This window comes from Poromitra crassiceps (assembly GCF_964638095.1).
Source record: "Poromitra crassiceps genome assembly, chromosome: 17".
In the NCBI taxonomy this organism is placed as follows: domain Eukaryota; kingdom Metazoa; phylum Chordata; class Actinopteri; order Beryciformes; family Melamphaidae; genus Poromitra; species Poromitra crassiceps.
Window position 1 is genome coordinate 1,330,700 of NC_139635.1, and position 144,179 is coordinate 1,474,878.

Here is a 144,179-nt window from a genome sequence, read left to right on the forward strand (position 1 = left end):
CTTGCTGACACCAATGTAGCGTATCGCTGATACGCCAAGGAACCGGAGAGTTGTAGTTGGTACAGGTTCTTTATTCACAGGCTCCTTTAGCTCCTAGCAGCTAGCTTCACAGCTAGCTCTACACACAACAACCGGTCTCGCTCACTCGCATAGCTTGACTGACCTCCGGCCCCCGGCCGCTGGTCCTATATACCCCCTTTCCCCTAGGAACACACCCACACACATTAGTTCCTAGGTGCAATCTAGACACTCCTATTGCACATCACATTACAGGTAATACCTGGATTACCTGGAACGCTACAATATATATATATATATATATATAAATATTTATTAAAAAAAATATATATACTGTATATATTTTTTGTTTGCTATATCAATAATCTGTGATGTTTTCCAGTGCCCTGGGTTTTGGGTTTCAACAGTTACCTTCATGGAGAGCTGCTGAAAGTTTGCTTCATTCTCCGTCCGGGGTTTTGAATCAACATGTTCCACCAAGAAGACCTTTGTTACTGTGGCACTTTCTCTGCCATCACTACACAGACAAGACAGACAGGCAGACAGTCATACATACAGACAGACAGACAGACAGACAGACAAATAGACAGGCAGGTAGAGAGACAGACAGACAGACAGACAGTCATACATACATACAGACAGACAGACAGACAGACAGACAGACAGACAGACAGACAGACAGACAGACAGACAGACAAATAGACAGGCAGGTAGAGAGACAGACAGACAGACAGTCATACATACAGACAGACAAATAGACAGACAGGGAGGCAGAGAGACAGACAGACAGCTTGTTATCCACAGTTTGGGTTGTAATTTGTATCATTGTTAAGCAGATGACACAGCACTTTATATTTCAGTTAAATTAACAAGCAGTGTTCTTCTTCTTCTGTTTTACCAAGCAGTGTCTTGTCTATGTAAAACTAGATCTATAACATGAAGAGCCTGTCCAGCCAATGACGGCTGAGACTGGCTGCCACAGCTGATCCTCCCTTTTTATATCGTCACTTAAAAACTTAAACTTAAAAAAAAAAAAGATCAGAAAAATGACCACTTGCACAGGCATTAGCGTGATAAGAACTATCTAAAATGATACAAACCACCTTTGGGAAAAAATTATCTGACGTGTACTTTGATTGTTTAGTTGGGTTCATTTTCCCATCCACTAACATGGCGGAGGTGGGCCTTGTGACCCAGGCACGTGCACACATAGACATGAAAGGGGGCTTGAGCCCCTGCCTTTTTTTCAGTCTGTAAAAAGTGCCTTTTTTTTTTTTTTTTTTTTTTTTTTTTTTTTTTTCATTTTCATTCCAACAACACATGAACAAAACAAACAGCTCAGACACATGAAAAAATCAAATAAAAAGTGCCCTTTCCTGACCATGAATGCATTTCTAATGGTGCTTTGTATGGAAATTGCCCTTTCCATGCGATCACTGAAGGCAGCATTCAAAGAGAAATGCCTTTTCCGAGCTCTCTTGGCCTTGAATGCACCATTTGTAATAGGCCTCTGCATGGAGCAGTGTTTTTCTAAACCGCCCCTGAAGGCACCAACCCAAAAACGCAGGTGGCCCGTCCCCACCCACTCCAGCAGTGCGCACTCCACTCAGCCAGAGCAACCATGCAGACGGACAGCAGCAGCACAGGCGCACACAGTCTGACAGATATATCAGTCAGTCAACGTGAATCAGGTATGTATGTTTGTCAAAGTCTCATCCTAAAATGAGATATTCCTCTAAATCTGGTTAAAATCTGAATATTTAAAATGAGTTATACCCCTAAATTGGCCTTCAAATTGCCTCAAATTTCCGCCGCCGTCCATAGGGCGGCAGCTGTAGTGCCCTTTTATGAATTTGAGCCCCTGCCCCTCTAATGTTCTCTGCACGTCCCTGTTGTGACCTATACTGGCACCAGCCGCCAGAGCGGCGATCTAACATGCAACGGCTTCACTAAAGGGAACCAGGCCTACACCCCTGTTTAGTAGTGGAGCTTACCTTCTTGTGTGTAATGTTATTTCCCAAACTCTCCTGTTATTTCGTATTTCATTAAAAAAAAATCTATATATATATACACGCATACAAATGTTTTCACTATAAATCATCACTTATGGCCCATTGGAATTGGGTGGTGTTTACATGGAGCGACACTGCCCTCTGCCTGTGTTGGCAATGGTTTTCTGGGACGTTTTGGGTGGATACATTGTGTAGAGAGCTCCACGTTGGAGCCCAGCCATTAACATCGCCCAGCCATTAACAGGTGCAAGCAAAACACTAATGAGGGTTTCAAACTTCCATGATTGGAATTTGGAAACCCTCATTAGTGTTTTGTTTGCACCTTTGTTTATTCTGCCTTTTTGACAAAAAAATTGCCCCCGTGAAAAGGGTCTATACTAGCATTGCTAAGATGTTCTCAGAGCAATCCTTCAGCAGAGTGGAGTCAGCACGGACTAAACCCAGGAAATACATCTCCTTCCGAGATCAATGTTTGAGCTGTTTGCCGCTCATCCCTCGATGGTTTGAAGGTGTGTGTGTGTTTATTTGTTTTTATAGCATAACCGCTGTGAAACTACAAAATAGTGTTTAATCCCTGCGTTTGAACGGTTTATCGGCGCTCTCTCTCTCCACATAAACACACAACCTCATTCGAGCACATAAACACAGAACACAGCAATACAATGTCCTATCACTAAAATACACACAGGGCGCAGCGTCTCTCAACATAAACACACTGCCACACTATATGGGCCAGAAGTGATCGTTTTGAGGGGAAACGTTTGTATAATTATATAACGTTTTTTGTAATGAAATGGTTGCATAGTAAACCTTTAACAAGACGGTCGTTTTCAAATGTTTTGAGAGAGAAAAAAGAGTGCTAGGCTGGCCAGCCGAGCAGCGTTATTCCCTGGACAATGGCCGGCCAGGGCTTCACTGGCCAGCTTCTCTCCTCCCTGTAGTGTAGCCTACCGCTATACTGAGCGATGCGGTCACTGTGACTAGAGCACCAAAGTCATGCCTAAAGTCACGTCCTCTCTCCCACATTCAGCATACAACCAAGGGATTTCATCCGCCATACATTTTTTCCATCTACATTTCGTAAAATGCAAGCTTATAAAATCAGTTCTACTTGGTCAAACCAAGCGATTAAAGTATATTTAGAATCAGGAGAGACATAACATTTCACTTGGACAGAAACAAAATAAAGTTTTTTTTATCAGTTTATTTATTTTTTCTTTTGGAAAAAAGAAAGAAAATACAATTTTAGATGATGTGATGATGTCATCTTTGGGAAGTCGACAGTGATGATGTCGACAGTGATGTCATAAATTGTCAATGATTTGATACAGTTCAAGATGGCTCTGCCTGGTGGACAGGTCATTACTATAGTGATGTCATATCTCACTGATGATGTCATAATGCGATGTGATGTCATGTTCATGAGCTATAAGAGTTACCAAACGTCCAGTGTTCAAGCCATCAAGTGTCTGCTAATGAATCCACTCAACCCCCGCGTAACAGTACGACCGTATCATAACATGGATTCAGCGGACAATGTTGTATTGTTGACAGTTCTGCAGGAGCTTTCAGCACTGGTAAAAGCTCTGGCTAACCAGCAGGCACAGCTGCTGGGGAGATTTGCGGAACTAAACCCTAGGGGTGACATTCCTCCACCCCGTGAGCCGTATGTTCCACCACCTGAGCCATACGATGGCAACCTGGGGACTTGTAGAGAATTTCTCATGCAATGTTCTTTGGTTTTCGACCAGCAGCCCCGCACCTATTCTACAGACAGAGCAAAAATTGCTTACCTGATGGGTTGTCTCCGGGGATCAGCACGCAGCTGGGCTACAGCGGTGTGGGAGAAGCAGGCTCCAATCTGTTCATCATACTCTGACTTCAGGGTGGAGATGAAAAAGATCTTCGAGCACCCTGTCCGTGGTAAGGAGGCGATGGAAAGACTGTGGTCCATCCGTCAAGGTCCTCGCTCGGTGGCCGAAATGGCCATCGAGTTCCGCTGTGTGGCTGCTGAGAGTGGCTGGAATGAGGAAGCCCTGCAGGGCGTCTTCCAGAACGCTCTGAGCGAGGCTGTCAAAGACGAACTGGTCTCCCAGAGTGAGCCCGAGGGACTTGATGAGCTCATCGCCTTGGCCATTCGTTTCGACAACCGCCTCCGTGAACATCAGAGGGAGAAGTCAGGTAAGGTAACCTCTATGTTTCCATCTCCCGCTACCTTGCCTAGGCCTTCTCACCCGACTGCCTCTGTCTGTCAGTCGCTTCCAGATTCGAAGCCCATGCAATTGGGCAGAGCCCACATCACCCCTGAGGAGAAGAAGCGCCGTTTCAACTCCTGGCTCTGTTTTTACTGTGCCCAGCCCGGCCATTTCGCCGCCACCTGCCCCAATCATCGGCCAAAGATTTAGTCTCAGTAGCAATACAGGGGGTACTGCTGGGTCAAACCACCTGACCTTCCCCCGGGTCGCGGTTTAGTGCCAACCTCCAGTGGCGGGATCATTCCATTACCCTTCCTGTATTCGTTGACTCTGGGGCAGATGAAAGCTTTTCGTATCGTGGGATTGTTGCTCAATTGGCCGTGGGTACCCTTCCTCTCCCCACTGCCCTTGAAGCCAACGCCATTAATGGAAGACAGCCTTCAACACGTCTATTGGCCATTTTGAGTACTTGGTCATGCCCTTTGGGCTTAATGCCCCCGCCGTCTTCCAGGCTCTCGTTAATGACGTTCTGAGGGATATGATCGGTCGCTTCATTTTTGTCTATTTAGATGATATCCTCATCTATTCTCAAGACATTGACGCCCATCAGCAGCATGTCCACCTGGTACTCCAACGGCTGTTGGAGAACAGGCTTCTTGTTAAAGCTGAGAAATGTGAATTTAATGTTTCCACTGAGTCCTTTCTTGGATATGTTATAGGTGAGGGGGAGCTGCATATGGATCCTGCCAAAGTCTGCTATCGCAGATTGGCCTGTACCTACCAATCTTAAATAGCTTCAGTGGTTCCTAGGGTTTGCAAATTTCTACCGGCGGTTTATCTGCAACTATGGCCATTTGGCTGCCCTGCTTACTGCCCTCACATCCACCTCTGCTCTGTTCCGGTAGACCCCTCAGGCAAAGGCTGCTTTTCAAGAGTCCAAGTGTTGCTTCTCTTCGGCCCGGGTTCTCGCTCAACCTGACCGTGAACTGCAGTTCATCGTTGAGGTTGATGCTTCTGAGACTGGGATTGGAGCTGTGCTCTCTCAATGCTCCTGCGGATCAAAAGGTTCATCCTTGTGCCTTTTTTGTGTAAACTTTCGCCTGCGGAGAGAAACTTTGACGTCGGCAACCATGAGCTCCATGCAGTAAAATTGTCTCTTGAGGAGTGGCGTCACTGGCTGGGGGGTTCCAAGCATCCCTTCATCGTGTGGACGGACCACAAGAACCTGGCTTACATCCAGACAGCGAAACGGGTGAACGCTCGACAAGCCAGGTGGGCCTTTTATTTTGACTTCACCTTGACTTACCGACCTGGTTCTAAGGACATCAAGCCTGATGCCCTCTCCCGCCAGTCCTCTCCCGCCAGTTCTCTGCTGATGCACAATCTGAGCCTGAACCTGTTCTACCTGCGTCCTGTATTGTGGCCACAGTTACTTGGGAGATTGAATCTCATGTCCATCTAGCTCAACAGGACCAGCCTGACCCAGGGAATGGTCCACCAGTAGTCCACCACCTATTTGTTCCTGACCCCGTCCATTCTGAGGTTCTCCAGTGGGGCCACTCAACCCGGCTTACTTGTCACCCTGGAGTGAGGTGAACCCTTGCCTTCATCCGTTAGCACTTTTGGTGGCCCATCATGAAGGGGGATACTAGGAGTTGTGTCGCTGCCTGCCCGATCTGTGCCCAGAACAAGACCTTTGTCAGGTCTCCTTCGGCCCCTTCCTCTACCTCATCGCCCTTGGTCTCACATCGCATTGGATTTTATAAGCAGACTTCCACCGTCCAACGGGAACACAATCATCTTGACCGTCATTGACAGTGTATCGGTCACATGGCATTCCTTCCGACATTGTGTCCGATCGGGGGCCCCAGTTCATTTCTCAAGTCTGGAAGGCTTTCTATTCGGCTCTAGGTACGACTGTCACCCTCTTCGGGTTATCACTGCATATCTAATGTACTAGTACATCCTATAGTATAACTGAAAATTAGTAGCTTTTTTCTTTTTGCTAACTACAACTCCTTTCTTGTCAGGTTGGTCATTCATGTAAATCAGACTGAAATGTTACTTCTTAAATGAGACCAGTAGCCTCTTTTATTTTTTTGTGTTGTATTATTTTTTGCTTATCTGATTGTCTTGTTTGTAAATGTATGATGTTTAATGTTCTATGTGGACCCCAGGAAGAGTAGCTTATGCTCTGGCTCTGCATAAGCTAATGGGGATCCTAATTATGAGTGAGTGCATTGTTGGTGTAATGTTCCTTTAAAGATACTGCTGACGTCTGGGGTGAATGACGTTACTTCCGGAAATGCCTAGCTGTCAGATGCTTGTCAAATAATAAAGTGGATCAGGTTAAGAGCAGTTATAGAAGAGCTGACCTTGTTGTCTGATGCTTAATAGTCATATCCCTAAGATAACACTAATAAATCAAATCAAATCAAAGCTTGCACCTCGTTTCATTGGACCTTTTGTTATTGAGCGGGTGGTGAATCCCGCTGCTATTTGTTATTGAGCGGGTGGTGAATCCCGCTGCTGTCCGTCTGAAGCTGCCTGCTTCTCTCCGTGGTGTCCTTCCTATGTTTCACGTGTCCCAGGTCTCTGGACATGCGCCGCAGGGGTTGCGGTTTTCAATAGCTGGTGGATTGGGAGGGGTGCTGTCCCGAGGAGCACTGTTGGGTTCCACGCCGGTTCATCCTTGACCCTTCCCTCAATCGGGATTTCTGTGAGTGCCAGGTGGCGCCCGTAGTCGGGGGGGAGGGTACTGTTAGATGATGTCATAACTACAGTGATGTCATCTTTGGGGACAGTGATGCTGCCACAGTGATGATGTCGACAGTGATGATGTCCTAAATCGTCGAGATGTCATACAGTTCAAGATGGCTCTGTCTGGTCACTGGTCATGATGTCATAATGCAATGTGATGTCATGTTCATGCACTGTAAGAGTTAGCCCTCGGTATCCGGTCGTAAATTCAGTTTCCGATCGACCACAACACCTTCAGTCTCCAATTTGCCTGTTGCCGTTTCTAGTTACCAAGCGCCTAGTGTTCCCAGTTACCACCCGTCCAGTGTTCAAGCCGTCTGCTAATAAATCCACTCGACCCCCGCGTAACAGAAAAATATTTTTTTACGGGCAGCTCGGCATTTTCATGCAGCGTTGTGCGTTTGCTATGACAACCAATTGTGGCTGGTGGGCAGATTGAGCGGGTGAGCCACACTGTGGTTGGAAAAGTTATTTTTGTAATCAAATATCTACAACTATATTGAGCTAACAAGGGGCAGTTTTGTGTATTGTGTGGAGTTTGGGAACTCACAATCTCTATTTCAAGTTAGCTTGCTAGGTCAGCACTAACCCCGCGTCACCACTTACCAGGCATAGTCCTCACAACACTTCAGGGAAGAGGTGACCACGTGACCATTTAGGAGACCTGCTGCTACCATTTTTTTAGAATTGGCGGAGCCTGCGGTGACATATCTCTATAATGGACTATCTCTGACTATACTATGCAGTACCATGTGGTGGAAATGAGCCATAAAATATCAGCTTCACTCCCCAAAAATATATCATCGGTATCAGCCCTCAAAACCCATACAGTCTCACTGAGAGTCCTACCTGCTGAAAGTCCTACCACTGACAGTCCTACCTGCTGACAGTTCTACAGTACCTATAGACAGTCCTACCTACTAACAGTACTACCTACAGACAGTCATATCTACAGACAGTCCTACCTGCTGACAGTACTACCTACAGACAGTCATATCTACAGACAGTCCTACCTGCTGACAGTCCTAGCTACTGACAGTCCTACCTGCTGACAGTCCTAGCTACTGACAGTCCTACCTGCTGACAGTTCTACAGTACCTACAGACAGTCCTACCTACTAACAGTACTACCTACATATAGTTCTACCTGCTGACAACCCGACCTACAGACAGTCCTACCTGCTGACAGTCCTACCTACAGAGAGCCCTACCTGCAGACAGTACCATCTCCAGACAGTGCTACCTACAGACAGTCCTACCTACTGACAGTCCTACCTGCTGATAGTCCTACCTACACAGACGGTTCTACCCATACAGTCTCACTGAGAGTGCTACCTGCTGAACATCCTACCACTGACAGTCCTACCTGCTGACAGTTCTACCTACAGACAGTCCTACCTACTAACAGTACTACCTACAGACAGTCATATCTACAGAGAGTCCTACCTGCTGACAACCCTACCTACAGACAGTCCTACCTACTGACAGTCATATCTACAGACAGTCCTACCTGCTGACAGTCCTACCTACAGACAGCCCTACCTACAGACAGCCCTACCTGCAGACAGTACCATACAGAGTGCTACCTGCAGACAGTACCATACAGAGTGCTACCTTCAGACAGTCCTACCTACAGACAGTCCTACCTACACAGACAGTCCTACCTGCCGACAGTCCTACCTGCAGACAGTCCTACAGACAGTCTTACATACAGACAGTCTTACCTACAGACAGTCGTACCTGCAGACAGTCCTACAGACAGTCTTACATACAGACAGTCTTACCTACAGACAGTCGTACCTGCAGACAGTCCTACAGACAGTCTTACCTACAGACAGTCGTACCTGCAGACAGTCCTACAGACAGTCCTACCTGCAGACAGTCCTACAGACAGTCTTACATACAGACAGTCTTACCTACAGACAGTCCTACCTGCAGACAGTCCCACCTACTGACAGTCCTACCTGCAGACAGTCCTACAGACAGTCTTACATACAGACAGTCTTACCTACAGACAGTCCTACCTGCAGACAGTCCTACCTACTGACAGTCCTACCTACAGACAGTCTTACATACAGACAGTCTTACTTACAGACAGTCCTACCTACAGACAGTCCTACCTGCTGACAGCCACGGCTCGGACCGTCACCCGGCCCGGTGGCAGCAACACCGGCCCGCTGTACTTCCTGCTGCTGCCGTGTCCTGTAGGTTTAGACCCATCCACTGTGTAGTAGATCCACACATCTGGAGTATCTGCATTGAACAGAATTACAAGCTATTGCTATGACTACAAGTAGTAGGCTACTGTACTTCAGCTACTATTAGTACTTCTACTACCATCACTGCTACTATTAGCAAGTGGTGGAAGAAGTACTCAGACTTGATTGAAGGGCCAATGGTGCACATTTGCTCAACTGTGATGTGACGGGCACTATCCAGAGTCTCCACCTTAGAAATCGAGCATGCGTAGCACGCGAGATTCCTAGTATCTTAAAAATGACAAAATACACTGGAGCGGGGCTATAAGTAAAAGTACAGAAGTAGTAGCATCATCAATAGATAGAGAGAGAGAGAGAGAGAGTTGTAACCTGATTGGATGGTGATAGGCATGTCACTGTGTATGTGGCACTGTGCTCTAACCTGATTGGATGGCGATGGGCGTGTCGGTGTGTATGGGGTGCTTGGCTCGGCCCGGTGGTGGCAGGCGGAGCGGCAGGATGTGAGGAGCCATGATGGATCCAGCTGTCATGATGCTGTCTGGCTGGATCCTGCACACAGCATCACAAAAACAAAATAAACAAAATGTAGTGACATCTAGTGGACATAAGACGCCAGTAGAAGAACTGGATTGGCAAACCCGTCTTTATTTGTCACACAACCACAACAAATGCATGCAGCCACCCACACACAAACACACACACACACACACACACACACACACACACACACACACACACATGCTGACGGTGGCCGGTGAAATTAAAATTTTCCCATCTTGGCCTGTCCTTCCTCCTCGGGGCAGGCCAGGAGCGGTGAGCAGCTTTTTACTCTCAGCGCCCGGGGACCAACTTCCTCTCAGTCATCAATGGTCAGGTGACAATCTTCTGCATGTTTTTCATGGGGGGTTATTAGATGTAGGACCCCCAGGGAGCACAGGACGAACTAGCCTAGGTAAACCCAGCCCCCACGTGACCTGCTCACTGTAGTGACTGAGAACAGGTCTGAGAGCAGGTCACGTGGAGGCTGGGTTTACTCAGGCTAAGGACGAACATGCAAACTCAACACAGAAAGGCCCTTTTGACGAGATAGCCCACCTGGGCAGTAGGCAAGACACAGCACCCACAGTGTCCTAGCCGGGAATCAAACCCAGGACCTTCTTGCTGTGAGGTGATAGTGCTACCACTGCGCCACCGTGCCCCCAGTGCTACGTGTAGACTGCAGCAACGGTTGTCGCGTGTAGACACTGGCTTTACGTGTTTTTTTTTAAGATTATTTTTTGGGCATTTTGCCTTCATTTATTTTTTTTATGTAGGACAGTAGGCAAACAGCAAAGGCGGAGAGAGAGAGGGGATGACATGCGGCAAAGGACCAAAGGCCGGACTCGAACCCGGCTCGGCCGCGCGAAGGGTTTAATGCTTTTACTTTTAATGGTGGCAAAGAAAAATCTAAATGGACAATTTAAGAACATTTTAGTGATATAGGCTACTATACACTGCACTACTACTGTAGACAAAATGATCAGATAAACTAGCATGGAGTAAGTAGCCAACACTCTTGTGTAGCCTACAGCAAGTTAATATTAATTATTGTTTGAAAGACATTTTTGTTTGTTTTAACCATCACATGCATTATAAACTGTTACGGTACTTACTGTAGCCTACGTGAATCAGTTGCTGCTGCTCCTCCAGTCGTTTGCATCAACATCACCATAGCAACCAAGAGACGCTTGTTTAGTCTGCAGAGAGGCGGGGCTGATAGTTGTCGCCCGCACGGGCTGCGCGGCACCTGCGGTGTTACATACGTAATATTTGATATTATCAAGTTTGACCTTTACAAATAGCAGTTAGCTAGGCTGACTAAAATCTGCAGTTAGTGAGTTCGAACAATTATTAAGTTAATTAGGGATTTTCCTCCACGTTGGAGGTGCATTTTTAACAGGCAATTTTCAGGACAGTTTGCACATCAAAGAGTATTGGAGACAAGAGTGACTCTAGACCCTTTTCACAAACAACAGCGCTGCCGCCATATTGGCCTGAAAAGACGCCTCCTTGCGCCAATGGGACAGCAGTAAACAACCACGACAGCCAATAGGAGGTGTCTTCTTCAGGCCAAAATGGCGGATTAGGCAATGCCGTAATGCTGCAACGTATTGTTCTTCAGTTCTGAACAACGTAAGCTCTTTGTCGACACCAACTTTTTAGGACCCAGACTAGCATGTCTGATGAAACAAACAGAGCCCAGTAGAAAGGAACCCCAGTAGAAAGCGACCCAGTAGAGAGCCAGTAAGTGAACAGAGGTGTGATGGCAGATTTAAAGGTGAAGAAGGAGTCTCCAGACGCCGTGGAGGTTGAAAACAGGTCAGTGAAATCACGTTAGCTTTAGGTTACGTTATGTCATATGGAGAGAGACACTTCACGCAGAGGTCCACTCACATTCTGACGCTGCCTTGCTCTGCTCGTGACATGAGCGAAGACACGCGCAGTGTGCAACAAGACTGGCTACATAGGATCTCATTGCAGATTCGATTCAGCATAACTATCCTCAACGCGAGACTCATTCTTCCTTCTTCGTCTCGGATGCGCGGCCCCTCCACTAGGAGGTCTGCTCAAATGGCTTCACGCGATATACACGTTATCAATCACAATAAAACTGTACAACAATGTTGTTATTCAACCCAACGGGGCCAAGGTACTCGTAGTAGCCTCCAATACCGAGACATCATTCATGTCGGAGCCGATGCTCAAAATTGTAAACTGCAGTACACCCTCACAACCATTGAGCACTGAACCGATACATCCGGCGCTGTGGAGCAGTTGAAACCCAAAATTACATAGCCAAAGAAGGCTGTGTCTGAGCTAAAAACTTTGGCACTGGCCGTTGAATAATAGTGGATATAGGGGCCCCGCACACTGGCGCCGGAACAAGGGGGACATGGGGACATTTTGTCCCCCTTAAAATTTGGTCCCCCTAAAAATTTTTTTTTTTTTTTTTTTTTTTTTTAATCTGAGGGGGCAACTGCCCCTGACGCTTAGAGCCCACTTTACACTGTTTACACAGCCTGTGATGCTTGTTAAAGCCATGATCGTTGTGGGATTATTACACCTGAGACAGACAGACCCAGGGATCAAATTACAGAGAGCCCACTTTACAATGTTTACACAGCCTGTGACACTTGTTAAAGCTGTGATCATTGTGGGATTATTACACCTGAGAGACAGACAGACCTGGACTCTGTTTGCACTCACTGTCATTGGCTGCTGCTATAATCGTATACGGTTATTGTTATTTTATTTTTGTGTTGAGATGACAAGTTTTGCACTGTGTTTCGAAGTGATAATAATAATAATAAGTTCAGTGTTTCTGCCTGTGTTGCTGTCTGTTGTAGTGTAATTGTAAAATGACCTAAAGGGAGAGCAGGTCACCAAGTGAGTGAGAAAAGGAGAAAATACTGAATAATTACATCACTACAGTATAATCCTAATGTTAATTTAAAATTAGATATTCCTCTAAATATGGCTAAAAATCATCCAGACGTTCAAAAAAACATAATTTTTTCTTGCCGGCGCCCTGACGGGAGCCGGCAAAAAAACATTGAAAAAAAAAAAAATTTGAAAAAAAAAAAAAAAAAAAAAAAAATTGACAAAAAAAAAAAAATGTCCCCCTAATTGCAAACTCGTTCCGGCGCCACTGGCCCCGCATCCGAGATGAAGAAGGAAGAATGACTGATGAGTCTGGTGTTGTTGAGGCTAATTAATAACCTACAAATTAGCACTGTCTTTCAATACAATTTAACTTCATGTTGGGCTGGGATGGGCGGTATGGATAAAAACAACAACAAAAAACAAATACCAACATTTTTCTGACACCTCAATCCTATATATTATTATAAAAGGGAGCATGTGGGCAAATCTCTGTTCTCTCTGTTTCAATTTTTGTCCCACTGATTATGTCATCAGTGATGTCATAAATCACTGATGATGTCATCAGTGATGTCACTTGAGCAATTGTGCATTGATGATGCTCCAACATCATCAGTGATGTCATACATAGACATTGTGACATCAGTGATGTCATAAATCATCTTATAAGAGAGGCTGGATCTGAATGGACGGAATTTAGGGAAACAGTTGATTGATGGATAAGTCCAGAAGGAGGCGGTAATGCAACATAAAGGATGCCAACTGCCATAAAACACCACAGAAAAATGAGGCGAGGCCGCATAGCGGCTGAGCTGCATATGCGACGTAGAGATGGAACGATATGAACATTTCATATCATGATTAGAGTGACCAAAATGATCACGGTTATCAGTATTATCACGATTTGTTAAAATGTGCTGAAACTTTTCAAAACGTACTAATACACTCACAGAAATCATTTCACCAAGTTTTATATTGAAAACACAGACCCAAAAAGGATTGATACACTCACTGAAATGGGTCCCATTTTTATAGTCTTTGGTATGACTCGGCCGGCCTCCCAGTCTCAGGGCGGACACTCAGACCACAAGGCCACTGAGCTGGTCAAAAATCGATCTCCTTGATCAGCCAACAATACGGACGTTTTCAATTGTTTGAGAGAGCAAAAAGACCGACTGGACTAGGCCGCAGGCAGCCGCCGGTTTCCTAGGGACTAGCCGGGGAAACGGCTTCACTGCCTGGCTGCTCTCCTTCGCTGCACGTACAGCTCGCTCTGGTCCTGAGCGTTACGCAGGCATATAAGGAAATATCCAATCCCCTCGCTGAGGTCTCATTTGCCAGTATTTCATAACCAGTTTAAAAGTTCTGTGTGTAGAGATTTAATTACAGACATTATGTCCCGTTCTTTTTAATAGCCCGCATCATCATATCACATAGCAGCGCCAAAGTCACGCCCTCTTCTTCATTCAGCATACAAACCAAGGGATTTCATCCGCCATTCATTTTTCCATCGATCTACATTTAGTAAAATTCTTATAAAAATAGTTTTACTTGGTCAAACCAAGCGATTCAACTATGTTTAGAATCAGGAGAGACATAGCATTTCACCTAGACGGAGAGAGAAAAACCCATCAGTTTAATTTTATTTTATTTTTCTGAATTAAAAATTAATTAAAACTTATAATAAAGCCAATGAAAAACGAATTTGAATTTTCTCCCTCCCTCTGTCTCCCTCTCTCTGTCTGTCTGTCTCTCTCCAGGATAAAGGAGCTGTGTCAGCAGTTTCCTCATGGCATCACAGACCAGGTGATCCAGAACGACATGCCGCAACTGGAGGCCCAGCAGAGGGCGCTTGCCATCAACAAGCTGCTGTCACTGGTGAGTCCCACGCAGTCCCTGATTGGCCGGTTACATTGACATTTCAGGAAATGTCTCAGGCAGGTGGAGGTCCAGAATGATACGTAGAGTGAAAAACAATGTGAGGTCATGTGATCACTCAGGATGTTTTTAACCAGGCTAACCGCCCCGCCATCCCGTCGAAGGCGGGTGGGGGTCCGGCGAACTGCAGCGCATAGCCCCTCCGTAGGGTGCGAAGCAACCACGGGGTGGGGGTGCAGAGCCGCATGCAAGCAGGAATCCTGCTGGATAACGACGGTCTCGCGTAGCACGATGGCGCGGTACTCGTACCAGGGCCATAGGCAATCGGCGGGGAGATCGGCGGGGCGTGACCCGATGTCGGGGCGGGGGGAAAAGAGTAAGCGGAGCGATGCTCACACGCCGTAGACCCGGGCTGTTATAGACGCGGGGCAAAGGCTGTAACATGAGGGATCTCACGGCCGGCGGGTCTTGCCGCTGTCTCTCCAGCTGCTGGGCCATTTTCTCCACCGACGGCCCGAAGAGGCCAGGCGGGGAGACGGGCTCGTTCAGCAGCCTCCTCTTCTCAGACTCAGTGAGCTGAGTGAGGTTCAGCCAGAGATGGTGGTGGGTGACGACCGAGAAGGCCATGACCTTCCCGGCGTTCAGCGCCATGCATTCCACCATACACAGGGCATAATCCATGACCATACGGAGCTCCGTATAGGTCCCCGGAGGTCTGCTGGGAGGGCAGCCTGATAGCCCTGCAGGAAGGGGCTCTGGCCTCTTGGGGGCTCCCCCAGGACGCCCGCACGGTGTCTCGTACGTCGGGACACAGGGGCGAGTGACATTGGGGTTGGTCGGTGGGGGGCTGGAAAAACCGCCCACGCAACAGGGAACTCTGAAGCCATCTCAGCACGACACTGGCTGCACAGTAGATTACTGAGCACATTTTTCCTGGTTTTTGCCATGCTATCGTTTCAGTATCGGTACCAAGATACTTAGGCAGGTATCGGTATCGAACTCATAATTTTGGTATTGTGACAAGTTAACACTATTCTCTACTCTATAAATGTATTTTAAGGTTTATTTTTTGTCAGGCACTTTATTAGCAGACTTTGTATCAAGGAAAGGACCCGAAAGGACCAATACAGTGGTAAACAATACTAGAGCCCGGTGATATCAATATTGGGGAGCAAAAAATTCAGATATCGATATATCGGCTAATATTCTTCTTATATTATATATACACATTATATTAACACATTCACTGCCAGCCGTTTTTCAATACTGTAGTTAGCTTCTGCCAAGGTTTTTTTTTGAGGATTCTGGCTCATCTTTCAAGAGCAGAGGATTCTTTTCTGTTGGGATTTTGTGAACACACAATATCTCAAAAGAACTAATAGAATGTGTGCTTTCTCTGTCTAAAAAAATTTGTTTGTAGAGTTAGTAGTTATGTAAGCATTAGCAGTTGAATACAGCATGGTTTCAGCGTCTGAAAATGTATTCTGAGATAAATGGCTTTTTGTGAAATTCGATAGAACAGTCACTTTAACCATTCATTTTTGGCATCAGTAAGACGTCAGACATCTAAACAATAGTTTTGAACAGTAATTTCCTCCATAACAGCAGGAAACACCCCTCTCCTTCAAACTCCTCCCTCCGTGTGTGTCTTCTTGGCTGCAGCGGGCGTGTCACAAGCTCGTTTCTGTTGCTGCTGCTGCTGTGCCTGTCTGCTGGCGGCCGCTGGGCAAGTCTGGATGGGCTCGCTCGTTTCTTGCGGTTTCGGTTGAGAGCTTTGATGAAGCTTTTGCGATTCTGGTCTTATTTATGCTGCGTGTTTCAAAGTGTGTTCCACCCGTAATCTATTATGCAAATTTGCAATCCCTTACCGCCAGCAATCAGCGCAAAAGCGAAAGCGTTTTCGCCAATCCATTCTACAGTATGAGAATGGTTTCATCGCGCGTTCCCCTGCAGTTTTGGCTCTGCTTTTTCTAGTTTGGAGGGCACTGTCGCCACTTAGTGGGTCGGTGGAATGGGTTGTACACGTTCGGTGGCTCCAATAATTTTATAGGAGACGTGGGGGGCGTTGATCCACGTCCCACCGTCAATTTTTTTTTTTTTTTTTTTTGACGACTCAACTCGTCATTGGCAGTCAACCGTTGGATTTTTTTTGACGACTCAACTCGTCATTGGCAGTGAACGTGTTAATAAGTGTGTGTGTGTGTGTGTGTGTGTGTGTGTGCGTGCTGCAGGGCCAGTTGGACCTGTTGAGGAACAGCTCAGGTCTTCTGTACCGTATGAAGGATGCTCAGACGGCCAGGTGAGCACTTTAAAGAGCCGGTCCGTATAATATTAACCCTTTGACGGCCTACATCATGGTTACATCACGGTGTTTAATACTGACCCCTTGACGGCCTACATCATGGTTACATCACGGTGTTTAATACTGACCCCTTGACGGCCTACTGTACATCATTATGTCACGGTGTTTAATATAGAGCTCAACAGGCACGTGACTTTTCGTGACGTAATTTGCCCCGGAAGTAAGTTCCGTGTCCATTTTCTCCATAGACATTTCGATAAATCGAAATATAACGAGTTCTAAGGCTCGAACCAAGTCAACACGTGATACAAAAAATAACAACGGGGGAAAAAACGATCCCGTTCCCCCCCCCGTTATCTTTTGTTCTCTTTTGAAATAATAACAGGATATTTCAGGCTATTTCTGCGATAACAATATTCTTGACCTGACAAAATGCTGATTCAAGCATTCTGCAAGTTAGCAGTTTGCATTCAAATATTCAAATATGACCGTGGTTTTTGTACATGCTCTTTTGTAACCAAACCACTTCCACATTCCTGAAGCCACTCCCCTTTTTGGAATGAACTTCCCTGTGGAGCCGCTTTCAGCCATGGTTGTTATTGCTGTGCGTACCTGGCTCAGAAAGTCTGTTTAAAGCCTGGGGTAGATCACAAGCGATCAGGTATATGCTGTTCTGTGTGTGATTGGTTCTCCTGTCTCTCTCAGTAAGATGAAAGGATCGGACAACCAGGAGAAGCTGGTGTACCAGGTCATCGAGGACGCAGGGAACAAAGGTACCGTCTGATACAGGTTCCTTTCTGGACCGTGTTCTACAGGGTTCCTCTCTGGACCAGGTTCCTCTCAGGACCGAGTTCCTCTCTGCACCGGGTTCTACCGGGTTACTCTCAGGACCAGGGTCCAGACTCACCTGTGTCCTTAAGATACAGTTGAAGTCAGAAGTTTACATACACTTAAGGAAGTCATTAAAACTACATTTTTAACTACTCCACAGATTTTACGCTAATAAACTATAGTTTGGTAAGTCAGTTAGGACATCTACTTTGTGCATGACATAAGTAATTTTTCCAACAAGTGATTACAGATTATTTCACTTATAATTCATTATATCACAATTGCAGTCGGTCAGAAGTTTGCATACACTAATTCGACTGTGCTTTTAAACAGCTTGGTAAATTCCAGAAAATGATGTCATGGCTGTAGAAGTTTCTGTTAAGCTAATTGACATCATTGATAGTTGTGATATAGCGAATTATAAGTAATCTGGCAATTGTTGGAAAAATGACTTGTGTCCTAACTGACTTCAACCTAAGTGTATGTAAACTTCCGACTTCAACCATAAAAACCAAAATAAATCAAATCACAAAATGTACTGCAGGCTGCAGTACATTTTGTGATGTTTAAGATACTTCATATTTTTCTGAGTCATGTCCTGACAATGTTGATTAGCCACATGGTTCGACATATATTTTTTGACAAATAACTTAATTTTGTGCTCAAGTTAAAAAATGTGTTGGCTGCTAAAATGGGACGAGTATGTACAGTATGACTATTAGTGGAACTATAGTCATTAGGGATGGGCGGGGGTACTCGGGTACTCGAGTACTCGTTCATAACATCAGTACTCCAGTAATGTTTCCGCTGTTCGCCCACCCCTTTAAAAATGGTACGCACGCATCATCATGTGGATCAGGCAGCATGGCTGTGTTTCAGACAGGCATAACTGCACGGGCGTCAAGTCAGCCAGAATGTAAAAGTATGTCATCTGCTTTAGGGCTTTCAAAATAAAACTCTTATTGTAACATTGGCATTAATATTAATTTTGAGTAATGCTTTACAACCACAGTTTCACTCGTAATCTTAACATCACAAGTATTTTGATACAAGGTTTGCTGCTTTGTTCGTTGAAATACCTTTTTCTCATCCAACGTGCATCAATAAGCTATTTACTTGTTTAAGTAATATTATTTCGAAAGTTTTAACAGGAAGTTTCCCAGCTCATCATGAAAATTGACTGGTGGAGATGCGCTCCCGTTAACGACACGAGACAGATGCACGCTTCTCCACAACGCACCCCCGATAAAACTCATTGAAAACACTAGTTTACTGACTACACTGTCGTCGTCCCATAACGTTAGCCACAAGAAATGTGGAGAACGAATCACTTTATTGCTTCATGGCGATCACTATTTAGCTGCAGCTAACATTATGGTCACTGGTCAGTTTTCACATTTTGGCAGAACACCGACTGGACCTTATAATCCATGGATTTACGTTACTGTAACAGTGATCATAAAGCAGAATGGATTATACCGGACATGTAGGCCTATTGGAAATGAGCCTTCTTCGCTTGTTTCACAAGTCTGCTCGGACGAAGCGCTAACCAATGCCATCCAACCACCGGAGATCTGAGGTAACGTCACCTAATTGTCCCTCTCCTCACAAAAAGTGCTACAGGTAGTGCTTTTTCCATGCAAAAATGCAAACGTTATGTGTGAACAGCCCCACACACAGCAGATTACCCCTGCTCCGTCATTACCATAGTAATAGATATTCAAAATTAACTGCTAACAGCCAAACTTGGGTTAAGCGTGCGTTTCCACACGGAAGTTGAGATCTCAGCAAGGTAATGCGGCTATCCCTAAGCTGCAGAGGGACGTCTGTGAATTCTATTTCCGGCGTATCTCACAGTGTTTGTCTAGGTGTGTATCTTAGATTATACCATGGACTGGGTGAATACTCGATTCTGATTGGCTGCAGGGTGTCCATTAAAAAGTGATAATGTACAGTTGGTAAAGTCATTCAGCCAAATGGTCTGTTCACCATTCATATCAATGCGCCATAGTTTCAACAGTGGTATCAAGAGAGCTGTTTGAGCTATATACCCCCGTTAAGGGTTAATATGACAATTTTGGAAGTTGAGAAAAAAATTTAGTCGGTCAAAGTAACTATTTAAATCAGCCCTGTGTGCTCAGTTTATCAAAAATAACTCTTATTTACAATTTTGATTTTCGTTTCAGAGATTTCTAACCTCGCGTCACCAGGCTCTTCTCGGTGAGAGAGGAGATTTCCCTCTGAGCCCGGCGCGAGCCCGGCGCGAGCCGGGCCTTTGAGAGAGAGAGAGAGAGAGAGACAACCTCTCTGCATTTCACTTGAATCCATTCTCGTCACTTCCTGAAACTCTTCGCTCTTAAATGTTAATATACTTGGCCAATACGTATCTATCATACAAAATAAAGCAAGCGGCCAAACGGTAATGTCTTCATTTAATGTAGAACGCAAAACATCGTTAAACCCGCATTCCTGTGATAAAGTTAGCGTTTGAGTCGGGTTTAAAACGGAGGTTCGTGGAGGTGGGAGGGACTATTTTATTTCATGGATGAATAACAGCCATTTAGCCATTTAGATTGCTTTATTTATTACACATGGAAATATAAATGACTGGTCTTATTGTTTTGTTGGCAAGTGACCATGGTATAAGCGGGTTAATGCACTTCGAGGTGTACATTATCACTTTTTAAGGGACTTCGCGGAGGCAACCATCCTCGGCTTCGCCTCGGACGGTTCACGCCTAGTAGACAGAATATCGGCTTTTCTTCATGCAGTAATCTTGAAAGCTTGAAACCCTTTCCTTGCAGCTGAGTGTTGTTTCTAGCTGAGTACTACTGTCACTACCCGACAGGCTGATCGAGCCGTTCTGCACATGCGCAAGCGGGTCCGCAGCAGGTACAACAATGCCACTTGTACTTAACTTGATACAAGTTGCTTTGCCGCGCTGCATGCTCTTAACACATTCAGTGCCAAGGACGTCTGTGGACGTCCTAAAATCATAATTCATATTATTCCATAATTCTTCTGTTTAAGGTCGTACCCAGCCAGTGAGCATGAATCCCTTCAAGGGATCACACGGCGCCACCTTAAAAATCACATCGCAGCTGCGCAGTGCAGCCACGTTAAAACCTTGCGACGCTCAGAGCCTCTTTGTAGAGTAGGTTGGTCAGTAGCAGTAGCATTAGCAGTATCCGTAGCAGAAGAAGAGAATAGATTTATAGCATTTAGTACCATTTAGTAGAATTTAGTAGCATAGCGATTTTAGATTAGTTTGTGAGATTGTGTAGTGAGTGGATTCGAGTGCTTGGTGTGAGGTGAGTGTGTGCGTGGGTGGGTTGTGTCGGGTGTGTCTGAGTGTGCTAGCGAGTGTGCCTGTGTTAGATTGAGCAGTTAGCATTTAGCGTTAGTTAGGTCAGGGTAGATAGCATCTGTGTAAAAAAAAACAAAAAAACAAAAAAAAATTGTCTGTGTGTCTCTGTCTGTCTGTCTTGTGTGTCTGTTTTGTTAGACTAGCGTTAGTGTTAGACTAGCGTTAGACTAGCGTTAGTCTTAGATTAGCGTTAGTGTACAGTTAGACTAGCGTTAGTTAGTTTAGCTGCCATGCCCAAGGCCAGGCGTAAGCGTGGTGGGCCGCTCCCAGGGCCTGGGCAGCTCACACTGCAACAGGCTCTCAGCCGTGCTGTTCGGGAGAGAGATCTCCCTGAAACAGACACGGATGAGCCCGAGGAGACGGCTTCATCATCTCCTGATGACGCCAGAGATGAGGAATGGCAGCCCCCTGGCCCTGGACCTAAGAGGCGAACATTCTTGGACGAGGCGGCTTCCAGAGGTTAGAACCTACATATAGGCTATAGATAGCCTACTTTATTGATCCTTTACAGGAAACTATTACTACTAAAGCTGTAAATGCCAGACGATTGTATGCATAGATGACTTCTCGATTGTTGACAAAAATGTGATATTGTAAGTTCTGATATTGTAAGTCGATTTGAATAAAAGCGTCTGCCAAATGCCGTAATGTAATGTCTAATAATAAAAAGAAGCAGGAGAAAAATAGGAGGTAGAAATGTAAAAAATAAAATAAACACACCCACACACCTTTTATTATTCATCAATTTATTTTCGTCAACACAAAGCTTGGTAAGAATAACGATCCTGCAATTAGTTAGCATACTAATAATACCATGTAAAATATTCAATTTCAGAGTTGGAGCACAGCTCGGAGGAAGAAGACGACGACGTCACACGTCCCCCCAGCGTCACACGTCGTGCGCGCTTGAGCTCCAGTGATGGTGAGATGAAGGCCATTTTAGAATTACAATTATTCATCTGATATTGAAAACAAACTTTTTTTCCTTCAAGAAATGTCAATATATTTTTATAAACTCACTTTTACTATACAGAAGAGTCGGAGGAGGAGGAGGAGGAGGAGGAGGAGGAGGAGGAGGAGGAGGAAGAAGAGCAGCATCTGCCGGCATCTTCAAGCAAAAGAGGTGAGAAGATTATTGGATTTTGTCAAAAAGACAGCTTGTTTACATATCACAATTGTCTGAAGAAAAACCTTTTATTTCATTGTTTTCAGCGGGCAAGTCTCGTCCCTCCCTGGATCCTCCGAGCTGGCGGGATATGGCTGACTGGAGCCCCAAAACGCTGCCATTCACCGCAGTGCCAGGTCCCAGTGCGGCAGCATCACTGCAGTCCGACAAGCCTGTCGACTTTGTGGAACTGTTCCTCTGTGACGAGCTCATGTTGCTGATTGTTGATCAGACCAACAAGTACGCGGAACAGTGTATTGCTGTCATAGAGGAGCTGCGTCTGCCATACTCCAGGGTAAACGCCTGGCAACCGCTGACCCTGGTGGAGCTGAAGCGGTTTCTGGGATTGCTTTTCCTTACTGGCATCGTCAAGAAGCCGAGTATTGGTCTGTTGATCTGGCGCTTGAAACACCATACTTCGGGAGCACAATGCCACGCAACAGGTTCCAGCTCATTTGGCGGTTTCTCCACTTCAGCGACAATCGGGAGGTCGATGGCAGCGACCGGCTCCACAAGGTTCGTCTTGTCCTTGATCTGCTCCTCTCCAAATTCAAGGAGCTGTACCAGCCGTCACAAAACATCTCGGTGGATGAAGGGATGCTGCACTTTCGAGGACGTTTACGTTTCCGTGTATACAATCCTGCCAAACCCACCAAGTACGGAATCAAGAGCTACATTCTGTGTGATTCAGCCAATGGTTACTGCTACGCCATGAAGCCATACTGTGGAACTCACAGTACCCTGCAGGACACCGTGCGCTTCCTGATTGCCGGCCTTGAAGGTTTTGGATATCGCTTGTGGATGGACAACTTCTACAACAGCGAGTCAATGTGTCGTCTTCTCCTCGGCCTCCAGATCCACTCAGCTGGCACACTCCGTGTCAACAGGGGAGAACCGCCGTCCATCCGCGAGGTAACCACGTCTGACCTGGCAGTAGGTGAACACCGCGCTCGTCACAATGACACAGTGATGGTCCTGGCATGGCGAGACAAATGCATCGTCCGGATGATTTCGACGTTCCACCAGGATGAGATGACAACTGTGGCGGTGAGACAAAAAGGAAACAGTGAGAGAGTCCCCCAGAGGAAGCCAGCATGCGTGGTGGAGTACAACCAGTACATGAGTGGTGTGGATCGCCTGGACCAGAAGATCTCCTATTACCCCTTCATCAGGAAGACTGCAAAATGGAGCTCAAAGTTTGTCATGTACCTGATGCAGATCGCAATGAGCAATGCGTTCATTGTGTACAGGGCACGCAACCCAACGACCAGCTGCAGAACCCTAAAAGACTTCATCCTGTCTGTGCTCAAGTCCTGGACCGCAGATCCCCCTCCTCCTCCGGCCCCTCCCCAACCTCCTCTTCCAGGAAGAACACCAGTCCACCCACGCAAAAGGTCCGCTTCAGCGAGGCTGGATGTGGACTTCGCGGGGCATGTGCCACTGCCAGTGGCAGACCCAGCCACCAAAACAAAAACAATCTATCGAAAATGTGCGCACTGCGCAGCCAAGGGACTCCGAAAAGAGACCAAGTACGTTTGCCCTGGCTGTGACCACGTACCTCTCTGCCTCTACCCGTGCTACTTTGAGTATCACTCACAGTGATACTTTCCCCGACCCCCCCCCCCCCACCCCCGCTTCAGCCAGTGATGCAGTGTTTAGTTTAGTTTAGTTAGTGTCAACGAGTGTGTGGGCAGTCCATCAAGCTTTAGTATGTTTATTTGCTTTGACAGTTGAAAAGTAGAGACACTGGAGAGAAAGCTGTAGCGGGATTCAGTCCTTCAAGACTACAGTAACGTTACCTCCAAACACAAACTGCCTGCTGTCTGACTGTTGTCAAGCCGTCCAATAGCAGTGTCATTACTGTAACAAGAATAGTAGCAGTTGTAACACAGTAATAGCATCAGTCATGTGTATGCCTTTTTTTCATAAAATGTGTTGGTTCTTTTGAAAAAAAAAAAAAAAAAAAAAGCTGGAATCAAATATTTGTAGAAAATAAATGGAAGATTCTTTTCACATACTTGTTGTTATTGACTTGAGTTGAGTTTCCAACCTTTCGTTTGAGGTATTGCATTTTGTTCAACTCTAAGCAGAATTTATTCTGTGGGCTATTATGAAAATACTATGCATAAAAATGTGTTTTATTTGGAAACTACTTTGAAGGTTTTTTTGAAGAAAAGAATACACTGCATGAAATGTTGTGGTGGAATATTTGATTGTTACACACCAAATGAAAGCTTAGGAAGTGTACTTTCATCATCAAAAAAAAAAAAGTTGATATCATGTTTCTTTATGGAGAGATGGCCTGCAACATACACCTTGATGCCATAAAAAGCAGCGTCTTGAAGTTGGACTAAGCGGTGTTCAAATATTTGTAAAAAATAAATGAAACATTCTTTTTACATACTTTTTCCCCCAAGGTAAAGTAGACATTCCAACCTTTCATTTAGGAATAGCATTTTATCAAGCAGAATTCATTCTGTGGGCTATTATGAAAATAATATGCATAAAAATGTGTTTTATTTGGAAACTACTTTGAAGGTTTTTTTGAAGAAAAGAATACACTGCATGAAATGTTGTGGTGGAATATTTGATTGTTACACACCAAATGAAAGCTTAGGAAGTGTACTTTCATCATCAAAAAAAAAAAAGTTGATATCATGTTTCTTTATGGAGAGATGGCCTGCAACATACACCTTGATGCCATAAAAAGCAGCGTCTTGAAGTTGGACTAAGCGGTGTTCAAATATTTGTAAAAAATCAATGAAACATTCTTTTTACATACTTTTTCCCCCAAGGTAAAGTAGACATTCCAACCTTTCATTTAGGTATAGCATTTTATCACACTTGAAGCAGAATTCATTCTGTGACCTTTGTTTACATAAAAGTGTGTTTATCTCGGAAAGTAAAAAAAAACAGCAGAAAACCCTTGAAAGTGCTCTTCCTGCAGAGGCTGTCATTTCATAATGGAACTGTCTAGAAACAAAATTTCTTCTTTGAGAGAAGCAGGAGTGTCCAATGTTTCATTTGAGTCCAGTCCTGTCAATATACCCCTAATAGAAAAAATTCTATAGCTGTTTTCAACTGAATGGAAGTGAACCTGGCACAGGCTCCAGACAATTTTACTGAAGCGCTGTGGCACTCAATGTGTTAAAGAGACAGGTGCCGGTAAAAACAATGGAAAATATACTTTTTAAGACCAGATGATTGCCACATAATTCGATTTCATTAATAAAATTACGATTCGAAAATCATTGCGCATCCCAATTCTCCCTATGATGGTTGTGGTGTGTTTGTTGATGGTTGTTGTTTTCTTGCTGCAGGAATCTGGAGTAGAGACATCCGCTTCAAGAGCAACCTCCCTCTGACAGAGATCAACAAGATCCTGAAGAACCTGGAGAGCAAGAAGCTGATCAAGGCCGTCAAGTCTGTCGCTGTGAGTTCATGCTTCATTTAAAGCCCCCTAAAGTCAAAAATGATGTCTGTGCAGAGCTAGAAGGCTGTTTTCACAATCGTCTGCTGAAAGCGCAAAGTTTCTCTGAGCTCACTGAAAAAGTCATTTTCAACGAGCATGATTTGTGACAATCCCTGTCCAGTATTCAGCAGTTAAAGCCCTTGCTTGTATGTTGTGATTGGCTAGTTATGTTCTAGATAACCTTGATTGGTTGCTTTGGAACTTTTATTGAGGCAGAAGGAGATAGTTTAACTTTTTTGGAAAAACCACCAGGCACAAATTATTATTCAATGTAGACATCACTTTAGGGCAGGGGTTGCCAACCTTTTTTGTACCGCAGACCAGTTTAATACTGACAATATTGCTGCGGACTGGGGGGAGGGGAGGGGGGGGGGGTGTACGTTCATACGTTTGATATTTAACACAGTGCGTATTTTCCTTGCATATAAAGACATTGCAACTCACCAATATCACTGTGTGTAGTGGAGCCCTGGACTGTCTGCAACAAGACAATTAAGATGGTCCCATCGAGGAGAGATGCGAGAGATATGATGATGATGGAAATAGATAGAATAGTTATCTCATGATATTCAGCCTTGACTTTGACTTCCAAAATGCAGAGATGTTATGTCAAACATACTTTTCAGCCCACCGTCATTTGCAAGTGTCGTATGCCATTTATTTATTTATTTATTTATTTTGTCGCACCTTCCATGCCGTCGTTAGTAGGGATGGGCATCGAATTTCGAATTTTCGAATAATCGTTGTTATTATCAAGGTCGACTTTTATTATTGAAATTCGAAATTCGGAAAAAAAAAAAAAAAAAAAAAAAAATTTGAGTGAAATGTTGCATTGTCTCCCCCTGATTCTAAGTATAGTCAAATCGCTTGGTTTGAGCAAGTAAAACAATTTTTATAAGCATTTTAACTCATTCACTGCCAATATCTGACTGGCATTTTTGGCACAGGCCAAGTATTTCCATAATGTTTGGTCATCTTTCAAGACCCACAGTAAATTCTGTACTAGGACTACAGTGATGTCCAATACCTCGAAATGAAGATCTAAGTCTCTACTTTCACCCCCAAAAAGAAAGTTAGCTTTTAGCATGTTCTGTACTCTACTTATAACCCTTTTTATACACCCCATGTTCACCAAAAAAGCCTGTCTGGGAAGAGAAAAGGGAGAAAAAAGCATTTTTGTAAAAGGGCACAATCTCAGGCATAACTCACTCTCAATTCTTTTATTTTGAACTGTATTGACATCAGACATGTAAATATTATTCGTTAGGACACAAATGACAAAAAAAAAATATATATATATATATATATATACACACATGAAGTGCTTTTTTTTACATTCAACAATACAGTTTACTCGGTGTGAGTGTGCAGACAGACAGACAGACAGACAGACAGACAGACAGACAGACAGACACACCGACAGACAGACAGACAGACAGACAGACAGACAGACACACACACACACACACACACACACACACACACACACACACACACACACACACACACACACACACACACACACACACACGATCCCCCTTTTAGATTTCTAACCCAACATAGGATAAGCAATAACCACGCCCTGTGGCGCTGGGATTGGCCAGGAGCAACACTGGAGGGCACGCAGCCCAGCGATTTCATGAACCAACTGAAGAGCTCTTGAGAAGGACAGCGGGCTGCTGTGAGTGCCTTCTGCCCGCTGCTGCCTAGCTGTTCCTGTGTTTATTTTTGATTTGTTCTGGTACACACCCGTCCTCGTCCATGTCTCCCTGTCATATCAACTCTGCTATTTGATCGTTCCCGTTTTCCCCTCGGCTATTCAACACGTCCTCACCGCCCTCGCAAACTGATCGATCATTTCCTCATTCCTCCGATGATCAAACACATCTCTTGATTACTTTCTCCCGTTTTCTCCTGGCTGGCACAGAGGAAGGCGACTCCAGCTCGTGCAGCGCGCCGAGGGCGTTTCAATGGCGTTTCTCCTGTCTGCACAAGGAAGCGTTACCCGTTCTCTGCTTTTCCTCTTGCTCAATTTCAAAACAACAGCTGCGGTATGTGTTTGATCGCGTGCTGTCGGCTACCCTTTGAAGGCAGGGACCTGTGTCTGTGTCACAGGCTGGGCAAGTGTTTGCTGCAGGCGCTGCACCAATAAAAACAAAAACACGTCAAACACGTCCTTGGCGGGGAAGGCCATTGCTGATAACACGTCAAAGACGTCATTGGCGGTGAATGAGTTAAGCAAGGTTTATGGAAAAATGAATGGCGGATGAAATCCCATGAAGAGGGAGAGGGGGTGACTTTGGCACCGCTTTGGCACTCAGACCTGAGCCTACTAAATAATTAACCACTCATGATTGTCAAAACTGTTTTTTATTTTCGAAAATGTCAATGTCATGTAACATGTTCTTTACTTCAGTGGTGCAATGCTTGTTTGAGCTAAAAATCCACAGCAGAAGCTTTTTATATTAATTAATAAAGCCGTAGACTTAGAATCAGGGGAGACAATGCAACATTTCACTCACAAAAAAAAATATATATATATTTTCGAATTTCGAATTAAATTCGAATTTGGCCAGCGAATTTCGAATAGTGTTTTTGCTAGAAATGCCCATCCCTAGTCGTTAGGTCAGCTCTACTTTGATCTCTTCACCTCTTCTGAAGAAACTCTCAAGCAACTTTTCTCAAGCTCGCTACAACTCGCACATCTGTTCAGGTCACCGGGCCATCGCCGTTTGATGACCACGCGTGTGTGTTAACTCATTCATGGCCAGTTTAGGACTGCCAATATTTAGCACAGGCCAAAGATTTTCATAATTGTTGGTCATCTTTCAAGACCCACAATAAATTATCTATTAGCACCAAAGTGATTTGCAATACCTCAAAATGAAGATGTACGTCTCTGGGTTCACCAGGAAAAAAAAAGTGAGCTTTTAGCATGTTCTGTACTCTACTTATAGCCATTTATATACACCCTGTTTTCACCCAAAAGGTCTCTCTAAGAAGAAAAACAGGAGAAAAGGCGATTTTTGTAAAGCACACAATCTCAGGCAGAACTCGCTCTCAATTCTTTTATTTTGAACTGTATTGACATCAGACATGTAAATATTATTCGTTATGACACAAATGACAAAAAAACAAAAAAACAAAAAAAGAAATATATATATATATACATGTACCGTAAATTCCGGACTATAAGCCGCGGCTTTTTTCCCGTTTTTTGGCCTTTTTTGGCCCCTGCGGCTTATATAACGGTGCGGCTTATCTATGGATTTTTTCAAAAAAAAAAAAAAAAATCTCTCTTTTTTAGCACTCTTTCTAACTATAAATCCACTTCTGTTTTAATTTCCTCTCTTGCCCTCTTTTAACAACATAACATAACATAACATAACACAACACAACACAGGTAAGCAGAAAGAAAAAGACGAAGCAATCACCGCCATGAATGAGGAAATGACTCACCTGCTGGAGGCTGGAGATACACGGCTTGGGCTAAACTTTTACTCCGTGAAACACTATCGATTAAGTCCGACATCGCTCAGAGGTTTGAGCAGCTTGAAAACAAGTTTGAAAACGTGCAGAAGTCCATCCACTCACTCACTAAAGCAAATAAGGCAACCGTGAACAGAGTTTCTAATGCGGAAAAGCGCATCAGCGCACTGGAGGACAAAAACAACACAGTGAGTCCGAAAGTGGATAAAATGCAAAAACAAATCGAAACCCTGCACACGCAGGTTGATGACTTAATCAGCAGGAGTAAAAGAAATAACATTCGCCTGATCAATGTAAAAGAGGGAGCTGAGATTGGTGACATGGACGCTTTCGTGGCAAAATCCTGTGTTACATCCTGGACCTGAAGGAAGGCGAGAAACCACCAGAGGTGGACAGGGCACACCGGGCGCCTCGGCCACGTCCAGACCCCGGCCTGCCACCGAGGGCCATCTTCATCTGCCTACTCCGCTGGCCCGACCGTCAACTCATCCTCCAGGCTGCGGGGAAGAAGCCCCTCACCTGGGAGGGTACGCGCTTTTTCGTCCGGCAGGACCTCTCCGCGTTGGTGCAACAGAAACGCGCAACATACAACAGCATCATCGAAAAGGTTAAAGTCAATGGATATCGCTTTGGCGTACTGTACCCAGCGAGACTCGTCATAACCATTGATGGACAGCGGCGGAACAAGAGCTCAAAGTGAAACTGCCGAATATCTTTTGAGTTGGACTGGTCAATAGTACTGTGAGTAACTAAAATAAAAAAATAAAAAACGGAATTCTCTCTTCTTTAGCACTCTTTCTAACTATAAATCCACTTCTGTTTTAATTTCCTCTCTTGCCCTCTTTTCACCACACCGCACACTGTGCACTGTAAAAAAAAACAAAAAATACCATTAAAACACCCGCGGCTTATAGTCCGGTGCGGCTTATATAAGAAAAAAATAGTCAACTTTGAAGGTGCGGCTTATACACCGGTGCGCCTTATAGTCCGGAATTTACGGTACATGCATATACAAGTGCTTTTTTTTACATTCAACAATACAGTTTACTCAGTGTGAGTGAGTGTGCAGACAGACAGACAGACAGACAGACAGACAGACACACACACACACACACGGACAGACAGACAGACAGACAGACAGACAGACACACACACACGATCCCCCTTTTATCTTCGTTACGTTGTTTCCGGGTCTGAGTACTGCTGGCGTCTGCTGCTGTGACTGCCGCTTCTGCCTTGTTAGCTGTTCGTGTGTTTATTTTGTTTTGTTCTGGTCCACCCGTCCTCGTCCATGTCTCCCTGTCCTATACTCCCTGCTGTTTGATCGTTCCCGTTTTCCCCTCGGCTATTCAACACGTCCTCACCGCCCTCTGGATTACCCGTCAAACTGATCGATCATTTCCTCATTCCTCCGATGATCAAACACATCTCTGGATTACTTTCTCCCGTTTTCTCCCGGCTGGCACACAGGAAGGCGACCAGCTCGTGCAGCGCGCCGAGGGGCGTTTCAATGGCGTTTCTCCTCTCTGCACAAAGAAGCGTTTATCCGTTTTCTGTTTTTCCTCCTGCTCAATTTCAAAACAACAGCTGCGGTATGTGTTTGTTCACGTGTTGTCGGCTTGTCTTAGATGCCAGGGACCTGAAAACATGTCACAGGCTGGGGAAGTCTTTGAACTACGCGCTGTACTAATAAAAACAAAAACACGTCAAACACGTCTTTGGCGTGGATGGCTATTTCTGATAACACGTCAAAGACGTCTTTGGCGGTGAATGAGTTAACAGGCCAACCTTTCGGACCTGCAGTGCATTTTTATGCCTCCGCCGGCGATAGCCAGGCCGGAGGCATTATGGATCCGGGTTGTCCGTACGTATGTCCGTCCGTCCGTCCGATGTTCGTTAATGCGATGTCTGAGGAACGCCTTGACGGAATGTCACCAAATTTGCCTCAAACATCGACTTGGACTTAAGGATGAACTGAATCGATTTTGGTGGTCAGAGGTCAAAGGCCAAGGTCACTGTGACCTCTTGAACACCATTTTCAAGCTTGTTAACGCTATATCTCAGGAATGCCTTGATGGAGTTTCATCAAATTTGCCTCAAACATCGACTTGGACTCAAGGATGAACTGATTAGATTTTGATGGTTAAAGGTCAAAGTTCAAGGTCACTGTGACCTCACACACCCAATTTCCAAGCTCTGTAACGCAACATCTCAGGAGTGCCTTGACGGAATTTCTTCCAAATTGCCTCAAATGGCGATTTGGACTCAAGAATGAACTAATGGCGGAGGCATAAATCCGCGGTGCGGTCGTTCTAGTTATTTTTTATTTTTTGCATGGTGGCAGATTCTTTTGTATTGTTTTTTATTTTATTTTTATGGACCACTGTACCTGAATGGTCATGCGATATGCGTTTTCAGGCATGTTAGTATGGTCGGTGATTTATTTCTGAAACACTTTTTTAAATTTCATTTAAAAAGTGTATTGGTGTGGATGTAGCCTGAGCAGCAGACTAACTGTGGCATCTCGTGTCTCCAGGCGTCGAAGAAGAAGGTGTACATGCTGTACAACCTGCAGCCCGACCGCTCGGTGACGGGCGGGGCCTGGTACAGCGACCAGGACTTCGAGTCTGAGTTTGTGGAAGTTCTCAACCAGCAGTGCTTCAAGTTCCTGCAGAGCAAGGTGAGTCCAGACCGAGAGGAGGCTAGAGGCTCTGCTGCCCCCGCTGGCTGGATGCAGTATGACCTCACACTGGCTGATGTCTGTCAACTGACAGCTTGTGGAGGCTGAAAACTGGAGCCTCCAGCAGCTCCTCCAAAACAACCCTAACCCACTTTAATTTTTGGGTGAACTATTTCTTTAAACAGTGTTGTTGTGTGCCCACAGGCTGACGCGGCGCGGGACAGTAAGCAGAGCCCCATGGTCCAGAGAAACAGCTCCTTCGCCACGTCACACGAAGTCTGGAAATACATCTGTGAGCTGGGCATCAGCAAGGTAACGCCACACACACACACACACAGACAAACAAACCCAACACAAAGTTTAATATGATTTTAATAGAACAAATTATCGACACACATGAGTGAGGGGGTACTTTGGCAAAACAGCTCAAGGGGTACATAAGACTGCTTTATTTTATGGGGGCATTTAAGGTCCAGGTTATCCAAATTCCAAGGGCCAATCATATATTTTTTGCTGGCATTTTGCCCCGAAACCCTGCTAATTTGTGACCCTGTTCGCTACATAGTGGTCTGAAAAGTTTGGGAACCCCTGATCTGATGATTACTGATTTCTAATAGGGGTGTACACGTATGCACGTATTCATACCGAACCGTTTAGGTATGATGCTTTAGGTTCAATACGCATTGCAAACCAAACTAATCTTTCACTACTGAACAGTTTGTCTTCTACAACGATATACTGGAAAACTAAAACTGTTGATTTTTGGGGGGTTTTCGGAGTACCATATGAAAATAATAAAATTCGCTTTAAAAGATCAAGGCAATTTCTCTGGCATGTGAACTGTTACACCTCTAATTTTGAATTATTTTGATTTTGATGTCTGATAGTAAAATATGCAGGTAACGTTTCTATGGTAACAACGATGTCTCTGATTGGTGGGAACTCTCTAAAGCTTGTGGGTAGTGTAGCAGCTCACAAGGAACTCAAAACAAGATTTATCTAGCCTGGTAAAACCATCCTGATCAGATGACCTCATATCCTGTTTGGCTCTATGTATCAGTCAGGAGGACTTCCAGCTGCCCACAGTGATTTCAGTGGGAGCGACTACTTGCTTTGACAGACAACTCCTTCAGCCAATCAGCGTCACCAAATCCACTCAGAAGAACGGCAAGACGTCTTTTCCGCTGATCCATACTCTTGTTCTTGTTTGTTGTTATTGAGTCTATTTCTGCAATAACTGCACTTATGGCTGTTTACTCTACGAACGTTAACCTTAAGTTACCGCTCGTTGCTTCGGTTACATCCTCGACTACGACGCAGTTCCTGATTGGCTCGGTTACATTGTAATATCAGGAAATTGATGTGTGCATGTCCAGATTGATACATCGAGCGAAACAGAATGAGGTCATGTGATCACGATCAGCGTGGTTTTAGCAGGCTAGGATCGATTATGGTAGCCTGTTAAACCAGCCAGTCACGTGAACTCACATTTCATTTCGTTCTACCAGACCGTCTGGCCTCAAGCCCTGGGAGGACTTACGAGCCAATCAGCGTCGCGCCTCGTAGTTGACATCATAACCGGCCAATCAGGAACAACAATAATGGCTGCCTCCGTTCTTGTCCACCTCGAGGATTAACGTCAACGTTCGTCGAGTTTAAACTGCCATAAAGTGCAGTTATTGCAGAAATAGACTCAATAACAACAATTAAACAAGTACAGGAGTATGCAACAGTGGAGTTTCTTGGCTGAAAAGATGTTTTTGCCGTTCTCCCGAGTGGATTTGTGTTTGACTGGATCCAACGCTGATTGGCTGAAGGAGTTGTCTGTCAAGGCAAGTACACCCGCCCAACTTCCGCCCACTGCAAACACTGCGTGAAAGCTTGAGACCAGACGGTCTGGTAGAACGAAATTAAATGTGAGTTCACGTGACCGGCTAGTTTACCAGGCTATGATTATGGAGGAAGTAGAAATCAGCTTTGAACGTCCACAGAGCTAAAGAACGTCAAGTCCTAACTCTCCTGTGCGTTCAGGTGGACCTCTCCATGGAGGACATCGAGACCATCCTCAACACGCTGATCTGGGACGGGAAGGTGGAGAGGAGCATCATGGCGGCCAAGGAGGGCACGGTGGGCAGCGTTGATGGACAGGTCAAGCTGTACCGAGCCGTCAACGCCATCGTCGCCCCCACAGGCCTGGTGAAGGTGCCCTGCGGCCTCTGTCCGGTACGCCTCGGTACACGACAGTGACCTTATGCAAACAGCCAGTTAATGTCATAATGCATTACAGCATAGATGATGGACTATAGATAGCTCAATCCAGGCTCCGCCAATAGTATGAAATGGTACTCTTTCGCTCTCCTAAATGGGTGTGGTCACCTCTCCCCTTGAAGTGCTGTGCTGACCTAGCAAGCTAACTTGAGTTAATGATCGTGAGTTCCCAAAACTGAATAAACACCACACATAAACACAAAACTGCCCCTCGGTAGCTCAATCTAGTTGTAACTAAGATATCTGCTGGGAAAAATTTGTTGGCTCCCCCAATTTGTAAATGTGCCCACCTACCCTTCTGTACTGTACAAGCAGAGGAAAGGGAAACTGGTGAAAATAATGGACTCTGATTGGACTAATGAGCCTTTTGGCGAGACATCCGCATCAAAGGATGGCTGTCGTAGGTTCCTGCAGTGTCCAGGTGCGCGAGAATGTAGTGGAGAGCCATGTTTATGGCATAGTCTACATATTCAGGAAATGTTGCGATATTCCATATTAGCGAAAATCCGCCCAAGCCTATCAGGTACTGGGAGAAACCGAAGAGTGAACTACTGTTAGCTGATGGGAGAGCACGGCTCATGCAGTAGTCTTAAATTACAGTAATTATCCTAACTAGAAATATTGCACGCTCATTTCTAGCCTTGCGCACTCGCGTGCTCAACTTGAGCAATTGTACACTGCACGGAACCCTCCGCCTTATTATGGTAGTGAGATGCATTGCAGTAACAAAAAAACAAAACCGCTACCTAAACCCAAACAGAAGCAGATCAGAAAACAAGGGAGGCTTGGTACTAAAACGGGGCACGGTGGCTCAGTGGTAGAGCTGTCACCTCACAGTCAGAAGGTCCTGAGTTCGATTCTCGCCTGGGACACTGGGCGCTGTGGTTGTGTTCCCCCCCATATCTTCAGTGCCTACTGCCCAGGTGGGGTATCTCGTCGTAAGGGCCTTTCTGTCTGTGTGGAGTTTGCATGTTCTCCCCGTGCTCCCCCAGGGGGGTTCCTCCGTATATAACCCCCCCCCACTAAAAACATGCAGAAGATCAGATCGTCATCGTCATCTGACCAGTGACGACAACATCCGAAGTTGGTCCCCGGGCGCTGTACGAGAAAGCGACCACTGCTCCTGGCCTGCCCCCTGGAGGAAAGGACAAGCCTGGATGGGTCAAATGCAGAGGACATATTTCACCGGCCACCATCAGCATGAGTGTGTGTAGTGGCCGCATGCATGTGTTGTAGTGTGTTGTGTGACAATAAAAGACGGGCTGCCGTCTGAAAATCGTTTTTAATCGTTTTTTTTTTTTTATCGTTTTTTAAATATGAGCAAATAATGTATACTTATCAAACAGAGGGGATTAGAAATAAATATACCGGTAAGCCTGCTTCCAGTAGAGGCCTGCTACCCTCTGCAGCTGAGCTACATAAAGGCCTGGGTCAAAATTAGTGGAAATACGGTAATCTTCTCCTCTCCTCAGGTGTTTGCTGACTGTCATCTTCTCTCCTCAGGTATTTGATGACTGTCACGAAGGAGGAGAAATCTCTCCATCTAACTGCATCTACATGAGCGAGTGGCTGGACTTCTGACTCCTCTCTGCCCCCATAGAGAGCCAAAGCCACGCCCTCTTCCGGGTTAGGCATACGAACCAAGGGATTTCGTCCACCATTTAGCTTTCCATCGACATTTTGTATAATGCCTCCAAAAATAGTCAGGGCTCCAATATATCAGGGCTCCAGAGTGCGTGTTTACATGCATTTTCCCACCTTAAAATCTGCCAGTGCCTATACATATTTTCATAACACGCACTGGTGCACCTTGGAATTTGTAGCGTCTTGTAGCATCTTTCTCTCTCTCTCTTTATCTCTCTCACCCTACTCGTGCCACAGCGTGCGGCGCTGTCAATCTACATCTCTCACATAGAAAGGCTTCAGTAGACGAGTTCTGACTAACGTTAGGTTGGCTGGCATGACAATGACATCTTAGCGTCTAATGTTAGCATCGCTAGCGGGATGCTAGCTAAAGATCAAGCAAATTCTGGGATTACTAACGTTACCCAACCTGTAATTCAAGATCGCTAAAATGTGTTGTTGACAATATGACTGCTGTCTGTTAAGGTTAGACCATCTAAGAGCAGCTATCTGCTACGGTTTTTCACTGTCTGCAGTGCACAGTGAGACTATCATTTCACAGCACACTGTGGGATATGTCACTAATCACACAGTAACGTGAACGTTTACAATCATGACCACCATGACATGTTAGGCAAACTACAGATGACTAAATAAATGGTTAGTGATAATTCAATGACTATAGCCAATGAGCTGCATTGAGTCATTCTGGTAAGAAATTCATAGTGCATCATGAGAACGGTAGATTAATCATTGTGTCCTTAAATGTGCTCCTAACTTTTTCAACTGAGGAGCATAACGTAAGGTGATAATCACATCACAGACACCTAGTTCATAAATGCTGCAATACTTAAAATGCAAAGGCTTCCATCAGTGGGCCATAGGCTCAATCCTCACTGTGTTAACTCAGTTGGTGATAGTGACTTTAACAGACGTTTATTGACATGAAAATCTTTGAGCGTATCATTTAATAATTTGCCAATATGTATACAACATGACAAAGAAGGTAATGCTTAAAATGTATTATTGCGGTGCCAAAAGGCGTGGTGAAAAATGTGTGTGCACCTAAATTATGTGCTGGTGCATCTAAATTAAAAAGTAAGGTGCACCTAGTGTAAAAGGTTAGTCTGGAGCCCTGTATATTTAGAATCATGAGAGACCATATAACATTTCACTCGGACCAAACCTTTCAAACTTTATTCACCGTTTTAAATTTAATTTATAAAAATAAATGGTGGATGAAATCCCTTGGTTCGTATGCCTAACCCGGAAGAGGGTGTGACTTTGGCTCTCGATTGCTTTTTCTCTGTGATGAAAAACTGTTTGTGATCCAGCGGTCTGTGATCCATGTTGACTTATTTAGTATTTATGTTGTAGTTGAATAAATCTGAAGTAGGATGAAACGTGCTGCGGGTTTGCTTCATACGGTTTCCCCTTCAGGTCAGGAAATGTTATTGGCAATGAGCTTAGTAATTTATACGTCTTGATAAATTTGGAATTTAAACACGATTTCAGACGGAAGCCCGTTTGAAATCGTGTTTAAATTCCAAACTTATCAAGTTTGAATTTACACAAGTATGAAAAGGTATGGAACAATACAGAGCCCCCTGAAATCCGTTCCCTCCGATTACTACTGCAAACTGTGCCTGTATGCGTTATCCATCCTTGATGAGCTCTAGATAACAAGAAAACAAGAGCTTTGGTTTAGGAATTTAGCCTTCAGAATAAATCTTTAATCGTCAAATTCAATGAATGAGGACAAAGATTAAAGGTATACTATGCAACTATTTCATTAAAAAACATGATATACACTCATACAAAGGTTTTCCTTCTAAATCATCACTTCTGGCCTATGAGTGAGTTTATTTGGAGAGACGCTGCCCCCTGCCTGTATTTTCGTGCTTCCACATTGTTTGGCTCAATCGGGACATTTCTGGGCGGCAACATGTTCAGAGCCACCTGGAAGTGATACCAAAATCACTTCCAGGGGAGAACTCAAGTACAAAATAACATTTGCTTTGTAGGTATAAACAAAATTAAAATAACAAAAGGGGAATTTCCTAACTTTGATTGGAATGATGTTCAGGCAAGACAATACCTATAATCCCTAAAGCAGGAGTTTCCATTCAACTAGTTGAAATGAATATGTGGCAGTCAAAATCTATTTGTGGTGTGCCGCCATATTTGTTCCAATGCGTCAATTCACTGTCCATAAATGTTCTGTAAATGTACCATAAACCACAATTCAACTTTTATACAGTATAAGGTCAAGTATTTTTTTTTTGAAATGTTACTATGAGGCCATATTTGATCACACATTAATGTGATTGAGCTCTTTGGATTCACAGGAGTCTCAGCTTTGTAGCCAAACCCAAATCATACAATTCCATGACTGTTTTGGCACCACAGTGTGCAGAAATAGGGAAACAAAAAGGCAAGAATAACATTTTCACTGCATGCGGATCACTGTCTTTAGGACCCTGGAGCTCATATACCCTATGTAGCTGACATATTTCAGACATGGCTGTAAAGCTAAGACTCATGTGGTTCTAATTAGCCCAATTTCATTCAGATATCTTGATGTAAGAGGTCAAGGGACCCAATTGAGTAGTCATTCCCATTTACATTAAAAACTTATACTGACACATATTAATTTCTACTATAGTTACTGCAAACTCCTGCGTTAGGGCTTATATAAGTATTATCTTGTCTGAACATTATTCCAGTCAATAAATTAGGAAATTCCCATTTGATTTACTTTTACTTTTGCTTTGCCTACAAAGCAAATGTTGCTTTGAGTTCTCCCCTGGAAGTGATTTTTGTATAGATGGACCATTGTATTGTTCTACCATATAGTACCTGTATGCAGAATATATATAGGAAGACAATACTTTTTTCATCATTGTAAAGCCACAGAACAGTAAAGAGGATATTAATGTGATGTGTGTTTAAAAAAAAAAAAAGAATATCATGGACATAACATGGATGACCGTGGACTTCAGTGGATTGTCAAGCAAAGACGATTCAAACATTTGGCAGAGATTCAGAGGGAGTGGACTGAGGCTGGAGTCAGTCATAACTGAGAAGTAACTGCTGATTTTCTTCACACTATAATAAATTCTTGAAATACTGTTTTGGGGGTTTTCTGGAGCTGTAGGCCAAAATTCTGAAAAATTAAAGGCTAGAAATATTTCACTTTGTGTTTAATGAATCTATAATCTATGAAAGTTTCACTTTTTGAAAGGAATTATGGAAAGAAAATAACTCCATGATATTCAAATTTTTTGGAAAGGATCTGTATGTAAGTCGCTTTGGATAAAAGCGCCTGCCTGCTAAATGACATAATGTAATGCAAACCAGCTCATGTAGCCAGCTGTGCTGTGCATAATGGGTTGAGGACAAGTGTTCTCTCTCTCTGTCGCTCTCTCACACAGACACAGTGGAGATGAAACGCCAGCCGCATCTTCACACCTCTCTGCTTCTCCCTCTGTCGAAATGCTATAGTAGTACATTGTACACACTAGACCAGGGCATTCACGAGTCATGACATCACTTACTGAGACTTCACTCACTGATGACATCACTCAAGCTGAGCATGCTCATATGACATCAGTCACTACTGGCCACCACTCGACAATGGCGGTGTTTACTACTGTATAATGGGGCGGCGTTCTGAGCATGCTCAGTTGATGGACGGTGGATTGTGGGTTTCTGGATTATGACATCATCAGTGATGATGTCATAAATCCCTCTCTAATCATGCATTGTGACATCATCAGTGATATCATGAATCCCCCTCTGCTGGCGAATCATCAGTGATGTCATAACTCCTCACTTGCCTATTGTGACATCAGTGATGTCATAAATCCTTCCCTACTGGCAGAGATTGGGACTAATATAAGACACTTGGATTCGAGTCCCCCACACACACATGATTTGAGATTTGACGTTGTGACTCGTCCTCAAAAGACTTGAGACTTGACTCGAGATTTGGGACTCATGAACAAAGCAATCTTTCTTTTTTTGGTGCATTAACATTAACTCATTCATGGCCAGTTTAGGACTGCCAATATTTAGCACAGGCCAAAGATTTTCATAATTGTTGGTCATCTTTCAAGACCCACAGTAAATTATCTATTAGCACCAAAGTGATTTGCAATACCTCAAAATGAAGATGTAGGTCTCTGGGTTCACCAGGGAAAAAAAAGTGAGGTTTTAGCATGTTCTGTACTCTACTTATAGCCATTTATATACACCCTGTTTTCACCAAAAAGGTCTCTCTGAGAAAAGAAATGGCAGAAAATGGCATTTTTCTAAATCACACACTCTCAGGCAGAACTCGCTCTCAATTCTTTTATTTTGAACTGTATTGACATCAGACATGTAAATATTATTCGTTATGACACAAAAAAAAATATATATATATATATATATATACATGATGTGCTTTTTTTTACATTCAACAATACAGTTTACTCAGTGTGAGTGAGTGTGATCATAGAATAGAATGCAGAGATCAGTGTAGTCTCTCACACACACACACACACACACACACTCCTTACCGCGAGATCATCCGGGTCCTGTCGCATTTGAGTCAGTCCAGTCTTCCTCGCCAGGAAAGTGGCCGTGCTGTGTGCTGCTTGGCTCTGTGTGAAAGCCATTTCTGTGGCGAGGCTGCAGCTGTTCTCCTCCTCCTGACACAGTTGTGACTCCGTCTCGTCTCTTTCGGGCTGGGACATAGGAACGGGGTCGAGGGACCAGGATCGATCATGTTGGTCACGGGTTTGACTACCGCGGTTTCGATGTCCGCTGCCCTGCAGCAAGCCGATCAGCTCTGCAGCGCGCCGAGGGGCATTTCAATGGCGTTTCTCCTCTGCAACAAGGAAGCGCGTTTCTCTGTTCTCTGTTTTTGCTCCTGCTCATTTCAAAACAACAGCTGCGGTATGTGTTTGATAACGTGTTGTCGGCTTGCCTTTGTGGCTAGGGACCTGAAAACATGTCACAGGCTGGGGACGTCAAACACGTCTTTGGCGTGGATGGCTATTTCTGATAACACGTCAAAGACGTCTTTGGCGGTGAATGAGTTAAAAAGGAAATGTCTGATGAGCTGAATGTCATTCTGTTGTATTGTTATTGAAAAATACATTAGTTATTATTGCATGCCTAATAATATTAGCAATATTTTCCTGTTTCCCTGAGTAACGTATCTATACGTATCTATATGCATTTTTAGCCACCTCTATATTCATATCGGTTATTAACTATAAAGGAAAGCTTACATTGTGTTTTTTTCATCCTACCAATTATTCCATGCTGATACGGTATGCTAATCTATAATGGATTGATGACAATGCTTTGAATTCCTTAGATATACTGTAGCTATGCAGTGTTCTAAGCAGACCGTATGGATAGAACGCTCATTACAATGATAAAAGATTTGAGATGACTTGGACTTGTGACCAAAGACTTGAGACTTGACTTGGACTCTAGCTCAAAGACTTGAGACTTGACTTGGACTTGCAAAAATGACTTGAGCATCTCTGCCTGCTGGTGGTATGTATAAATAGGACCAGTAGATGGCAGAGATGGGGACTTGGACTTGTGACTTGGACTCGAGTCGCACTTATCGTGCACACAGTCACTTTGGACTTGACTTAAGGTTCATCCTCTAATGACTTGAGACTGGACTCGGACCCGAGAGTTGGAACTCGTGAATATTTATTTAATTTTATTGACGCTTTAACATTAAGTAAACGTCTAGGAATAATGTCAACTAATCAATGCTGATAAAGGAGTGAGGATAATACAGTACATGCTGTGAATTCCGTAGGGCACTTTCATACCTACCTTGTTTGGTTCGGTTGAATCTTACCCCGCTAGCCGGGCGCTTCTGTTGGTGCCCGGCGAACGTCACGCATTTTCCCATTTTACACTGTGACATTTTCACGTCTAGGTCTAAATGCCGGCTCCTACGCTATCCGATGTAAAACATCCTCTTCTTTTAAGGACACCTAGTTGTTGCATCCAAATTGTTGCATAAAATCCACTTTTCTGTCTCTCAAAAACCGAAAAGCATTTATCTGGAGCACCGCTTCTTTTTCTTCTCTGATCTGAAGCAACCCGGAACAACGACTACCGGGTTGCTCGAGGTGCTCCAGATAAATGCTTTTCGGTTTTTGAGAGACAGAAAAGTGGATTTTATGCAACAATTTGGATGCAACAACTAGGTGTCATTAAAGAGGATGTTTTACATCGGATAGCGTCTTCACGTGAAGACTCAGGTAGGAGCCGGCATTTAGACCTAGACGTGAAAATGTCACAGTGTAAAATGGGAAAATGCGTGACGTTCGCCGGGCGCTAATGCGCTCGTATGAGCCAGAAGCGCCCGGCTAGCCGGGTAAGGTTGAATCGCACTAGAGTTCGTTTTCCCCCTTGGTGCGGTTCGTTTGGGTAGGTGTGAAAGCAGCAATCGAACTCTGGTGTGCACCAAAAGCGCACCAAACAAGCAGGCCGAGACCTGTTGAAAGAGATGGTCTCGGTGCGCTTCCAAACAAACTCAGTAGGCTACAGTTCGTTTGTGGTGTTAAAAGTGATCCGAACTCGATGCGATCCAAATGCAGTAGCCTACGCCTGCCGCATTTTTGGATTAAACAAGTTCCCGTTGCCGGCTGCACTGTTCTTACTTAATAGGCTAGCATTGTATGGTTAAATACAATATATTCATGTTTTGGTAACTGGTGATACTGCATGGATTTGGGGGGGGGATCTTTTGCATAATTGCAGCAGACCAATTTAACTTTATAGGCTACCTCTCATATGGCAAATGGCAAGGATGGTCCATCTTATCGGAGCCAGCTCTTCTGCGATAGGATTGATTGCAGCCTCTTAATTATTATGGTTAATTATCATTCATATTTTATTCTTTTCAGGCGTTCATATGCATCTCCATTAGAGCCATTGTGGGCACAATTTGCGAGGGTTCTGTTTTATTTGTACCAAATTACCACTGTAGGAGCCAAATATCTATATTTTCATTCTTTGATTATAAATCAGTATTATTTAGACTGGTGGTTGGTATGCGCCCCATGTGGCCAACCTCAGAATTGCATAGACTAGAAATCTACCCAGTTGATGGCGTCACTGGTCATTAGGGCCAGCTGTGCTGGTAGCATGCTGCTGCAAACGCCAAGTTTGACGCTTAGGACGCCAAGAGCCGAAATAGTTTTTCAACAGGTTCAAATGACATTACTTGTTCGTTTGACAAGTGCGAGTTTAAGTTTACGTTTGTTTATTTTTCTTTGATACTTTGAGTTGCCGCGCGCTATTGTCTGCCTGTTCATATCGTAGTTAAATATAGTTAGATAAAGGAACGCTTTAATCACCACCTTCCACTCATCAACTATACGACGACCATCACTGGACAGCCAAACCGTGAGTAACTACAGTGCGCCACAAGCCTTGTTGAGACTACGTGATCTTGGTGATAGAAATATGGCTAATAATGGACTTTAGAAGGAAGCCATAACAACCACTTATTAATGACACATAGCCTGACTCTTGTGTTGAGGGTTGCAGTCTTTGATTGACAGGTGCTATAGCATGTTTGATTGACAGGTGCTATAGCTATAGCATGTTTGATTGACGGGTGCTATAGCATGTTTGATTGACAGGTGCTATAGCATGTTTGATTGACGGGTGCTATAGCATGTTTGATTGACAGGTGCTATAGCATGTTTGATTGACAGGTGCTATAGCATGTTTGATTGACAGGTGCTATAGCATGTTTGGGACATGGATCTTGTGGATAGAGAGCAAGTGGAATGACGGCAATCGGTTCAGATTTGAGGATTTGAGAGCGGTTGATAATGACGGACAGGTCTTCAGATGTGCTTCACTCCATACATGTAGGCTATGCTGTGTGTGACGTGCTGTCTATTCCTCTGTGTGTTGTGTGTGTGTCTCTCTGTCTCACACACTAGCTGATCCTGTCACCATATGCATACGCACAACGGTCCCGACCGACGGGGCAGGGGACGAGGAAATGAAGTAGGCTACAACATTGCCCAAAGCACACACATTATAATTTCAGCCAAAAAAAATCTCTCTGAATTTATATTTTCCATCTCGGGAGACTACCAGTCTCCTGGTCAATCTGGGAGGGTTGTTGGCAGCCATATTTGGTCCACTTGCTTTTTGGCTGGTGTGAAAGGGAACCGAACCAGCTGGAAAACAAAACAATGTATAATTTTTTGCGTCTGGTCCCAAACGACGAACGGGAATAGGCAGGTGTGAAAACGACTTTAGTGTTATGGCATGCAGCAGATGATCGAACACTCATCCATAAGAGACTTGAGACTTGACTTTGACTTGCACAAGAAACACAAACAAACGGATGTTTGTTCGGTGTGCCATGGCCGTCTGTCCTTGTTTCTTTGTGTGGAGGGCTACATGCCGAATGCTTACCCCTTGGACATGTCACAGTACATTCCCCTCTTCCACTCCACAAGACAAGGCAACATGTACGCCTAGACCAGGGGATGAGGGGGGTCATGTTCCCTCCCACTGAACACTTCATTCTGCACTGAGTGTTCGCTCTCTCAACGGCATGAGCCTCTTCCAGAAGTGCTTCCGCTCTGTGATAACTCACTTCCTGTACGAAATCGCTCGGTATGGGATTCCTCATTCTGCCAGCGTGGGTCCCTGTCTCTGTCTCGTGGCTTTCGCCCGGGGCCTCGGTTCTTGTCCTCCTCCAGCTGCCTCTGCAGCCTCTCCTCCACCTCCCGTTCCTTGGCCGCTGTATCAACTGGCTTAGCCCCACCAAAGATGGATGAAGCCCTGCTGCCAGAGTTGGGTGGGGGTGCTGGGGCACTGCTGCCCTGCTCCCCCTCCTTGGGCATGCTGCGAGGCTTCAGGTTCAACTTGGGCCTCTGGATAGGTGCCTCACCTCTTTCCTCGCGCCTCCCATCCCGTCTCTCATACGGGTCGTCACGCTCTTCATAGCGATCTCGGTCTCCATAACGGTCATTGCTACTGGGATTGTCATCATAGTCACGGTGGAAGCCACTGCCAAAGGCACGACGACCGCCAGCACTGTGAGAGTCATAACCTCCCTGCCGGGACCCATCTCTGTAACGGTCTGAGTCGTAGCGCTCTCCAGATCTCTCTCCAAACACATCATCTCTCTTGGGAGGTCCATCATCAGCGTCTGCACTGGGCCGTGCCCTCCAGTCACTGTCTGTCTTGTCGGGACCCATGTCCACCATGCGTCCACCCCTGTCTCGACTGCCCATAGGTCCATTGTCTCTCCCCTTGTCATTCGTCTGGTCTGCAATATCCACACGGATCCTTCGGTTTCCCAGGTTTTCCTCATTGAGACTAAGAGCCCTCAAGAGGGAATCCACGTCGTCAAACTCAGCATAGCCAAAGCCCTTCAGCCTCTCTGGGTTACTCGGCTCCCGGGGCAGACGCACTGCACTGATGGCCAAGCCGTGGAAGAAGTCTTTAATGGAGTCCTCAGCGACATCATAGGGGAGGTTGCCCAGGAAGGCTGTGTAAGGTGGGCTGGGTGGCAGTCGGGACCGGTCGATATTGGGCTCACGGGCGGAGCGTGGCGCCGTGGGCAGGATGGAGCGGTCAATGGGTGGTGCCCGGTATGTATCCTCCTCCGTATGAAAGGAAGTGGAGACATTTACGTCCAGGTCGTCAGTCTCATCTGCTCCGCTGGTGTACTTGGGCGGGTACCTAGGAGCCGGGGCGCTGCCTCCACTGTCCTCAGCCAGAAAGTTTGTCAAAGTAAAGGTCTTCCCTTTCATATTCTTCTTCTTAGCTGACGCCACCATATTATTCAGAGAGTACCAACATCTACTGGTTCTATTTATACCACCAACAGGGAAAGATTTATGACATCACTGATGACGTCACAATGGGTAAGTAGAGGATTTATGACATCCCTGATGATGTCACTACTCATAAAGGTGGGATTTATGACATGACTGATGATGTCACTATGGAGGTGCAGAGGGGTTTATGACATCACTGATAATGTCACAATGGAAGAGGAAATGCCTTCTTAACCCATTTAATCCTGAATCTTTTCCCAGACATAAAAATATCCAAAACATGTGTCATTAGTAAGTAACCCTTTGAAATAATCAATCATCATTTTTTGAAATTTTCATGGAAAAGTGGGTGAAAAGGTGAGTTTTATGGTCGGTCACAATTGTGACCGGTGGGATAACACAGTGGATCTAATGTGCATACTGAATTAAGATATTTCTCCCATTCAGTCATGAAAATGCTTATCTCTGCTCACCTATTAACACATTGGGCCTCTGTGCTAGAGGGTGGAGCCTCACCTATTAACACATTGGGCCTCTGTGCTAGAGGGTGGAGCCTATGTGCTAGTGGGCAGGGCCTTGATACTGGGGGCCCCTCCTCTTCTTCCTCCACCACCTCACCAGTGGGGGACTGGAAGCTGCTATCATCATGCAGCAGTGAGGGGAAGTCCGAGGTGACCTCTGGGGGACTCTGTGGTGCCGACACGAGCCCCTGCTACACTTTTGTGGCGGCGGCAGCAACACCTCTGTAGCTGCTGGTGACTTCTGGTTGGTGGGTGGGAGTTCCTCTGCCGCTGGATTTCCTCTCTCTGCAGGGCATCATCTACTTCCTCTAGTGTGCTTCTTGTAGCACATTCACCCACTGATGGGACCAATGTTTTGGGACTGCTGGTTCTGTTCTCACTCTAGCTTTGTTCATGTGCTTGGCTGTTCTCATCCTCCACGACTCACCAGGAAGAACTGGAGAGCCCTACACCTGGATCATGGAGACCAGCTGCTTCATCCTCCTCCTCCTCTGGGACTCCTCGCCCTCGCTACCTCCCTGCCTCTGTCCACCTCCTCCTGTGCTCCATACTCCCGGCCCAGTTGATGGACAGGTTTTCGCCCAGAAGGTGGAGGTTGGAGTTGCTGCTGGTGAGGACGATGCTGTCCCTGTACAGGTTGTCTCTCCACTGGACCGTTGCCTCCTTCACAGTCATCATGATGTCCATGATGGAAAAGCACCACCTCCTCGAAAATGTTCTCCATCGGGAGGAAATGGGATAAGTCCTCGAGACAGCTCAGACAGCTGGACTTCCGTTAACAGCCCAGCCAATCGGAGGCTTGCCGCAACTTTCCTTACGGCAAAACACAGAAATGCTGATTTAGGATTCCAACCATCCGTCGCTGAAGTGATGACCTAAGATGTTGGGTCTGACCACGTCAGATTATTCTCGATGTGATGTCACATAGGCGTCCACTCGCTATGCCGACAGCCCGCAATGCCAACGTTAGGTTTAGGCGTGGGGGGTGGGAGAGGTTAGGTTTAGGGTTAGGGTCTGGGGGAGGTTAGGTTTAAGTGTGGGGGGTGGGAGAGGTTAGGGTCTGCGGGAGGTTAGGTTTAGGCATGGGGGGTGGGAGATGTTGGGTTTAGGCGTGGGGGCTGGGAGAGGTTAGCTCCAGCCGGTCAAGTCAAGTCAACTTTATTTATATAGCACATTTCCATACAGCGGCAGCTGGAACCAAAGTGCTTCACAGGTATAGGCAGGTACAAATAAACAGATGAGTGCAAAGTACTAAATAAAATATGACACAATACAAGGAATAATGGCAATTTAAAAATGAGGGAGAAGGACTAGAGGCAATAAGACAATAAGACAATAGAACAATAAAAACAGTAAAACAATAAAAGCAATAAACGGTAAAGCCAGGGACCTATTGAGGGCTAAGTGGGGGGAAAGGCCAGGGAGAACAGGTGGGTTTTTAGTTGTGATTTAAAAACCTCGAGTGTCTGGGCGGCTCTTACATGGAGGGGGAGGCTGTTTCAGAGCTTGGGAGCAGCAGCCGAGAAGGCTCTGTCCCCCCTAGTTTTCAGCCTGGTTCTGGGCACCACCAGCAGGGACTGGTCTGCTGATCTAAGGGATCTGGAAGGGGTGTGGCGGTGCAGCAGCTCAGAGATGTAGGGAGGGGCCGTTCCGTTTAGTGCTTTAAAAACGGTGAGGGCTAATTTAAAATCAATGCGGAAGCGCACAGGCAGCCAGTGTAATGAGGACAGAACCGGGCTGATGTGCTCACGTTTTTTGGTGCCCGTAAGGAGGCGCGCAGCTGCGTTTTGGACCATCTGGAGGCGGCGGAGCAGGGACTGGTCGATCCCCGCATAAAGTGCGTTGCAATAGTCTAAGCGGGTGGTAATAAAAGCATGTATCGCCGTCTCCAGGTTTTTCTGGGAGAGATAGTCCCTCGTCTTTGCCAGGAGCCTAAGATGATAAAAACTGCTTTTTACCACAGCGCTGACTTGCTTTTCGAATTTAAAAACACTGTCGAAAATGACTCCAAGGTTTCTTACTGAGGTCGAGAGGTTTGAGCCCAAGGGGCCGAGAGCTTCGACGAGGGGGGCTGGGGGGACCTTGTTAAAGACAATGACCTCAGTTTTCTTTTCGTTTAGGGTCAGGAAATTTTTTGACATCCAGCCCTTTATGTCGGCCAGACAGTCTAGCAGGGGCTGGATTTGAGTTACCCCTTTTAGGGGAAGGTAGACCTGGACGTCGTCGGCGTAACAATGGAAAGAGATGTTGTGTTTTGCCATGATCTGACCCAGGGGTAACATGTAGAGCAAAAAGAGGGCGGGGCCCATAATTGATCCTTGGGGGACACCACAGGTGAGGGGGGCCACAGAGGAGAAGAGGTCACCGAGTTGCACAGAGAAAGACCGATTACTAAGGTAGGACCGGAACCAGTCCAGGGCGACACCCCTGATGCCTACGTGGTGTTTGAGGCGGGCTAAAAGTATTTCGTGGTCCACAGTGTCGAAGGCAGCTGTGAGATCCAGGAGCAGCAGGATAGAGGGGTTACCTGCATCGGCAGCTAGGATGAGGTCGTTGAAAACGCGGAGAAGGGCCGTTTCGGTGCTATGGCGCGGTTTGAAGCCATATTGGAATTTTTCGTGTATATTGTTTTGCTCAAGGAAAGATTGTAATTGTAGATGGACGATGCGCTCTAAGACTTTTGACAGGAATGGTAGCTGTGAGATAGGTCGGAAATTTGCAAGGACAGAGGGATCAAGGTTTGGTTTTTTTATCCGAGGCTGGACCACAGCGTGCTTGAAGGCAGCCGGGACACAGCCAGTGCTGAGACAGGTGTTAAGCAGCAGTAATATGACGGGGAGGACAGTGTCAGGGACTTCCTTAAGCAGGCGTGAGGGGAGTGCATCAGAGGGGCAGGTAGTGGGTCGCAGGTGTTTAATGACGTCAGAGAGAGAGGAGAGGGAGATCGGCACAAACTGATCAAAGACAGCAGGCAGAGGGTGAGGGGGGAGAGGAGGGGGTGGGGGGGGAGAGGAGAGGGTGGGGGGAGTAGGAGAGGGAGGGAGGGGGAGGGAGAGGGGTCTGAGGGCAGAGACTTTGCTGATGAAGAAATTAAGAAAGCTTTCACATAGAGCAAGTGAAGGCACAACAGAGGGGGTGTCGCAGGGGTTAATGAGAGAGTTAAGTACCTTAAACAGAACCTGGGGTTTATTGCAGTTTGTTGTGACTAGATTTGAAATGTACATGGTTTTTGCAGTCGGTCCCCCGACACGGTGCACACCACCTCGCTGGTTCTGCTTGTAGGCTATCGGCATTGCAGACTGTCGGCACTGCAGTCTGTCGGCACATAGACGCGGCACCATCACATAATCTGCATTTGGCCAGTTATCCATCATCCATAGGAATGAGCAAAGAAAGGACAAATAAATGATCTAGGTAGGAGGCTACTGACCATAGATGCGAATTTCAAGGAGTTCAGACTTTCCCCAAGGCTGTCTGGCTCTGCAGCGACATTCACAAACATCAGGCAAAACTTGTCCATGACTTTAAGGATCCATTAATATAAATGTCCATGTAGTGCGAGGCAGGGACTCCAGAACAATACCAGAAATGATTCCTACACTGGACAAATAGGACACACCTGTTTACATTGGATTTTAGTGCCTGAGTGTCACTGTGTGTCACATGATGATGGAAGCTATTGAAATCAAAACAAATTTCCATAGAAATCTTCACATAAAATACAAGCAGCACTAAAATCCACACATTAGAGCTACATTACGTCAACAGCTAGAGAAAATACAATTGCCGTTATGTTACATTACGTGGAAGGAAGAGGAAGGTTATCCATGGAAGATTACTGTAACAATTAATTTCATTACACACGACAAAATTATTATTTCTTTTATGAAACTTTCAAGGATTTTACTAATTCCATGACTTCCTGGCCTGGAAAAAGATGTTGAAATTCTAATACTCGAGCTCGTCTGAGAGAAGTGTGTTGCTTGGCAACAAGCACGTATTCACATGAACGCGCACGTCCGCAGCCTAAAGACCGGGCGCAGCTATGACCATGTTAAGTCAGGCTTGGTGCACTAGGTGTAAATTCAAATCACAAAGTCGGGCGTAGCTAAGACCGGCGTAAGAGTTAAGACCTACTTTTTTATGCCCAGCTGGTGCACTCGGCTCCTGGTGTATGGAATTGGCCAGCAGTATGTTACTTGGATGCTGAACTCACGTTTTGCTGTTGCCTCCCAAGCAGCTCTGCAGGAGGTTGGGAGGCACAGATTGCGCTCCGTTTATATGAGTGGATTCCCCCATTTCCCCTGAATCTAACATGAATTAATCCAGTTGGGAGAAGGCAAAAAGACCCATCTCCCCTTTGAATAAATGCTTTCAAAGCAGACGGCTGTTCGGATTTCAAAGTAATTGGTACTTTTAATTCATTTCAAACAGTCTCGATAGGAGCCTATCTTCGTCTCATTGGCTGTGGTTGTTATTACTCGTCTGGGGAGAGAGAGGGCGAGGCCGCATGCCAACTCTGTAAGCGAGGCCTGAGTTAATGGCCAGTCACACAGTGTATTCACACAGGGTATTCTGCTCGTACCAGTGAGAATGAAACGGGAGACTGATTTCACCACTGAAATCAATGAGGGAAGATGAAAGAACCTCATTTGCGCGTAAGAGGTCCTTTTCAAAGCTCTTAGCGCAAAGTAATTGCGCGCTGCTGATGATAGGGTAATGCCATCTATCCCACATTTTAGCGCTGAAAGCCTGCAGGCATGCGCTTGTGTCTGTCCCCAATTTGCATTGCGCACGGCGTTAAACGAGCGCAAACGCTAATTTAGCTTTTGGGAAGATAGGGCCCAAGGGGCTCTATCTTGGAAAATTGTCCAATCATCAATTGCAGAACCTAAAACATGACATAGGCTAAAATAGTCAGTGGATGTTATTAATGTATGCAAGGGAGGATGAGCGTCCCTTATTTTTTAGAAGAGATGGGGGATTTTATATTTTTTTTTTTAAATAAAATATCAATCAAATGTGTTTTTTCTTTATAGAATTCATGGTATTCATGATATTCTTTAAATACTCAACAGTGACACTCGTAGGGCACTGATGGAAAGGAGAGCAGCATGCAGACAGAGGGCTCTATCTTCCCCCTGGCCTTAGGTGCTAAACTGGCGTTAAACGCAAAAAAAAGGCTTTGCGCCTGCCTACCCGTGACTCGGGAAGATAGCATCATGTTTTTACGCCTCAAAATGCTCTTTACGCTGAAGAGGCGTGGCGCAGTGCCAGAATAGGCCAGAATGGGCGTTTCGGCCTTAAATACCAGCCTAAAGCACAACGGGCCTTAATTTTGCGGTTAGCGCTTTTCAAAACCAGGCCTTATTCAGTGCGCCAGGGACAGGCTAGTGAATGGAGAATAGAATATAGAATAAAATTGTTTAGAATACAATAGAATAGAAGAGATTGGGAGATTACAGCATGCAGTGGCAACCCTTCTCAGGCTTTGGGTGAAGTTGAAAATATGAGGTATGAACGTGAACTTGTTCATTTTAATCTGTCTGAGCTGAACTTTGAGCTAGCTCGAGTGAAGTGTGAGCTTGCACAACACTGTTTATATTATTGCATGTTTTTGTAGATTGTTGGGACTTCACTGGCCTGGAACAAATGGCTGGATTCGGGGGAATGAATCTGTGCCAAAAAAAAATAAGTTAGGCCTATGTGCTGTAGCCTATTGTATTTTTAATTTTATATTTTTTATATTTTTCATTTGCAAGTTAAAGAGCTGGGCTCCTTTATTGACGCTTTAACTAAAGCCCTGAATTTTACAATGATGATTTGAAATAAATATGCTTAAAAATAGATTTTTTTTTCTCGTTTTTTTGCTTGTAATTTGGTTAATAAAATCGCTGGGCTGGGCGCAGTGTTTGTGGTGTGGAAAATGTGTTAAAAGCTTGTATTACGTTTTCGTTAGCGTTAATACACTAAGGAAGGTATGTGACCATAATTAATGTCAATGTCCGCTCTCAAGAGCAATTCAGTTGGTTCATGAAATCGCTGGGCTGCGTGCCGTGCAGTGTTTGTGATGTGGGAGATTCGAGCTGTCAAAAGAAGCCAAAATACTTGCTCCTGGCCAATCCCGGCGCTTGACTACTGTGTAGGCGGGCACAGGGCGTGGTTTTGGCATAACCTAGGCGGGTTTCGAAATAACGCGAGATGACACCATCGGGACTTGCAGAGAGCCAGGGTTCTTGTACACTTATAACAGTTCCCCTGTGTGGTATGTTCATGCCTTACTCCTTAAGTTGGTTGCAAGCTCTAATCTAATTTTCTTTACCATAGTTGGTGGCATAGTTGCCAGGAAAGGTGGGTACTTTTTTTTTACTTTGCCACACATCAGATGTACTTTGCTCTCTTGTCTCCAACTTTAGTTGAGCTGCTTGTGCATCATTAAGCTCAACATTATGTCTGATAGAATGCATTGCATTTTTCACAACGTAAATTAGTCATGACTCTGGTGCGGCTGAAACAATTTTTCATCAACTGTGCTGGTTTTCCTGCAAGGTTCTTCTGTTGGAGTGGCATTGTAACATTTCTCCAGCATGGTATTTGTCAAGAGAAAGAGTGGTTTGCTGGGAGCTTTGCCTACAGTCTCTCTAAAGTCTTTGTGCGACAGATGATGCAGTGTGTTTGGTAGTGACTGAGTGCTTACAGCCCTACACCTGTTGCGGTCATATTCATCCTCTGCCTTATGGTGTCTGAAGTTGATCTGGCTCAGTCGTTTAGGCTCAAGGTTCTTCAGCGTGCCTGCATTCCACCTGCGCTGTTCATCTGCAGCCGTCTTTCCACTGACTGCTGCATTCTGCACCTACAATGCTAACATAACACTACATTTAGCATAATCTGCAATGTGTCACAACATGAACCTAAACAACATACATAAAATAATATTCAACAACTGACAGTTTCATTGAGAATATAGTTTATTATTTTTAATGTGTCACAGTAAACAGGAGACTTATTCCTACCTTCCATAAGATAGCTGCTGTGTGGCTACAGGACCTCCCTAACCCTGCAATGCATGAGGAGCCGACTGTCTGGACAACTCCACTTTCGTTCAGCATTACCCAAGCAGTATGTTTACCTTTGTGGACGGTCTGACTGGGCTCTACTTCTGCTTTCAAAAAAATAAACTCACTGTGTTTAATACTTTGCCTATTTTATTGCTATGGAGGTCATTGTAAGCCTCTGTACTTTTGTAGTTCCGTAGCTCTTCGCCATCAACACCTTTCAGAAAAGACGAAATAATTAACAATATCTATGTAGCTAAGCTCTGGCCATAGCTTCATGTTATCTACCCACTCTGTAAGCTTCGACAGATGAGGCACGGTCACAAGACATTCACCTCGTTTTTGTAAAATATTGCCGCCCAGAACTGCAACGAGTCATCGCACTGCACCGCTCCCCTTTTTGGGGGAATGCGGAAATCTTCTTTGACTCAGGCTGAACGGACATGACGACAGACCAGTCAACCTTAATTTATTCATATATCATGTTTATCAAACCAAAAAAACACTTGAACCCAAAATTAATGAATTGGTATTTTGTCTATGCTAGCTAAAAACATGGCAAAAATACCATCACAACGCTATTCATTCTTTCTATCCCCCAAAAAGGGGCGCGGCCTTGACGCTTTGGATGTGCAGGTCTGGTCTATGCAACCACACAACGTTACTATGTTTAGCCATTTCAGTTATACTACTTATTCCCACTCTTTGACAGTAACCTCGCGTCACCAGGCTCTTCTCGGCTTTGACAACGGCGCGCACCTCCTTGCTAGTGAATTTTTTTTTAACAGGAAGTCGACAACCGGCAACCGCTGAGAATCATGGGAAACGTGCGTCCAGGAATAAGGTGAATAGGGACAAGGTGAGAAGCCCGGACTCAGAGTAGAGCCGCTGCTCCTGGTCACCTCCCCCGGAAGTTTAGCAGGCACGTCCAGCTGGGAGGAGGCCACGGGGCAGACTGAGGACTAGGTGGAGTGATTACATCTCCACACTGGCCTGAGAATGCCTTAAGATCTCTAAGTCAGAGCTGGTTAATGTGGCCAGGGAAAGGGAAGTTTGGGGTCCCCTGCTGGAACTGCTACCTCCATGACCCGACTGCGGATAAGTGGTTGATCATGGATGATGGATGTACATGTACTGTAGGCCTACATGTCGTAGTGGTGGTGTTCAGGATGTTTCCATGCGGGGTGTACATGTGGAAATGGTAGTGATGGTAGCATGACATAATTTCCCCCGGGGGATCAATAAAGTTATTCCGATTCTGATTATGCTTGTAGGTGATGGTAATACAGGTACTATAAGTATTGTGGTACATATTTGCAGGTATTCGTGCAAGAACTCGGTGTACATGTACAGTGTTCAGTAGATTTCTTTCCCTCCCTCCTTCCTGTTTTAGAAGACAAATATACAGATTACCAAAATAGTTCCATCAGTACGATTATGTCCCAGATAATCATACCGCGATATAAATTCAGCTATGTATATTAAAATTAAAGATAGCCAGTAGCCACCCATACATATGTCATTCACCATCTGTAAATAGCTCCATTGAACTCCTCACCCCTAAAAATGTAGGTTTGGCCACTGGAATCTTGATTCTAGGTTATCTAGAAGGCGAGATATTGAGAAACTAGTGTTCGAAGGTCGCAATTTAAAAAATCTGACATCTGAGAAAATGGAATCATATATTTTCTGACATGTTAAGCTCTAAGGGTTTCAAAAATATAGTTTTCATAATCATATTCACAATCATTTCATAATTGAACGAAATTATACAAGGAACCACACTAACTCTACCTCCTGAGCCATAGCCACCCCGACTAATCTCCTGATTTCATAGGGAGACAACCACTCAAATGGGTGTTTCACAGTTTCTGTAATATGTCTAGACTTATGATGTGTTGTGGTACCTGGTACCTGGTACCAACCCAGCGCAAGCTGGTGAGGACCGCATGTATACAGTCAATGGGCTCCACTCGCTTTGCCACTGGAAATGCATGGAACCCAAGAAGACATACGTGCCCAAATTTCAGTCCACTTGGTGCAAGACCTTCCAGTTTCTAACCGCTAGCCACATCAGTCAACCGTTGCAAGCTTTGACATTTGCCTCCTGTCTCACTCGTATTTTTTGTGATGTAAATTTTAGATGTTGACTTTTGGTCACATCTTTTGTATATTTTGTATGTTCATTTTATTTGATTAGTATTTATTTTACTGTGAGATGAATTTAAGACTACCGGTAATTAAAAGTCATTTAGCCTACTTTACCTCCTTGTATTTATTCTATTAATTTGGGGTTATGGGGCGGGGAGACCTTGAGGGTAGGCCACTTACCAATAGCTACCCCAGAAAATGTCCTTTTTCACAGCTCAATGTTGGCAGGTATCCATGAGACACATGAGGCACCACTCGAAAGCTGAGAAATTCTGCTTTATATGAGTTTTTAGATCATATTGATAGGATTAGTGCTTCAAAAGTAAATAGCTATTTTTTGCAGTGGGTGTCCATATAATTGTATTCTTTGCTCTCGCGGGCCACATAAAATGAGGTGCCGAGCCACATCGGGCGTTGAGTTTGACACGTCTTAGTGTATTTCAGTGGACGCCACAGGGTCAAACCCAGCGGCGGGTTCAGAGTCCAGAGACCCCAGGCTGTCTTCCTGTCTGTGGGACAGAGCGGACACACAAATCAGTCCGTCCTCCTCTTCGTCGTCGAACAGACTGGGCGGGGTCTCTTCGGCGGGCTCCGCCCCCACGGCGTGCACGCGCTTCAGGTGCTGCTGCAGGTTCCCGTGGCGGTTAAAGGCAGCGGGGCAGAGCTGGCAGGCGTGCGGCTTCTCCCCCGTGTGGATGATGGAGTGTCTCTCCAGGTTCGACTTGCACTTCTTGTCTTGTCCGCAGACCTGGCAGACGAAGCTCTCGGCCATCTTGGCTCCGTTGGCGTGCACCACCTCTCTGTGTCTCTTCAGGTGGCTGAGGCGCCTGAAGCGGCGCTCGCAGAACTGGCACGCGTGAGGCCTAGCGCCCGTGTGGGTCAACGCGTGACTGTCCAGCAGAGACTTGAACTTAAATGCCTGGCCGCAATCCTTGCACACAAACACTTTCGGCGTGGCCTGGTCCTTCCTGTGGAAGACCGTCTGCGGCGCCTCCTCTCTTTTCAGCTTGAAGTGCACGAGTATCTGGTGCTGCTTGAGGCGCGCGGCGCGCTGGAAGCCGCGCGGACACATGCCGCAGCGGTGAGGCTGGTCTCCGGTGTGCGTGCGGGAATGGGCCGCCAGAAGAAGGTCAGACTTCAGCCGTTTCCCGCACACGGTGCATACGAAGGGCTTGTCCTCCTGGGGTGTGTTTCCACCCTTTGCCCCGGGGACATGCACCAGGAGCCGGTGGCGTTTGAGCTGGTATGGACGGGAAAACTTGCGGCCGCAGAGGTCGCAGAGGTGCGGCCGTTCTCCGGTGTGCGTTTGGAAGTGAGTGGCAAGCTGAGACCTGCATCTAAACTCTCTCCCACACAGATCACACAGCAGAGAGCTGGGCTCAGGCAGCCCCTCAGCCCCCTCCATGTGGATGATCTGCCTGTGGCGCTCCAGGTCATTGGTCCTCATGTAGGCCTTGGGGCAGAGATCACAGGGGTGGGGCTTCACTCCTGTGTGGATGACTTCGTGCGTTTTAAGTCTGGACCTGCAGGGAGATAGGATTTGTAAGAACTGGTTCAATTTAAGATCATGCATCCCTGGGGCGTCTGGGTAGTGTAGCAGTACCACCACAGAGACCCGGGTTCACCTCCCGGCAGTGGTACCTCCGGCTTGGTCAGACACTCCTACAGACACAATTGGCCGGGGGGGAAGCAAGTCTACAACTCTTCCCACATCAGCAGAGGGGGTGGAGCAACAACTGGGGTAGCAGGGGGAATTGCACAAGGAAAATGTAAGAAAAATCCTTGAAAAAAAGTTGTGTGTGTGTTTATATATATATATATACACACACAACCTTTACATGTACTGTGTATATGTGTATATATATATATATATATCAAAAGTAGAGCACTCGTGCACATCCAGAGCGGGAGGTGCTGGTCACAGCAAGAAAAATTACACTGAATAAGAAATAAACAAACACTAGACTAAGAGTCCAGCGGACCGCACAAACTCCTCAGAATTGGACCAACTTTTCACGTGGCATTTATTTGCAACAGCTCACAGGTACAACGCGTTTCGCATTCGCAGATGCTTCATCAGGTTCATTCATGAAAATGAGTGATCATACACACCTTTGTAGGGCCGTGTGATAGAACGGCCCGCCTCTGAACGCATATATCAATCAGTCAATCAGTTCTAAAAGGAACAGGACAGAGTCTTGAACGGTGCACAATCTCTACCAGTGTTAAAGGCATCTAGATTACAAAAGATCATATTTTATACCAGCGATCCTCAAAGTCCGGACTCCGGTCCGCATCCGGACCCAGACGCCATCCTATCCGGACCGAGCCCTATAACCTACAAATCACTGAATAGTTACATTTTCACGGAGCATTTCTATTTTAACCGGCACATGCTTTCCTAGCCTTTACGGTACTGGTTTATCTGTCAGGAAGCTCACAGACCAATGCATGCGCTGTAAATCATCACACGTGATGCTACTCAGCCAATCAACAAGCGAATCGATTCTGCCTGCTGCTGCTGCGGGAGAGTTGACACACGGCGGAGGAGAGGTGAGACTCAGAGAAATGCGAGAGAAGTATTTCACATCGCGTGCTCAAAAGAAACGAGTAGACCGCGAAAACAAAGCTTTAGTTTTAATCCAGAGCAGGCAGACTCATGTTCATTCATTGGTCTCACGAGCAGTTCAAAACCAGTATCTCTCGTGAAGTGTGATGCGATCCTGACCAGCTGTCTATGGAAGTGCCACACATGAGCACACACACACTCAAATCCAGGGCGCACACACACCGGCATGCAAAGTTTGCATTGCGAGCGACCGATAGATAGAAAGACAGACAGACAGAGTGGGAGCTCACTTCTATCAAGAGAAAAGGAGGTTTGTTGGCTGAGAGCCTGACTGATAAAATGTGAAATGGAGTTAAGAAAAGGAAGACAAGGGGGAACTTATTTTTCTAAAATTAAAGCACTTTATTTTAAGATGCAAATTTTTCCAAAGCACTCTGTTGTGTTATTTCTAAATGCAGCCATTATTTTACTTGAAATGAGAAAAGAACACGTATTTATTATTAGTGTAGGCTAGTTATTTATAATTAATCCAGTTAAATATGAAAACTGTAAATAAACATTATTGATGTTTATTTTGATTTAACAGTCAGTCATTGACTACATACAGACGTTGTACCATTAGGCTACTGCAATCATTGAAGTAGCCTAAGTTCAATGGGACTGAATCATAACGCAAGCTCAATGTTCCGGACCTTCGCTTGAGGACATTTTGGACCTCTTAGAATTTTAATTGAGTGCCCCTGTTTTATACATACACATTATTGTAAAAAAACAAGTTAAGACATACTAATAATAAAGATTGAAGACTAATGCTTCGAAGTTGTCTTAGATATATAAATTCACACAATGATAAGAGATGAGAGGTCTAAAGTGAGGAGAAAACATCCACACCAGGGAGTCAGTCAAAATACAATACATGTTAAGCCATAAAGTAGGCTATAATAGAAAAGTAAAAAGCATTTCAATATATATGTGTGGACCAATAAATGTATACATATATATTAAAAGAGATATATATGTGGACCATCAAATATATATATATATGCATATAGAAAAAATAGATAAATACACCGCCCACGTTATAAGAAAGAATTTAATTCTAAGCTCTCATTCAAACCATGAGGCTCCATTGAGTTCAACGTGAAAATCCAATAGGACTCTCTCTGTAACAAGAGTTTTTTCATGTCCCCCCCTCTAGATGGGAGGGAGACTCTCTCAATGCCAACAAATTTAAGGGTGGCCGCTGAGCCATGGCCTTGATCTTTATAGTGCCTTGCTATGGCGTAATCCATATTGCCATTCCTGATGGCTGCTTTATGTTCTGCTATGCGCAACTTTAAATTGCGTTTAGTCTGACCAACATAAACCATGCCGCAAGGACACTTCAATAAATAAATAACGTGGGTGGTGTTACAATTAATAATACTTTTTATTTTATACTCCTGTCCGGTCTGAGGATGAAAAAATACCTTTGTGTTAGTGGTATTGGAACAGTGTGTGCATCTTCCACAGCGAAAATTGCCACAGACCCTTATCAAGCCAACTGGAGCTGCTCGGCGCTCTATACATGGACCTGACTACAGAGTCCCTTATGTTGTTACCTCTTTTGAAACAGAACCTAGGTGGAAGACTAAAAATATTTTCTAAGAGGGGATCACATTTAACACATTGAGTGCCAGCGACGCCATATGGCGTCATTAGAAATTTACCGTAGAGTGCCAGCGACGCCAAATGGCGTCAATAACTCGAAATAGTTTTTTTGACGGGGGGGTGTCCATCTCAGCTTCTTACATCGCCTCTTACAATATGAGAGCTATTGAATGTGTCTAACCTATTTTACAGAACCCTTAGGTGGCGACAGCGCACTCCAGATGAGAGAACGTGGAGTGAAACACACAGAAGAAGTCATTGGGGAAAAGGAAATCGCATCGCATCCGTCCGTATGCAGCTGCTTCATTGAAGCATAACGTTTAGCTGTGCCCCTGCAGCAGCCAATCTGCTATCACAATTGAGCACCTCGGTGTCCGCTGCAACAGCCCATTCAGCATGATCAGCCGTGGATTTGTTATTATTCTCAACTGGAAGCATGGGAGTTGGTACACGCGGCTGTAAAAAAGCTGGATCTAGCGGACTTTTTCAGTGCTTCACACGCAGAGCAAACAGCAGAGCCGACTCAGCCGAGCAGAGAGACACTCCTCCCACAACGGGGGGGGGGAGGAGGAGGGGGGGAGGTGGGGCACGCAGAGCAGCATACACTTCACCCAGACAGACCCAGACATCAGAAAATTAGCTTCAGAGTCAGTGATGTGCTTGAAATGTTTAATTTCACAAAAGGCTCATTATCTCAGCTCGTAGAAAAAAAGGGGTGTTTTTGCTTCAATCAAGCTATCTTCTCCGGCTCATAACTAAAGAACGGAAAATGGGATCAATAAACTTTTTTTTGCAGGTGATAGAAGAGAGTCTCATGGTTATTTGTGCGTGTTCAGTGTTTACATAGTAATTATTAAAGAAATTATATGACTGTTTTAAAATGCATTGCGGCCTATGTGGCACAGCAAGCAACCTTTTGCCCAAGGGCCGTGGCACTCAAAGTGTTAAGTACATTCCAGTGTTTATAAATTATACTTTTAATGGCTTGAGAAGAAATATTATATTCAGAAACAAAAGTAATTCTATTGGCTTGTGGTTCCTTATTGCAGGAATTGAGAAGGGACTCCCTTTGTACAAGGTTGGTCCTATTTCTGGCTGTACATATGGTAGATTCTCTGTAACCCCTCTGTTTGAAACGAGCGTGCATCTCATCCGACTTTGACTCAAAGTCAATGGGATCACTGCAAATACGCTTAAGTCGTAAAAATTGTCCATATCAGTCAATCAGTTCTAAAATTATTAGTATGTCTTAACTTGTTTTTTTACAATAATGTGTATGTATAAAATATGATCTTTTGTAATCTAGATGCCTTTAACACTGGTAGAGATTGTGCACCGTTCAAGACTCTGTCCTGTTCCTTTTAGAACTGATTGACTGATTGATTTATGTGTTCAGAGGCGGGCCGTTCTATCACACGGCCCTACAAAGGTGTGTGTGATCACTCATTTTCATGAATGAACCTGATGAAGCATCTGCGAATGCGAAACGCGTTGTACCTGTGAGCTGTTGCAAATAAATGCCACGTGAAAAGTTGGTCCAAGTCTGAGGAGTTTGTGCGGTCCGCTGGACTCTTAGTCTAGTGTTTGTTTATTTCTTATTCAATATATATATATATATATATATATATATATATATATATATATATAGGGCTTGCTTGAAATTAACTTTTTTTTTTATCAATATGGCTTCTAGATTTTAAAGTTACGAGCCAATCCACTAGCCTTTTTTTTCTTGAAATAAACCAGTGCCACTAGCTTAATTTAAGCCAAAAAGGTTCATGACGTCTGACCAGGGGCGTATGCAGAAATTGAATTATAGGTGGGCCTGGATCAAATTGGGTGGGCCTGGATAGGAAGGGGTGCAGATGCCCGGCCAAAGGCCGGGCCCACTCGGGTGGCCGGCCGAAGGCCGGCCGCCCGAAAAATTTGACGTGTTATTTTACTAAAAATAATGCGTTTGACCATCATTTCAAGTAGAATTATACCACCCAAGCAAGAATATTTCAAGTGTTTCAAGTGCTTTACTGAAATATTTGGACCATATAATGATAATACAATTATCTCAACCTTAAAAGGTTACATATAGGTGCCAAATGTTGCATACATGAATGCTTATACTTGTGTGTATACTGTTACTTTATACAGAAATTAGAACCACTGATCCATATACTGCTGTGAGTTTAAAAAATAACAACACTGAGGCTGCTTCAAGTTTGAACAAGACGCCCTCTGGTTTATTTATCCACAGAGAGAACAAAATTCCTAGATGTCATGAAGTTGTCATGCATTAGACTCTGGAGATGATGTGCCCTGCGTTTTTACAAAAGTAACAAAACCATTGGCTAGCAATGCAGCAGCAAGTTTGCCTCTAGAAAACAACCAATTAAAAAAAAAAAAAAAAAAAATTGGGGGTGGGCCAGGGCAAGAAGTGGGTGGGCGTGTGCCTACCCAGGCCCACCCGTAGATACGCCCCTGCGTCTGACTTAGTTTTACAGTATTAGATATTTCATGTGAAAAGACGTTATTTTCGGCCTACCGATATTGTCGGCCGATATTAGCATAAAAAAATCGATATCGGAAAATATCGGTATCGGTTTTCATGCCGATATACTGTATATATATATATATATATATATTTTTTTTTTAATACAGGGGGAGTCTCACTGAGAGCAATGCTCTTTTTCAGGAGTGCCCTGTTCACATTCACACACACATTCATACCTGGAAGCTGACCAGTACAACCACAGTCTGATCTGTTGGCCACTGAGCAGCTCCACTGGAGCGGTTGGGGTTAAGGGCCTTCCTCCCGCGGATTGAACCGATGACCTTCTGGTCACAAGCTCGCTTCTCTAACACTTACAACTTTAACACAACATGCATATTATATATTAAACTCTTCAGCTACATTAAGCTACATTATGTAACTTGTTACGTGAAATTTTGGTGGAAAAAAAGCCCGCTTATATCGGTATCGGTTGATATCGGTATCGGAAATTAAAAGTTGGACATTATCGGATATCGGTAAAAAAGCCAATATCAAACATCCCTAGCTAATAGCTAAGAGTTAGCCTGTCGCAAATAGACACTGGAGGTTTTATTTGGGGTAAAGCACGAGGAGAGTATTTATATGGATATCTCTGGGAAGTGCTTTGACGATGGGATGTTCCCAAGCTCCTCTCCTCGTAGCTGTTGTATAAGGATATACAGAAGAGACAGGCAGCTGGATAACGTTAGGGCTGGGCGATATGACCTCTAAAGAATATCACAATGTTTTTTGGCTATATCGCGATACACAATATATATCTCGATATTTTTGAAATCTCTCATAAATGCTCAATTTAACCCTTCAGGGTTCATACACATTTTGACCAATGGATTTCCATGCCTTTTCCATAAGTTCTTAACCTGTATTTTATGCACACCTGGGGTAAAAAAAAAGAAAGAAAGAAAGGGCAGATGTAGTGAGCAAAGATGGATGATTTAATATTCCATAGCTCTGACCTAAGCAAATCTGACATCACTGTGAACACAAACAACACTTCTGATATAATATGATTGTTTTAGTAAAGTGTATCACTCAATAGTCAATACAAAAAATAATGGCTTTTATAGAACCGAAAGCCTAGCTGCTTAGTCTGCAGATAAAACATAAAAAAAAAATGTAGACTCTTATTGGCTATACGCCATCATATCTGTGTCGTTTCACTTTTGACTGAAAAATGATGCCTCTAGTCTAGATTAAAGAAAATACACGTATGTGATGTTGACTTTTATGTAGGCTATGTGCGCATTCGTTTTCCTTATAGATCATGACTGCCCTGCAGCTAGCTACGTTAGCTTGCATGTAATGTTAGCGTTAGTTGCTTTTGGAGACACAAATCCTGGACGTTTCATTTTGAGTAATGCATGAGGTTCTCTATGGTTTACGCCAGCTCTGGGAGTATGAAGTGCTTTAAATGCCGGGATTTTGGTCACAACAAGCTTGTGGAGCGCTGCCCTGCAACTAGGTAGCCTAACCAGCTAGCTAACGTTAGCCCCGTTAGCCCCCATCACAACAGCTAACGTTAACGCCAAACAAATCCGCTGTCTCCTCCCCACGTTTGCTTTAGCGTAACGCCAGCTCAGACTTTCCCCTAATCTCAGAAACCTTGCGGGACATGTATTGCAAATTGCAATAGTGGTTGTTTTGTTATAATTTGAAACTGTCAACAGCCACAGTGGAGGCGGCCATGTTTCGCCAACTGCTTGGGTTGGTGGGGACGCGTGATTTCGAATCGCACATAGGTTAAGGACGAGGTCTGACGCGGTTTGACGTGTTTGACGTATCCATGTGATTCCCCCTCCCTTCCCGAGTGTGACTTGAGCTCTCCCTTGAGAGGGAGAGCTGACAAGAGGAAACGTGAAGCGAGTCATGCCGGCGGCTTAAGTTATAAGCAATGCGTGACAATTATACTCGAATGTTCGCGATATAGTCATTTCTACATCTCACGTGGCACATCGATACATCGAGTATATTCGATATATCGGCCAGCCCTAGATAACGTTAGTTAGAAAAACGACCCGACTGAGAGACAGCAAAACTGGGCTGCCCAGTTAGTGAATGCAAGTTGACACGTAGCCAAAGCTTCAGTTAGATTTCATCTGTTAAACCAACATTTGTTCCAAAATGAATTAAATTATAATGTAACCGAGCGTTTTGACTTCTTTATAGTGTTGTTATGAATGAAAGACACAGAGACCGCTTCGAGTTGGGAGCTGCTGCCATTCATTTACTTGGTCAGGGGCGAGAGAGATACACAGAGCAAGAGTGAACCACACTCACTTCCCTTTCCGGACATCAAAATAAGAGTACACATTAACAGAATATTATTATTATTATTATTATTATTATTTGGATAATAATTTCCCCCTGTATGATGGTTTGTTGCCCAGATCACCCCGGAGTCTGGCTGCTAGGAGCTATCTCCGATGACGAAATTCAGATTTCCGTACAGGCGTCATTTTGATAAACTGACCTCGTAGTGGGAATCTACATGGCGAGACAAAAATTATTAGAACTTAAAGTGCCATATTTACAGAGCTAGAGAGGATTGACTACACAACAAACTGTTGCAATATAAGTTATAAATCAGAAAGACTACATACACTATTGCCTAAGTGACGTCACCACGAGCTTCCACGAGTTATGTAGTTTTTATACGAAACTAACCCCTACGTTTCAGGTTGACGACAAACTACGACTTCCTTTACATGCAAAGTTATGTTTTAAATTGACAAAATGTACGTTGGTACCCCGTGGCACAATTCAAACGGGATCAAAAAAGTAACGTTATTCTCCGTTCACTGCCATTCAGATTTTTTTCAGCGCTGGTACAGGGAGAAAGCAGGAAGTGACTTTGGCTCTCTATTGTCTTGTCTGTGTGTTCTGTGTATTTATGATCACACACAAAAACATTGCAACGTGGATCTATTACTTTATTTAATTGCCATTATTGTGAAGGTTCTAACCAGAAGTTTGTTTTATTCTGGCTCACTTGACACTGCTCAGAGTTGCGGTGCTGACATTTGCGGCTTCAGTCTGCACGTGAATTGTTATTACAAAAGGTGTGCATAAATGTAGAATCAAAGGCCAGAACGCAACAACAGCTTGCAGTCATAAACACACAGGTGTCATGTCATGGTTGTGTCAGTCTAACCCTAACACCTTCAAATAAAGTGTTAGTTAGACAGTAACCAAGGTAGGGATGGGCATTTCTAGCAAAAACACTATTCGAAATTCGCTGGCTAAAGTCGACTTTTAATCGAAATTCGGAAAAAAAAAAAAAAAAAAAAAAAAAAATTGTGAGTGAAAGGTTGCATTGTCTCCCCTGATTGATTCTAAGTCTAAGGCTTTATTAATTAATAGAAAAAGCTTCTGCTGTGGATTTTTAGCTCAAACAAGCATTGCACCACTGAAGTAAAGAACATGTTACATGACATTGACATTTTCGAAAATAAAAAACAGTTTTGACAATCATGAGTGGTTCATTAAATATTTAGTAGGCTCAGGTCTGAGTGCCAAAGTCACCCCCTCTCCCTCTTCATGGGATTTCATCCGCCATTCATTTTTCCATAAACCTTGCTTAAAATGCTTATAAAAATAGTTTTACTTGCTCAAACCAAGCGATTCGACTATACTTAGAATCAGGGGAGACAATGCAACAATTCACTCACACAATTTTTTTTTCTTTTTTTTTTTACATTTTTTTTTTTTAATTTCGACTTTCAATAATAAAAGTCGACCTTGATAATAACAACGATTATTCGAAAATTCTAAATTCGATGCCCATCCCTAAACCAAGGCAAATGATTGATTTTTGTTTCTACTTTTTGATTGTTCTTTTTTTCTTTTATTTTTTACTGTTGATTTTCTGTTCTTTGTCTATTTTGTTGTTCTTCTTTCCTTCTTGTTTCTGTTGTATTGTCTGCTTTGTACGGATTATTGTTATTTGGCTTTCTGAGATAGAGACCCTGAATAAGCCCTTTCAGGGTTTCTCGTCTCTCTAACTGCACTTTACTTTCTTGTTTGCATTTTTTATCCGTTTTATACTTATATGATGAGTTGGGGGGTTTATGTTTAAGAAAGAAACAGTTAATGAGAAAAGAAGCATGGACCTGCAGCTGAAGGTCTTTCCACACACGTGGCACAGCCAGGCGCGGTCGTGGGCGCGCCGCCTCTCGAGCCGGTCCACGCCGTGCGGGTGGAGTCGGTCCAGGTGGTGCTGCAGGTTGTCGCGGCGGTTGAAGCGTAGGGAGCAGAGGGGACAGTTGTACGGTTTCTGCCCCGTGTGGGTGAAGGAGTGGCGGGCCAGGCTCGATCTGCACTTCATGACCTTCCCACAGACGTCACAGACGGAGCTCTCGGTGGTCTCGAGCTGCGGTTCACAGGGAGCGCCCGGACACTCGGGCGGAGTGGGAGTTGGGGGCGCTCTGGCTGCGGCACTATGGGCGACGTCAGGATGGACAGAATGAGACTGGAGAGAGTCGGGATCTGGAGGGAGAGAAGAGAGTCTGTAGGTGGGTTTCCAGTTTTTACGCTTGGGGGAGGTGGAAAAATTGGTGTATTGATAAAATGTAAATGCCACTATGTGCACTAAGTGGAAATGGATTAACCGAATCTTCTGTTGTCTCTCGGTTACCAAACCCTCGTTTAACCAAACTCCATTCAAAAACCATGCAGTTTTAAACGGAGGAAGACTGCGGGATAACAGGCGGCTCACGTTGAGAATTGACGTTTTACTCACTTAAACTAACTGATATGCCGGATTGAAGAGTGGCGCTGGTAATCCATTTCATGTACCTCTGTATAATCAATACATTTTAATACTGTAAATATTTTCCATAGCGCTTGAACAACAACGGCACGCATGCATGTTGGTGTGGCAGTCAGCAATGTGCTCACCGAGCTTTCAATGTTTTCCTCCTGGATGTTTTCTCTTTACCTCACATTTATTCAGAGAACACAGGGTTAACTTCCCTCTTTTGAGGGGTTGACTGGTGTTTTTTCACATCAATTGGTTGCATCTCCACTTCACAAACTCCTAATATTGGCAGAACAGTAGTGGATGGAAACAGTCACGATTTCTCATTTTATGATAAGCCCTTTTCCCGGTTTTGAGAAACCTGCTAGCTGGAGTATTCCGAAAGAAACCACGACACTGTAGCATGTATACATCTTATCCTGTTTTCTGACTGCCGCTGACTACCTGCGCAACAGAAAAATACAATAGCCAGACGGCAAGGAAAGGGTCTCACTTCGAGGAAATGGAGTCTTATCTTTCGGTGATGAAAGAATTAAATATATTTGGCAGTAAAGTTTAGATGTGAGAAAGCATCGCCATGCTGACCTATTCAATACAGACTACAGGACGAAGGTGTTGTGACTAAGATGAAAGAAAGAAGCAGCAGCAGCGCGCAAACGAAGACAGCCCACCGTGAAGAGAGAATCCCAAAAAAGGTGAATGATGTCACACACTCGATATGAGCGAGCTGCAACATCACAAATAGCATGTAGTATAGAGTACTGCAGTATAGTGTACTGCAGTATAGGTATAGAGTACTGCAGTATATACTGCAGTATAGAGTACTGCAGTATAGTGTACTGCAGTATAGGTATAGAGTACTGCAGTATATACTGCAGTATAGAGTACTGCAGGGATGACGCATTTTTGTAGTCTGAAGGCGGAAGTCCCGGACATGTTGGACCCGACTTTTGAAACTGTTTCTGAAAATCGCGTAAAAAAAACGCATTTACGTTTCAAAAGTCATAAAAGTTATTCACGTTTGTGAAGATTATCCTACTGAACACAAATTACCACTCCCATAAACTTTTGTTAACCACAGACCTTATTTTAAGTGAAATCCCCATTCTAAAATCCCATTCACTTTTCCCCTGAAGATCCAACATGCTACTTCCGGACTCATTCCTGCAGTGCTCTTTTAACACCTTAAGTGCCATAGCCGAAATAATTCGTCTTACATAATCCAACGCTTAAGTGCCAGAGCCGAGTTTACTCGTCTTAGATCTTTTTCAGTGGTTTCCACTAGCTGGCGCCCTTGGGCAATATGTGAATGTGGATCCGACCTCTCCCGCTGCCCCGGAAGTACTCTAACAAAGATTTCTATATAGGGAAGGCGGGCTCTTTGATCAGCGGGTTGTGTAGGTAAGATTGAGCGAGTAGACAGAGACAGAATTACATAGCGATTTATATATAGAGAATTTCAGCAATTTAGCAATTTAGAGTCAGATTTAGAGCGAGTTGGTTAGCGTAGTTGATTTAGTTGTTAGTACAGTAGTAGTGTTTAGTATAGTCTTTATAAAGACTTTGTTTAGATAGATAGTTAGCGGTAGTTACAGTTAGTGTTCATTGTAGTTAGCTTAGCACATTTAGCGTTAGCGTCAGTTCATTTTAGTATTTAGCCTTTATTCTAGTTCAGTTTATTCTAGTTCAGTTTGATCGAGTTGGTAGCCGGTAGATTAGCCTTATTTCAGTTCAGTTTGAGCTAGTCGTAGCAGTAGTTTTATTTCAGTTCAGTTTTAGCTAGTCGTAGCAGTAGTTTTATTTCAGTTTAGTTGGGAGCGGGTGGCGTGTTTGTGCCATGCCGGCCAAACGCAAGCGGTCTTCGGCGGCTGCACGCAAGCGATCGGCCGATCAGAGATCACTGCTTGATTTCTTTTCCGTCCGAAACGAGCTTGTGCCGGAGACCGATTCCGAGGTCTCGGATGATGAACGGGGTGAGCCTCTGCATGTCGCGGCTGCGGCTGCAGGGCTCACGACTGAGTCCGAGTCGAGTGACCTCCAGTCTTCTCCAGACGCGGAGGATTCTGAGGAGGAGTGGGCCCCGTCGAGGAGCGAAGCTCCAGAGAGCAGTGGTAAGACGATGTTTGAGATGACTTGTGTAACTTGTGGAAATGTAATTACTATGACTATACAAAAGCCAGCAGTCAGTCAATTCATTTTACTTTTATTTCAGACTCTGAACAGTCTGAAGATGAGCCTGAGGCAGCCAGCTGTAGCGGTACTGGTGCTGCAGCCTCTGGTGCCAGGAAAATGGGTAAGAGCACACCTCAGAATCAGGTTTATTTTCACATCACAGGTTCCAGCCAGCATTCAGTACCACACATATAAAAAACACTATTTTATGGTAATTATGTATTTCTATAATTTGCAGATTGTGGCAGTGGAGCTGGAAGAGGGAAACGGCCTGCAGGTCCAGGCTGGAGTGGAGTTGACTGGGAGCCAACCCACATCCCCTTCACAGCTGAACCGGGTCATCATAGTGGTGGTGCTGCTGAACCAGTTGACTTTTTCCAGCTCTTCCTGGACGATGAGCTGCTGCAGGCTATTGTTGTCCAAACTAACTTGTATGCACACCAGTGCATCAGTCAGGTGAGCGAGGCTCTGCCACATTCGAGGCTTGGGAGGTGGAAGGACACTGATGTGGCAGAACTCAAGAGCTTCTTGGGACTATACTTCCTCACTGGGATCGTCCAGAAGCCTAAACTGGCCATGTACTGGACCACAAATGAACTGACTGCTACCCCCCACTTCCCCAGAACCATGTCTCGCAACCGCTTTCAGCTCCTGACACGATTCCTCCATTTCAGTGACAATTTTGATGTTGATGGTGCAGACAAGTTGTTCAAGGTCCGGCCAGTTCTGAACGACCTGTTAGCAAAGTTCAGAGACATGTTCACACCGAGTCAAAACATTAGCATTGATGAGGGGATGCTCCTGTGGCGTGGGCGGTTGGCCTTCAAAGTCTACAACCCACAAAAACCAACAAAGTATGGGATAAAGTCCTACATCCTCTGTGACTCCCAGACAGGTTACTGTTACAACATGAAGCCGTACTGTGGTGAGCGGTCCACCCTAGGCGAGACGGTGGAGTTCCTCCTCGGGGACTTGGCAGGGCAGGGGTACCATTTGTACATGGACAACTATTACAACTCTGTTGGAATGTGTGCACAGCTGCTGGAGTGTCAGACACATGTCTGTGGCACTCTGAGGAAGAACAGAGGCGAGCCACCTGCTACCATGGTCACCAACCACACCGTGAAGCTGGGGGAAACGGTCATGCGCCACAATGGTGGCACCATGGTTCTGGCCTGGCGAGATAAAAGAATCGTGAAAATGGTTTCCACGCTGCACGACGACACGATGGAGACGGTGCAGGTCAGGCAGAAAGGCAGCAGAGAGAGGGTCGCACACACAAAACCCAAGTGTGTGGCAGACTACAACAAGTACATGAATGGGGTCGACAGATTGGATCAGAACATTGCATACTATCCGTTTGCCAGGAAGACAGCCAGGTGGCCCTTCAAATTTGTCATGTACATGTTTCAGATCTCTTTTTATAACGCCTTTGTTCTGTACAAAGCTAAACACCCAGCTAAACGCCACAGAAAGTGTCAAACATTGCTGGATTTCATATTGAGTGTTGTCGGTGCATGGACCAGACCTGTGGTGGGGGGTGGCGGGGAGGAGGTGGGGGCTGGCGGGGAGGAGGTGGGGGCTGGCGGGGAGGAGGTGGGGGGTGGCGGGGAGGAGGTGGGGGCGGGGGGCAGTGACCAACCACCCCGGCGACCATACCTGGACCCTCAATGCAGGCTGGAGGTCAATCTAGCAGGCCATGTAAAGGTGCTCTTATGCTCGAGCAAAGCTCCGTGGGGGTGGGGCCCCGCGAGTCTCCGTAGTCACCGTGCAGACCTCGCGCTGGGGCAGATGCCATTATACTCAGAAAGTGATCAGCATGTATTGTACAATGGTGAGAACAGCCAGTGAAAAGTCGCAATGAAACGCTGTGCAGTACTGAGTGCGCTTTCACTCTCAAACGACCGCACATCAGCACATGAAGGACTCACCAAACTTGTTTTTACTGAAAGCCGTTTTTACTACTCAGCCCTGATATAGCCTACTACTCTGTGCTGCTTTTAATCTCTCTCAATAATGCTCTCAACACAACACATTTACTTGGTGAAATGACTAAAAACGAACAGTTGCAAATCTAAGTTTATAGCCTACCACATGGGTCAAGAAATGTGGCGAAAACACAGCTCAGTGTTCAGGGCTCAATGGTTCAAGTACGGCCATGTTTGGAGAGAAGTTCGCGCTGTTAGAAAAAAAATCAGGCAGAACGCGAGCGGCCGCTGGAGCTAGCGCTTAACCACGCCCAACAAATTTACATCATATGACGCGCCCGCCCCTCGCTCCACCCACGCGCCCTTCACGGCAGGGTGAGCATAATTCAGCCTTAATGGTCCTCATACCACCCACACTCAAAAAAGATACCCCAACGAGGAGGTGTAGCATGTGTGCAAAGAAAAAGGTTAGAAGAGAGTCACGCTACATGTGTGTCAAATGTGGGGTCTCATTACACAGGGGTAGCTGCTATGAGGAGTACCACTCAAACAAGAACCTTGCTCAGCGGAGCAGGCGCTGAGTAGGCATGGGTTGTAAAAAAAAAAAACCTGCCAGGGATTGTTTTTGCTCTTTGTTTGATTGTTTGCTAGCTAGCAGGAATACATAAAAAGTACCTGCTGATTTTCATGTAACTTTGTGGATGCGTGTAACATGGGCCAAGGAAGTACCCATTACATTTTGGAGCAGTTCTGGATTCGGTGTACGAGCCCAAACCGGTTTGATCACGAACTGAAAAAACCTATAAAAAAAAAAAACATGTAAAAAAAAAAAAAAGCTGAGTGACCTGTGGTCTGCTGTTGTTTTGTATTTATTTTGACATTTATTTATTTTATTATGGTATTATTCCTCCATTATTGAAAACAACTATTGTTCAGATGTCTGATGTCTCACTGATGCCAAAAATAAATGGTTAAAGTGACTGTTCTGGCTATTTGATTGAATTTCACAAAACTGCGATTATCTCAGCTTTCCTTCCCAGAGGCCAAAACCATGCTGTATTCAACGGCTAATATCTACATAACTACTAACTCTACAAACTAACTCTTTTAGACAGAGAAAGCACACATTCTATTAGTTCTTTTTAGATGATTGGTGTTCACGAAGTCGTAACAGAAAAGAATCCTCGCCGATTTTAAAATGAGCCAGAATCGTCAAAAACACCCCTGGCACAACTTACCCACAGGATTGAAAACATGGCTGGCACTCAATGTGTTAAGTAACCAGGATACTGGTATTCATCATGTATACAGGGATATGAATAAGCAGATTTCTCTGTGTTCCATGTAAACACGGTATTCCAAATAAAACCAGGATAACCTCATAACCGGGATACTCAAGTCAATGTAAATGCAGTCAATGATTTAAAGGCCCAATCCGTCAAAACTCACTATTACTGACGCCGGTGGCCGTTAGTGTAACTGCAGGCAGCGTGTGAACGAGCTGACGCGCGGGCACCATACTCGCACGCGCACAAGCAGTTGCCGGGCAACAGCAGAGCTGTTCGTTGCTTTGTAACGTTAACTCATAAAAGTCACTTGAAAACGGCAACCTGGACAATTTATCGGTCAGATCAGCCTCGAGATGCCCAGGAAGGATTCTGGATGAATTAGGGGACGTTATTGTGGCATGTTTGGTCGTGTTTTGGCTTGCGTTGGCTGCGGGCAAGTCGATACTCATGTTAGCAAAAGCCAGGAAATAGCCTGCTCCCCCTGTATGTACGGTAATGCCTGGAGTTGACCAAACTGAACAATCAAACAATGTTTCATAAGCATAACAGTAACGTTAGGCATATTTAGGACTGTTAAATTCATTATCCACACAAGACGGTAACGTTATTAGTGGGGCTGGTGGTAATTTCTATAAATGTAAATTAATATTAGTTAGCCGCGATTAGCATCAAGCTAACATTACTAGTATGTGCAGTCCCACTGCAGTCAGAGCCTGCTGGCTGCGGGAAGTGGACGGATACTCATGTTAGCACAAGCCAGGAAATAGCCTGCTCCCCCTGTATGTACGGTAGCCTACCGTCAAACAATGTACCGTAAGCATAACAGACAGTAGGCTAACGTTAGGCATATTTCCGACTGTTAGATTCATTATCAACACAAGACAGTAACGTTATTAGTGGGGCTGGTGGTAATTTCTATAAATATAGCTAAATCTATTAGTTAGCCGCGTATAGCATCAAGCTAACGAATCACCACCGCAGCTAAATGCAGTCAAACACCACCCACAAATGTTCCATGACCATAAGCATAACGGTAGTAACGTTAGGGTTGCATTACTTCACACAAGACGGTAATGTTAGCAGAGTTTCTGACCAGGTGGTCAGATACTTGTACTACGGAGTGACAGTAAAAATCTTGAATCTTGAAAATCCATTAGCAAGCAGCTAACGTTATCTGGTCAAAACCACATTACACTAGCTACAAGCAGCAAGTTCCCTTCATGAACCGAAAACACAGTCCTGACTCTAGTTTCCCCCCGATGTCGGTCACATTGCTGCTGTCTGGCCAGATGGGCTTCATTAGATAAATATTTATTTATTTAGTCTGGACTTTTTCTGGAGTCTGTGTTTGTTGTTTCCTTTAGCTAGCAGCTAGCGACGAGCGTAACGTTAAAAGCTACTTCAGCCATTTCCTGTTAGCGTCTAGGACAGGGGTGGGCAATTATTTTTCATGGGGGGCCACATGAGAAACCCAGATTGTTGCCGGGGCCGAACAAATATTGTCATGCCGTAACCCATGGATGGGTAACTTTGATGATAGAGAGGGCCACAAAAAATGTCCTCGCTACCAGGTTTTGCTGAGGGCCGAACGGTGCCAGCGTGAAAAATTTGGTGCATTTGAAGCCACATTTAGAGGAATAACTAATTTTAAATTTACAGTTGTGATGTCATTATTCAGTCTTAACCACCAATATTTCATCCTTTTCTCACTCACTCCTATGTCACCACCTGCGCTCAGGGCTTGAAATTAACTTTTTTGACCACCTGCCAATATGGCTGCTAGATTTTAAAGTTACCAGGCAATTAGAATTTCCACTAGCCAAAATGTTTTTCTTGAAATAAATCAGAATATGAGTGGGTTAATTTAAGCATAAGTATCAGTAAGTGGCCCGGGATGATCAAAGCCTGTGTTGAGGGTCACACGAACAAAAATGCAGTCTTGAAGCTAAATAAATCCAAAACCAATGAGTTAATTATTTAAATTTCTAATTCAATGTAGCCTTTTAGTCATAAAGATTATTGAAAGATATTCCATATTCCAGACTGAAATGCTATAACAGAAGTGGAGTATTGGCCAGAATGACATGAACATTTGGACACTTATTCAGCGGGTATCTTGCATGTTGCGTTCAGGTGCACTGTGTAAAAAAAAAAAAAAAAAAAAAAAAATTTTTTTTTTTTGCAATTCCATCGCGGGCCACACAGGTGGCGCCCGCGGGCCGCATCGGGCCGTAGTTTGCCGATGTATGGTCTAGGACAAGAGACAAGCTCGAGGTGAACGCGCGAGACGTCACATCCTCTAGCTGTGGCGGGAGATGCTATCCACTTCGAAACTGCGGTTTTCCATGTATCTTCTGAACGGCTGGTCGGAGAGAAACGCCCCTGGTCGCCATGTTTAAGTGACGTCAAGGCGCATTCACTCAGTGCCAATAATAAACACTTTGTGCACATTTATTTCTCACCAAAACCAACGGAATGGGCCTTTAAATGGTAAATAGACTTCATTTCTATAGCGCTTTTATCCAAAATGCCTTATAAATTTGCCCACATTCACACACACATTCATACGCCAATGGTGGCAAGCTACCCCGGAGGGTGCTGGTGGCAAGTGCAACCATCAAGGAGCGATTTGAGGAGTCTGGGATCAAACCTCTTTTATTCCAAAGCATTTGGTGGATGACTCACTCTACCTCCTGAGCCACAGCCTTTCATCCATGTTTTCTTCTTCTGAGCCAAACTGCACTAGTTGTAGATGCTTAGTCTCACCCCTTGTCCCGATTGGTTTAAAATGTAAATGTCTAGGCTTACGTTTGCCAATGATATCTTCTACTCCACCAATCAACATAGGTTTCAGTCTTTTGAACCACCAATCAACATGTTTTTTTTTTATGTGAAGAAATAGAGGGAAACCAAAACGAAGCAGCAACACAAAGCATAACCAAGACAGGGAAAAATCTCATTCTAAATAAAAACGCGCCCTGAAAAAAATATCCTGAGGTTCTGAGTTCACACACAAAATCTTTACTGCACCCCCCCCCCCCCCCCCCCTCCTTGGTAATAGTAATAGTAAATCTGCCTGGGTCCAGACCTTGGAATCCGCTCTCTCCACTGAGTTGAGTTTTGGCTGCTTCTGGTCTGCCATTGTGACATGCAACAACGATTTCTTCAGTCGTAAGAACGACTGGTCCAATGAGCGCAGAGGGGGACTAACGATTAGCCAATCAGGGTCAATAAACAGCAATGGGCAGGACTAACGCTGTTGTCAAGAGCGCTGAGGAGTAACAACAACACTGGCGGCACAGATGAGATAGACGCTGCTATCGAGGCTGGTTTGAAATTCGCCACTCTGCCTTGAAGGCATTTTATTCAAAGAGATTGTTGACTGGATTAACTAACGTTAGATTCAGGCTGATACGTTGGTCTCTTGTGATTGGTTAGGGAAAATGTAATTCCCCTGGAGGAATCCCGTCATAGAACTCACTATAGGTAAAAAAAAAAATAGGGTACTGAACTGGACTTCTCCTATTGGCTGGTTTTTGTGCCAGGTGATGTCACCACCTGTTGTACTCTAGATCAGGGGTGGCCAAACTTTTTTGGTTGTGGGCCGCATACAGAAAAATATAAGGAGTCGCGGGCCAAACAATATTAAGCGCGGCAGTTTTCGCGGCAAAATTTTTTTGACCAGAAAACCCTTGTGCCATCAAAAATGGCAATTAATTTCTACCTAAATAAATATATGACACATAGTTTTATTGATGTGCTCACCTATTACAATGGGTATTTCTGTATGTTTTCAAATTTTATTTTCCTGTGCCAACAGGTTAAGACCGAGATAATTTAACATAACAGTAGTATTAAACATTCATTCAGTATTAAAACTGTTTAAAAATAAATAGACCAGGTCAGGGTACTCAAGTATAACCTATTTTCAATGGTTTTAAATTGAAAAAACTAAATGGGGGCAATCCGTTTGTTTTTCTTTTTTTTCTTGGTGCTAAATTCATGGCGGGCCACTTAAAAACGGGCAGCGGGCCGTAGTTTGGCCACTCCTGCAGAGGGTGCATCACAGGGCACAAAGACCAGCCAATAGCAGAAGGTCAGTTCAGTACCCTACTTTTCACCACTAGGTGTCAGGCTTAACCACAGATTTAGGTGGGGTGAAGTGACTCTTTACACAGCGGGCAATGTCAGACTACAAGATGGAAATAAATGTAACGAGTTGTCTGATATCAGGCTAGCAAATGCATCCATTCTAAGACAAAGCAATGGCCGGGCCTGATCATCATCTACGCTCACCTCCATCTGGTGGAGTCCAGGTTGGATCGCTCCCCTCCTCCTCCTCCTCCTCCTCCCCCTCTTCCTCCTCTGGAGTGGGGGATGAGCGGCCGAGCGGGAGGTATGAAGAACAGACGGAGAGCCTGTGGAGGGGGATGTGCGGCAGGCGGGCTGTGCGGAGCGGAGTGTGGGACACAGGCGAGGGCGGAGAGGCACCAGGGGGCGCGCTGGATTCGCCCGTCCCGCTCTCCCGCTGTGTCTTGGGGCGGGAACCTGACCGTGCAGGGCGGGGGCGAGGTCGGGTGCATTTGGTGGAGGAGCGGAGCGTGGACGGGGTGCGTCTGGTGGAGGAGCGTAGTGCGGTCGGGGTGCGTCTGGTGGAGGAGCGTAGTGCGGTCGGGGTGCGTCTGGTGGAGGAGCGTAGTGCGGTCGGGGTGCGTCTGTTGAAGGAGCGGAGCACGGCCCGGGTGCGTTTGGCGGCGGGTCGGGACGTGCCGTCAGTCCTGTGGGTGGTGCAGTGCTGAAGCAGAGCACCTCCCTCCTGTCCGTCCGCTCTGACGGTGAAACACTGCAGCAACAAACCTGGAGGGACAGACAGAGAGAGAGACAGACAGAGAGAGTGACAGAGAGAGACAGACGGTTGCATTGGATGGAAAGGGGCAGAACTGTAGTCAACCAAAAACTAGAACGACCGCAACGCGGACTTATGCCTCCGCCATTAGTTCATTCTGGAGTCCAAATCGCCATTTGAGGCAAATTGGAAGAGATTCCGTCAAGGCGCTCCTGTGATGTTGCGTTACAGAGCTTGGAAATTGGGTGTGTGAGAGGTCACAGTGACCTTGAACTTTGACCACCAAAATGTAATCAGTTCATCCTTGAGTCCAAGTCGATGTTTGAGACAAGTTTGATTAAATTCCGTCAAGGCATTCCTGAGATATCGCATTAACAAGCTTGAAAATGGCGTTCGAGAGCTCACCTTGACCTTTGACCTTTGACCACCAAAATCTAATCAGATCATCCTTGAGTCTAAGGCGATGTTTGAGGCAACTTTGATGAAATTCCGTCAAGGCATTCGTGAGATATCGCGTTAACAAGCTGGAAAATGGCGTTTGAGAGGTCACAGTGACCTTGACCTTTGACCAGCAAAATCTAATCAGTTCATCCTTGAGTCCAAGTCGATGTTTGAGACAAGTTTGATTAAATTCCGTCAAGGCATTCCTGAGATATCACGTTAACAAGCTTGAAAATTGCGTTTGAAAGATCACCTGTGACCTTGACCTTTGACTTTTGACCACCAAAATCTAATCAGTTTATCCTTGAGTCTAAGTAGATGTTTGAGGCAAATTTGATGAAATTCCGTCAAGGTATTCATGAGATATCGCGTTAACAAGCTGGAAAATGGCGTTTGAGAGGTCACAGTGACCTTGACCTTTGACCACCAAAATCTAATCAGTTCATCCTTGAGTCCAAGTCGATGTTTGAGACAAGTTTGATTAAATTCCGTCAAGGCATTCCTGAGATATCGCGTTAACAAGCTTGAAAATGGCGTTCGAGAGGTCACAGTGACCTTGAACTTTGACCTTTGACCACCAAAATCTAATCAGATCATCCTTGAGTTTAAGTCGATGTTTGAGGCAAATTTGATGAAATTCCATCCAGCCGTTCCTCAGATATTGCGTTAACAAACATCGTACGGACGGACGGACGTACGGACGGACAACCCGGATCCATAATGCCTCCGGCCTGGCTATCGCCGGCGGAGGCATAAGAATCCTGGTCAACAGAAACTCCTTGATTGGGGTGGGGGGGGTCTCTATAAGTTTAGACATTTATCATTTCAAAACAGTTTCACATATCCAAAATCCTATTGATAACTTTAGGTCGCGGTAGTCCATAGATGACCCAGAAAGTTTTTCATGTGGTTTGGCCAAACGGTCTAGGAGGAGATAGCAAAAGTAGGTTTTTGATCAAATTCAAAATTTGAGTATCGGACTCACGGTTCAGAAGATATGGACCATAACGCAAAATGGTCTGTTATAGCGCCACCATCTGGCCGATATGGGTATTTTTTTGTTTCTGAGTAGTGAGTCACATTTCCAATCTATCTGCCCAGTCTGGCTATGCTGAACATTACAGTTACAAGTCTCGCAGTGCCAGCCGCCCCCCAAGCCATCACTGATGATGTCAGATTTATGACTGACATCACTGATGTCATCAGTGGGAATTATGACATCACTGATAATGTCACAGTGGGATTTATGACATCACTGGGATTTATGACATCACTTCGTGTTTGGACCCCTAATAATAATAATAAATTCAGGTGACCCTATTTGAATTCCAAGCCACCCCACTTGGGGTTGTGACCCACTGGGGTAGAGCGTCGAGCCCTTCAGGGCAGGCAGGACGTTGGTATTCTCAACTGCTGCATCAGTCACAGTGTTCTCCCTTCAAAATAGCTCCTGGGAAAGCTCCGCCCATCTCCGTTTGCCTCGGTCTGTTATGTCACCTGAAGCAGACTTTAGGGGTGCGGTCTTGGTGAGGCTGGTACATGGCACGCATGTTGCCATAATCAGCAGAGTTGGAGGATTAGCAGTGGTGTTTTTAGACCCTTTTTAAGGGTGCTTGAGGACCCCTAAATATCATCTGAGCACCCCTACAAAATACTAGACATCCAGTCGATTCTGTAGGTACCAGCCATGTTATGCTTGCTGGGAAGCGGGTGTAACATAGCTCCAAAGTGGGCAAAGTTTTTGACAAGGGTAAATGGGCATCACTACTCAAATGGGTCCCTTGCCCTCTCATATCAAGATATCTGAATGAAATTGGGCTAATTAGAATCACATGATTCTTAGCCTTACAGACATATCTTGACATGCCAGCTACATAGCGTCGCTGTGCAATGAAAACCATCTAAGTCCATTTTTTATGATTTTTACTTTTTAATATAAATGGAATATATCCATTCTCCTCCATCTACTGGCAGGTGTTGGCGTCTAAATGACCAATAAAAACATGTTTTACTGGGTAAGTATGTAACACGTACCACCATTGGATGCTAGACCCGCCCATCACATCACGTATGTGACAGTCAGACCTCCATGCTCCGCCCCACCTCATGAGGACTTCCCCGGAAAAGTCACCAGGCACGCTGCTGACCCGAATGCCGGCTGTGTTTCGGCTTGGTTTTGTGTGATTCTGGCATCGTCTGACGTAAATAGATCAATAAGGTGTTTTCGGGTTGCCCTTGGGCTGCAAACTCATTTAAAGTATGCAAATCGAAGTTGTTTCTGACAAGAATAATGTCACGTTACTCCGGGACTGCTCAACCCCATGACAGAGCCACTCTCCCCGGCTTGGCAGAGTGAAGAGCTCCGCCCGCGCGTCCCCGCTGCCTGGAGCACAGCAGCTCGTGCTCGCGCTCTAGAAGGCAGGCGCCCACGAGCTGCTGCCTGGCCGCCAGAAAGTGCTTCAGACTCGGTGTGATAACCCTGTAACACCATTTGAGCTTATTCAGGTAAGATATTATTAATGTAATGACACATTCAGCGATAAACTGTCTACAATGAAGACATGTGTCATATATGACAACGTGGTGTTCAGTATTTTAAGAGCACAGGGTTTTTTCCATTTCCTGAAAAGTTGGCGTTTTGGAGATAAGTGGCTTTCATTGCACAGCGACGATAGGGTATATGAGCTCCTAGGGCTACGTTCACACAGGGCACCCAAGCCTTGCCTATGCCATGCCTTTACCCACGCTTTTAAATAGGCGTCCTTTTAGTCAATGAGGCTGTGTACACAGGGCGCCTCAACGTGAACCTTGCGTGTACCCACGCCTCGCCTGATCTGCGCCGATTTTATCGTTTAGGCGTGAGTTCTATTTTCAAGCCGACTAGGCGCGTGAAAGCACACTTCTTCTTTCAAGCCATGAAAGAAAAACGTGACAATATCCGTGGGAAATGGCAAAGTCAACTGAATTTCAAAATAAAATGGTGTTACTACACCAGTGTTGAGCAGAGAGAGAGTGATTGACGGGTGGCTATCACGTGGGGCTTTCTCCCCGTCAAACAAATCTTCACCCTGACCGAAGAAGCAAGATGGACAATGAAAAGTTAATCCACTTAGTACAACAGCATCCAGTTCTCTATGACAACAGTGACCCAAGAAGGAGACCTGGTAATACATATCCAGCATCAATAGCACATTAAATATATATAAACACTCGGGAGAGAGGAGAGGCGCTTGTAACTCGGCTCAGGTTCAGCGTGGAATAGGCGTGCAGTGTGATCGCAAAAGCGTGTGACACACACACTCAGACCAGTGAAATAAGCCAATAAAGGGGGCATGGTGATGCAGTGGTAAGCACTGTCGCCTCACAGCTAGAAGGTCCTGGGTTCGATTCCCACCTGGGATGCTGGGAGCGCTGAAGGAGTTGCGTGCCCCTCCGCATGCCCTCGAGTGCCCACCGCCCGGGTGAGGTCGTCAAAAGGGCCTTTCTGTGTGGAGTTTGCATGTTCTCCCCGTGCCCCCTGGGGGTTTCCTTCCTTCCTTCTGTTCGAAAGATGGGGAACTCGTTGGAATAGAGTGATCCTCCCACGTGCTATGTCCTACCGGTGAAGCCTTCCCTGTCAGGTGAAAAGAAGCGGCTGGCTACTGCCCATGTCTCGGAGGAAGCATGGAGCCAGTTTTGGCTCTCCCCAGATCGGCAGAGGGTGGAGCAGCAACCAGGATAAATAAATAAAAAATTTGCACTGGGCGATAAATATATATATATATATATATATATATATATATATATATATATATATATATATATATACAGTATATAGCGTTAGCCTAGTATACTACATGGGCAAGTGCTGTACTGGATTATAATACAGCATGGAAGTTTATTTGGAGTCAACTGCAGCGATCGCACCGACGGCAGCAGAAACAGTAATTTCATCTACCCAAATCGCTCATTTATAGCGTTGTGAAATGTCAGGCAGGGAGTTCCCCAAGCCGCGGTGGCCGGTGATTTCTCCGCCTACTGGCCTCTGGCCTACCGGTTACTTTTAGGGATGCACGATATATCGGCAATCATATCGGTATCAGCCGATGTTGGTCATTTTTTAACATATCGGTCATATCGGTATCGGTCAGATGTTGCAATGTTAATATCGGTTATCATTATCAGCCAAATTCTTCACATTGATATGAAATAATGCAGTAAATCTATGATTTATGGGCTTTTCCAAAGGCTTTGCAAATAAAGAAATGCATAACTTTTTCAAATTCAGTGTTAACATGTGTTTTTCAGTATGTACAAAATGTGATGATCATAAAAATGTGGTTTTATACAGATCATATCGACATCGGTAAATATCGGTTATCGGCCATAACAGCAATGTTAATATCGGTTATCGGCATCGGCCAAAATTTTCATATCGGTGCATCCCTAGTTACTTTATAGATGAAAAAATAAATAAAAAATTACAGTGCACCTGAACGCAACATACAAGATACCCGCTGAATAAGTGTCCAAATGTTCATGTCATTCTGGCCAATACTCGGTGAATACGCAGTGCCAGCCGCCCCCCAAGCCATCACTGATGATGTCAGATTTATGACTGACATCACTGATGTCATCAGTGGGAATTATGACATCACTGATAATGTCACAGTGGGATTTATGACATCACTGGGATTTATGACATCACTTCGTGTTTGGACCCCTAATAATAATAATAAATTCAGGTGACCCTATTTGAATTCCAAGCCACCCCACTTGGGGTTGTGACCCACTGGGGTAGAGCGTCGAGCCCTTCAGGGCAGGCAGGACGTTGGTATTCTCAACTGCTGCATCAGTCACAGTGTTCTCCCTTCAAAATAGCTCCTGGGAAAGCTCCGCCCATCTCCGTTTGCCTCGGTCTGTTATGTCACCTGAAGCAGACTTTAGGGGTGCGGTCTTGGTGAGGCTGGTACATGGCACGCATGTTGCCATAATCAGCAGAGTTGGAGGATTAGCAGTGGTGTTTTTAGACCCTTTTTAAGGGTGCTTGAGGACCCCTAAATATCATCTGAGCACCCCTACAAAATACTAGACATCCAGTCGATTCTGTAGGTACCAGCCATGTTATGCTTGCTGGGAAGCGGGTGTAACATAGCTCCAAAGTGGGCAAAGTTTTTGACAAGGGTAAATGGGCATCACTACTCAAATGGGTCCCTTGCCCTCTCATATCAAGATATCTGAATGAAATTGGGCTAATTAGAATCACATGATTCTTAGCCTTACAGACATATCTTGACATGCCAGCTACATAGCGTCGCTGTGCAATGAAAACCATCTAAGTCCATTTTTTATGATTTTTACTTTTTAATATAAATGGAATATATCCATTCTCCTCCATCTACTGGCAGGTGTTGGCGTCTAAATGACCAATAAAAACATGTTTTACTGGGTAAGTATGTAACACGTACCACCATTGGATGCTAGACCCGCCCATCACATCACGTATGTGACAGTCAGACCTCCATGCTCCGCCCCACCTCATGAGGACTTCCCCGGAAAAGTCACCAGGCACGCTGCTGACCCGAATGCCGGCTGTGTTTCGGCTTGGTTTTGTGTGATTCTGGCATCGTCTGACGTAAATAGATCAATAAGGTGTTTTCGGGTTGCCCTTGGGCTGCAAACTCATTTAAAGTATGCAAATCGAAGTTGTTTCTGACAAGAATAATGTCACGTTACTCCGGGACTGCTCAACCCCATGACAGAGCCACTCTCCCCGGCTTGGCAGAGTGAAGAGCTCCGCCCGCGCGTCCCCGCTGCCTGGAGCACAGCAGCTCGTGCTCGCGCTCTAGAAGGCAGGCGCCCACGAGCTGCTGCCTGGCCGCCAGAAAGTGCTTCAGACTCGGTGTGATAACCCTGTAACACCATTTGAGCTTATTCAGGTAAGATATTATTAATGTAATGACACATTCAGCGATAAACTGTCTACAATGAAGACATGTGTCATATATGACAACGTGGTGTTCAGTATTTTAAGAGCACAGGGTTTTTTCCATTTCCTGAAAAGTTGGCGTTTTGGAGATAAGTGGCTTTCATTGCACAGCGACGATAGGGTATATGAGCTCCTAGGGCTACGTTCACACAGGGCACCCAAGCCTTGCCTATGCCATGCCTTTACCCACGCTTTTAAATAGGCGTCCTTTTAGTCAATGAGGCTGTGTACACAGGGCGCCTCAACGTGAACCTTGCGTGTACCCACGCCTCGCCTGATCTGCGCCGATTTTATCGTTTAGGCGTGAGTTCTATTTTCAAGCCGACTAGGCGCGTGAAAGCACACTTCTTCTTTCAAGCCATGAAAGAAAAACGTGACAATATCCGTGGGAAATGGCAAAGTCAACTGAATTTCAAAATAAAATGGTGTTACTACACCAGTGTTGAGCAGAGAGAGAGTGATTGACGGGTGGCTATCACGTGGGGCTTTCTCCCCGTCAAACAAATCTTCACCCTGACCGAAGAAGCAAGATGGACAATGAAAAGTTAATCCACTTAGTACAACAGCATCCAGTTCTCTATGACAACAGTGACCCAAGAAGGAGACCTGGTAATACATATCCAGCATCAATAGCACATTAAATATATATAAACACTCGGGAGAGAGGAGAGGCGCTTGTAACTCGGCTCAGGTTCAGCGTGGAATAGGCGTGCAGTGTGATCGCAAAAGCGTGTGACACACACACTCAGACCAGTGAAATAAGCCAATAAAGGGGGCATGGTGATGCAGTGGTAAGCACTGTCGCCTCACAGCTAGAAGGTCCTGGGTTCGATTCCCACCTGGGATGCTGGGAGCGCTGAAGGAGTTGCGTGCCCCTCCGCATGCCCTCGAGTGCCCACCGCCCGGGTGAGGTCGTCAAAAGGGCCTTTCTGTGTGGAGTTTGCATGTTCTCCCCGTGCCCCCTGGGGGTTTCCTTCCTTCCTTCTGTTCGAAAGATGGGGAACTCGTTGGAATAGAGTGATCCTCCCACGTGCTATGTCCTACCGGTGAAGCCTTCCCTGTCAGGTGAAAAGAAGCGGCTGGCTACTGCCCATGTCTCGGAGGAAGCATGGAGCCAGTTTTGGCTCTCCCCAGATCGGCAGAGGGTGGAGCAGCAACCAGGATAAATAAATAAAAAATTTGCACTGGGCGATAAATATATATATATATATATATATATATATATATATATATATATATATATATATATATATATATATATATATATATATATATACAGTATATAGCGTTAGCCTAGTATACTACATGGGCAAGTGCTGTACTGGATTATAATACAGCATGGAAGTTTATTTGGAGTCAACTGCAGCGATCGCACCGACGGCAGCAGAAACAGTAATTTCATCTACCCAAATCGCTCATTTATAGCGTTGTGAAATGTCAGGCAGGGAGTTCCCCAAGCCGCGGTGGCCGGTGATTTCTCCGCCTACTGGCCTCTGGCCTACCGGTTACTTTTAGGGATGCACGATATATCGGCAATCATATCGGTATCAGCCGATGTTGGTCATTTTTTAACATATCGGTCATATCGGTATCGGTCAGATGTTGCAATGTTAATATCGGTTATCATTATCAGCCAAATTCTTCACATTGATATGAAATAATGCAGTAAATCTATGATTTATGGGCTTTTCCAAAGGCTTTGCAAATAAAGAAATGCATAACTTTTTCAAATTCAGTGTTAACATGTGTTTTTCAGTATGTACAAAATGTGATGATCATAAAAATGTGGTTTTATACAGATCATATCGACATCGGTAAATATCGGTTATCGGCCATAACAGCAATGTTAATATCGGTTATCGGCATCGGCCAAAATTTTCATATCGGTGCATCCCTAGTTACTTTATAGATGAAAAAATAAATAAAAAATTACAGTGCACCTGAACGCAACATACAAGATACCCGCTGAATAAGTGTCCAAATGTTCATGTCATTCTGGCCAATACTCTCTGGCCAGTAATCTCATGTGTAAGAAATGACTGTTCTACATTGAAGTAAACATTTAAATAATTAACTTGGTTAACTGGTTTTGGATTTATTTAGCTTCAAGAGTGCATTTTTGTTCTTGTGTGACCCTCAACACAGGCTTTGAGAATCCGGGGCCACTTACTGATACTTATGCTTAAATTAACCCACTCATATTCTGGTTTATTTCTAGAAAAACATTTTGGCTAGTGAAAATACTAATTGGCTGGTAACTTCTAGCAGCCATATTGGCAGGTGGTCAAAAAAGTTAATTTCAAGCAATGCAGGGAGAGCAAGTGGCGACATAGGAGTGAGTGAGAAAAGGATCAAATATTGGTGTTTAAGACTGAATAATGACATCACAACTGTTAATTTAAAATGAGTTATTCCTCTAAACCTGACTTCAAATGCCCCACATTTTTTCGCGATGGCGCCGTTCGGCCCCCAACCCTCAGCAAAATCTGGCCCTCTGGTGGCGAGGACACTTTTTTGTGGTCCTCTATCATCAAAGTTCCTGGGTTACGGCATGACAATATTTGTTCGGCCCCCGGCAACAATCTGGGTTTCTCATGTGGTCCCCCATGAAAAATAATTGCCCACGTTCTGCCTGAGGAAATCAAGTCAGCTGATGCAGTGACATCTTTAACGGCCTTCTTAAAACATACTTTTATCAGAGAGCCTTTCCTGATTTTAAATTCCTTTGAACTCTTTTATTTTTACCGGACCAACCGCACCTACGCCCACCTGGACAAACCGGCTAGCACTGTGAGAGTTAGGGCTGTCACTTTTTCCCAAAATAAAATTCTAACGAACTTTAATTGCCCGAAATTCGTTCGAATATATTCGAAGTTTTTTGGTTAATTAAAAAAAAAAAAAAAAAAAAAATTCAGTCCAGCACCAGCTGAACGTAAGTTCTGTCTTAAGTTAGGGTGTAAAGTCCACACTAACTGCTACGTTCAAACTACCAGTAGTAGTGTCTTTGTTTGGTTGCACCACGGAGACGTAAGGTACATCTTAACTAGTAGACCCTAAAGTCCATACTAACCAAAATAGTGTCGCAGACAATGACGTGTACAGTATCTGTGACCAATCAGTGAAAAGCACGGTGGAAACAGTGTTTATTTACGGTTGTTTAAGTAAGTGGAGTGAAAACAGGACATGTTGCCCACCGCAAATTAGTGCTTTCATATTTCATCAACACTAATCAAATGAGAACGTTATTGAGTAACGTTCGTTTAGGTTCATATTACTGTTAACGTTTATCTGTGAGCTCTTCATCAGTATTGTAGGCTATACCACCATCCTGCCTCACTAAATTGTTGCGGTTATTTTAATTTGTATGCAGTGCTGCAGCTTGTGGGAAACAAAAGCGTGAGTCATAAATATCAAAGGGTGTAATTTATCACGGAGAGCGCGTTGCGGACGCAAAACAACGATACGCCACGGTGCCAAGTTGCAATCCGTGCCAACTGCTATTTTACGGAGGACTTTACACCTAGTAAGACGTAGGTGTAAATTTTAAGTTCTAACTTATGCCTACGTTGTAACTATTTCACTTGGTGCAACCCAAATATTTTTAGTAGTGCATAAACTCGGACTTAGTGAGACTTTACGTTCAAACTAGCTTACGTTTCAACTTACGCACAGCTGGTGCAACCCACTGCAGGCCACCGGGCATCAGCCCGACATGTTAGCTTGGACGCTCACAGTCACAACACTGCCTCACAAACTTGGCTGCATCCAACTCGAGACAACTTTTCAGACCCTGGAGACAATCTTTCTCAGAAGAGACTAACGCGACAAATCTGGAGACTTTTTCTGACATGGGATTAACATTACCAGCAAGCAGCAGTTGGTTAATTTTGGTTCATAAAAAAAAAAAAAAAAAAAATCGAACATTCAATTTACATGTCGAACACGAACCCCTCCCCCACATTCGAAGTTGCATTCGAATTTCGAATGAAAAGTGACAGCCCTAGTGAGAGTCATGTTCTTTGACTTCTCCAGTGCCTTCAACACCATCAGGCCGGCTGTCCTGGGTGAGAAGCTGACTGCGATGCAGGTGGATGCCTTTCTTGTATCCTGGATTGTTGACTACCTGTGGCAGACCACAGTATGTACGCTTGCAAAACTGTGTGTCGGACAGGGTGGTCAGCAACACTGGGGCACCACAGGGGACAGTCTTCTCTCCCTTCTTCTTCACCAACTACACCACAGACTTCACCTATACCAGACAGAGTCTTGCCACCTTCAGAAGTTCTCTGATGACTCTGCTCTAGCTGGATGTATCAACAATGGTGATGAGGACGAGTATCAGGCTGTGGTGAGAAACTGTCACATGGTGCAGCTCAACGTGACAAAGACAAAGGAACTGGTGGTGAACCTGAGGAGGGCCAAGTCACCGGTGACCCCTGTTTCCATCCATGGGGTCAGTGTGGACATCGTGGAGGACTACAAGTACCTTGGAGTGTACATAGACAATAAACTGGACTGGGCTAAGAACACAGAGGCCCTCTACAAGAAAGGGCAAAGCCGTCTCTACTTTCTGAGACTGCTGAGGTCCTTCAACATCTGCCGGACTATGCTGAGGATGTTCTATGAGTCAGTGGTGGCCAGTGCCTTCCTGTACGCTGTAGTGTGCTGGGGCGGCAGGCTGAGGGCAGCGGACGCAAATAGACTCAACAAACTGATCCGCAAGGCAAGGGAGTCGGACATCATGGGGCTGGAGCTGAGCTCTCTGACAGCAGTGTCGGAGAGGAGAATGTTGTCCAGGCTACGTTCCATCATGGACAACGCCTCCCATCCACTCCATGACGTGCTGGTCGAACACAGGAGCACGTTCAGTGCAAGACTGATTCCACCCAGATGCACCCCAGAGCGACACAGGAAGTCATTCCTGCCTGTGGCCATCAAACTCATTGGCCTAATTCCAATCCGCCCCCTAAAGTCTCAAGCCCTGAACCCTCAGTCCCTCTAATGGCCGCCATCTGAAAGTGGTTGAGTCATCAAGTGTGGAAGGGATCCACATTGGATAAATAGGAGGATTGGGACAGCAGAGCCCTTTGCACTTGACAAGATGATGTTGACTCTGGCAGGTTTGGGGTTCGCTATATATTGTTTATTGTCAAGACGCTTTGAGGGACAGACTCAAATAAATGACTCAGATAAAGCGCACTCGCAAACACCGCGTTCGTTTCGCGCGTGTGTTCTTTTATTTTTTTGACAGATATTTGCAGCCTTCCCCGTTTTATACATCACAACGCTATGCATTGTGGGCAATTCCCTTTCCGTAAGTGGCCACAGCTGCTCCCTTACGGTAAGGGGGCAGAAAGGGCTCACTCTGAGCCCTCATTCACTTTGTGATTTCACCGTGGGACATCCCTAAGCCCTCACTCCCTTCACGTCAACGCGCCTCTAAGGGGGTGAGTCAGTAAGGGGGCGAATTGGAATTGGGCCATTAACTCCTCACTCAGAACACCAGTCACTCTGAGTCAGCCAATCGGATAGCCGTGGCTCACTCACCCCACCCGTCAAAACCCAACCAACTTAGAGAATGTAAACCTGATGTGCAATGAAACTATGTGCAATTACTGCAATTTGACACGTACGGTACTTAGCTGTTGTAACTTATAATGGATGCTATTTTATTGATTCTCACTGTACAGAACAGTCGTATGTCTCTGAGAATGTAGATGTTGCTGCTTATGTAGATATGGTGGTCTGTTGATATTTTCATGTCTGAGTATGAGCAACTGTAGCATGTCACAATTTCCCCTCTGGGATCATTAAAGTTTTTCTGATTCTGATTCTTTAAAAAAAGTTTACCTTGGGTTTTATAGACCAAATGTTTTGTCGGTTTTATTTTACAACCTGATTATTTTAAGACTTTATTTTGCTGCCTTTGTAAAATGGATTTTGAAAAGTGCTCTATAAATATTATGATTATTTTGAGGAAACTGTGGAGACAGATGTGTGAGACAGCAGCTCTCTCTCTCTCTCACCTGGTTGGTTGAGCAGGTCCACCTGGACAGCAGCATCTCTCCTCTCTGCTGCCTCGCTCTGGCAGCCCACCTCTCTTCTCTCCTCTGGGCTCTCCCACTGACAGCCCACCTCTCTGCTCCTCTCCTCCTCCTCTCTCAGGAAGAAGCTGCAGAGTTCACCTCCAGGGGGCGCCAGCAGTCCAGATGCCATCTTTCACCGGGCCCTGCCACACAGAGAGAGGATCAGTTGAGTTTCAGTCAGGTTTTCTGTCACAATTCAGATCAGGACACGAGGATTATTTTCTATATTCTCCCTGACATAACAGAACAGAATGAGATGTTTGATACAACTACCAGCCTGGTCTTGGCCACATCACTGTCATAACCATAATCACAGTCAAAAACATTCTAAAAAAGGGAATTACTGCAGAAACATCTGACAGACAGGCAGACATTTAACGGTATTATAGATTTTGATTTTTTTTTATTGATCGATCGGTCTATAAAATGTCAAAGTTAATGACAAATCTCCATCACAGTTCACCGAGCCCCAAATGATTCTTAAGATTGCCAGAGCCAAAAAGCTCAGATGATAATAAATGAATACCCTTTATTTGTATGGAACCTTTCATTTACAACATGCAGCTCAACGTCAATAAAGGACAGATAAAAAGATACAATCAAAAATCAAATCAGGTATAAAATGAAACAGAAAAGCAGCAAATCTTAGAATTTGAGAAGCTGCTGTAACCAGAACATGTTTCGTAATTTGACTTCTCACTACCGACACTGATACTACCATTCAAAAGTTTTAGAACCCATTTTTATTGAAATTGAAGCAGTTCAAGTCCAGTGAATAACCTGAAATGGTGCAAAGGGCAACAAACCCTCTGTCTCTAAAGCAGTAATGGATGCCCCCCCACTTGTAACATTACTCACATTGAGTTGAAAACAGGAAAGAATGTGAAGTTTCTTCTTTCTTCTTAACATTCACAAAACAACTGACTTCTGCTCCCTTCTCCCCTCTTCCTGGTTCTCTGAACTGGACATGGGTGCGCTTGTTTAATACCGCCTGCACGTCCCTGGTGCGGTTCTTTTCCACCCTTGTAGCTGTTGTTCTCTGATGGTGGCTTGTAGTCTACTCCAGCTCCACAACAAGGAGATAGCCACCATGTTCATGACAAGCTGGGAAATCTTCTCTGCCCTGACAGCATCACAACAACGGCGTTTGTTACTGCTAGCAAACAAGGTAACGCAAAACTGCTTTTCATCTGGTCCGTTGACGTTCTCCTTGTGCTTTATGCGCACGTGGTTAAGCATCAAACTGGTATGTCTGTTTTGCAAGTTTAACTTTGCATATCTTGCACTGCACAGTCATTCTGTGGTGTTTGTCAAAATACTTCCAAACATTACTCCTATGCGGTGCCATGCTGCTTAGCTGTATCACCAGATCCACATGAGAGGGTGGGGCGACCGACTACCCCAACAGCTGAAACGTTACTCGAGTACTGACGTTACAAACGGGTACCGGAGTAACCGAGTACTCCCGCCCATCCCTAATGATTGACAGGTCGCCTGTCTGATCACGGACCAATAGCAGGCGGCGCCGCGGCTCTACTCGTCCAAGATGGCGACGGTCAAAATGCCAAACTCGAGGCTTCAATACGGGAGTCCACAAACCAATGGGTGAGGTCATGGAGGCTACGTCCATATTTGTACATAGGCTATGGTTTCTACCAGTCATTCTACAGGACAATTGTTTCAATGACTACTTCTTCTATGGTTTCTACCAGTCATTCTACAGGACAATGGTTTCAGTGACTTCTTATTCGACCTTCATGCAGCTCCCTCTGTCAGTGTAGTCCCTCCTGTCTCTCATTGACATGGCCAGGGTTAGAGGTTTTGGGTGTGTTTTCTCTTGCCCCGGCAGCGTGCGTGTGGCTGGGTGTGTGGCAGCTGCCTGGGCCCTTCAGGAGACCCATGGAAACGTTCTCTGAAGGTGCGGGTCAGAGCCTGTATCCCGGCTGTCAGGGCGTCCAGCGCGGGGCCGTCTGTACAGCCAGACGTCAGCGCTCGCAGGCTCTCCAGAGCCTTCTGTGTCTTCTGCAAACTGCTGCTGGCTGCTGGGTCAGAGGGGCTGTGTCCCTGTAACACATGGGAATGTAATGTCAGCGTTGGAATACTGAGCAAGTCTACCAAGTATCCATACTGTACAAACGGCTTAGCTCAACTTCATTACATTACATTACATTATGACATTTGGCAGACGCTCTAACTTCATGAGAAAATACATGTTCTTTATTTTAGCCCTCTATCGCAGTGGTTCCCAAAGTGGGAGTCGGGACCCCCAGGGGGCAGCGTGACACCACTGGGTAAATGGTAAATGGTAAATGGTCTGCATTTATATAGCGCTTTTATCCAAAGCGCTTTACAATCAGTAGATAGTTTTACATTCACCCATTCATACACCAATGGCGGCAGGCTGCCACGCAGGGTGCCTACACACCATCGGGAGCAAGGAGGGTTAAGTGTCTTGCCCAAGGACACAACGACAGCAGCTGGGAGGGAGCGGGGATCGAACCGCCAACCCTTGCGTCATTGGCCGACCCGCTCTACCTCCTGAGCTAAAGCCGCCCCGACCGGGTGGGTCGCGAGATGATTTCCAGAATGTGTGAAATTGGCCTAAAGAATATGTGGACTACAAAATGTGTGAAATACAATTTAAAAACTATTAAAAAGAGCGCATTTTAACCATAATTGTTTGTTTTGTTTATGAAACGTTAGTAGTATGCTTCAACCACCTCCGGGGATAGTGGGGGTCGCAAGCCTTTGGCACCGTTATTTTGGGGGTGGCGGGCTGAAAAGTTTAGGAACCCTTGCTCTATCGCATGGAGTTGCTATATGGAAACGTCATGCAAATTTGTTGCATACTGACTTTCTATTGATATGCTGTATTAGGGGTGTGCCATATCATATTGTTATCGATATTTCGTTACAATTCATATTCATATAATACAAATTTCATATTGTGATCATGGCAATATTCTGACTTGTTGATGTAATGTCACACCGTTACGCAGCGTAATGGTGTGACGTACGCATAGCAACAAGTATGGCTGAAAGCGGCTCCAAGCAGGAGGAGTTAATTCCAAAAAGGGGAGTGGCTTCAGTAGTGTGGAACAGAGTCCTGCACGGGGTCCAATTTTGCAAACCCGTGCCCGCCCAGACCCGTCAATATAAGACCCGTGGCCCGACCCGTTACCCGTGATCAATGAATCACACAGGCTAGAAACACAGTTGCTCACTTTGAACCAAACCAAACTGCCACCGTTTCACACAGGGTGCTAATAATTAGCAGTCTCTAGCTGAGACTCATCACCTGTATGGGGTGGCTTTAGCTCAGGAGGTAGAGCGGGTCGGCCAATGATGCAAGGGTTGGCGGTTCGATCCCCGCTCCCTCCCAGCTGCTGTCGTTGTGTCCTTGGGCAAGACACTTAACCCTCCTTGCTCCCAATGGTGTGTAGGCACCCTGCGTGGCAGCCTGCCGCCATCGGTGTATGAATGGGTGAATGTAGACTATCTACTCATTGTAAAGCGCTTTGGATAAAAGCGCTATATAAATGCAGACCATTTTACCATTTACCTGTAACGTTAGCAGTAGCACTTAGCAGCAGCAGCAGCTAACGTTAGTTCAGTATCCAGCTGGTCAGCAGTATCAGACTATATTTGGTTTATATCAGAAATATTTCCATCCAAAACATGTCCGGTATAATCCACTCTGCCACTCGCTGACCGAAATGCAGTTTTACAATGTCCAATAGCTAACGTTAACTCTCCACCACTTGCACGTTGTTATGGAAACCAGAGAGCATCCCGTTGTCTCCAGTCTAACACGTTGACTCCGCGGCTGAGTTTTAAATGTTTATGTTGTGCAGTCTGTAGCATCAAACAATGCAGTATGCACACTTGGAACATGCCAGTTATGTAGAGAAACAAAGTGTCAAACAATTGTTTGACAGGGGGTAAAAAATATCTCCTCTCGCTCTGTCTGCCTTCCGCGAACAGCACACACACACACACACACACACACACACACACAGACAGTCATGCATCACAGATTACCGTAGTGACTGTGAATTCAGCCTGAGCGCCACATGGCTCTCATACAGTCAGTTGTTGTTCCCAAGCACTGCCCGCACTGCCCGCCCACGGTTAGTTCATTTTTACCCATGTCCGTATTTGTTTGACCCGTTACACAAGCTTTTGCGGGTAACCCGCGGGTACCTGAGCCATTGCAGGACTCTGGTGTGGAAGTGGTTTGGTTACAAAAAAGCATGGACAACAAACCACGGTAATATTTGAAGGCATATTTGAATATTTGAAGGCAAACTGACATAAAACTATAACACTTATTTTGTTGCGATTGTATGTTCTTGAAATTAATAATAAAATATTTTTCAGCATTTTGTCATATCGTCAAGAAGATTGTCATCAGTATCGTTATTAGGACCATATTGGCCACCCCTATACTGTAAGCTGAGCCTCCCCTGAAACTGTTTGGAGCCACCTCCCACTTTGAAAACCTCTGAGCTAGATCTTTTGATTGTGATATTGTTCAGGCTAAGATGTATTTAACTCATTCACCGCCAATGACGTCTTTGACGTGTTATCAGAAATAGCCCTCCCCGCCAAGGACGTGTTTGACGTGTTTTTGTTTTTATTACTGCAGGGCGTATTTCAAACACTTACCCAGCCTCTGACAGAGTATCATGTCCCTACCATCTAAGACAACACGTGAACAAACACATACCGCAGCTGTTGTTTTGAAATTGAGCAAGAGGAAAAGCAGAAAACGGGTAACGCTTCCTTGTGCAGAGAGGAGAAACGCCATTGAAACGCGCCTCGGCGCGCTGCACGAGCTGGAGTCGCCTTCCTCTGTGCCAGCCAGGAGAAAACGGGAGAAAGTAATCAAGAGATGTGTTTGATCATCGGAGGAATGAGGAAATGATCGATCAGTTTGCGAGGGCGGTGAGGACGTGTTGAATAGCCGAGGGGAAAACGGGAACGATCAATAGCAGGGAGGATATGACAGGGAGACATGGACGAGGACGGGTGTACCAGAACAAATCAAAATAAACACAGGAACAGCTAGGCAGCAGCGGGCAGAAGGCAGTCACAGCAGCCCGCTGTCCTTCTCAAGAGCTATTCAGTTGGTTCATTAAATCGCTGGGCTGCGTGCCCTCCAGTGTTGCTCCTGGCCAATCCCAGCGCCACAGGCCGTGGTTATTGCTTATCCTATGTGGGGTTAGAAATCTAAAAGGAGGATCGTGTGTGTGTGTGTGTGTGTGTGTGTGTGTGTGTGTGTGTGTGTGTGTGTGTGTGTCTGTCTGTCTGTCTGTCTGTCTGTCTGTCGGTGTGTCTGTCTGTCTGTCTGTGTGTGTGTCTGTCTGCACACTCACTCACACTGCTGTATTGTTGAATGTAAAAAAAAGCACTTCATGTGTGTATATATATATATATATATATTATTATTTTTTCCATTTGTGTCATAACGAATAGTATTTACATGTCTGATGTCAATACAGTTCAAAATAAAAGAATTGAGAGCGAGTTCTGCTTGAGAATGTGCCCTTTTACAAAAATGCCTTTTTCTCCTATTTCTCTTCTCAAATAGACCTATTGGGGGAAAACAGGGTGTATATAAATGGCTATAAGTAGAGTACAGAACATCCTAAAAGCTAACTTTTTTTTTCCTGGTGAACCCAGAGACGTACATCTTCATTTTGAGGTATTGCAAATCACTCTGGTGCTAATAGATAATTTACTGTGGGTCTTGAAAGATGACCAACAATTATGAAAATCTTTGGCCTGTGCTAACTATTGGCAGTCCTAAACTGGCGGTGAATGAGTTAAGATTAGATTAGAGTAGGTTAGGTTAGGACAGGGCATACTAGGCTGTAGATGAGTTAGATTCCTTGTTTGCTAGTTGGTTCCGGTTAAGGTTAAAGTAGTCAGAATGTTTGCAGCTGTTGCTCGTTTGGTTTGGCCGCTCCGTGCTGGTTCCAGTGTGCCGCTGCTGCCTCAACGGCAGTGTGGCGCTGGTGCCGCGGCAGAGTGGCCGGGAGAAATGAGTAACAGCTGTATGCCCTAGTATAGGCCTGGGCAATAATTCAGTACTATTGTTTGTTGTCTTTCAGTGGCATCATATTGTGATGATATCACAACTGCCAGGTAACGGCCTGATAATCTAGTTTGGTGGGACTCCGGCCCGGTATTGTGTTGTGTGTGTGTAAGGTCTGTGTGTGTTCTGGGTTTTTATTTTGAAGGTCGGCATCAGTATCAGTCAGTGTCACTCTCCCCCTCCCTCCACCCCCTTTTATCTAATATAAGATTGTTCAATCCTGTTACTGCTCAGCTAGATATTTAGCTGGATATATTCTCTGTAAAGCCCTCTTGAGACATGCTTGTGGATTAGGACTATACGAATAAACTTGACTTGACTGTATCATTCTGAAGTACATGAGAAACTGTACACAGACTGTGTACAATGCATTGGTTCTAACACCATGTCCATACCGTTCTTCTTGGTGCAGCATCTACATAGATGTCCCTGCTGTCATCTGGCTCTTGTGCATCTTCAGCTGGGCTGTCCTCACTGATGATATCATCCTCGTGTGTCTCCATCTCAACAGGTGCCATCAGACCGTCCTCTGCTGATACAGCGGTTGACGCCCGCGCTCCATTTGTCGTCCACTGTTTGCGAAGGTTCTCCTGGTCGCCCGTTGCGGTTTTCAGTCTGACCCTGGCGAGGTAGATGTGATTACCGACGTCTTTGAGCGTAGGTACCCTACGCTCAAAGACGTCGGTAATTAGTAGAGCCCGACCGATATTATCGGCCCGCCGATATTATCGGCCGATATTGGCGATTATCGATAAATCGGTATCGGTAAAAAAAAAAAAAATATCGGCCGATTTTTTTTTATTTTTTATATATACGTATATATATATATATATATATATAAGTTATAGACAGCATGGACAGCATGTTGTGTATATTTGATATTTTTTCTTAACTATTTGTTCTATTGTGTTTTTGTATTTCTAGTTATTTATAATTATTAAATTCCCAGTTAAGTTTACTGTTTCATTGCATTGAGTTTATTAATAAGCTGTAAAATATCCTGCCTACATCACATATTTCAATTCATGTCAACTCAATCATATCTTTGTCAAGTGTTTGATATTTGAGGGTTGCTGATGTGGTGCCTCCTCTGGTCGTTAAGGGCGCCTGTTCGGAGGGAGGGGAACTCGTTGGAATATCGTGATCCTCCCACGTGCTATGTCCTACCGGTGAAGCTTCCCCTGTCAGGTGAAAAGAAGCGGCTGGCTAACTGCCCATGTGGAAGCATGGAGCCAGTTTTCGGCTCTCCCCAGATCGGCAGAGGGTGGAGCAGCAACCAGGATAAATAAATAAAAAATTTGCACTAATGGGGGATTAGCACTAATGGGGGATAAACATTTGATGATAAAAACAAAAATAAAATAAAATAAAAATATCGGCCGATATTATCGGTATCGGTAATTTTTTATTCCCTAAAATCGGTATCGGTATCGGTTTCAAAAATCCCATATCGGTCGGGCTCTAGTAATTAGGGTACGGGAGCGTCTTCCCGTAGTATCTCAGAGTGGCTTGGACTTCCTGTTTGCACGTCATGCCCTGCCCTACCAGCTGGTGAATCCAGTGACTGATGGTGGGATGGATTGTCTGTGCCATCGCAGAGAACCCTCCAAGCTGGTGCTTTGTGTGTGCTTTGTTCAATGGGAGTTCTAAGTGGAATGGATATAGCATACTGAGGAAACCTGCATATTTGTTTGATAGTGATCTTTGCTTCACATCCTTTCTTTCTAGTACAGGTTTCTGGCACAACTCCACCTACATCCAAGCTGCATGGTTCATCTTTCATTGGCGGTGGTGCGTAGTCGTGGTCTAACACATTGTCATTGTTGGTGACAAGTAACACTTCTTTGTTCTCACTCTTATTTGGGCGAAAAGGTCCAAAGTGACACTCCAGAATCCGGAAGCCACCAAAGAGAAATGGGACGCCATCGTCGGGGATGCGCGGACTGCTGGACTTGGAGTAGAAGATGGAGCGAGTACTGAACGCCTTCTCCTTGTCCACCTGTGTCGGGTTGAAGTGCAGAGAGGACGAGCTGCGGATGCTAAACGTGGTTGTTGTTACTCGTTTGTGCAGCTCGAGCACAGTGTAAACACTGGCCTCACTGCTGACATAGCCATATATGTTCTTTCTAGGGATGCACGATATGGATTTTTAGAGCCGATACGATAACCGATAAATATATTCGTCTTGGCCGATAACCGATACGATATAACCGATAATTATTATAATAAAAATAGATATAATTTTTTTTGTTTGTTTTTAACCTGTATTTTATGCACACCTGGGGTTAAAAAAGGGTTAGGGTAGATGTATGGATGTAGTGAGCATAGCTCTGACCTAACCAAATCTAACTAACATCACTGTGAACGCAAAACAAAGAAAACTTCTGATATAATATGATTGTTTAATAAAGTGTATCACTCAATTATAGTCAATACAAAAATAAAGGCTTTTATAGAACGGAAAGCCAAGCTGCTTAGTCTGCAGATAAAACACAATGACAAAAGGCATAGTAGTTTAGACTCTTATTGTCATACTGATCTGTTCAAATTTTGCATTGGTTCCAGTTCTCAGTGAATTTTAGCCTGGGCCCAATGAATGGGGCAGGCATATATACAGTCCATGGGCAGGCACTATAAACCAATAAAACCATCTGTGTCATTTCACTTTTTACTGAAGAATGCTGCCACCAGATTAAATAAAAGGCACTATGTAATGTTGACTGACTGATGCTTTTTATGTAGCCTAATGTGCGCGACTGCTCCTTTGTTTTCATTATTGGCTCTGTCCCGCAGCTAACGCTAACTAGCGCGGTTAGCTTAACGTTAGCGAGTGGTTTTTTGGAGTTAAATACACAATCCCTGGATGTTTCATTTCGGGTAAAGGAGTTTCCATTAGTTTCTATAAGTTTATGCAAGCTCTGTGTATTAAGTGCTTTTGTGGGGCTGTTTGATTACAAGCCACAGACTGTAAATGTCACAGTTTGCCAAGTGGACGAGCCTGCAGGGTAGGCCCGCTACGACTGAGCTAATGCTAACGTTAACACTCGCTAACAAAGACAACAAACATATCCGCTGCATCATCGCCAGCTTTGGTTTAACGTAATGCCAGCTTAGAGGTTTCCCCTCCCCTGGGAACCTGTGTGGGACATGGATTGCAAATTACAGTAGCTTTCTGATCATTGTGAAACTGAAAAACAGCAACACACTACACACTGGCAGCAGCCATGTTTGCGTCGCAGCTGTGATGTCACGAATGTGCGACAACAAAAAGCTCCGCTTCCGAGGCAAAAAATAAACAGGATTATTATCGGATAATTTATCGGAAAAAGGCCATTATCGGAATAATAAATAATAACGCACAATGGCCATATCGGCCGATAATTTATCGGTCCGATAATTATCGTGCATCCCTAGTTCTTTCCATCCACGTGATATTCCTTTATGAGTTTGTTCCATTCAATAGCATTGATACTGTCCTCTGATTCCTCCATGCTGCAAAGAAACAGAGCTGTTGTTAATACTGTACTGTACAACGTAATTATGACCTACAGTCATTTCTCTGTTCATTTAAATTCATTTTGAATGAGAGCTCAGAGCTGTGCCAGATTTTCCGTCCGTTAGGGTTAGGGTCCGTCCGTTTTAACTGACAGAAAGTGGACGGACGGATTCTCCACCGTCCGTTTAGCCAATCAGAGTTGAGGAAGCATCGTGTTATTGATGCCAGAACGTTGACGTTCCAAAACAAAGCAACGGACTATCCGTAATTCTGTACGTTTTCCAACAGATCGGTGTGGCCGCAAACTAATACACGGAGCGTGTAGAATGGGAGACAGCAGGCTCTTACCCAGTTGTTGGGTTGATGCTTGGGTCAAAGCTGTCCTTGACTTTACAACGCCAGTGTCCTGCAGAGACAAAACAAAGACCATGTTTATGAAACACGATCAGAAGCAATAACTAGAAATATAATCGCAACGAAAAGCGTGAATTCTCTGGCAAAGTGGCAACATATCTGGACATGATGACTTTTCAGTGGCTGCTTCTTGAGTCATGTTCACTCTCTGGACTTGTACAGTGGCAGCCGGCTGGCAGCTGAAAGGCTAAGCTCTGTTACACCATAAGGGACATTGCTAAACTATCTATACTGTTCATTAAGAGTTATGTAATGTTAAGTTAAGGTTAAGCTAACAAGGACTCTGTATAAAGATATTATGTGTCACGAAACGGCCTGGAACAGAGGAAATAGGGGCATGTGTAATGCATGTTTTTACTTCCTGTAAATAGCTTATTTTCTGACACGCACCGGCTCATATCCTTATTATATCATAGAGGCATTGAGAAAATGAACACTGTATTTACCTTGGTGCAGCCAGCATGTTTGTTCACCCTGTCTCTCTGCTATCCGTCAAAGCTCTTGTTCCCCGCGCTCCTCAGTTTGTACCGTAATAACGTTATTCCAGCTCAAATAAATACGGGCTGCCATCAAATTCAAATGCATCGTCCATATTCTGGAAATCAGATAAATATCAGCGGTGTTTACCAAAGCTGCCATGGCGGCTTGATCAACTGCTCTGAGCTCTCAACTCGCCCTGTTGTGAGACACATCTCTGTGAAACTAGGGATGCACGATATGGATTTTTACAGCAGACACGATAACCGATAAATATATGCTTCTCCTGGCCGATAACCGATACGATAAAAACCGATAATTATTTCACATTTTTCTATTTAAAAAAATTAGTTCTTAACCTGAATTTTATGCACACCTGGGGTAAAAAGAAAAAAGAAAGAAAGAAAGAAAGGGCAGATGTAGTGAGGAAAGATGGATGATTTAATATTCCATAGCTCTGACCTAACCAAATCTGACATCAATATTGTGAACACAAAACAAACAACACTTCTGATATAATATGATTGTGTATCACAAAGTGTATCACATCAATACAAAAAAATAAAGGCTTTTATAGAACTGAAAGCCTATAGCTGCTTAGTCTGCAGATAAAACACAAAAGGCATAGTAATTTTAGGGTGCTTTCTCACTGGCGCTGCGGTACCGTTCCCGAGCACACTTGTCCCCAAATTGACCCCAGTTTCGGAACATTTGGCGAGTGTGAACGTTGCGTTCCGTTCCGTTCCGCGCCCGGGCGCGCAACAGGGAACCGTTGCGTTATTTTTTTCCAAAACGTTTCCATGACCTGGAAATTGAATTTAAATTTCCATGACCGTACGAACCCTGTGATTAAGCCATCTCTACCACTTGGTTGAGGTATGCTATGCTAAAGAAAATCCACTAGAGGGCACTCTTACAGGGTATATGCAGCAATCCTGAAGTTAAATTCAATACTTTTCAAGACTTTTTTTCAAGACCCTTCCAATCAATTTCAAGACCCCATCGCCACTTCGAGCTGTAACCGGTTACATCAGCGACACACCTTTAACTAACACTTACTATACATTTTGAGTTTGAGATTGCAAAACTAAACGGTCTTAGTTTTCCGTAACTTCTATGCAATGTATCAATACAACATAATTCAGATAAGCCAAGAAGGAATAAAGCTAATAAAGATAATAAATTGAGTGACTAACCCAAAAGCAAGGTTTATTTAAACTTAAAAAAATAAAGTATATTTATAACAATAACATGCTCACTCACTCACTCACAAATGTCACATGCACACAAGTGTTTCCCTGAGGATTTGGAGAGATCATGGTGGATAGACCCTGGACCCTCTTGAAAGAAAATGTACATTTTAAAGTAAGATTCATCAATCCGGTGCACTGTGAGAGCAAAATGAAGAGGTTAAATTGAAATGAATACATGTGGCGGTCAAAATCTATTTGTGGTGTGAGAAACACTGCAGTTATTGTAAAATATGGCAACAAAAAAATAGGCCTAGGCTACATACTTTTTTTTGCCATTGAACAAAATGTATTTTGATTTTATTTAATCAAATTAATTTTATGTAAAACTAAAACGCATCATAATATCAAATAAATGCTTATCTTTTGTCAAATCGGATGACATTGGACACAAATGATTGACGCCATTTACACCTGGCACCAACATGCGTTTTCTGTGATCAGATTGCAACCTGATCACAGAAAACACATGTTCGTGTCAGGTGTAAGTTAACACAGTCACACACACAGCCTCTGTCCATGTGCTGCTGAGCGACGTTAATCCTGCTGCGGGTGGAAATGGTTTATGTCCGATACGATGTATGATGATGCAAGACAACATTTTAACGTACCTTGAATTTGGCAAATATAAGGACGGGTGGTGTTCCTGCATGTTTAATCCTCCCTGGCCATCTGTGCTAAGGTATCCAAAATATTCCCACACCGCAGCTTTGTATTTTTCAACGGGGGGAAAGTTCTGGGGGTTCTCGGGTTCTCCTCGTTCAGCAGCCATTATCACATTCAATTACAATAGCCTACGCACGGTGGTAAACAGTCACGATTGACTTGATGACTTCTTGATAATCATTCAGTGTTCATCACAGCTACACTGTTTGCTCATGCAGCCGGGGGGAGCGGCTGCATAAATGCACTCTGTACGCACTTTCTCTCGGGGAAACAGCTGATACTGTGGGGAGGTGGAGAATGACTTTTTTTTTCTTTTCTCCCCCCCCCCCCGATTTTTTATCCCATTTTTATCCGCCTTAGTGCTAATTTTACTAAGAGACGAAACTGGCTCCATGCTTCCTCCGAGACATGGGCAGTTAGCCAGCCGCTTCTTTTCACCTGACAGGGGAAGCTTCACCGGTAGGACATAACACGTGGGAGGTTCACGCTATTCCAACCGGTTCCCCTCCCTCTGAACAGGCACCCTTAACGACCAGAGGAGGAACCACATTAGCAACCAGGATATTGCATGTTTTGGTGAAGGGGGTTCCTATATGAAGGAAACCCCCGGGAGGCACGGGGAGAACATGCAAACTCCACACAGAAAGGCCCTTTTGACGACCCCACCCGGGCGGTGGGCACTCGAGGACATGCGGACGGGCACGCATTCCTTCAGCGTTCACAGCGTCCCAGGTGAGAATCGAACCCAGGACCTTCAAGCTGTGAGGCGACAGCGCTTACCACTGCACCACCGTACCCCCCGGAGAATGACTTGTTACCAAAATAAATGAATTCACGTAAACTTTTGACAAAATCTTTAGACATATGCTATTCACATCGAAAAAATAACACATTTAAAGGGTCTTGAACTTGAAATCGACTTAAGACTTTTTAATACTTTTCAAGGGTCTTGATTTTCCCTAAATTGATTTCCCAACTTTTAATACTTCCAAGACCCCGCAGATACCCTGTCTTTAACAGTAAGCCTTTTCAGTCAGTCTGCTCCCAGGAAATTGGAACAGAAAACCACTCCTCTAACATGTGGACAAATTTTGGTTGAATTTTCAAATGTAAGCTTCGTTTTTTCTACACATTATATGATCTTAACAAGTTACTAAACAGAATTATGTAACTTGATGCAACAACAAAATGGCTTATATGGGTCAGATCATGCAGCATTATGTTTTAAATTGACAAAATTAGCGTTGGCACCCCGTGGCACAATTCAAGCGGGATCAAAAAAGTAACCTTATTCTCCGTCCACCACCATTCATATTTTTCGCATCGCTGGTACAGGGAGAAAGCAGGAAGTGACGTTTCACTTTGGCTCTCTATTTTCTATGGGATAAAACTCTTCGGCTCATGCATTGTTGTTAATGTTAGATTTTGTATTATTATGCAGAAATAATTTCATAAGTATGATTTTTTAACTATCTAACAAACATGCTGACATTTGCTGGTATACTATCATATTATCATTATAAAAGTGCATGATTTCAGTTTCTGTGTTTTACAAATAATAGATGGAGGCTAAATCATTTTCTGGTTCAAGCAGTGGTGGAAATGAGGGGGAACACCTGGGAACCTAGAGTAAACATTTAGAGGGAACGGCGAGAATGATGGCATTCCTCCTCAGGTTGCTGTTTGTTGCTGTATCGTTTTTTTTTTTTTTTTTTGCATAACATACCTCAACCGAGGTATGAATATGAACCGAGGGCTGAATTTACAGCAGGGTGTGTTTGATCTCACTATCATGGTGCACCGCTTGTGAGCAAACACATGCAGTCACACGGAGAGGGAGGCTCAGTCAGTGATCAACGCAAATCCAGCGCAGCTGGGAAGCAAAACATGTCATGAAATACTCAAACTCCCAAGGTTCCTGTCGGCACTAGGAAGCTTCTCCTCTCCTAAATACGGCACAGGCTGTGGAAAGACTGCTTTTAAACGGTTGTTTCACCATCACGCAGCAGTATCATTTTAACACATTCACTGCCAGCCGTTTTTCAATACTGTAGTTAGCTTCTGCCAGAGTTTTTTTTTTGAGGATTCTGGCTCATTTTACAAGAGCCGAGGATTCTTTTCTGCTTGGACTTTGTGAACACAAAGTTCACAAAAGTACTAATAGAATGTGTGCTTTCTCTGTCTAAAAGAGTTAGTTTGTAGAGTTAGTAGTTATGTAGATATTAGCCGTTGAGTACAGCATGGTTTCAGAGATTTTCAGAGAGTTTTGAGATAAATGGATTTTTAGAACCACCTCACGTGCCTGTGATTATGGGTGCCCTTGGGCAAGTCTGTATACTGTATTGTGTTTGTGTGTGTGTGTGTGTGTGTGTGTGTGTGTGTGTGTGTGTGTGTGTGTGTGTGTGTGTGTGTGTGTCTCCAAACTCCTCCCTCCGTAGGTGTGTCTCTGGTGGCTTTGCAGTGTTTTGTCACAGGGGAGTTTCTGTTGCCTCACAGATCCCAAAAAAAGAGAGGGGAATCGCAGGAGCGGGGAAGAGGAGAGGCGAGGGGGGGGGGGGGTTAGACACGGGAGAGAAATTCCTTCGCGATCCCCTTCTTCCAATCTTGAGGCGTACTCCGCTCTCGGTGTGCTGCTGCTGCTGCTGCTGCTCGTCTGTGCTGCTGCTGCTGGTGGCGCGGCCGCTCTCGGGCGAGTCTGGATTACTGTAAAACGGGCTCGTTCGTTTCTTGGGGTGTCGGTTGAGAGCTTTGATGAAGCTTTTGCGATTCTGGTCTTATTTATGCTCAAAGGTACTCGAGTGTGTGTGTGTGTGCGCGCGTGTGTGTGTGTGTGTGTGTGTGTGTGTGTGTGAAATCGAAAGCGTTTTCGCCAAGCCATTTGAGAATGGCTTCCTCCCGCGGCTGTTTTTGCTCGGCTTTCTCTCTGTCTGGAGAGCACTGTCGCCACTTAGTTGGTCGGTAAAATAGATTATACACATTCAATACCTCCAATATTGGTATAGGAGACGTAAAAGGGTTTGATCGATGTCCCACCGTCAAAAAAAAAAAAAAAAAAATTTAAGCCAAGATATCTCGTCATTGGCAGTGAACCGTTGGATTCTGTAAGCCGAGATATCTCGTCAATGGCAGTGAACGTGTTAACAGCACCTGCTAAATGACTGGCTGGCTTCGGACGTCGGAGACGGGTAGGAGAGCGTTTTGAACAGCCTTTCCCCCCTTTTTGCTTATGAAAACGCTATGTGACCCTAACTACTGCACGAGTGTATATACACAAAGTACAGTAGGGTCACGTTGGGGCTACAGACAGCTCTACCTGCCTGACGTGGCCGGTCTTCATTTCTCCAAACTGGGACCACGCCGGCTGCATTCTACTGCATGTAGTAGCCTACACTGACTGTGGCAAGTAGCTGATACAACTAGTGTTGTGACGTTCGCGAACGACCCGAATCTATTGAACGGCTCTTTGCTATGAACGAAGGGAACCGAGTCCTACTTGAGAGCCGATCGTTTTAATGTTGTGCCCAAATTTCACTGCCTGCCGCTCCCCAGCACACACACAGGTTAGACCTCCCTCCCTCCCTCTGCTAGTCCGCTGAGCAGGGAGCATGGGGCAGGGAGGATAGGTTGGGTGCACTCGTTAGGCGCATGCTGTAGCTGGCCTGGGTGGGCGGACTCAGCTTAATATCAAAACCGGAGTGCATCTGCCGACTTTCTGAGTAGCGAAGTGTTGCATGAATTGCATCAAGGACAGCCAACTTTCAGCTTAGTCAGTAAATTCACTGACTAAATAAGCAGATGCTATGGTGTCACCTTGTGTAATGTTTACAATGCAGTTTATTGACATTAGGTCTGGAAATACTGTATGAGTAATTTAATGCTGCTGCAGTCCACTGATGCAAAATTAAATAGTGGTGGGTCTAATCAAATCTGATCCAAATCATACCATATCATTATATTAGTGATTTCTCAGAGAAACAGTAGAAACAGTGCGCGCCCCATTAAAAAAAAAAAAGGAACGAGGAGCCGCTATTTTGAACGGCTCCCAGAAAGGAACGGAGCCATAAGATCCGGCTCCCTTCAAAGAGCCGTAATTCCCATCACTAGATACAACCCCACAGCAAAATCACAACTATCCCTTTAAAGCTCAAACACACCAAAATCGCAAGAACGACTTCCCAACTAAAGGAACCTTTAAATAAGGAAGAGACATCATACCAACGTCCTATGGGGCCAGATTTTGTGACAAGTTCTATTGAAGCCTATGGGAGCTGCATGGAAAGCACACTAAAACCAAACATATCTATATTGTATGAGCTTTGAAGAAATGCCTCTACCAGATCGTCAGAGAATAGGCTACTGACAGATTATTCCTAATGTGCACGTGCATTTAATTGCTACAGGTTACAAATAGTATCCAAATCCAAAACATGATTATAGGCGTACTTTACAGGGCTCATGGGAGTCAAATTAACTGTTTGACTGAGTAGAACGTTGGTATGGTGCAATGTCTCTTCCAGTTCCTTCTTTATAGCTGGGCTCCTTGTCCCAACTCGGGAAAAGGGACCCTCCGAGCAGCACGTGAATGCAGCATCTCTCCCTCCATTCCAGTCCGCTCTGTCTGCTGTTTACTCCAACTCATGTCCAGACCAGACCAGGTTCAGGTCGTCTGAGAGGGCTTAATATGTCTAACATGAGTCCTGGTCTGGAGATTAGGCTACACGTTAGAGTAAAAACAGAGATGCTTATAGTCCTGCAGTAGAGGCTAGCATTAGCATTAGCTTGGCTAAGTTAGCTAACAAACAGAAAGAAAGAAAGACAGAGGTAGCCTACCTGCAGGCAGCCTGGCTCGGCTCTGTGTGAGTGATGATCAGTGATCTGTGTTGGTTGAGTCCAGGCTGTAGAAGCTTCTCCTCGTCTCACACACACACACACACACAGGGTGATGCACGTTACAGAGAGAGAAGCATCACAACAAGACAGGCCGCGCACACGGGAGCTAAACACATGTCACCGTAATACCCAGAGTGCCTTGCGGCACCGAAGAAAGCCGAGCAGTCGGGAAGTGTGTGTGTGGTGGGGGGGGGGGGCTTCTTCTTCTTCTACTTCTTCTTCTTCTTCTTCTTCTTCTTCTTCTTCTTCTTCTTCTATTGAGTTTTATGGCGGTTGGCAAACATATTTGGTGCATTACCGCCACCTACTGAATTTTATATGTCCTAAATATATTGTAACGTTCCTGGTAACTCATGAGGCAGAGGCTTCTTGATGGTACAAGGTTCTTTATTCTCAGTTAGTTATATTACAACTCTCAGCGGTTGTCACGCTCATAGCTAGCAGCCTTCCCTTCTAGCAGTGTGTGGAGACTGACGCGCATGCTCAGTCCTCCCCGGAAGTATCCCCACAGCATAGTGTTCCCCAATACAACACTCCCACACATCAGTTCCTATCTGTAGTTGAGACACTACCAATGCTCACCCCTGTATGTGTACTGCTGATTCGATACATACTCCCCGCCCAACAATAAGGTCAACGCCCACGTTGATAACACATCACACACCCCCTTGTACCAAAACACCCCCAACATCTTTTTTTAACAGCTTCTTTGTTTTTTTTCTTTCCAACCACATTTTATGTTGCACTCTCAGACTTTCCCACATCTCCTCCCCCACAATATCTCATGTCATGCACATCCTTTACTTTCTGTTACAACATTTCCAACCACCATCTCCTCTCTTTTTTTTTCTTTTTTTTTTTTTTTTCTTTTTTTTTTAATACAACTCAAAGTTGTTAAATCGTCCTGGAGCCCTTGGCTCTCTCCGTGGCCGTGTTAGTCTCTGTGAATCTGCCTGCGGGGCTGATCCCACCTGCAGTGTCTCTGGGCTTTCACGTCCCTGAGTGGGGCCCGCCCGGTCATGGCCGGACGCCCCTCTCTGTGGAAACAGAGTCCTTCTTTCAGCCTGTCTAGGTGAAACCGCCGGGCGGCCGAGATCTGGGGGAAAGGTGCACCCCCCCCGGTATGGGGCCAACCTGTCTCGGTGGAGTACCTTCTTGCCACCAAGTGGCATCTGCACTCGGTACACCACCTCCCCCATTCTCTCCATGACCCTGCATGGGCCTGTCCAGTGACAGTCCAGTTTAGGGCTACGCCCTTTTTTTCTCCGGGGTGTGTACACCCAGACCAACTCCCCCCCCTGGAAATGGTTTCCCTTTGCCCTCACATCATAATTTCTTTTTTGTTTCATGCCTGCTTTCTCTAGCTGGTCCCGAGCGAAGTGGTGAGCGGACTCTAAGCGATCTTGTAGCCTCCTGGCGTACTCTCGCCCTGGGGGAGCGTCCAGTGCATCTGGTGGCTTGCCGAACGCCATTTCTGCTGGTGTCCGCAGTTCTCGACCTAACATGAGCAGAGCTGGTGTGCAGGAGGTGGACTCTTGTGTGGCAGATCTGTAGGCCATGAGGATGAGAGGCAGGTGCGTGTCCCAGTCCTTCTGGTGTTCCTCCGTGAGGATGGCCAACTGCTTTTTCAGCGTTCGATTGAATCTTTCTACAAGGCCATCGCTCTGGGGGTGCAATGCTGTGGTCCATGTCTTTTTAATGTTCAGTTTCTCGCACATGGTGGCGAACACTCGTGACTCAAAGTTTCTCCCTTGGTCACTGTGTAGGGTCTCTGGTGCTCCGAACCTACTGAACATGCCGGTTACTAGTGCGTCGACCACCGTCCCCGCCTCCTGGTCGGGCAGTGCGTACGCCTCTGGCCATTTTGTGAAATAGTCCATGGCGACCAGGACGTACTTATTTCCACTGTCTGAGCGTGGGAAAGGTCCCATCACGTCTACCTCTACCCTCTCCATGGGGGCTCCTGCTGCTAGCTGTTGGAGCGGGGCGCGAGACTGGTCTAACGGGCCTTTGTACGCTGCGCAGAGGTCGCAGCGTCGACAGAAGTCCTGTACGTCTCTCCCCATCCTCCCCCAATAAAAGCCTTGTCTGATGCGACGGAGGGTTTTGTTTACCCCAAAGTGCCCAGCCCCTACAGTTCCATGGCAGCTCCTGCACACCTCCTCCCTCAGCGTCGTCGGCACTACTTTCCGCCACTTATGCTCTCCTGTCGCTGGCTCCTTCCAGGACTTCATCAGCACTCCGCTACTCAATCTCAGGGTGTCGAACCCTGCCCACAGCCCTTTGGTTGTGTCGGTGGCCCCTGCCACCTCTTCCCAGGGCGGCTTCTGGCCCTCTTCTACCCATTGCAGTACTGGTGACAGCTCCCTGTCGTTTTCTTGGTGGCCCCTCCAATCCGCTGCCTCTGCCACCCACAGCGTCTTGCACACTGGTCCATCCCCCGTGTGGTTAGGGCAGATCCTAGCTTCCTCTTGGAGCTCTCTCTCTCTTCCTTCTCTCTTTTCGCAGTACGTACACCCTCTCTCTGCACAGGGTCGTCGTGACAGGGCGTCTGCGTTGACGTGGCGCGCCCCTGCCCTGTGTTCTATCGTGAAGTTGTAGTCTGCCATTTTCTCTAACCAGCGGCACACTTGCCCCTCCGGCTCTCGGAAGGACCACAGCCACTGCAGCGCCGAGTGGTCGGTCCGTATGGTGAACCGCGGCTGTCCCAGGAGGTAATATCTAAAGTGTCGTAGTGCTTCTACTACGGCGAGGAGCTCCCGGCGGGTGACGCAGTAGTTACGTTCTGCTTTATCGAAAGTCTTGCTGTAGTACGCCACCACCCGCTCCCCGTCCGGCCCCGCCTGGGACAGCACGGCCCCCATACCCCCGTTGCTGGCATCAGTGTCTAGTAGGAACGGCAGGGCGGGGTCTGGTGCTCTAAGCACCGGAGACTCGGTCAGCGCTTTCTTGAGGGCTTTGAAGGCTAGGTGGCATTCTGTCGTCCAGTGGAAGTCTGCGTTCTTCTCTTTTAGCCTGAACAGTGGTTCCGCTATTTTAGAAAACCCGTTTACGAATTTCCTGTAGTATGCGGCTAGCCCTACGAAGCTCTCGAGTTCGCCTTTGTTTCTGGGGGTGGGCCACTCCATGACCGCCTGAGTCTTCTCTTCCAGGGTGCGAATGCCCCCCGCGCCGATGCCATGCCCTAAGAACTCCACCCTCCTCTTCAGGAAGTGGCACTTGTCTGGGTGTAACTTTAGACCCGCCTCTGCTATCTTCTGCAGGACTTTTCGTAACGCCCCCACTGCTGCCTGGAACGTGCCCCCGTGTGTCAAGATGTCATCTAAATACACGACGCATTCGGATCGGGGAATGTCTCCCAGCAGCTTCTCCATTAACCTCTCGAACGTTGCTGGTGCGTTGCACAGCCCGAAACTGAGTACTCGAAACTGCCACAGCCCCTTCTCTGTGCGGAAGGCGGTCTTTTGTTTGGCATCGTCGCGGAGGGGCACCTGCCAGTACCCGCTACGGAGGTCTAGGGATGAGAACCAGGATGACTCTCCCGCGGCGTCTAACAGTTCCTCGATGATGGGCATCGGGTATGCGTCTTTTTTTGTCACTTTGTTCAGCCCCCTATAGTCTACACAAAATCGCATTTTGGGGCTATTTTTCTTTCTCACCAGCACTACCCCTGACGCCCACGGGCTGTCTGATGGCTCAATGATCCCCGCCCGCAGCATGTTCTCTACAGCTTCGTTCGCTATCTCTCTCCTCGCTGCTGGGACCCGACGGGGATATGACCTGACGGGTCACGCCCCCTCAGTGTCTATTTCGTGTTCCACCAGGTGGGTACAGCCTAGCTCATCATCCGACATGGCGAAAATGTCTTTATATTGCTCTAGTACCCTCCACAGTTCATCGCTCTGCTGGGGCTCTAACCCTTCGCTCTGGCGTTGGTGCAATCCCCTGAGCATCTCTAACCTCTCTCTCTCCCCCTCTGCCTGTTGCGCTGGCTGAGGGCAAGTGTTTGGAGGTGGGCTAGGGGCGGGGCTTTGTGGAGGGGCTTGGTCTGCTGGGTGGGGCTCATGCACTACGGTGACGCGATATACAGTGATGTTATTTACATTAGCTCTCTCCTCTGGAACGGTGGGAGGGTGGCCCATCTGGACTACTGGCCCCCCTGCAAATGTCAATGTGCTTTTTCCTAGGTCTACTGTGCATTTGTTTAGCGTTAAGTAGTCTTCCCCCAGGATGCAGGGTCCCGTCATTTCTACCACCCACACCGGAAAGTCCACTGTCTGTCCCCCCACTGTTATCATTACGTGTCCCCTCCCCCTCATTGGCATCAACTCACCGGATACTGTTCTTAGCAGTTGTGCTGCTGGCTGCTCCAGGCGCGTCCCCTCGGGCATCATGTTGACGTTCACCAGCGTTGCCGTACACCCCGTGTCCACCAGGGCGGCGCAGTATCTCCCCTGTAGGTAGACTGGAACATGGCAGCCGTTCATCGCGCGCGGCCCGCTCTGCATGTTGACAGCTCCGGCGATGTCGTCTACTTCGGGGCCCGGCGGAGCCCCACCTCCCCGTTGCTGTCGGTGGGCTCCTTCCTGCGATGACGTGGCTACGGGGACTGTGGCATCGTAGACCCGTCCCGTCCCATCTGGACGGGCCCTGTGCTGTTTCCCTGGTTCCACGCTCTCCGGCGGCAGTCTGCTTCCCGATGCCCGGGGCGTCCACATCCCCAGCAGATCATGCTCCCTCTGGCCCAGCTGTTGTTCCGCTGGGTGGGCTGCCGAGCGGGGTTGGGCTGCAGGGTCGCTCTGCGGAGCAGTTGTTCTGTCAGCTGTTGTACTGACTCGGACAGTTCTTTCACCCTGTCGCCTTGCTCTTTCACCGTGTTGCTTTGCTCTGCCAAGGCCGTCTTCCACGCTGGCTCTTCTTGTAGCTGGCTCTCCGCTGCCATTCTCACCACTGGGGCGGCCTCCATTATGCCGCTGCTCTTGTCCCAGCCTTCTACTGTCTCTATCTCCAGCGCCAACCCCAGCGCTGCTCCCAATGTTTTCGGGTGTCCCAGCGTTACCTTCTGGCTTAGACTCCGTGGCTCGATGGCCTGGACAAAGTAGCTTAGGGCTAACCCATCCAGCGTCTCCGTCGGTAGCTGGCTGTATGCGCGCCGGCTGAGAGTCTCAATGTCCGTTGCCAGTGCACGCAGCGACTCACCCTGTCGTCTGCGTCTGTTACACAGTTCCGCGGCTACGATGGCCTGCTCCTCACATCGGCCGAAACGTCTCCGCAGGACCCCCATCACCACATCCAAGTCCTTTGTATCAGCTATTGCCGACACGCACGCCGTAGCCTCGCCCTCGAGGGCCATCACGAGGTAGCTGGCTCTCTCCCTTCTCGTCCAGCCATTCCAATCTGCAGCCTCTTCAAACTGCTTGCAGTATGCCTCCCACTCGCCTTTACCGTTGAATTTTGGCGGGGTGATTTCCTTTCTTCCTCGCCGCTCGCCGTCCTTTGTCGCCTCGACCCGTGTCCCGTCTTTGTCCTCGGCCCGCAGGCTAGCTCCGCTGGGCTGTGGCACAGCCTCCATGGCTACAGCGGCAATGTCAACCCGCTCGATCTTCACTCTCACCGGTCCCGGTTCTTCCGCTCCTTCTCCCGCCTCGCTAGCTTGCCTGCTAGCTCCCTTGAGCCGCGGGATAGCTTCCGTGGCTACGGTGATAGCTCTGTCTGGTTCAGATTTTATTTTCACCAACCCCAGGCTTTCTGCTGTTTTTCCCTCTTGGCTCTCTGTGGTAGCGGCTGCGTCTACCCAGACATCTTCCTCCTCGGACGGCTGGTAGTCTGCCCCGGCTCTTGCCTTTCCCGCCTCTCGATTGAGTCGTTTGCGCTCTTTCTTCAGGAACTTGTTAACCATTTCGCCGAATCTGGAGGCAATATTCACCGTTTAAACTTCTGACGCCAGTGTAACGTTCCTGGTAACTCATGAGGCAGAGGCTTCTTGATGGTACAAGGTTCTTTATTCTCAGTTAGTTATATTACAACTCTCAGCGGTTGTCACGCTCATAGCTAGCAGCCTTCCCTTCTAGCAGTGTGTGGAGACTGACGCGCATGCTCAGTCCTCCCCGGAAGTATCCCCACAGCATAGTGTTCCCCAATACAACACTCCCACACATCAGTTCCTATCTGTAGTTGAGACACTACCAATGCTCACCCCTGTATGTGTACTGCTGATTCGCTACAATATCTTAGTGCAACTATTTACAATGATCTTCATGTGTCCACCCAATCAGAGCCAGATTAATGGTGCGTTCCTTTATAACTGGGGACTGGTAATCTTACAACTTCATGACGGTTGAATGACGTCACATCCGTGTGGTTTGCTTTGGTTTGCATTCCATTTGCGGAGAACTGGGAGCTGGGAAGTTCACTGTTGAATTGCGTCACATCCGTTTAAACGAGTCAGATCCGGTCGCAAAGCCAAGATGGACGCCTCCAAGAAAGCAGTTCTTGTGCTTGTGCTCTCCGAATACAAGAAACTACAGGATAAATACGAGGTTCACCTCAACAACATAACAGAATTACACGAACAAGAGGAAGAAGAAGAAAGACTAAGGCTCAGAAGGTAACGTTTTGAGTGGGTTTTAATCGGCCTTTTAACAATCAGTACACAAAGGGCGAGGGCTCTCCATAGCAGCCTCGTTCGCTGTATCTCGGTTCCGTAAGGTCTCTCTCTCCCCACCCCATATAATTTATAATAGTCTGCTAAATGCCCTGTGCAGTAACATAGCCAGTGCTGTGAGAATTGTTTCAATTGTAGGTTGTAAAATAAAGAGCATGGTCTTGTACCTCTTTCTTAAGCCTGTAGTAAACTGTAGTTATGATTTGGCGCTATATGATAGATATAGATAGATAGAGTACTTTATTCATCCCCGAGGGGAAATTCTGGCGTTTCAGCAGCAGTAGCATCAATGACAGTGGCAAGAGCATCAATGACAAGAGCATCAATGACATTAAACAATTAAACAATAAAAAAAAAAAAGTTACACAAATAAAAAAAAGTTACACAACTAAGGTAAGGTGCAGAAACAGCAGTATTAAAATATTGCAATAAGAAAAGAAACAAATCAATACGCGAAAATATACAATATACAATATATACCACTTTACTTCCACCGCCTTTACATCTTACGTTTCCCAGAAACTGTAGGTAAATTAAATTAAGTCAACTAAAAACTCCTAAATAGTATTGAATAATACTATTATTTATATTTCTATTATTTCTATAACTAAACTAAAGCTGTACATAGTGAGGGGGCTGAAGGTATATAGACTATATAGAGATTAATTGATTGATTGAACTTTAGTTTTGAATAAATCTGTTTAAGATTCCAAAAAAGATAATACAACTTCACACATGCTGAACATTTTCTCTGGCGCTGCTCAAATTAATTGAAAATTTAAATAATAGTGATAGTAGATAGGACTGTAATAATATTTCAATGCCAGCTATTCTTTAATTAAATATTTCTCTCTCTCCCTCTCTAATTTAGGATGCAGATATCCACTGTGCTCCGGTCAAGACAGCGAATAATCATCTTGAAGACTGGAACAGAGTGGGAGGTCATGCTGAACATGGATGACTACACTTTTGCACGCCATGTCCGAGTCAGCAAGTCACAGTTTGAATATCTGCTGATGAAGTTGCAGCAGAACGGGATAACAAAGGAACATGATCTCGGTCGACCACATGTCCCGGCGACAAAGAAGCTGCTGATGTTCCTGTGGTACATTGCCAACCAAAACAGCTTTAGGGAGATATCAGACAAGTTTGATGTTTCACAGTCCTCAGCTCACAGGATCATCATAGAAGTGCTCAGCATCATTTGTACCATGGGACACACCTTCATCTCCTGGCCAAATACTTGTGAGAAAGCGGCAACTGCTGCTGCTTTCCACCGCATCTGTGGCATTAGTGGTGTCATCGGTGGAATTGATGGGTGCCACATCAGGGTGCAGAGGCCACCCATAAGAGGAGGAGACTACATGAACAGAAAGTCCTTCTACTCCGTCCTCCTTCAGGGAATTGTAGATGAGAGAGGGCGCTTCATTGACATATTCGCGGGGCCACCAGGAAGGGTCCATGATGCCAGGATGCTCAGGGTCTCCAACTTTTATGCAACATGGCAGGAGAAGATGGGCGAATACAGCTTGCTGGGAGACAGTGCCTACATTGGACAGGACTTCCCATTTGTCATCACTCCAAAGCGTGACAATGGGGCTCTTACCGAAGTAGACCAGCTGCAGAACACAGACATCAGCCGTGGGAGGGTGATCGTTGAGCAAGCCTTTGGAAGGATGAAGTGCAAGTGGAGGCGTCTTCGAGATCTGCAGAACACCCGGATCGATTCTGTGGTCATGATCATTCTGGCAGCCTGTTTTCTGCACAATATGTGCATTGGTGCTGGAGAGCTATGTCAGGAACACCCACATGGCTGCCCAAGGCAGGGAGATGACAACGAGTAGTAGACTATCGCAGTGATCATAAACCTATTCCATAAAGGACCAGTATTGTTTGATCTGGTTCGATATGATTCCATGACTAACTGTATTGTAGGTAGAGAGAAACAGTGAAACTATGATGTGACTGGTATTTTTTTTTCTTCTGTCCCCATTTACTGGTATTTTGTTACACTGACGGTGTAGAACATTTGATGTGTTATTAGATTTCTGTCTGGCCCACTCGAGCTCAAATTGGGTCACATGTGGCCCGTGGAAATTAAATGAAAAGAATTTGACACCCATGTAGAATAATTGTATTATGCCATGGTCTACGAATGTTTTTGTTACTTGTTGTATGCATGAACTTGAATTAAAATAGCTATTTGATCACAAAAAAAATAAGTCATTCTTTTATTCAGAGGGAGTGGACTGAGGCTGGAGTCACTCATAACTGAGAAGTAACTGCTGATTTTCTTCACACTATTCTAATTTCTTGAAATACTGCTTTGGGGGTTTTCTGGAGCTGTAGGCCAAAATTATGAAAAATGAAACAAATAAAGGCTAGAACTATTTCACTGTGTGTAATGAATCTATAATCTATGAAAGATAGAAAGAAACATTTAGCGATTGATTGCTGCTTCACTTTTTATTCAGTCTCTGAATATCCTAAAGCCAGTGGTCCCCCAACTTTTTCACATCAAGGACCCCTAAAATGACACCAATTAGATCACATTTGAAAAGATTTTGTCCCAGGCTCCCCATCTGATAACATTTTTTCTTTTAGATGTTTCATTACAGAAAGTGTATGAAAGCCATGCGCAAAAAAAGTCATACATTCTGTCATTGTATTGCTTATGGCTGTAATTGTAGTGAAAATAAATCATTCCCCTTTTTGCTGAGGACCCCCTGGACCCCACTTTGAGAACGGCTGTCCTAAACATTGATTTTTGTTAGCACAACTTGCTGTGAAGTGGTGTGAGGAGCACAACCTAATTTTAAATGTAAAAAAAAAGGCAATTGATTTTTATCCCAGATATGGGGGATCACAGTCCAGTTCTGATCCACGGGGAGAGAGTAGAGCAGGTGACATCGTATAAGTATTTAGGCATTCATTTTGATTCTCAGTTAATGGGGTCACCAAGTTGAATTTGTATATTCTCGACTCGTATTAACCAGCGACTGCATTTTCTGAGAGGGCTTTAGGGTCCATGGGGTGGATAAAAACATGTTCTACAGGGCAGCCATTGAATCCATTATCTGCTATGGCATCACTACATGGTTTGGCAACCTGTCCGTTAAACTCAAATCACAACTTCAAAACCTAATTAAGAGGGCTGGTAAAATTATTGGTATGCAGCCTCCATCTTCTCTGCAGCCTCCATCTTCTCTCCAAGAGATTTTTGAGGAGACAGTGAAGAAGCACAGCCTTAAAATCACCTGCAACCCAAATCACATCCTCCACACCGAGTACGAGCTGCTGCCATCAGGCAGAAGGTACAGGTTACCAAACTGTAAACTGAACAGGTATACATTTTCTTTTGTTCCATTGTCAATCAAACTACTCAACAGTAAGAGATGATGCATTGCAGAGCATCTGTATGTTGCACAACACTCCAGTGTTTCATATTCTCTAGGGCAGCGGTGCAATATTATCTTTTCATTTCAAATTATTTGGGGGGATGTAATCTAACTAAAGACTCAGTCACACATCTAAAAAGGTGACATACAAAATATGCACACAGTATATGAACTTCTATACAACTTCTGAAGGAATAGTGGTAAAGTTTAGGTTAGTATTTTTTTTTAAGACAGAGAGAAACATTTTCACTATTTCTTATTATGATTATTATTATGTTTATTGTTGTTATCTAACCTGTTAGAGGGCTTCCAGCATTGACCAGGGTCACACGGTATGTGCATGCCTCATTTAGGAAGTATGTTGTGGGGTCTTCTGCTCGCTGGTAGAGGAGGCCAGAGAACTGTTGCTTCCTCCCGGAATCCAGAAACATGTTGTCATCACTGTCCAGATAGACTACAGACACACACACAACACAGCCATGGAGTCATGGAGAGTAGCCTAACAGGAGAGCTGGATTCACTCATTCATTATATCATAGGCTACTTCTCCATGTTCAAAAGTCAGTCACAGGCAAGTTGTACACTATTTCAAATCATTTTCCACATAAAATGTTACCTAACACCTAAGAGTAACGTTTCTGATAAAGACAACTGGTTTGGTAATCATTTGCCAGTGTTTTTGAGTGTTTTACTAGGGCGACTCTACACAAAATGTCCTACACTCGCCTCGCACCATTGTTCTTTTTCAGGAGTAGGCTATCTATGGAGTGGAGAGAAAGAGCCAACACTCAAAAATGTCCTTTGTAGTTGTTGGAGAAAAATATAAGTTAACATGACATCTGACACATTAATCAATAAGCTATAATTGCATACACATAATTAATGCTATAAGTTAACGATGACATGACATACACATTATGACATGACTGCTCTGACCCATGACATTTCACACATTTAGAATAGCAGAGGACTTCTCCTCTTTGCTGAAACCTTGGGCAGTGCATCGTGTCCAATAACAACTGATAACAGTTTCCCTGTCAGACTCAAGTGGACGCATACACATTTCCAAAGTTCATCCCCCTCCTCTCTGCTTTTCCTCCTCATGGTATAAAGCGTATGTCAAATTGTGACATCGCCGCTGAATATTTGACTCTGTATGACATATCAGAATTGTGTACATTGAGGTTCAGCCCTCTGCCAATATACATGTATTGCAGAGAATGTATGGTATTAAATATACTTTTATGTTAAATTTTCCTGGACTCATGGCTTTAATTCATTTGGTAGATAAGCTGTTATAAATAATCACATTTAGCGGATGTATAGAATTTATTCTCTATCAGTTGGCGTCACTTTTGCAGGATATCTACGGCAGAGCGGGTAAGTCTGAATTAATTTCATAATTCATTACTGAGCTGTCGTCTGATATCTAAAAGAATCTGAAATGTTTGCATATTGTGGGTGTGTCAAAATGACATTGTATATAACTGTAAATATGTATGGTTTATATAATAACGTTAGGGTTGTGCTACAACCCAGGTTTTACGAGTGAGAACGAGAGCTCTCACTAGTGCCTTAAACGCTGCAACGCAGCCCTATGGAAGACTGTTATTTTGCTCCAAAATTACTTTTCATTAAAACCTGACCACCCACCCGTAGGTGGCGTGGTACCCCCTGGGACTGACACGGATCCACGTGACTACGTCACGTCCTGCCAGCCTAGGGATAATCACTCTAATTTCTTCCAGCCCGCTGAGATCCGACGCACCCCGTGACGCATCGACACAGCAAGGCTGGGTAGTGAGAGCTCTCGTTCTCACTCGTAAAACCTGGGTTGTAGCACAACCCTAACGTTTTACTTCGTTTCGAACTCAAGCTCTCACTAGTGCCTCCATTCAACCGACCTTGCTGCCGGGAGCACCCCACAGGGCGACCCGAAAGGCACCGGTGAACCACGGCCATATGGCAACGTTTATGCCTAACCGAATGACATATTAGAGTGGCAACGATACTATTTTCTTGCCACCGACAGCACCGCGTGCGCGAACTGCGAACCGGACACGTCGAGACCGTAGTACCTGACAAAAGTGTGATGAGAGGACCATGAGGCCACGGCACACATGTCCTCCACCGACACACCACGCAACAACGCAGAGGATGTCGCAACACCTCGCGTAGAATGCGCCTTGATACCCTCTGGGGGAACCTTGCCCACGGCAGAGTATGCCAACGCGATCGCCTCCACTATCCAGTGTGATAAGCGATCCTTGGAAAGGGGTCCGCCCTGGGCCCTTTGCCCAAAGCAAACCAACAGCTGATCTGTAATGCGTAAAGAACGCGTCCTGGCCACATAGGCCGAGAGCGCCCTTACGGGGCACAGCATGAGCAAACGTCTCTCCTCACCCGTCTAACTGAACGGCGGGGGACAGAATGCTGATAAGTCTATGACCATAGACCTAAAGCTGACATTAATAATCTTAGGTTGGTAAGCCGGGTTAGGTCGCAACGTAACCCTGCGCCCATCATTCCCAAATCTACACAGGCCTGCTGCACCGAGAGGGCAATCAGGTCACCAACTCTCTTTCCTGACGACAAGGCCAGCAGCAGCGCGGTCTTTAAAGACAAAACCCTTAAATCGGCGGAGTCCAAGGGCTCAAACGGATGACCCGTTAGCCCGTCCAACACCGTAACCAGGTCCGATTTGGGGAAAAAACGCACCGCGACGGCGGGCGCAGTTTACGCGCCCCCTTCATGAAGCGCAAGACCAAAGGGTACGCCCCCACGGGGCTCCCTTCAATTCCCATATGGCAAGCAGAATCGCGGCTACGTACACCTTAAACGACTGCGGGGACTGACCCGCGTCAAGCAGGCTCTGAAGGAAACAGAGAACTGGTCGCACACTGCAGCTCACTGGATCCACGCCCTTACTTGCCGCATAGTGCATCCCACATTATCAGGCAAGCCCTGGGCTAGCAACTGGTCCGGTTCAGGAGCCAGACCGCTAGCTTCCACCTGCCTGGGGAGGGGTGGAACACCTCCCCCTCCGCCTGGGATAGGCGATCGGCCCGTACCGGCAACGCCCAGGGCGGATCTTGCGCCAGGGAGACCAGGTCCGCAAACCATGTCTGCCTGGGCCAAAACAGACTAAAACGAGCCGGAGGCGCTGTTCCCTCACCCTGTCCAACACCTGACGGATCAGGGGGGTCGGGGGAAACGCATAGCGCCCCTCCCTCGGCCACGCGTGCGCTTTTAGCGCGTCATGACCTAACGGGGGCTGTCCTCCTGGATCGAGAACCACAATGGGCAGTGTGTCGCGCGCCGCGATGCGAGAGATCGACGCAGGCGCGACCAAACCTGGCCCAACCTGTTCCATCACCCGAGGGTGGAGGCACCACTCCGTATAACGGGGATTGCCTCGAGACAGCAGGCCGGTCGTAACTCCGCCGTCCCGGCAGATAGACCGCTGACACTGAAAGGAGACGGGGATACACCCACAGGTGAATCCCCGCTATGGTTCAGCGCCCCCGACCGCACACCGCCCCTGTTTGTTCAGGTGGGCGATCGCTGCCCTATTGTCCGAGCGAATCAGCACATGGTGCACATGTGTGAGCCACTGGAAGTGTTACCTCCGCAGGCCGGGGGGACTGCGGAGGCAACGTTCTCTCTCGAGTCTGGTCGCACGCGGACTTGTCCGGCAGTGCGGTCCCCAAGAGAGCTCCCAACCAACAATAGGCCCACGGCGCCATTGATGGTGGGCTTGTCCTGAAGCAGAGCCCGGCGAAACGCCTTCAGCTCTAGCACGTTTATGTGGCGAAGCTCCTGAGCCTCCCACCGGCTGTTCGCCGAAAAATGCCCGCAAATCGCACCCCCTCTCCAGAGGGAGGCGTCTGTGCGAATCACCATCCTGAGCGGGACAGGGCCCCCCCGAGTACCTCTCGAGAGGTAACGGGGGTCCGCCCATATAGCCAGCGCCTGCCAGGCCTGACCTGTCAGAGGAACCCTGCGATGACGGTCCCCGGCCGAGTCCAGGCGAAGCCTGAGAACCATATTTGGACCACGAGAGCATGTGTAGCCTCCCTAGCGGGAGCACATGCAGTGCTGAGGCCATCAGGCCCAACATCACTGTGCACTGATGCACTGACACCGAGGGCACAGACCTAACATCCTTGGCTTGCTGTCCGAACCGTGCGAGCCTGTCGCTCTGGCGAAAGGCTCGCAGGAAGTCTAGCTCGAGCCCCAGGAAGGCCGCCGCCTGCGCTGGGACGAGGCAACTCTTCTGCCAGTTCACCAAAAACCCTAAGGTTTGTCGGTGATCGGTCACCACCTTGGTATGTTCCGTGGCACGGACCCTCGAGTTGGCCGCTAAGAGAACGTCGTCGAGATATAGGAAGACGCGGATCCCCCTCGCGCGGAGGGGAGCCAAGGCTGTCTCCACGCACACCGTGAGGGTTCGCGGGCTCAAAGACATGCCGAATGGCAAGACACAGAACTCGTAAGCCTTCCCCAGGAAGGAGAACCTCAGGTATTTCCTGTGTCTCCTGACCATGTGGACATGGAAGAACGCACCTTCCAGATCCCCGGAAGTAAGAAATCCCCCTGTCTCAACTCGTTGAACAGGCGGGAAAGAGAGCATTCGGAACGGGACTTCCTCAGCGTCTTGTTGAGACGCCGAAGGTCCAATTTTGGACGCATGGAGCCGTCCTTGTTGGGCACGATAAAGTACCTGTGGTAGAAAACCCAAGCACACATCTGCCTTGGGAACCGAGCGAATCGCCCCTTTGGCGAGGAACGAATAACCTCCTTGTGGAGTATGTCCATGGCCTCCCCCTCCACGGCCAGATCGGGGGTCCCGTCGAACGTGGGTGTGGGCCTGGCAAACTGTAGAGCGTATCCCCTCTGGAGGGTGCGCCGTAATGGGGACGGGGAACATAGATGCTCCCAGGCATCGAGCCTGTTTGATTGATTGATTGATAACTTTATTGAAACAATACTAGCAGGATCGTACAAGACAACACAGCATAACCATATTGCTCAAAAGGAATAAAACACAATAAAGCCCGAGGGCTTGTTTCCATTGTGGTCCTTGTGTGTGGGACAAGAGGAGTGAATCTGTATGCAGGAATGAGCGCGTGTGTGCGCGGGCAAAGACAACACAAACAGATAACATTTTACACTCAAACCAAACATTCTTAAACCTTAAGTGAATGGTTATTTAGATACCTAGCAAGAATGCATCATTCAATAAATAATAAGATAGAGACCAGCTCATAAACTAAAACAGGAACCTACCTAGGGTTTAAAACCCGCGACTATTCAGGGGACATAAGAAAAGGAAAAGGTTAGGATCACATTTGGGAGCCAACCAGCCATTTTTTCAAGGCAAGCTTAAAAGAGAACCTGGAGTTAAGGGTCTTAATACTCTCAGGGAGTTTGTTCCATAAAATAGCTGCTGAGTAAGAAAAGGTGCATTTACCCTTTAGCGTTTTAAATTTAGGGGGAACAATGTTGGAGGTGCTTCCTCTTGTGGAGTAGCCATGTACCTCACTGACTTTACAAAAATAGTCAGAGAGGTAGCGAGGAGCCTCCCGTTTAAAGATCCTAAATACCATGCACAATTTGATTTGGGAAACCCTCTCCTCCACTCTGAGCCACCTAAGGCTATGGAAGTGAGAGGGGAGGAGATGGACTCTGGGATGAAGTTTCAGAATAACCCGTATTAATTTATTCTGGAAGGTCTGAAGCCTGTTTTTGAGTTTGATGGTGATTCCCGTGAACCAGGAGGAGCAAGCATAGTCAAAGTGACATTGAATCAGAGCATTTGCCAAGGTTTCAATGGCGCTCTTGTCAATGAAAGAAGAAATTCTGGGTAGGAATTTGGTTCTTTGATTAACTTTGGAAATCACTTTTGAGGCCATGCTTTCTCCGGAAAGTTTGTTATCTAAAATGCAGCCAAGGTACGTAATCTCCTCCTTGGTGTTAACAACTACGTCACCCACCGTGATTTTAAACTCGGGGGACTTTTTTAAATTAAAATTTGACCCAAATAAAATGGCCTCCGTTTTCCCCAGGTGAAGCGATAATTTGTTATCCGAGAGCCACACACTAACACTGTGAAGCTCACTGCTCAATTTCCTTTCGATCTCCTCCTTGTCCTTGTGCGAGAACAAGAGGGCGGAGTCGTCTGCGAAAAGGAACAGGTTGCAATCACAGGCCGATTTCATATCGTTAATATAAATTAAAAAGAATAAAGGCCCTAAAATACTTCCCTGGGGGACCCCACACGTCAGGGGGAGGGGACATGACATTGATCCATTTACGTCCACCACCTGCTCCCTACCCTCCAGGTAGGACCTAACCCAGTTGAGGGAAGTGCTGTTGAAGCCCAGAGCCCCGAGCTTACACAGAAGGACATCATGGTTAACGGTGTCAAATGCTTTTTGTAGGTCAAGCATGACCATACCACAGTATTTGCCAGCGTCAACTTCCTTTCTGATGTGATCGTTTAGAAAAAGCAAACAGGTGTCAGTTGAATGAGATTTTCTGAATCCAGACTGAAATTTAAACAGGAGCTCCCGAGATGCAAGGTAACTGTCTATTTGTTCAAAAATGACTCTTTCCATTAACTTAGAGATGGAGGAGAGGATTGAGACTGGGCGATAATTTCCTGGTTCAAGTTTACTTCCTTTTTTATGAAGGGGGATTACCCTGGCTTGTTTGAAATCATGGGGGACATGACCTTCTCTAATAGACAGATTGATTATATGAGTAATATAAGGTGAAATCAAATCAGCTGCATCTCGGATGAACCTGCTTGGGATGTTGTCAATACCTGTAGCTTTGGACGGCTTAAGGGCCCTGAGCTTCAACAGCACCACCTCCTCTGTCACCTCCTGAAACTGGAAGTCATCCGGCCGTACTCCTAAGTTTGAGTAAAAGCTCTCTATGTGGTCTTTACCATACCGTCCAGAGTGGGAGGCTAATTTACTAACCAAGGTGCTAGCAATGGTTGTAAAGAAGCGATTGAAGATGCCAGCGACAAGGGATTTATCAGATGTTAAGGTGCCTTCAGAGTTTAAGTTCACGTTAAGAGATCTAGTTTTAAGTTTGTTATTGTAGCCCAATTGATTTAAGGATTTCCAGAGCTTTTGGGGATCATCCTTATTCTCTGCAATTACCTCATTATAGAACTCTAATTTTGCCTTTTTGATCAGCCTATTTACTTCATTTCGGTGCTTTTTAAATAGGCCGAAGGAAGCTTCATCTTTTATAATCTTGAATTTCTGCAGGCTATCATTTCTAACCTTAATGGCTTCGATGATATCTGCATTTATCCAGGGTTCGGTTCTAGTTTTAAACCTGACCGATTTGACCGGGGCCAGACGGTTTATGACCCCTAGAAATGTAATCTTAAACAGGCACCATGCATCCTCTGCCGCTGACATATTGAGCACCTGTGACAAGTCCGATTTTCCAAGCTCGTGTTCAAAGGACTCCTTATTATAGTTCCTCGTGGATCTAATTTTGACCGTGTGGTGGCAGTTTATTACTGGTCTCTGAGTTTTACGTGTACAATAAATGAGTGAGTGATCACTTATGCCATACTCAATTACACCACTGTTGGAAATATTGGACTTGCCAGAAGTAAGCACAAGATCAATAATAGTATTTGACGTGGGGGACACTCTAGTAAACTGGGAAATTAATTGATGTAGACTAAAAAGTTTACAAAAAGCCTTAAGGGCTTTGAAGCTAGAGGAGTCATGTTTAAGCATATCTGTGTTCAAATCTCCAATGAGAATTGTTTCGCGTTTACCGTGGTCAATAGCGTTGGAAAATGACTCCTCCAGATACTCATAAAAGGCTGACTGGGACGGTGGGCGGTATAAAATCCCGACTAAAACGGGCTTGGTTTTAGGCATTAAAATGTCCAGCCAAACCGCCTCTAAATGGGCACATTCCAGATCCGACCTTACATTAAAACAAATGTCCGATCGAATGTACCCGCACACCCCCCCCCCCTCCTGTTTCTGTCTTTCCTTATAATTGTATAATTTTGAATTTCGATCTCTGAATCGCTAATGGAGCTATCCAGCCACGTTTCAGAGAACGAAATAATATGGGCCTTGTTGCTCGCAAAGAGCAGCCTAATTTCATCAATCTTGTTTACTAGACTCCTAACATTGAGGTGTATAATATGTAACCCCCGAGCCGACCACAGCCTGTCCAAAGACATGTACAAACTGTCAGCCGGGGGTGGGGGGATTTGGGTAGAAGGATGGGTTGGGCTCTCCATCTGAGCTACGGGGCCAGGATTAACATTGATGTTACCAGATACTAAAAGGAGTAATAAAATTGCTGATCAGGTTAAGGCATTTTTAATACCGTTTTTTGGACGTTTAACCTTAGCATTACATGTTTCAACAGACATAGATTCATGCAGGATAAAAGATTTTAACACCAGTAGAGCAGGAGGAAAAACGGATCTTATGTGATCCACTATGAGTAAATTAAAAAGACCATCCGTAGTAAAGTTAGAGTTACCTTGACTGACAGTGTTCGTTTTATCGCTAGGCAAATGTGCAGGGACATACAGATCATTTAAATGCATAACGGGTGGAGAAGTCATGGTGATAAATGCTAAAATAAAATAAACCATGTTGAATTTGGCCATGGCTAGACCAAGGTAACTGTCCGAAAAGCGATGCTGGAGGTGTGGTACTCAAGACCGGCCAAGTCCTGGGGTTGATGGGCTGTAGCTGAGGAGCGTCGTTAGCTTTAGCCTCTTACCAGGGATGTACCAACGATGCTAAGCTAGCTATAGCCTCCAGTGAAGGCCTCTGGAGCTGATCACGAGGTAGCCCGCCACCTCGTTCGGATAGCGGCTACTGGGAGGAGGGTTCCAGCTCTGGGAAGGGGTCAGAGATTTCTGGCTCTTCCACACTTTATGCAGCTGGGACCCTGTATGGTTTTGCTGAAGGTTGAAGCGAAGAGCGAAGAAAACCCGCCGCTGGTAGGAGCTAGCTGCTCCGCTAGCTGCCACCAGCGCGACAGGCCCCGCTTGTTGATGCCGGGTAGGAGTGGCACGTCCACCACGGATCCTGGGTTGAATGCTAACCCCACCGTAGTAGATGCTGACGAGACCCGGTCGAGGGCAGGGTAGATCCCACTGCTGTGTAGGCCAGTGTTTTCACCGGCGCAGATCTTAGGAGGCAGCTCCGGGGGGGGAAGCCGCCTGAGCTAGTTCTAGGGGCTATCCTAGCCCAGCTAGCTTCGGCATCGGGCCTTGCCTCGCTATCGTCGTGGTAGTAGCAGACTGTCCTCAACGGATCCTGGGTTGAAGGCAAACCCCGCCGCTGAGGACTCCCGGCATTTGAACTGGAGAGTTCCGCTCTGTTCACAGAGATTTCGGCTCTAGGCCAAAAGCTAGCAGGTCTAGCCTTTCAGACCCTTTGCTAACAGAGAGTTCCACTCTAAACAGAGAGATTTCGGCTCTGTGTGACAAAAAGATTTACACACTATAAAACGAAGTTAAACGGAGTACCGCTCTTTACCAAGAGATTTCGGATAAATATTAAAAGCAAGTCCTTGTGATGACACCATCAAGCAGTTTTACATGTGTGCACAGAGAGCGCAGATTGCGACCGCTCGCTTCCGCAGCCTGTTGGACAAGATGGTCTCTTGTGGCCAAAGGAGCGGAACCCGTCGTGAGCATATTGCTGGGCACCGGGACCTTTTGATCCGGTGCCCTGATGGGGGGGCGGGACGTGAGAGGCTACGCCCCCCCCGCCGCATGGACAGTTCCGTAGAAGCTGTGCATGCTGGGGGAGAACTTCTTACGCAAGCTCCGCCTACTGACACGCTGTTGTATCGAAGTAACCCCCCCCCCCCGCCGTGCGCCTTTCGCAGGCTGGGGGGACTGCGGAGGTAACGTTCTTTCTCGAGACGCACGTGGACTTGTCCGACAGTGCGGCCCCCAGGCGAGCTCCCGACCAGCAATGAGCCGTTGGTGCCATTGATGGTGGGCTGTCCTAGGAGCCTCTAGCCGAGGCCAGACCGTAGCCATGGACCAAGGCGAGCCTTGATGCTGGGTATGAGACCCTGGGCGAGCTCCCGACCGAACTCGGGCCTTGGGCACCGAGGACGGTGGGTCTAAAGCTACAAGCCGCAGGCTGGAACTAAGCTCAGCCTTGGTGAGCCAACCGGTGGGCTTGACCTGGGCGCTGCCAACCGAGGCCAGGCCGTGGCCATGTAACAAGGTGCGCTGTGCCCCCAGCCAGGCTCCCTGCACTTGCAGGGGGCGCCCCAACAAGGGAGTGCGACCCATGGTGAGCTCCCAACCACCCCGGGCCTTGGGCACCAAGGGCGGTGGGCTTGTCCTTAGAGCTACAAGCCAAAGGCTGGCACTGAGCCCAGACCTTGGCGAGCTGTAAGCCCTGCTGGACGCGTAGCGCCAGCAAGGAGCAGTATGTCTATTGTAGCGGAGGTAGCTCGCGCCCAATGTACTTAGCACACAGATACTAACTGCACGGGTGCACGCCAGCTATCTGCAAAATACTATCGTTCTGTGCTAAACAGTACTAAATATTGCTATCTGCACCTATGCAAGGCAAGCTAGCTTTCACACTTCTTTGAGAGCGGACCTTGGTCAGCTCTCAAGAGCTTAGCTGCGGACAAGACCGAGGGTTCAAGGCGCCTGTGCAGCGTGCTCGTGCCCAAGGCAGAACACGCACTTAACGTGCCGATTCATACTCGGCCAAAGTAGTTTTACACATGGCCCATCCCCTCCCTGACCTTCCCTGCTCAGTAGCAAGAGGAAGCAGGAAGCTAACCACTAATAGCAAGCTCCCGCAGGGCGCACCCTATTAGCGGGAGTACTGCTTAAGCAAGCTAGCAGGCTAGCAAGAAGCACAGGCTAGACAGTAAGCAACCCGGAGGCTAGCGAACGTGCGCGTGCAATGGTAACGTAAGCGGCAATAGCCCATCCCGAAGGGGGGGCACCAATACCCACAACCTGTTAACCCGAGAGAACAGACGTGGAAGCCACTAGCTAAGCTAGCATAAGCACTGAGAGACAAGCGTGCGCTAACACAAGCCTGCGCACAAGCCGGTGCAGCGAGTCTCTACCCTGAGTAACACGGGGAAGCAAGCGTGACCGCAAGCAAAGGCCAGCGGCCCGCGAAGCTAGTCAATCTCAGAAGAAACTCCTCAGAGGGAGTTACAATCTAGTAGATGCTATTTGCACGAGGCAAGCAACACTTAGCAGACAAGCAAGCTGGCTAAGATGGCGTAAGTACTGAGAGAAGCGGCCCACACAACGTGCGGGGCGAGCTCACCTAGCTAGCGAATCGCCCAGCTAAAATCTCAGAGTGCCCCCTTCGGGGCCAACGCCAGTAAAAGCTACACTACATTTATGTAGGTCCCAGCAACGCCTGAGCGGCGTGCTCCTGCCCTTAGGCATGCACACATCAATTAATTAATTGTGCCGGTCGTAACCGGCCAGCGTAGCCTCACAGCTAATACAGCACCTAGCTGTTCCCCCCTCTCTCTGCTAACAGGAATAACGGGGTTAACGTGCAAGCTAAGCCTGCAACGGTAAGAGCTGGAGTGCTACACATCACTAGATACTGGCTGCACGGGAGCAAGCTAGCTATCTAGCTAACTGAAGAGCATGGCTTCTAGCTACTACTCTTGCTTAAGGCGCGCCCTACACAGAGGTAGCTGGCGCGAAGTACTTAGCACACAGACACTAACTGCACGTGTGCACGTTAGCTATCTGCCACAATAACCGGGTGCGTTACCCTGTCTGGGGACGCAGCCAGATAGCTGGAGTGCTACAAGGTAGTCCAAGCTAGCTGCACTGAGCAAACTAGCTAACTATCTAACGCGCGCGCTCTAAAGCCGGCGTTCCTAAAGTACCTAGCAAACAGAAGCAACCGCACGGATGCAAGCTAGCTATCTGTGACAACTGTGCTATTTAGCCTGTTGTTCTAGTGCTAACGGTACAAGCTATTCTGCACGTATGCAACCTAGCTAGAGTTATGAGTGCAGACCTGAGTCAGCGCTCAAGCCTAACAACGTTAACCCAACCGGGGAACGTTCACATGAGCTACATGAACAACAGTTAACTAAGGAAGATACTCTTAGCTTTTAGATGACTTGTTCCGACGCCGCAGGGTGAAGGGTACAGGGTCGGGTCCCCGAAGCCTGCTTTATCCCGTCCACGCGACCCTCTTGAGGTGGGCAAATCAGACGGAACGAGCCTAGTATCTAAAGCTATGTAAAAGAGCTAACTCATAGTTAACTGTGGAGCTTCTAGAAACACGTCTTCTCAGCGGCTGGAAGAAAGCGGAAGAGTGATTATCCCTGGGCTTGCAGGACGTGACGTAGTCACGTGGATCCGTGTCAGTCCCAGGGGGTACCACGCCACCTACGGGTGGGTGGTCAGGTTTTAATGAAAAGTAATTTTGGAGCAAAATAACAGTCTTCCATAGGGCTGCGTTGCAGCGTTTAAGGCACTAGTGAGAGCTTGAGTTCGAAACGAAGTAAAACCTAAGTTAGTATCTTGTGGGTTTCTTGAGACAAGGGGGGACGCCTCAATGTAAATAACTGTAAATATACCTCAGGACCATTAAAAACTCTCTTGACAGGCTGTATTTTGCAGTGACTCGGATGCTCCAGTGGTAAGCTGCAGTGCAGGAGAGCCTGAGAAGCGTTATCACATATTGCCTTAAAAAGCCAGAAGGCTGCATATATACAGCGACTATTAGTCCAGTGGGAAACTGCGGCGAGCCTAGGCATATGCTTGATACGGTCTTTAGGAACCACACGACATACTAAATAAAACCAAAAGATCTCCCCATAACCTGCCACTCACTCGGAGGGGTGTAGCCCCGTGGCGCGCTGGCTAGGATCGGCCAGAGATATTGAGCACCGAGCGAGACTGGGAAGCAATCATAGTTGTATAAGCAATATGGTTGATATGTTTTTGAAATACCCACAATGTGTAACAAACAAAATGTAACAAGCAAACAAAAAGAAGCAGCTATTTCATTGTAAAACAACACAATTTCTTAAGAAGCCTATTTTAAAGGAGCAAAATTGAAGGAAGTTTGCAAAAAGTGTATTTTAGCCAATCCCAAAATACAGAATCAATATGTCCCTTGAACAAATTGATCTGTCACCAGTTTGTAAATTCCAGATAACCCCAAACACGGACGGAACCGGTCAAGCAGGAGAACAACCGTCCCTTCTTCCCCTTGATACCCCACATCGAGTTGCCAGGTAAGGTGTTGAAAATTACTTTACACACACGGACACTATCAGAGATCACAAGTAAGTGATAAACAAAACAATAGTTCTCTCTTAGCTCTCTCTCTCTTTTAATACAGGTTTTAATACCCTTGGTGCGTAATGCAAGACTGAAATATAAAGAATTGAATGTGAATCAATGAGACATTAATATGAATGTGACATTCACAGTAAATAGAGGAATCAGTGCTTTGCTTTTTGCCAAAGGGAGTGATTAAGAGAGAGAGAGACATGCAACAGTTGATCAAAACAACGGCTCTGCACCTGTGTAATTAAAACAAATAGATAAGACACTGTCTGCTCTCTGAGAATGGACACTGAAAAAGGGCCTTGTAGAAGGCCAGAGTGTGAAGGAGCCAGAGAGACAATTAGACAGCTTGGGATTGTTATCAAACAATATGAGCATTTGGCTGAGCATTTGGTTGGGCCCCCACAATTAGCCACAGGGCCAAACCCAATTAATAATGCTGTGATTTTCCCCAATGTAAACACAGCAGAAAAAGCACCTCGAAAGAGCACACCTAGCAGCACCGACGTATGTCATGCGTGCGGTAAGTTAGGACATTGGGCGAACAAGTGTCGTAGCAGACGTAAAAATCGTGGCCTGCCAGAAACACTCAATAAGCCTGTGATTTCCCCCAATACAAACACAGCGGGGGGTGCATATCAAAAGCGCTCACCTAGCACAGACAAATGTCATATTTGTGGTAAGCTCGGACACTGGGCCAATAGATGTCGGAATAAGAAAAAACGGGAGCAGCGAGTGGACAAACAGCCATCTTGTTGATTCAATTGGCCCAAGTAGCGATGGTCATTTTCCCCCTATACTATAGCCTACTGTAGCTGGCCCAATGTGTTGGAACATAGCAGGCTGAAATAATTTGTTTATGTTCCCTTGGAACAGTCAGTCTTCCAACAAGGTTAAACTTAGCCAGAAACAATTGAGTACCCAACCTTTGAGCAAACAGTGAGCCAGCCACCGCCTTTCTAGGTCGGAGAGATAAGCCCTGTGTCACAGGTTCAAACCCCACAGTATTATACATTATGCAATTGAATGTCGAAACAAGCCCCAGGTTCAATCCCCAAACCTTTATAAAATAGAAAAGTAATCCCTTGAATAGATTTGACTAGATGTTGGTGATAGGTATTCAATTATTGGGAAAATGTTTTATATTAATAAAGACTCACCAAAGTCATATAGACCAAAAGTCAACTTGTACCCCACAGTATTATTTCAAAACATACCAATGTTCTCGACATCTCCAGGCTGATTGTGTTAACACACCCTGGGAGAACAAAGTTTGAATCAAATGTTTTTGTTTGTTATGAATCAATAGAGTGGAGTAAGCTCTGCATTATTTGAAGTGCAGTAAGCACATTTGAATCAATCAATTAGTAATAAATAGACTGTTGATTATTATTTTGAAAATAAATCATAATAGAATGTGTGGTGATGGGTAAGAGTTCCTGTGTGAGATAATCTGAATCTGAAGTGTTTTCTTAACCAGAAAAATACACATTTATGAACCACCAATTGGGTGGATGAGAAATATTATTATTAAAATGTGCAATACCAACATTTAACTTTTGGTATGATTTACACATAAGCAAAATTTACACTTAAGTACGGTGAGATGTTTTCAAAAGTAGCCTATCTATAAATAAGACAATGGTCTCTGAGGACGAGATTACACTTGAGTTTGCGTTTAGAGTATTGTTGTTTTGCCTCAGTCTGGGGACTGACCCACCCCAATAAGCTAGCTCTTAAAGCAGTTTTCTTTGGGAGCTCATCCAACCCACTCTCAAGACAAGTCCACGAAATCTGTAAACTTGAAAGGCAGACTCAAGGAGCCATCTTGTTTATGAGGTTCATTGCAAACAAATTATAAAGTAAACAATTGAATATGTACTCACAGAGTATCTCAAACATTATCTACCGTACGTACTTGTTGTACTAATAACTTGTAATGAAGTTATTTTGTCTAAAATACAGGCACATTGTGAAATCTAATGTTTACAGTTACAGGTTGTACGTCACAGGAAAACCTTCACACCAGCACAAATCTGTACTTTGAGTACTGTGATCCACAGTTCAAAAGATCTACTTGACCTAGTTTAGTAAACTACTAGAGATAGTAAGGTTAAATTATGCTTACTAGTAGTTTTGTAGAGTAAAGAAAATTCTTTCTATTTTCAATATGAAATAAAAAGTGTTTTAAAGTATCATTTTAAGAATAATCAGTTATATGATACTGTGATTATGTTTTAATGAATATGATTAATCAATGTTATGAATGTTTTGCATTTTAGAAAGTTTCAGTTCCATATTCTAAACAAACCAATATTAAAATAAGAAATAGAATAAAATAGTTCCTAAAAAAAAAAGAAATTAACCACTGCGAGGAGTTGGGCTATTAAATAGTTTTAAAAACAATTACAACAACAGCACCAGGAACAAACAAATAAATACATTCTAGAGTCATCACATGATGATAAATATTGTTGTTGTTGTGAATACTTTGAAAATAACATGATTCCTTTTAGAGGAAGGTCCGAAGGACTCAAGCGTTGAATAAAGTGAAACTGGAAAAATATATATATACATACATATAAGAAACTTCTTTTACAAAAGTGGAAAAGATTTAAGTGTGATTTGGAACACACTGAATATTAGGTTCAATGCATATATAATGATATTAATTAGACTGTTTGCATTGAACCGTATAGAGCAGGCCCACTCCTATATAGTATAGCCGCAGTGGTGAGGTAATTTTGTCATTGTATCACTAAAAAAAATTTTTTCTCTTCCCAATAGGTAATGGAGATGGTGTGATAATGAAGCTGAGACTGCGCTGCACTGCATATTGATCAAAAATTCTGTGTTTTTTTCAAGTGTTTAATGTTTCCTATGTTTTCAAAAAAAAAACTGGCCCATAATTAAGTACAGATACAAGCATTATATTGAATAGTGAACTTAAATTTTGTTATTTTATTGTTATAGTTGAGGAACATAACAATTGGGTGGATTGTTGGAGAAAAATACAAGTTAACATGACATCTGACACATTAATCAATAAGCTATAATTGCATACACATAATTAATGCTATAAGTTAACGATCACATGACATACACATTATGACATGACTGCTCTGACCCATGACATTTCACACATTTAGAATAGCAGAGGACTTCTCTTTGCTGAAACCTTGGGCAGTGCATCGTGTCCAATAACAACTGATAACAGTTTCCCTGTCAGACTCAAGTGGACGCATACACATTTCCAAAGTTCATCCCCCTCCTCTCTGCTTTTCCTCCTTATGGTATAAAGCGTATGTCAAATTGTGACATCGCCGCTGAATATTTGACTCTGTATGACATATCAGAATTGTGTACATTGAGGTTCAGCCCTCTGCCAATATACATGTATTGCAGAGAATGTATGGTATTAAATATACTTTTATGTTAAATTTTCCTGGACTCATGGCTTCAATTCATTTGGTAGATAAGCTGTTATAAATAATCACATTTAGCGGATGTATAGAATTTATTCTCTATCAGTAGTTTTATTCCGTTCCAACCAGTACAACGTACGCGTTTCAGCAAGAAGCCTTCGTCAGCGTTCTTCTTGCTGAACAACACATTCTCACTCCCAACTCGTCAGGCGTCCGACGTTATGCCCACAGCCCTTGTCGTCACTTTCAGAAGACAAAGGGGGCCCCCTCTCGTCACATAGCAACGACTGCAGGGCATTATATGCATATTGCGGTCAGAGACCGGGCTCCTCTGAGCCTCCACGGCCGTTACTATGGTAACGCAATTTCACCTTCGATTATGAGGAATTTACTGTTTCCGATAGCTTTTGGACTCATAACCGACTCAAAAGACGATAGCTTACTGTTACCTGACCATCCGTTTTCATTATTTCGCCTTTATTTAAGCGAAATGTGTTTTATCAGCTTTACAAACGAGCCATCCCATGAGCCTCTGCGGCCGTTACTATGGTAACACAAGACGCTACAAGCTAGCTAGTACCTGTGATTAAATGTGTTACCATAGTGTTCGATCAATCAACCAACCAACCAATCACTTGTAACATAGTGTAACTTAATTCAACTCTGACAGAAATGGTAGCAATGTTCAAGCCGTTGTGGAAATTTGTAGTCAGACGTGATGGCGCATTGCACGCTGGGTAGTGGTCGCCGTGGATACACTGTTATGTTGTGCCTACAGTAGTTAGCCATGAAGTAGCTAGCCATCTAAAAAGGAGACAGCTCTGTTCATCAAACATTTGAAACAACTCAGTGGTAAACGTTATGCATCACACCATGCACTATGATTTATTTTTACCTCCCATTGCTGTCATAACCCCCACCCTCACCTAAACCCCCACCTAAACCCCCCCCCCCCCCCCCACCTAATAGACTAATAGACAGTCTCCTCCCCACCGTATGTATTACATATTCTCCCCAACGTATGTATATTATTTCTCCCACCCACCCACCCCCTCCTAATGTACAGTCTCCTCCCGATCATATGTATATATTCTCTGTTAGGATCTATGGGTAACAGTACTGTATATTTGCATATCGTATATGTCACAAATGTAACAGTACTACATACCTGTATGTCATGTAGGTCATGCTGTATGTCATGTATGTATTGTATTAGGGCCCTATGCCATAAATGTCATGTATGTTGTGTACTGTATGTCATAAATGTCACAATGAATTGAAAATGGGGGACCCTGATGTAAACAAGACAAACGTCTTTCTCTGGTCTGCATCCCCTTAACAATTGTGTGTAATGAGCCGTACTGTATTGTACCCATTCTGCAATCTGTTAAATAAAGTTTTCATTTATTCATTTCATTCATTCATTCATGGAAAATGCTGTATGGCTAACGTTAGTCACAAAAGTCCATCTTCTTGGTCTAAATAAGTTGACAGTTTGCGTCACATTATTTATATTGTTTGAAGTCAAACTATAACAGTAGGCTATAGGTCTCTATCCATCATTTGAGTGACTCCCAGCTGGTTAGTGCCGGCATAACTTGCCACCCCATCCCCAAAAATATCTAATTTTTGTTGATACAGTATGTTGTCACTGGCTAAATTTAGCCCAACCCCGCCCCTTCCCCTGCCTGATCAACCGCATAATTGATCTTATATTTACTCAATAAAAGTGTCAAACAAATACATGCATACACACACAAGACTTGTGAAAACCATGTCAACTGCGTGGGGCAGCAAAGCCATCTTCCCCAGAGTTGCTAGGGGAACAACATGACAATTGGCTAAGGAGGGAAAAGCTCCTATAATTATATTGGGCGTATGGGCAGAAATCTTACTTTATGCTAGTCCTCAAGAATTCTGCCTGTGAAGCTGCACATCTTGCTTGCTACTGATGGACGGCTATACTAACGGAATAGACCTGGCAATGCTAGCTTTGAATATGAATTCATCCATGGACTGTTGAATTTTAAAACGTAGAGAAGTTTCACACATTGTGAGGTTCCACACATTAACGTTCGCCACCTTCCTCTTCAAGAGCTTAAATTTATTGATAGCAGTGTTGGCTATTTACAGTGTTGTGCATGAACGCGCTCTAAGAGCGCCGCTCACTGAGCAAGCTCATTATTTTCATGAGTGGTGAGCTGAACGCACCTTTTTGCAAATCCACGCTCCCACCTGGGGGGTGAACAGCCCTCTTATCATATTTTTTCTCGCTCTCTTACCTCGATAATTGCCCATTGTGTACATGCATGTGCTAATTTACATTGGAATAAAAGCGGTTTTCATTTCACCAGGCTGCTTCCCTCTACTGCTCTCTTCCCTCCCCCCCATCGCGCGCGGTCTGCCCAGGAATGGCTACGGTGCCTTACTCGACTATCTGAAGCTTAATTAATTAGAATAGCAACTGCGCAAATATCCACCGGCCAAGCGCACAGTAGTGGCAACGTAATGACAGGGAAAGGAAGCACAAATGTCTCCAGTGGAGATGGTCAGGAGTGTTGGTGGCTGTTTTGCCTGCGCATAAAAATAAAGTGAATGCAGCTTAGCACTATAAGCGCAATTTAGTGGAGGTAAAAACAACAACAGAAAGCACAATTATGAGGAGAGCCTGACTGAGACACTCTGGGTGCCAGCTATAGGTGGGACTGGGAGGAATGGAGAGGGTTGTGCATACTAGCTGGGGGCGGGTCTGGGAGCGGGTCGCGTGGGGGGTGGGCTTACCCAGGCGACCATTGCTGGGCCCCTGTAGCACAACGACCTCACAAGGTTCCTCCTCAGCCAAGCCAAGTCACTGGGGCAATCCATTTGGTGGAAAGGTTTTCTTGCGTTCACTGGGGGTGTGGGGACGCCGCTGTGTCCCGGCCCGGCCTTCTCTCCCACGCCTTATGTGGGCGGGGGGCCGGGGCGGGGGGCATCGGTGCTCTTCATCACTGGTCGAGGGCTGCCGGTTGGTTTAGAACAGTTTAGGTAGGCGATAGATTAGCTACAGCCTAAGGCTGACCTGTTATAGTGTTCAGGCAAAGATCAGACTAGAGCAGAGTAGGATAGGCCAGATTAGGCTGTAGACTAGCTAGATACTATGTCCCAGCTAGCTCTGGTTAATGCTTAGAGTAGTCAGTTGTCTGATCCCCCCCCCCCCCCCCCTCTCTTTCTCTCTCCCCCGCTCCTTTCCCTTCTTCCCCCTCCTGTTCCCCACTCTCCCACACTTCCCACTCCCCCCCCCCCCCCGCCCCCTCTCTTTCCATGCTCTTCCCTCCCCCGCCGCCCCTTCCCACGTTCCCCCTGCTCTCCCTCCCCTGCACCCTCCCACCTCTCCTTCTCTGTTCTCTCCTCCTCCCTGTCCTCTCCCCTCTCTCACATTCCCCCTGCACTCCTTCCCCTACACCCCCCCACCTCTCCTCTCTGCTCTCTCCTCCTCTCTGTCCTCTCGGGGGGGGGGGGGGGGGGGGGGAGGGAGCGGAGAGGTCTGTTCCCTCCCCCGCCTCCTCCTCCCGCGTTCCCCCTGCACCCTCCCACCTCTCCTTCTCTGTTCTCCCCTCCTCTCCCCCTGCACCCTCCCACCTCTCCTTCTCTGTTCTCTCCTCCTCTCTGTCCTCTCTGGGGGGGGGGGTGGGGGGGGGGGGGGGGGATGTGGGACGCTCCCCCTGCTTCTCTACCCTGGCTCTCCCTCCCCTGCATCCCCATCTCTCCTTCTCTCCCCTCCACATTCCTATCTTCTCCCCACCTCCCCCCTCTCCTCCGTCTATATTGCTCATTCTCTCTTCACCTCCTCCCTCCCCCTGCTCTCTTCTCCCCCACACCTCCCCTCCCTCCCCCTCTCCCGCTCTCTCCTCTTGCTCCTTCCCCACCTCCTATACCCTCCCCACCCCATCACTCTCTCACATTCCCCCTGCTATTCTCCCTTCTCCTGCGCTCTCCTCTGCTCTCCCCTCATTCCTATATTTTCTATATTATCAATTGTTCAAATGTTATCTTTATTCTGTATATTCATGTTACTGTTGTGTCAGCTAGAATTAGCTAGACATACTTTCTGTGACATACTTTCTGTGAAGCCCTCTGAGACATGCTTGTGAATTAGGGCTATATAAATAAACTTGACTTGACTTGACTTAACTCCACGGTGTTGTATTGTTTTCATCGATGCACGTGGAGACGGCTCATAAGTGTGCATTATGTCACTCTGCCAATGAGGCTATTTTTTTAACGTTACTCGTTTATATCCTGCGATCTAACAACTGCATGTTCCGCTGTGTAAATTCAAAGTCTCACTTTGATCTTGAGTTCCACAGACAGTTATCCGATGCACAAAATAAAGAGACTATCTGTATTCTTTCATTTTCGCGGAAGGTATCATGTCTTTTCAAGTCAAAAGGCTCAAGTCCAAGTGAAGTCAAGAGTCATTGGTGTTCAAGTCCAAGTTGAGTTACTTTCTTTCTCTTGAGTTACAAGTCTTTGTTGATTTTGTCAAGTCAAGTCTATAAGTCATTAGATTTGTGAATGCGAGTCCACACCTCTGCTATAGAGAATCTAGCCTATATAGATCATTATAGTATAATCATATAAGCGGACTCCACTGTAGATGGATGTAGGCTATAATATAGAATCATAATATAATATCTAGGAATTACAAGATGCTATACAAGATATAGCTTACCATAAGTACCAAATCAATATAAGATACAATCCAAGAATTATAGATCTATAGGATCTATAATTTATAGAAACGGCTGCCTGTGACTAACTGGACTGGGGGGAGTGAATAGGCTATAGGCGCTTTCACACCGGCCTTGAAAGCCGAAAAAAGCACGGAAAATAGGATCCGCGCCTCCGATGTGAAAGTCGTGAACGCGCGTTGGTGGGTTATTGTTGTACGCCTTTTGTCCCGCGAGCAGACCTAGTCACAGCGCCGGGTTAGCTGGTAACCCGCCCCCACTTGAAAGCGTAGGAGCAGCAAGCCGGAACAGTGTGAATGCTTCCTAAAAAAATGACAGGGGAAATCACCTCATGCAGCAAGAAAGACAGTGAAAGTAAAAAAAGTAGCCTATACAATTATGCGCCAGGAGGAATGCTCCGTGCCTGTAAGTAGGTTAGGCTTTATGCTCAAACATTAGTAGGTAAAATTAACGGATATAATAATAATACTCGGGCCGATTATAGCTGGGCAGAGGTGGGCAATGCCCACCCAATCAAAAGTTACGAAAATATGTTTATTTTCACCCCCAGCCAATGGAAAAATTGCACAGAAAATACCAGTAGCGATTCTAGCTTCTTATTGGGTGGGCATTGAGCTTCAGCCCGCCTCCAAAGTCCTCTCGACTCATTTATTGAGAGAACGAGAAACACAAGAGCTGTGACAGACTCGACTGTCGCCCTCCGATTCGAGAGCTGCGCGAGCCTGAAATCTCGGCCCGAGCCCTCCCCGGCCCGTGACATGCAGACCCGTGCCCGATCCGGCCCGGATGAGTTATGAAACGAATTGGCCCGAGCCCGTTGCGAGGCCCGAAGCCAATATTACGATATAAAGTAATGACACATCTCTCCCTCTCTCTCTGTTCCGCTGCTGCGGTGCTCCTGCAGCCTCTCTCTCTCTCTCTGTCCACTGCTGTACACAGACGCACACACGGCTTGTTTCTCTCTCTCTCTCTGTTCGGGAGCTGTCTGCGCTGTACAAGCGAGTAATACAACGTTATTTTATTTAATTATTGAAAGGCCTTTTAATCCGGGAGCGGTGGCTGTCGCCTGAAAGCACACGGCGGGACGGGAATGTGGCGGTGCTGCTGGCCTGTGTGTGAAAGCAATTTCTGTGGCGAGGCTGCCGGCTTTGCGGGCCTTCTGAAGTGCAATTTTGCGCGATCTGTGTGTGAAAGAGCCTTATGTGTTAAAAAAAAAAGTGCTGTGCCTTTTCTCTGGGTAAGGAAGAAGTGAGCTTGAAATGAACTGAGCTGCTCATTTTTTTGATACTGAGCTATAGCTCAAAGTTCAAAATATGAGCTATGATCGTGAACTAGTTCATTTTAATCTGCGTGAGCTGAACTTTGAGCTAGCTCTCGTGAAGTGAGAGCTTGCACAACACTGGCTATTTAATGTTACTGGCATTGTGCCGATTCCTGCATGAATTTTGAGTTTTAACACTTTTTGTTATAATATTAGTCTTGAGGAATTCCAATCAAAACTGTGGATATACAGTTGCAGTTTGATGTGGACAATATTATAAAATTTCGGAAATCATTGAACCCATTTCTGTTAACCTTACACAAGTAAAATATATGTTTACAAATATTTGCACCATTGTGACAAGATATGCTCGTAGATGTTAACTGGTTGTGTGCTTGTAGATGTCATTCTACTATAATACTGGCTCTCATGCGAAGGTGACATCACATTTGGGGGATTCAGATTTCGGACAATGCAGATGCTTTGTAGTCCAAAAGTTTTCATCCAAGGAGTGGAAAATGTGAGTTGATCTGCAGTCTCGCCCATTTGTGTGAAAGGGAGTTTGTCTCTAACATTACGTTCTTTTTGGTCACTCAAACGAAGTGCTGGGCTGGGTTTCACTAATTCCTCTTATTTTAGGCCCTGAATGGTAACCATGGTCCTTGGACACTTCAGACCTGCCACCAAAATTCCGCTAAATAACTGAAGAATAAAATACAATGTAGTGGCTACCAAGTTCAATGACTTTGTTACCCGAATCATGAACCCTGGCTTTGCCAGCTGATGGTGAAATTAGTTTGGGAGCAAATGTACAGCTATAGTGTGGAGTAAGGCGTACCAAAAACAAAACAAAAAGCTAATCAAAACATACCCTTTGCTTTCTTCTTCGAATGTGGCTGCTCCTCGGGGGCGCTGTTGTGCGACTGCTCTGCTGTGGGGGTGTCTTTGCTTGGCAGCTGCACTGTGGAGGTCACCATAATACAAGTTTATTGTCATTTAAAATCTGGACATCTAAAGAAAAATACATGTTTTAGAACAATAATTACTTATGAACAAAAACAGAATAGAGTGCATGGTGGGTGTATGCCTCCGCCAACAAGTCAAGTTGCAGTTTACATCCATGTCTGTCCAGACAGACTTTGAAGGAATTTAATAAAAGGTATATTTTGGTGAATTTGGTTAATGAGAAATACAAAAGGTGTTTAAAATGACAACTCTCTGGAAGAGACTGGGTACATGCACTGTTCAAAAACTTTACTGGATTACAGCATGATTACAATTTTCAAATACATTTTCAAATAAAGAACGATTGACACAAAGGAAAACACTTTGCTTCCCACAGCACCACTCTGGTCCAACCCGCTCTCATGGCAGTTTGTCAAATACTATTCACCAGCTGACCGTTATTTTCACTTTGTATTATTATGAAGGAGAAACAGGCAACAGATAGATTGACTAAAAGGTCTGACAGAGCTGTTTATGTCCTCCTGAATAGCATGTCCCTGGACTCCAGTAGTCAAAGGCAGGAAATGTGTTCAAAAGTAATCCAAAAATGACAAAGTAATCAGTTGTATTGCTTTAATATTGTGATACTTGAATTGCATTCGATCCCCCCCCCCCCCCCTCAATTTTTTTTTTTTCAGCTAGGCTGTCATGGTGAGACCTTGGCTCATCCAGCGTTGCAGGTGTTTAATGTTGCTGGCAGGTTCCCAGGAGTCCTTCCAGGTTCTGCCACTGTAAAGTATGAGGAGTGCAAAAAGTGCCATTAGAACACAGAGCAAACTTCCAATGCCATTGCAGTGAATTTTTTTTAATCATTTCAGTTTGAGAAAGTTGGTTGTCTATTTTGTCTGTTGTTTTGACACAATTATATTTCTAAATTCAACTGTGCATCCATCCCAAATTGAAGTGTTACTCACAAATCCAGTCAAGAATAGTTGACTTTACTTGTCTCTCCATGCAGACATGAATAAAAAAAAAACACATGTCTTAAAGTATCAAAAGAGTATCCAAAGCACTGAACTAAGGCAACCTCAAGGGCTTTTCCATAGGCCTACACGCTGGCATGGCTCGTGAGGCGTGCTGAGTGGACAGTCAACACAGTGAACGTTCAATTTGTGTAAAACATGAACCAACAAATTCATTTAAATGTGTTACAAACATCGAATGAGGAGGAAATAGAGGTCAAATTTTAAGGTCAGTGACATGGACTATGCCATTCATCAGTGTTCTCCTCTTCCTCACAGCCCTGATCTTCCTCATGCATTTTATAATCGCTGCTCTCATCCTCACTGCAGGATGCTGCTAGCATCAATTCCAACATCACCCATATCTACCTCAGGCACTACATCTTTTCCCCCCACAATGTTTAGCAGCAATCTCAGCTACCAACTTCAGACAGGAAGGGTAGTTAATTCCTTACTTCCTGTGTGGGAAAACAATAGGTGTCTTCACCCTGAAAGCACTGATAGGGTTCAAACTGGAAATTGTGTATGAATGGATTATGAACTAGTTCTTACCACTCAGCGCAAGGCCTCCACTGAACCTTCCATTGTTGTTTCCCCTACACACACACACACACACACACACACACACACACACACACACACACACACACACACACACACACACACACACACACACACACACACACACACACACACACAATAATTCAGCTGTTTAGGCAATCACTGCACATAGGGAATACCACATTATTTTAGTTTCATTAAGGCCAGAATGAGTCACTGAGACAAGCAAGTAGCCTAATGAAAGATTTAGAAAATTACCATGGTTTTACCTGCTTCTTCCTTTTTGCTGTTACTTCTGAAATCAGGAAGAGTTTCTGTCTACTACATGTAGGGCACTCTGAAATGATGAAAAGACAAGAAAAGTTTATTCAGCCATGAGGTCAAGTCAAGTTCAACCAATTTTATTCATATAGTGCTAAAACAAAATAAGTTATCTCCGGGCTCTTTTCATACAGCAGGTCTAGACTGTACTCTTTAATTAACAGAGACCCAGCATTTCCACTCTGAGCAAGCACTTGGTGACATTGACAAGGAAAAACTCCCCTTCAACAGGAAGCAACCTCGACCAGAATATGGATGTATTCACCTTATTCACCACGCCCACTTTTTCTCTCTTCCGCGTTACCCGCAATTGTATTAGTTCTTCCGGTTCAGCGCTAGTTGGCGGCCAATTTCAAAACAAAACGTCACTATGAATGAAGTTTGTGCAACATTCAAAAGCTACACTGCGGCCAACTTCAGTTACATGTTCATAGCGTTCCTGCTGCGAGGAGCCGATGGCTGTACCCGGTCGGCATTTAACGTTAGTTACAAAAGCATGTCGACAGTGTTTTCTCACTGCCAGTAGCCTAACTACAGTAGGGTTTGACAGATAGCTAGTCCGACCGGTGTCAGCACAGACAGTGCTCCCAGTCCTCACTGCTGGTTAAATATTTCCAAATAGCCGTTATTCTGATAAACTGGTCACATATTTGGAATGTTCTCATCTGAAAAAATATTAAAACTTTATAACAGTTTTTTTTGCTTGAAAACAGCTTTTTGACAAGTCTACAAATGACTGCGGTAGGCGTACTCTACTTCCGTGTCTAAAACCGGAAAGACGATTACAAAATGACGTCATGCAGAAGCGTCCTTGTATGAGCAAAGAATAAGGTGAGTAAAGAGATGTATATTGTATTGAAAATGGCTGCTCATTTGAACATAAGCTCATGAAGCATCTACATGCGGAAATAAATTGCTGTGGTGTGTACAAGCCGTGAGAAGTGACACTGGGGGCATGGAACATAACCAGACTCAGGGTGGGGGGCCATGTGCTGAGAGAGAAGGGGGGGGGGGGGGTAGTGGGGGAGAGAGTACTGGATAATATAAGAGTGAACTTGGCTTACTATTCAGACTTGGCTTCCCTTCTTCCACATCTTCCTCCAGCTCTTCGTCAACATCATCTGCCACCTCTTCTAGCTTGCCCCTGCCATCTGCAGAAGAAAAGGGAAGAAACTAGTTTTAAAATGGACAGGCACAGCCAACAAAAATAACAAGAAGAAGAAGAAGAATAGAAATATCCATAACACTGGTATTGTAACCCAATGTTATCAGAACTGTTCTGATAACATTGGGTTATAATACCAGTATTATGGATATTTCTAGTGTTTCCCACAGGACTTTTGAGTTGTTTTTGTGTGGAGTTTGCATGTTCTCTCCGTGCCCCCTGGGGGTTTCCTTCATATAGGAACCCCTCACCAAAACATGCAATATCCTGTTCGCTGAAGTGGTGCCTCCTCTGGTCATTTGAGACGCCTGTTCGGAGGGAGGGGAATAGCGTGATCCTCCCACGTGCTATGTCCTACCGGTGAAGCTTTACCTGTCAGGTGAAAAGAAGCGGCTGGCTAACTGCCCATGACTCGGAGGAAGCATGGAGCCAGTTTTGACTCTCCCCAGATCGGCAGAGGGTGGAGCAGCAACCAGAATAAATAAAATAAAATTAACACTAATGGGGGATAAAAAAAATCGTGTGGGAAATATAAAAGAAA

The 144,179-nt window shown here is 45.4% G+C and overlaps 3 protein-coding genes and 1 pseudogene across 4 annotated transcripts; 2 read left to right on the forward strand and 2 right to left on the reverse strand.

Annotated features, from left to right (window-relative positions):
- Window positions 1-11,433: 11,433 nt before the first annotated feature.
- Window positions 11,434-37,029, forward strand: LOC310791752 (DNA-directed RNA polymerase III subunit RPC6-like). Its single transcript, XM_083653411.1, has 9 exons — window positions 11,434-11,561; window positions 14,384-14,501; window positions 16,733-16,800; window positions 17,509-17,576; window positions 25,487-25,599; window positions 31,664-31,807; window positions 32,012-32,119; window positions 33,839-34,030; window positions 35,579-37,029. Exons 1-9 carry the CDS (start codon window positions 11,506-11,508, stop codon window positions 35,654-35,656), a joined length of 945 nt encoding a protein of 314 aa, XP_083509537.1. The 5' UTR covers window positions 11,434-11,505; the 3' UTR covers window positions 35,657-37,029.
- Window positions 37,030-44,173: 7,144 nt separating this feature from the next.
- Window positions 44,174-45,537, reverse strand: LOC310791997 (eukaryotic translation initiation factor 4B pseudogene; annotated as a pseudogene). Its single transcript has one exon. The product of its transcript is annotated as a eukaryotic translation initiation factor 4B pseudogene (transcript).
- A 10,157-nt stretch (window positions 45,538-55,694) lies between these two features.
- LOC310791998 (zinc finger Y-chromosomal protein 1-like) lies at window positions 55,695-76,756 on the reverse strand (the record flags this gene model as incomplete). Its single annotated transcript, XM_083653680.1, has 3 exons — window positions 55,695-56,787; window positions 66,138-66,464; window positions 76,470-76,756. 3 exons carry the CDS (start codon window positions 76,754-76,756, stop codon window positions 55,695-55,697), a joined length of 1,707 nt encoding a protein of 568 aa, XP_083509806.1.
- A 36,518-nt stretch (window positions 76,757-113,274) lies between these two features.
- Window positions 113,275-115,315, forward strand: LOC310791999 (uncharacterized protein; the record flags this gene model as incomplete). Its single annotated transcript, XM_083653681.1, has 2 exons — window positions 113,275-113,414; window positions 114,343-115,315. The coding sequence occupies 2 exons, from the start codon at window positions 113,275-113,277 to the stop codon at window positions 115,313-115,315; spliced, it is 1,113 nt and encodes a 370-aa protein (XP_083509807.1).
- Between the last annotated feature and the right edge of the window lie 28,864 nt (window positions 115,316-144,179).

What these genes read in the sequence shown, in the direction of transcription:
- LOC310791752 (XM_083653411.1), top strand. Translation starts at nt 11,506, where the DNA reads ATGGCAGATTTAAAGGTGAAGAAGGAGTCTCCAGACGCCGTGGAGGTT. An exon ending in AAGGATGCTCAGACGGCCAG is followed by an intron (nt 16,801 to 17,508) that starts GTGAGCACTTTA and finishes TGTCTCTCTCAG; the next exon opens with TAAGATGAAAGGATCGGACA. An exon ending in CGAGGACGCAGGGAACAAAG is followed by an intron (nt 17,577 to 25,486) that starts GTACCGTCTGAT and finishes TTCTTGCTGCAG; the next exon opens with GAATCTGGAGTAGAGACATC.